Source organism: Melanotaenia boesemani, chromosome 21 (assembly GCF_017639745.1).
Source record: "Melanotaenia boesemani isolate fMelBoe1 chromosome 21, fMelBoe1.pri, whole genome shotgun sequence".
NCBI lineage: Eukaryota > Metazoa > Chordata > Actinopteri > Atheriniformes > Melanotaeniidae > Melanotaenia > Melanotaenia boesemani.
Window position 1 is genome coordinate 7,769,360 of NC_055702.1, and position 144,179 is coordinate 7,913,538.

The 144,179-nt window shown below is 38.6% G+C and overlaps 2 protein-coding genes and 1 long non-coding RNA gene across 3 annotated transcripts; all 3 read left to right on the forward strand.

Annotated features, from left to right (window-relative positions):
• Window positions 1–11,548: 11,548 nt before the first annotated feature.
• LOC121632789 (protoheme IX farnesyltransferase, mitochondrial) lies at window positions 11,549–41,312 on the forward strand. Its single transcript, XM_041974537.1, has 7 exons — window positions 11,549–11,648; window positions 12,461–12,603; window positions 12,738–13,134; window positions 14,019–14,143; window positions 35,561–35,631; window positions 39,731–39,963; window positions 40,341–41,312. Exons 1-7 carry the CDS (start codon window positions 11,618–11,620, stop codon window positions 40,760–40,762), a joined length of 1,422 nt encoding a protein of 473 aa, XP_041830471.1. The 5' UTR covers window positions 11,549–11,617; the 3' UTR covers window positions 40,763–41,312.
• A 2,984-nt stretch (window positions 41,313–44,296) lies between these two features.
• Window positions 44,297–63,067, forward strand: hs3st3b1b (heparan sulfate (glucosamine) 3-O-sulfotransferase 3B1b). Its single transcript, XM_041973985.1, has 2 exons — window positions 44,297–45,157; window positions 60,362–63,067. The coding sequence occupies exons 1-2, from the start codon at window positions 44,577–44,579 to the stop codon at window positions 60,978–60,980; spliced, it is 1,200 nt and encodes a 399-aa protein (XP_041829919.1). The 5' UTR covers window positions 44,297–44,576; the 3' UTR covers window positions 60,981–63,067.
• Window positions 63,068–71,387: 8,320 nt separating this feature from the next.
• Window positions 71,388–115,150, forward strand: LOC121632691. The gene is made up of 3 exons (XR_006008953.1): window positions 71,388–71,454; window positions 72,091–72,181; window positions 114,995–115,150. It is a non-coding gene; the product is annotated as an uncharacterized LOC121632691 (long non-coding RNA).
• Window positions 115,151–144,179: the final 29,029 nt, after the last annotated feature.

Consider the following 144,179-nt stretch of genomic DNA (forward strand, 5'->3'; position numbering starts at 1 on the left):
TCTTGACCTTTTCAAACACAGTTTTTATGTAATCATCTTGTTGGAAGGTTTTTGTTTTTTATTTTTGTATGTTTTTTTAATAATACAACATAACTTTCACTGATGCCATTTTACCTTCACGTGCAGTCGTTCCCAGGGCAACTAGAGGTTGTATAGTCATTTAATGCAATTATTTTTGACTACCATACTATCATTTTTGCCTACTTGCACAGTACCACATGATTCGTGATCTGGGATGAAGGACAGTTTGTTATTGATAGAAAATAAATTGTTATGAATAAAAAATCCAAATTCATTCGAATTGCACATGTGATGTTTTTCTTTAAATGCTGAATACTTTGCAATCTTCTTCCTCCCCTTCTCTCTTTCTCTTTCTTTTGTAACAAGAAAATTGAGGTTTTTCTGGTTGTTGGTAGCATTTTCTATATGATGAATTGACTATTAGAGATATCCAAAGTCCCTTCAGCGAAAAATTCTAAATTGTAAACAAAATGCATAAGAAACTTTGAACCTTGCTGAAGCCAACATTTAGATTGTTTTCCAAGAAATGTATGCAAATTAGCACATTGACTATATAAGAACTAATTTGCTTATTTTACCCTATTTTTAGCAGACTTTCAACACCAATAATAATAGTCCTAATGTGAGGAATAAACCAGGAAAGTTTCATGATGATAGCTGTTAGTTATACATTTTACCCTTTTCACCTTACTATGCTTTGAATTTTGCTGCATTCAAAAAACTCAGATGATGGATGGTCTAATAAATCCAATGTAAAAAAAAAAAAGGAACCTTTACCTTCAGAAAGTTCAATCCAGTTCCCACAGTCAAAAACCTTTGTAAACAAACAAATGAAATAGACCCAAGCTGTCCTACCAATAAGAATTTCCGATCATAAAATGTTCATTTGTGTTGTTTCAGAAGGCAAAGTCAGCATGTTTGACAGTCAGAAGCTTAGGTTGAGCTTAATGTAGCTACACTAATGTAAAAACAGCGATAAGTCATTTTTCTCTCACACACAGCTTTTTCCCTGAACCAGGTGTGTCAGTCTTGGAAAGCTGTTTGATGTCTGAGCTGAATTTTTCTCTGGCATTGCTCATCGTAGCTATCCAGGACAGATGCTTGGTAAATGCAATCACTGCTGCTAATATACTGGAAGAGAGACACACGTTTAAAACCCTGCGTATCCCCAGCTTATGAGAATTTGTTAAGTGGAATTTGCTTCACGTCAGTTTGGGGGCTATTGGGATTCAGAACACTGGGTTTAAAAGCCTCAGAGCTGGAGACTCAAAAACCCATCACTGGATTATAATGAGTATGGATTACAACAGAATTCTAGCGATAGTTGTTTCTAAATTTGACATCTGCTTCATCTTTTACATATTTTTGTCAGTTAGGTTTAATAAAATCTGGAGTCTGGTGAGAAGACTGTGATGCTGCTCTGTCATTTATTACAAAAGATAAAAATCAAGGGTTGAAGGAGAGGGAGGGAGAGCACAACATGAAAGCTGATTTCAAGCAACTGTTTTCCCACCTGCAATGAAACGCTCGCCCTTAGGGCCTGATAGTGAACAGATAATTCCCTCTATGCAAATGTTTTGGGTTGAAAAGAAATTATTGATCATAGATCAGAGAATTGTGTCACCATGTAGGAAATACAGAGCAGTGGCGAGGAGGCTGGGGCAGGTTTAAATGAGAAATGCAAAATGAATTATGCAAGTCTCTTGCACATGCACCTTTTCCTCATTATGTGGAGCCATCTGAGTGGTAATTAAATTCATGCACTGATAGGATTCCCTCGTTTTCTGCCACCATGCTTTTCTTATGCACTTTGTCATCGTGGCACACTGTAATAGGAGAAGGGGGAGTCATACTGGAGAGCTGAGCATCATATTTTACTTTCTTTACTCTTATTCGCTTTTGAAATTAAAATTTATTCAATTTTTTTTTTAGACTGCAGTCAGTGTTTAAATACTTTTGTTGCCGCACTGGAAGGTTACAGGAGAGGGAACTTGTCATGATTTGTCCCTGTCAGGGAGGTGACGAGAAGACCACCGTCACAGTAAAGGCAGCTGGGACTGTAACCATAATACGGAAAACAGCTTTAACCCCACAGATAAGACACACATCCAGGAATGTTCCATACTTTCCTTGCTTTACGAGACCACTTAGACCCAGTTGCCAAGACTCTGTCAGACGACCAGCCATGCACACTGACCAGCAGTCAGGAAGGTCCTCGACTGGCCCTGACACAATCACATGGTGTGTAAAAGTAGCTGGTTTCCACTGAGAAAAGTAATTTTTTTTCATAGAAAAAAGACTCGGGTCATGGTCATTATAGAAAATGTGTAATGCAGAGAAAAGAAAGGTTATACAAAATGAGGGTTCAAGCCAATTTATATGACAGAAGTGTTAGTGTCACTTTACATCATTTTGAGAAAGAAAAACTCAACTGTTCATGAATATGAGATTTAGTTTTACTTTCTACTTTCATAATATAAGGTGGAGTTATATTAAAGTGCATGTTTAGATTAATTCTACTAGCTTAAATATTTAGACACAAACACACTCTAGTCCTTTCCAAGTCTTAAAACAGGTAAATTTGATACAGATTTATAACAGCTTGAATATAATATTCAATGTTAATGATTTTTTTAAATAAAAAATAAGCCAAAATGCAGAAGAAATGTAGAAAATGATGAACATCCACATTGCTTCTACAGGAAATAAAAGGACAAAAACCAGTTAGGTCCTGCCAATCAAATGCTTTGATTATTTCATTATTAGCAAGTGTGAGCGCCTCTATGTAAGCAAAAGCTTGGATCACATAGTTCACTGGTCTGGAGCTTCAGGTGTGTGTTAACACAATGCCAAGAAAGAAAGAATTCTGTCCATCTTCTGCATCCTTAATGTGTGTAATTTGGTCTGTTTCCAGAGCTGGATCCATCCCCAAGGCAGCAAACAGAGCAGTAACACTGGAAATCACAGGGGCAGTGTTGAGCAGTAAAGCTGATGTGCAACCAGCATAAGAAACAAAGAAGAAGCTGTGACACATTGACATAAACCACCGCTGTCTACTACATTAACATGACCTCTGACACTGTCACCATGTTTGCTATTGCTTGAAACTTAATGTGGGGACTGGAGATGAACTCTGAACTGCCCTCTAGATGTACTGCCTAATAACCATTCTAACTTAAAAGGACACATGGAAGCTTGAGAGCAGTGGTGTTTGAAACGAACATACTTATTTATGTCTGTAAGGGAGCATAACTGAGCCTTCATAATAAATTAGTAATATCTTAAAATTTGTCATTTTGATGTCTATTAGAGGATATATTTACCTAATTTTTATTCCAGGTAATTACAAGATTTTTTTTCCTTTTATTACTACCCAATATGTAAAACCTAAGAATTGAAACAAGATAAACTTTTATTTTCCCATGAATTTATATTTTAGACAATATAATATTTCAGCATAAAACAGTTTAATTTGGAAATGTAAGCATTGTTGACCTTTCCATATTTCATGTTTTTCCCATTGATTCATAGACTCCCAGCTACAGGGACCACGCTGCAAATCTACATCTGATAGTAAAAAAATTGCCTTTAAAACCCAACATTATTTCAGCAGGGAGGATAAGGCGGTCCATTTTGCAAATTGACTCCGTTAGGAGCCTGCGGTCTAGCAATATCCTCGCCTCCCCCATGTATTTCTCTGTTGGGATATTTGCACAAAGCAGGAAACTGATCCTGTGAAGACGGGTGTGGATTTATGATGCAGAGGCAAGTGCGACTGAACAAGGCCTTTCCCCATCTGGGCTGGGAGTCGCTGCTGTGCTGAGATTTATGACCAGGATGACACAGCTGATTGCTAATGGTTACAGAGAAAAACTGGGCATGGACCAGCTTTGGGCATGCTCAGTGTTTATGAAAGGGCAAATGGAGCGACAGAAAGCCCGATCTGTTAGTGGTCTTGGTCTGATTTGATCTTCATCAGATGTTACATGACCTTCATCAGTTCTCACAGACAGACAAACATGAGGAAAGTTGTTGTGGTTAATGAATGAATGAATAGTATTTGGGGGAAAAAATGGGAGGAATTTGGTGAAGAAATAAATAGATAAATAACACACCCAGACTAATGGAGAAAACACATTGTTACTGTTTCTGGATGTGAAGAAATGTGGAGACTCTGCTGTGACCCCATAAACCACATACACTGTGGATTTCTCTTTATTCCTCTTGACAAATTTGTGGGCTCGGCGTTACATGTGGCCAAAATCCTGGACTGTGAGAGTTCAGCCAAACCAAGTAACTACTGCACAATGGCTGAGGAGTTGCTATGATCCCTCTGACCCAGTCTGGAGCAGGCTTCCGGACCATAGCGTCATCTACTCAGACATGAAGTGGCTCTTCATTTGTAAGGCTGCCATCACACCAAGATGTTCAAACTGAATGAAAGGAATACTTTTGTTCACACCCGCTCCATTAAACAACACAATGCAGAGAGATAACGGTCTATCAGACACAAAGTGAAGTCTATTTTTGTCTGATTTTCCTCAAGCTAAGACAAAGAACGTAATCAGTGAAAGTAGTCTATGCGAGTCGGTACTGACAAAGGAAGGGAACATACATGGCCAGACATCAGCTTGGAATGTGTGTGGTTTTCTCACAAACCGCTTGCCTCGCCCAAAGCCAACTTTAAGGCCTTTGGGAGGAATACTGTCCACACACTGTCATTCCTCTGAGCTGTTTGGATGGGATTTTTGGTGAAAGGGTTTGCTCTGTTTGATTGATGAGCCATAGCCAATTTGAAGCTTATCCATGGAGGCTCACAAAGACACCCATGATCTCAGACATAAACATTGGTGGCCATAAGGCTTGAGAGTACCTGTTGTCATTGGAAAGAGGGAAGGCATCCGGGGAGCAGCTGGGATGGACAGAAGTTCACCCTAGAGACTTTGGATGCTTCACTGACTCAAAATACCTTTAAAAACAAGTCGGCAAGGCGTTTAATGCACAAAAAGAGGCTGTCCCAGGAGGAAATTCCACGGGTGATGTCAGTATTAAAACATGGTGCCATCCCAGTGGGGGTAGGGCGGTGAGCGGCTGCTCCGTCTGACACACAGTGGTTGACAAGCAACAGGGCGCCAGCCAGGGGCTCGTTAGACAAACTATGACAACAAAAGGTTGCCCTTGAAAATCAATTATAAACAGAGGAGAGAGGCTCTGCATCTGTTTCTGCTTTGAGTTATGTGGCACTGTCTGCCTCTTTCTGTTTTTTTAGATGGTATGACTCCACTGCCATTCAGCTGGTTATCCCTGTGGGATTAGTGATGGCACAAAAACCTCTGGGACAGTGCTTGTAAATCAGAACAGATGAACCGAGGTGATGACAGGTCTAGGAGGCCTCTGTTATTTCACTAGGCCATTTACTGGAGCTTCCTTGGAGGAAAGTGTTTCATTAAAGGCTGTAACTGTGGTACCCTGTGTGAAACATTTAAAACTAGGTTAAAAAATTATTTGGTCATGCTGTGAAGCCCTTATGAGGGCAGCAGGCTATATGCAAGGAAGCTGCTCTTATTAATATCTATTAATGATCCTTCACTCCTTTGCTTACACAACCTGGGGCCCATGCTACTTTCCACTGATTCAACATGTCACTTTTTCATCACTAAGCACTATATCTGTGTGTTTTAGTAGAATGCTGGGTAAATTCCTTGGACTTTTAAGTGACAGAAGAACTCCCTTTTCTCCTCTTGCTACTCTAACTTTACAGTAAACCACATATCTAACACCGTCCAAGCCCATCAATCTTACTGACGTATCCTTTCCACTACTATCAGTTCCAAACTTAAAAAGTCAAATATGTCATTTTTAAGGCATTTGAAAGTAAAACATTAACAATATGAAGGGATCTCAAGCAATAAGTCCTTATTTAAAAGTAACGTTGCCAATCCCATGCTTTATTATTTCCCCCTTTTGTTTGTAAACCACCAGTTTAAACCCTTGATTTTAACATTTGACTCTTTGCATTGCCTTCTGGAACCAGCAAGGAGAATAAACTCCTACCATTCATTCATTTGCTATATCTGCTCATTCCAATTCAGGGTCTTGGGAAGGATAAAACCTATTCCAATGGCTACTAGGCAGGAGGCAGGGTACAACCTGGACAGGTCACCCGCCCATCGCAAAGGGCATAAACTCATGTCATTTTTTCCAATTTTAGCTTCCTCATTCCTTTGTCTTTCTGCTTTAAAGGGCGTCTCTATTTCTAAAATGCACCTGAGTCAGAGAGGATCAAAGTGAGAAGAGGAGCTGTAAGTGAGAATACATTAGTGTACCTTTGTGCTAAAGAAACCAGTCCTGTCTTTCAGGTTATTTTGAACACGTATTTGCAAACACAGCACATGCCCTTTTTTTGGAAAGATGCTGTCCGGGTCCCTGTCCTTAAATCCAGTCCTTCAAAAGCTCTAACTTCAGACCTGTTGCCTTCACTTCATTCATGATGAAAGTCTTTGAAAAACTTTGGGAATGTGATTCTGAAGTAAGCTGAATATGAGCTGGATCCAACGCAGTTAGCATACAGGTGCAACAGAGTAGTAGAGGACAGTACATTGACTCTATTAAACATGAATTTTAAAGATGAAGAAGATAAACTAATGGATAAATGGGGCTCTGTCTGACACAGTGCTCTGCTCCAAGAGTGTGTGCTGTTGCCTTTATTATTAATTTGCTATACAAGTGGTGCTCAAACTTTCTGAGCCACTTTGCCCATAACAAACATTTGTGTCCTCAACCCCCACCACCACGCAATGACTTAGTGATTAATTGTGTGATATATATCAAATAGGTCATCTTGCAGCATCCTCTAAATGCAAGTCTAGAAAATTGTCAGAATCTTTATAAATAAGGAGGATAAAGTAGTTTTTGGTGGTTCTTTTTCCTTGGTGGCATGGTACGGTCAGACCACTGTTACAGAGAAAAACTCATTAAATCAGATAGTGAGGTGGTCCAGTCTTGCACTAAACAGGTACAGAGGATGGTTTCACCAATGACTCCCATGCTCTGCGTCTACGGGGTGACGTTCAGCTTTGTTCCTGTTGCCAGTGCTGAGCTCAATATGAAATAGTGACATTTGCACTTTATTTTATTTAATTCTATTTATTTATTCTATTCTTTAACTCTGTTTATGGTTGTGATATGATATGACTTAAATTCTGTTCTTATCCTGGTTTTTATCCTAGAGATTGATTTTATTTCCCTAAGGTTTAATATATATATATCTTAATCTATCTTGATTTTACTTATTTTATTTTGCTGAAAATGACTGGTGAATGGCGGAACACTGAGTACTTTTTTATTTTGTTTTTGTTTAGTCTTGTCACTCGATCAAGTACTTGTCTGTCAGGTTTAATGTGTGTTTTGTTATTGAATGCCAAATACGATCATTGTTTCTGCTAAACAAATCAACCCACACGTTTTAATAAATTAACCTTGAAACTTGGTGCTTTGCAGAAGTGGCTGAAGAGGGCGTAGCATGTAGCATGTAGCATGTAACATGTAAATCCTACATTTTGAACTGAATTAAAGTAAGTTTATAATTTAGTAGTAGATTTAATGCTCATTTGATATAAATAATTAAAGTGTTAAACTTTAGCTAAATAATGGTTAGGTGATGTTGTGTCACACGTCATATTTAGTTGACTGGAATAAAATAGAAGTATAATTTTGTTAAATGTTTCTTACCTCTCCTCAACATCTCTGCTTGAATCTTTAGAGAAATCGAGTGTGTACGAATTGGGAAGCGAGATAAGGGGCAGGCTCGAACAAGGATTCCATGACAAATGCTCACAACACTAAAAGAAAAAGAAACAAATACTCACACTTTGTTTTATAATTTATATTCACAGTGAAAAAAAAAGACAGTATACAGATATACACATATGAAATATGTTCACATATAAATGTAATTATTAAAATATCTACAAATACTTTCAAAACCCAATGCACTTGTAAAATATGTATATGAAATTGGTTTCCCATGTATTTCCACCACATCTAAGGTCACAGTATTTCACACACTGATGAGACAAAGTTAAAAGGGCTTTGACCCCTTTATAGGTGCTGCTTGTATTCCTTCGGTTTGTCTTACTTATCACACCCCATTTCACACTTCATTCATTACATGTCACACCTATTATTTTTAATATTTCCATGACATCAACACAAAACTTTGGTACCTTTATAGACGAGTTGCTCAGAATAAAAACAACAACTGAGTTTTTGAAGCACTTTTAGATACTCAGTATGTTGAGTACTTTTGGTTTTGGTATATATGATGAGCTTGGACTTGTGTCCGTAGAGTGACAAGACTTACACACAGTCAGACACACACAAAGGTGGAGACAAGCTTAGGCTTCTGTCTTTTGCAACATGCAGCAGAATGTTCTCATTTTTTCTCTTTTTTTCTTTTTGAATAAAGATTGTAAAACAATTTATAAGCATTTGTCTCTTCTATTTGCGGTGTGAGCATTTGTCTTGTGAGCATTTGTCTGCACACCTCAAACAAGAGGTTGGGACTGAAGAGGCTAACTGGAAATTTGCTTGGATAATCCCTAGTGGTTGTTGGTGGTATTGCCATTTGAGACACCTTTGCATTTGGCATCATTTCCAATGTATTAATTTTTTATGACAATTCTACAAAATACAGACACCATGAGCGTATTGCTCAAGCAAGTACTGTTCATATTTATTTATTTAAAAATATGCAACCTCTAGCGCTCACAGCAACATCTGCAAAATCTCCTCTTGAGGTACCACTATGGGCTCATTTATGCTCACTTTATGTAAATAAATCTGTTTCAAATGTTGGCAAATCTCACTGCCCTCAAACTCCCAAGCATCCTTTCGATAGTTGTTACACAATAAATTCACTAGAGGGCAGAGCAAAGTTCACTTCTGACGTCTGAGGTCAGCCTCCGACAACTGTAAACATGGTGACAGTTCTCTGTCCATACGCCCAGGCGAGGTAACATCAAACATATGTTTATAGTTCCAGACATATTCGCCTAGCTTGTCTTCCGGAAATTTGGACCATTTCTTTTGTCTTGTCTTCTTTCTTCCTTTTGCTTGTAGCATGTTAGCTAGATTTTAGATTTGATTAACTGTATATCTCCATTCACCTGTAGGAGGACTAATTCAGAGTGTCGTGTATGACCATGGACATACAAAATACATGGGTTCCTGAACTTTATCTTTTATGTACAGTCTAAGGTTCTACATTATTTTCTTTCACTTTCACTTTCTACTGCGAATATACAAAATATCTTAGTCTTTCTGGAACTTGAATTGTCATTGTGCACACTGTTATTGCTGTGGGTGAAGCAGAGTTTAAATGCTTCCTTTAAAATGCTAACGTCCCCTCACTGACATCAGCCTGCTTTTACCCTTATAAACTATGTCATCACCCAGACAATACAAGCCTTCATTTCTTTTGTTTCCTTGTTTCTCTCTTGAGAGGTTGTTTACAGCCATTTAAATTTTTTTTTTCAAGCTGCATTGAAAGTAGTGTGATAAAAGGCCCTCATACTGAGACCACCATCAGAGGTAGAATAACCGTAAAGATCTTTTCAAAGACACAGATCCCACAAACTCCTCCTATTGCTCCCAAGCTCTTCCACTCTGTTTAGTCCATCTGTTCTCCAAGTCCTGTCCTCTGGTCTACCTTATGGTGAGAGGGCATTAAAGGCATGTTTGGGTTTGTCTTTACTCACTGAAGTGTGTTGTGCAATTATCTAAACAAGAGGAGCATCCTGACTTCAGGAGAAAACTCACCGAATTCCCTGAAAAGGTTCCAGCCAGTCTTTCACCAGAAACTCTCAATAACAAATTGTTGAATTGTAGAAACCACAATTACGTAGCCTGAGTGCATTAGCCCAAGAGGCTAAACTAACGGTCAGGCAGTCAGAGTAACAGGGATGCTTCCTTGGAATTCACTCCCAGAGCCAGTTCACACTCATTGGCAGGAGATAAACTATTCCCTCATGCAATAAACAAATATTATCCCACTCCACTCCAGAAGCAACAATGGCTGTCTACTCTTGAATGAGCATGTTTATTAATGTTATTCCAATATGCTGTGAAGGATGTCAGTCATCAGTTGCGGTATCCGACAGATTGCTACACAAAAGATTATGGTTTGACTCAGCGCCCGTCAAAGCCATTAACTTGGCAGCTTTGACCGCTCAGTTGCTGCATTCCCGCAGCCTCGGAGAAGCGAAATGAATCGAACATGGAAAACTTAAATAACGGTACCCAGAAATAAATGATATGGTGTAAAACCAAGCAATAAACCTCCCTTTCAACCCTTCATACAAAACCAAATATAAAGAGGTTGACCGGGTCAGTGTGGAATGAAATCTTGTAGAACAGAACATAATGGTTGTCTCCTGTAATAAAGGTGCTCTTATGCCAGATCTAGAATGGCCTTGTGTGTATTGTTGGCATGCATCAGCTCCTCCATCTTGATAGTGCATAAAGATGACACCATTTATTCTTAGCGGGGAAGGAGGTACTTGGAGTAGAGTGGACTGAATAAGCTTGTAGCATAGTGGATTAAAAGGCTTACACACTAAACGAAGGATTGTGTTTGGAGCAAGTACCCTTTTCATCACCCCAGCTCGAGACATCACCTTGGTGCAATTATGAAACTATGATTGCGACCTTGCAATTTGCTAATAATTTTTTTTTTTTTTCTTTTTTTTTCAGATGTGCGTTATTCACATTTTAGACCAGAACAATAACTTGTTTGATGGGGATGTGTTTTATATCAAGTTTGAATGTGCTGCTCAGTTCCTCCTGGAGTGAGATTTGAGGTAATGCATAAAAAGATCTGTAATTCCATTGAGGTCATTCACATAACAGTTCATACATCATCATCGTTGTCTAATTAATAATAACCTAGCCTTGTACACTACACCGACAAAAGATTACATTTTAATTATCAGCTAAATCACGAGAAATTATTTTTCTAATATGTGTAACAACAGCAAGCTAAACACTCCAGAAAATTGTGAAAAACATTTTCACATACTGCATGACACAGGCTTGTTTTGAGTTCATTTGATGTAGCATGAAAATATATGCATTAAGAATAGCTATATGTCTTTAAGTGATGACAGTTGGTGCGTGTGATGTTGATGTCTGTGTGTAAAAATGGGATTTTTTTTTAAATTTGAACATTTTTTATTCAAAATATACACAGCCAACTATAATGACAATAAACTGTATAAGTGTGTCTAATATTAATGTAATATCCTTAATAAATACACATAATACGATTCTGAATTCAGTTTTATATACTATATCATGAAAGAAGCCGCTGCATTATAAATAGTTTATATTAACGGAGCCTGCAAAATGTATGTAATTATTAGAAACATAAAATGTTGATGTCGATGATTCCTCTGCTTTACAGATACCTTTTTCCTGGTACAGTAGCCGGTACGTGACATGTACCCCGGAAGTATTTCTCTTTACTTAACGAGGTCAAAATGGCGGATTACTGCATGTGAAAGGGTCGTAACCGGAGCCGGCTTCATGACTCGAGAACATGTATAAAACTCCATGTAGCAGACTGTCAGGTAACACCATAGAAAAACGACGTTTCTTTAAAAAATGCCGCTGCATCTCAAAGTCTATTTTAATGTGCACATGCTAATTAGGAACCCTTGAAGCGAAGCTGGAAGCTAGCTTAGCATGTAGCATCAAGTAGTAACACAGCTTTGGTGTGAGGGAAACAGTGACCTCAGATACATGTCTGCCAGTTTTTAAGCAGAAAAGTGTGCTTTTATGTGGCTGCTGCTGTTAGGTTAGATGTAGTCATGTATTATATATATATATAAACGTTTAATATTGTCAATGTAGCATGTACAAGAGCTAGTTCCAAGGTTTGCTTTAGAGCAGATTGGTATAGGAAGGACACTGGTCGAAAAACGTTTATCTCTTTTGTGATGGAGGTATTTATAATACTTAAATTATGTGGTAAATTTTAGTAACCCCTTATGGTTATAGGTACAACGATAATGAGTCTGGTGGTTGATAAACACTGTTATGAAATGCTAGTATTAAAAGTCCCAGACAGAGTACTAATTGAGTGTAATGTGAAGTTGTAATGACACCTTAATTCATCTCCCGTATCACGTTTTATTATATTAATTTTGTTAATGTCAATAAGTGGAAAATAGTGCTATATGTCAACCTATGTGATGTCATCTGAACTTGAACATGTCTTTAAAAATCATTTGCAGCATGATGTCAGGTGTATGAAATATTATACCTACAAAAATTAAAATTTTTCTTGGTTTTTGGTGAATTGTGCTATGCAATGTGAAATAACCTTCATACCAGTAGCATTTAATAAGAGTGTTAAAACATTGTGTCATATTTCTTCCAGGTTTTGTCAGTGTATGTGTGAAACAGAAGTTGGCTCAAATTGCTCCTCGATGTAACCAGACTGCTAACTGCCTCATTCAGCTGCACAGAAGAGATCCCTCAAACTGGCTGACATATCAGCATGTCATCTTCCTTAAGCGACAGGTATCTTTCACTGGATATTGCCTTCCTTTTTTCTGTTTTTCCTTAAAAAAAAAACAATAAAATAAAATTCTTGTTTGTGCATATTGTCCAAAAAGTTAATCCATAAATCTCCTTGTTCTTTCTCTTCCTGTCAGTATATTGCCAAGAACAACAGTGAACTTCATCAGCGTGCCATCCCTAAACAGACACATGACGTGACCATTGTGGATGAGAGAGATGACAGCATTGAGAGGCCAGTGGAGAGAATACCAACAATAAATGATGTGGTCACGAGCACTGTTCCACGTCCAGAGGACATTGCTGATAAGGCACAGCCTGAAATCTCCAACTTGAAGCCTACAATGGAAGATGTAGCAGTGCAGAAAGGTTCTGCATCCCATATAGTCACAAGTCCACATGAAACTCCACATGTCCAAGTAGAAACGGAGGAAGCAAGGCAGGCCCGTCTGGACAGACAGTGGAAAGAGCTGAAAGTTAATGTGGCTGATTTACCGGATATCTATGCCAGACTTGCAAAGATCAAACTTACAGGTAGAATTCCTTGTACAGTATGGTGTGTGGGTGGTGTGATACACTAAATGTGCCCAATATTTTCATTACTTTCATACTACAGGCTGCAGCTCAAGGTGAAACATGGGCGTGTACTAAACCTGTGCAAACAACTTGTCAGACTGATGTGTGGAACTGGTGTGGCAGTTGAAATTCATTTGGTTCATTGAGATGTTTATGTAGTTTTCAATTTGAACTGCTGTGCTAACAAGAAACTGTTTCAAATAAGGAATATGTGTAGTGAAGGAACAGCAGCAGCTGTCAGTCCTTAACATTATTTAGATATTCAGAACTCCCCCGCAACTTGGGGCATACCTTTTAGTGTCTAATATAAGGACACAAGTCAAGAGCATTTGTAATTACAGTGAATTTCCTTCAATTGCACAAAGTGCATACAGGCTCAAAGGTTTGCTGTTGTTAGGAAAGATTTGGTTTGATGTCCTAGCAGGTTAGGGATTGGTCAGCCTGTGCAAACATTTCACCAGGAAAAAAATAAGGAAATGCAAAACAACTGATTTGTGCACAGCGTATTTTGTCTGAGAAAACTACTTTTTATGCCATAATTTGACTCTGCATCAAGTGTTTTAAGAACACTACTGAAAAATGTCTCTTTGTCATCAGAATGTTGCCCTTTGTTTATTCTTCAGGAAATCCTACTAGAGTAAGTGTGAATCAGGCTGTTACTGTGAGGAAATTTACTCTGCTGCTGTGATTTAACCTTTCCCTTGTGTTGGTCTATAAATGCGGCATTGTAAGAAATTTGTGGCTATTACAGCTCTTGGTGTAAATTTAGAGAAAATGCATAAAGGTGCATTTTAAAAAGAAATAATTTCAAAAGGTTTTATGTTATTTTTGTTTCATTGCAGCTCTGGTGGTTACAACAGCAGCAGCTGGCTTTGCAATGGCTCCGGTGCCGTTTGACCCCATCCTCTTTTTCGTTTCTTGTCTGGGAACAGGCCTCGCATCTTGTACTGCCAATTCCATCAACCAGGTTTGTCATCTTGTTATGTACAAATAAAGTTATGCTTGTATATTTTTAAATGAATGCGTGTTTACTACGTATGTGGCAGAGAGAGTTGTTTTAAAGCATTCAGTATTCAGTTTGACATCAAAGCTTTATTAGCACATTTTCAACTAATTTGAGCTTAAAGAAATTCACACATTTGTTACTTCACGTCTGGAATGTATTGGTAATTAAAAAAGAGCTAATAGGTGGAAATCAGAGAAGTCCCATAAAGCAAAGAAATATGTAACACACAGACTGTAACAGCTGAAATAAACACAGATGTTAATGGCTTTAAATATATTTATTTTTTTTAAGTACCAACTTCCTTTTGGGAAGAAAGTGACTTCACTCAGACATGGTTTTATATTCATTGGCTTTGGTCTTCATACTAAAACATTTTGTTGACAGTTACACAAACAGGAACACGCTGGTTGACAGGCTCCCACATCTGCAGCTTTGTTTTTCTAATAATGGCTTTATGTCTCAGAAACATCTGACAGAACTAGCAAATCCCCTGTTTTAACCCACTCTACATTCCTCTTTTCATATACATTTAAAAATGCATTGGGCTGACTGTAATGCTATCATTATTACCCTCTTGAAAGCTTTTTTTGGAGCTTTAAACAAAGGGGAGCTCTTGTACTTAGGCACTTAGAATGCCTAGAATAAGTAGAGCCTTCCTTTACCGCCTAGTGTTGACGTTGTACATAGGAATTTGCTCTGTGACTTAAGAATATTAGTATAATGGGTGACCTCTCCCTTAGCCCTGATTTGAACTGTGCTTAGTGATGTTTTAGGCCTGTAATTTGGGAAAGACCTTGATTACACTGCAGGTTCATGCCCTTGAGGCAGAGCCCCCCAAACACCTCCTCTTTGAGCTAACTATCAACAGCTACAGCTTTGTTTTAATATTTTGTAAATTGCTCCATAAACTCAAAGTTATGTGCAGATAGTTTTGTTTTTGTAGTCAGGCCTAAATGGTATCAGCCATACCATTTCCCAAGGTTAAAATTGCATTACCTCTGCAATGGCCAGAAACAGAGCTGACTCTTCTGTTCAGCTCTACCTCACACCGAGCAGGTGTGTAAATATCCTTCAGGTATTTGAAAAATGTTCCTCCCTTTCCATGTCAAATAGTTAAGCCCAGACTTGAGTTATAAGACATTCAGTGTTGAGTGACCTAAGAGACAGCAGACCTCTGTTCTTAGCATGGGTGTCTCATTATCACAGGGCCCACCCTCACATCAGCCGTGTCAGTCTTCATTTTGTCTAATATCTCCCAAAACCTGAGGTTTTATATGAGGTGGCTTAATATTTCTTGAAAGCATGTTGTTTAACTATCACCGGCTCTCTCTTCAGGTATATTTTCAAACCTAATCTGGCACTGGAAAAGTCTCAGAAATCAAAGCAGTGTCCAGTCTCTGCTAGCAGATTAGATGAACCTGAAGGAAAGTTGTGCTTGTATATAATGAAAATTCTCTGTATTTTCAAGGGTTTTAAAAAAAAAAAAAAACTAGGTTTTGAAGAAAATAGTCAGTTTTTTTTAAAGCTAAAAAAATAAAATGACAGTTTCTGAAAAAATTGGGTTGGCGAGCATGCTGCCTGCTACCTCGTAGAAGCAGCCTGTTGACGCATTACTGGCCATTCTCTCTACAGAGCTACTCACAGCTAGGCCACAAGAAAGAACAGCCGTTCAGCCTGTAGCAGAGGCAGCAGAGAGAGCGTCTAGGTGGCTGTGGATTAAAAGGGGTAACCTGTGGCTTAATGCTCCTGGGACGCAAGTCGGGGTTTAATCGACCCCGGCTGGGTCACCTGGGTGAGGGTGTATGGTGTTGTGAGACCCCGAAACACCCGATGAACCCACTGCATGGATGCTTCCCAGTGCACCCATAAGATGCATGTTTCATCTTCCACTTTCTAATTCCTTTCAAAGAATATTTTAAATATTTAACCTGAATTAATGACTTTAAATAATTTAGCATAAAGGCATAATGATATGATGGTGTAAACATACTATGGTGTTTTAAGATTTTTAGAGTTAATTTTGCCCTAAAGTTTCCCATGGCAGAATCTGTGGTAATTTGGAAAAGCTCCATGTTGATTCTTTAGATAAATATACAGTGAACTGCAAAGAGATCCTTGAGGAAGATTGCTTCAAAATGTCTGTTTTCACAAATGGCCTAGTGTATCTTAGCCTGAAATTCATCAGTGCTTATTGTTTTCAATGGCAAAAAATCGTTTTATGTGGCAAATTACTGGAATGTGAGCCTAATCCTTTACACAAGTCAAGATTAATTTAGCCCTTATTTCTTCTTCTTTGGAGGCATAATGTCGTGAGAGTGATATAGCTGGAGATGGGATAATTTTTTCAGACAAATTAGCCACCTGAAGCTGACTTTGAAGCTGTTTTTTTCAACAAAGTCAGGCAAGTTGGAACTTTAGAAGTGGATTCAAAGCATAAACTTGAATAGGAAAGTAAACATGTTTGGATTTTACTTGTCTCCCTTTGCCTAAATGAAACAATATGCAATGTTAGATGGTGCTTTTTCTTAGAGGAGTATGGCAGGGGCATCATGTGTGACACATATTGACCTTTTGCAACTGTTGCTGTTGTTGGATGTTTGGCTTTTTCTGTTGCACTGTGGTCATCCATTTGTTCATGATAATCCTTTAAAAAAAAAACCTGGAATCAAGAAGAAAAACATCCTTCTGATCAGCTGCCAGTGCTTTTTATTTACTTATTCTCCTTTTCATCCTTAAAATACAGGGGCTTCACTGTAAGTATGGTTAGGTGCGATCAAAGCTAGAGGTCCCTTTTTTTATGAAAGGATCAAACAAAAAAGCCTGACAAACAAATCAAAACAAAGACAGACACTAGTGGAAATCTCCTTGTATGGATTCTGGTTCTTTACCCTAATCCCTTAATGTTTGGTATCAAAAGAGGCAATGTCCAAGTATGTAGCCACACAACTGTCAAATTACCTCGAGGAAAGGAGGACGATGCCTTTAGGGAGATAAAAATGCTTTAGTTGTTGGAAATGGCTGTTAGACCTTCAGCGGAGCTGTCAAAAGCCAAGGCTGCTCTTTATACCCCTGTGGGAAGGGCCCATAAGGCAAAGAAATGTTGTTTTAAAATGTTACTCTATTTAGGAAACTGACAGAAGGAAAAGGGGATCACATAATGATGGCATGCCACCCTGTAGAGCGCTGTGCTTCAGTCAAAAGGCTTAAAAGTCAGAATGGACAGTTCATTTGGCTTCAGAAACAAAGGGATGTAATTATTTGAGCTTTTGTCTTGAGTAGTTTCATTTCTGATGTCAGTGGATAACTTTTTTGTGTTTGCTTTTAAACTTTAAAGTAGTTTTCTCTCTCTCTCTCTTTTTGAAAAAAAAATATTAAATTTTTTTAAATCAAAGCAACAGTGCCAGTTTGGACACACTTATCTATTAATTCTAAAGGCAAGTGTGTTCTGACATTGTTTCTGTATACCTCCAACGGGGTAGTGCTCTGCACAAAACCAGAGTTCCTGCAGAATTCAATGGTAACCAGTGATGTGCTGGTTTGTCCAGTCTTGGAGGCCCCCAGGCCCCAGACCAGCAAAGCCTTTGCAGGTGTTCCAGCCGTCATCACTTCCTAGTCTGGCCACTACAGCTAATTGGATAATTGGCTGGGATGAAAATTGAGGCTGGAGCCTGAAAGACCTCAGGGAGGTCTAAGGTTCCTTAGCTGTGTGAATGGGCCTGATAAGGTGTTTTCTGTCAAATAGGTTTTGCTCAACTGTTTTGACAGCACATGCAGTGCACGTCATATTATGTCCCTTTTTATGGGTTTGTTTTGATGAAACAAACACTGGCTCGCTCTGCGGCCGACTAATGCCATTCATGCTTTCGTGATGCAGGCGGCACTTTTGCTTTGTCTGTCTCTTCTGTGGTCGAGCTGTCTGAGGCTGGCACGCAAAAGCGAGCCCCCACCCCATCCACTCCTTAGCCCTTCAAGCTACGCCCTTCTGTCTTGTCCTGTGCAGGCATGCATTATTTACCCTCCTGCATGCTTTCTTGTCAGCGCATCTTGGTCAGCTCCTTGGAGTATATGGGTAAATTGCCCAACATTGGCACAGTTTATGCAGATAGTTGTGTCGTACCAGCACATATTGTTAATGTGTTGTCTGTTTGAACCCTTTTTAAAATATGTAATACGTGGCTAAAAAAAATTTTTTTTTGATGTCTACCTTTCCAATTGGTCAAGATCTAATTTAGCATGACTCCCAGTCCACATGTTTAGAAGTCACCAAACAGGTTATTTCTGTTAACAGATAATGTTATGACTTTACTAGCAGTGGAATAAACATCTTCTTTGATAAAACCTAAGCCAAGCAAAAGCATTTGCAATCTTCTTGAAATTTCCTTGTTTTTTTTTTTATCTGTTTTATGAGCAAAGTGATTGAAATTGATTCAAACTGACCTGCATACACAATGTTGTAAATGTGTTGATGCAAAAGTAAATTGTTAGTAGCATTAAGCTGTCAGTACAGGTTTTATGTAAACATTCTTGTAACTTATGGTCCAGTTTATTTTAAGAAATGCAATTTCCACTTAAAGAGTCCTCAAAGCCACCATTTTGTGAGCATGCCAAAGAGGTTTTCTGTTGTTTATGAGAATAAATTTGCATGATCAGTAAAATTACTACTAATAATCACAATGTTAATTGTGTATGAAGTTAATTGTTCACCCCAGTTTTAGACATACTGGGGCAATAACAGACAGTGGTGCCCATCGAGCAGCACATTATGTGGTTGCAGTAAAACTCAGCCAAAGCTGGTAGAACATTGCTGGGCCCCTGCAGTCAAGGTTACCACAGTAATTTGACAGTATAGGGTTCCTCTTTTTTATTTTTTTTATTTTGTTTCATAGTTTGGGGTAACTTGCAGAACATTGGATATTTTAAAATGATTGTTAGTTGTAACAAAACCTCTGTAACTCTAAAACCCCACCAACCATCGCACTCTTGAAAAACAAAATTAGACGGTGCCTCTTTATTCTCTCTGTTTTCGCCTGTATATTGCACATATTCGTAGAATTGTTTTGACATAGATGAAAGAAAAAAAATTATAAAATTATTTAACTGTATCATGAAATTATCTCCATTTTACTGCTGTGATCTTGCAGACAAAGCTGCACACATTGTCAATTTAGCTTTGCTCTTTTACATATTTCTTGTGGGGTTTTTTTTTTTTTGTTTTTTTTTTTTGTCTGTGAAATAAAATCCTTTTTTTTTTTTTTTTTTTTTTTTTTTTTGATAAATGAAAGGTCAGACACATCAGAGACTTCACCATATGGGTGATCTTTTACATGAAAGGAGAACCCTTCTTTAATGCAGAAGCTGTTTTTAAGATCTTGTTTTCCACCGGCTTAGTTAAAACAAAAGAGCAAGTTGATCTTTGACCTTAAGTCTTTTTAGCTTTTTGTCTCGATGTCCTCCACCAAGCTGTTAATTCAGCCTGGGAGAAGAGACAGATATTCCTTTTTAATTGTCTTGGAAAGATGACACAGAAAGGACTCGATGGGTATCTTTCTTTCAGTGCTGGATTAAAATGAATATTTAACTAGACAGCCCTGTTTAATAGTTAATTTTTTTAAAGCCTTTTGTCTTTGTCAGCTGTGGGGTGCCGGTCCATTTCAAATTGTACAAATGGATTTCTTGTAGCCTCAGATGGGAGACAGATGCTTTCCTCTGATAAAGTGATGAAAGGGAAAATCCACCTATTATATGCCCTCAAGGTAATGCCTGAGAGGAAGCAAATTCAACCACTGCCACAAGGCCAAGTTTTAGTTAGCTTTCAGTACAAGGCTATTGACAATATTCTGGTGTCCAGTTTAGCAATAGTCCATTTTTAATGCAAATTTGGCATTAAAACCTTGTATATTTTAATCAAAGAAGAGAATATAAAGCTTTAAAATGGCAGACTGAATTTTCTAAAGGAAATAGACATGGATGTAGAGATTTCTTGATGGATTCTTTATGAGATTTCAACGCCATCCTGTTTAATACATCTACTTAATGTTGTGTTTTAAATTTTAAACACTGAAGTTTTCTTGCTGATTTAATCCTTAACATGTCTGTTCACCTCTTGAAGTAACTGTAGCCTCCTATATAAATTTTAATTAAATCCAACCAAATGAGTTTTGAGAATAATTTAAAAACAGGGAAACATCTGAAAAGACCTCTTTTTGATTTATCATTCAAGGAAATGGTTTTTTACCAAGTTAAAATATATCCCGTCACCTTCTTAGATGTAAAACATTTAGCATTAAGGGTAAAAATAGACACATAATCTACACCAGTTTGTTCAATTTAAAGTTTTGGCTCTGTGGTTTGCAAAGCTCATTTTATGCACACAGTAGGCTGCATCAGTCTGCATCTAAATGTAAATATACCTGACTTGTATAGAGTCTTTTTAACCTTGTCCAGGTCTACAAAGTACTTTATGTGTGTTTCCTATTTACTCATTCACACAAATACAACACTTATGAACGCCATATACAATATTCAGCATTGTTTTTTTTTACATGTGTCCATGCATCTTCCTCTTTTCTGACTGTAGTCTTGATTCTCAACAAGTAAATGCAGGGTATCATTATATCATTAGAGGGGCAGGAACAAGTGGCATACAGGAATTCCTCTTGCAGTTGTCAACATGTTGTCATCTTTTGTGAAGATCACACTAAAGTGCAGCACTTAAACTCACATCCAAAGCATCTTTCTGAGTCGTCAGTACCACAGCGTGCTGATGCAAACACACCTCGCCACAAGAGAGGTGACATCATCCCAGAGTCATGAAGCTTCACTGACTGATGGGCAGGTGGAGTAGCTCCACTCCACCTCCCTGGTTCAACTTTAAATTTGGACAAAACATGGTGATTATGCTCTTCAGTGACCATAAAACCAGACACTACTTAAGCTTGAATCATAACGGGGAAACCACCCAGCTTAACACTGTCTGGCACCAGAAACATTTCTACTCTGCTTTCACAAACTCAACTTTAGTTGCTTTTTGCAATTCCTGGTCTCATTCAAACTAAGCAAATCCTAGGCCACTGCTGCTCATGATAGTTTGAGGACTGTATCATTATCAGATCTATTATCTGCAAGTTTACTACTTTCTGTATTAGTTCAGTTTATAGTTTTGTTGTTGTGAATGTTTCACTATAAGTGTTCCTTGTGCATTCAGGCCGTGCTGTCCCACTCTGTGGCATGTCAGCATCACCAACATGCAAAGAGGCAGTGTTGATGACCATTTACGTAGAGGAGAATGTTTTGTCTTTGTCAATCCAAAGCAGGTCATGGACTGTGATGAAGGGTTGAAAAAAATGTGCTTCTTGCAGTGGTGGTCCTCTTTTTGCATAGTTCAACACTTTGCAGAGGAGGAGCCAGAGGTTTCCATGCCTGTCTACTAGATGTATGTCATTCATTTGTTAAAAAAATCTCACTTCCAAATGTTTTTCGTTTTGCAAAGCTGTTTAAAATGGGCCATTATAGCATTAAGATAGTTAAAGCCTTCTGTCAGAGAAAGAACTAGCTTTGTGGTGATGATGAAGTTCTTTTATGATGGTAATGTTAGTCAGATGAGTACACACTGTGTTGAGATGTTTGGCTCTGTAATGTAGTAAAATCTGGAATAACCTGCTGTTTTCTGTTGATCTGAAACTTAATAGCTTTTCTACATGGGTACAAAAAGAAACAACTTCTAAATATATATAATTAAATGCTGCTTTACAAAACAACGTGATTCATATGTTGGAAGGTGTTTTTATATTTATAAAGGAAGGTAGTAATAAAATTTGAAATGTTTTATTTTTGTGCGGCTGATCAAAGTAAGGAAAAAACTTATTTAGAACAATTGCTAATTTGGGACAGTTAACCATTTGTTTACATGTAACTGTTTTTTTTTCCTATAAAACTCAAGTTTGCACACTCTATTCGAAGGTAACTTAGCCAGAAGCAAGCAGGAACAGTCTTTGTAATGCTGAGATCCATGGATAATTAACAAAAGCAGTCCCGTTTATGGCGTGCCCGTGAGCCAACACTGCATGCTAATTTGATTCTAACCAAGAAGCTTTTGGGGCAAGGCCATCATTGCTGGAAAACAAAATGGTTACCGACACATAGTCTTTTTACAATCTTTGGGTGTCTTCATATATTCTCTTATATATAATAGCTCTTTATTTGTTTTGCTCAAGACTCATAAAACTTTCTTATAGGGGCTTTACAATTATTTTATATTTAATTTTTTGTTACTGCTCACATTGTGTTGAATTCATTAAACTTTCCATTTTGCCATGTGGTTAAAATTGGATATATTTTCCTAAATTTTAAATACTTTTTAAAATCTAAAGCTAAAAGGAGATCATTCACATTGACACAGATAGAAAAGGCGCTCACTCAGTCAACGTTGCAACCAATCACATCCATCTGTTCCTTCAATCCGTCTTTCAGATAAGAATTAGTGTAATTTACAAAATCCAAAAATTACACTGAATTTGAATATTCTTCCAGATAAATGTAAACCTTTTGTTCTTGTGTCCATTTGCTTGTTCTTCTCAGTGTGTTGGAGTACCACCACTTTTTTTTTTTTTTTAAATATCTTTATTTCTTTGTTTGAACTTCAACTGGTCTGATTAGCTTCCTTCTCTCTGAGCTCTTTTTCTCTTCCAGGCTTTATGTTAAAGGGCTGTTCTTGATAAGTATGCATTAGTTGCATCTCGTCTTTTGAAGAAATGTCCTCAGAGATCAGCTGAGCATTGTGAAGACATCACATTATCGCCAGGCAACTCATATTTAGACTAGCTGTCACTTCTTGCTACTTTGTGGTTTGAGTAATTGTATCAGAGCTTTCAGCTCCTGCACAGATTTGAAATTTTAAAAGGTCTGGTCTCTAAAGACTATTATTCAGGCTATATTTTTGTGATTCTTAACTGACACCCAGATCCTCAATCCTTCATTATGTAATCACAAAGCCTGTCCTGAACAGCTGAAAAATGCCACAGCTGATATTTAGCATACGAAAAAAGGTTGGGTTTTGTATGACCATGGATGGCCTTTTAGTTGTGTTCATAATAGTCTAATCTAAAAGCAGAAATGGCCATTAGAGCTGTGTTTTCATAACAGTTGCTGCCATGCCAAACCTGTTCACTGTTAGGGACAAAAAAAATAGTCCCAAAATATAGTCCTGCTATGCATTTCTTTCAGAAACATGAATTTAAGCCATCTGGCAATGCAAGTTAAAGTATAATAGATTTATGGTCATTTCACATCTCTTTCTGTGTGTGCACAAATCTTCTCAACCTTTTTTTTTTTTTTTTTTAAACCCTGTGCTGTCCAGCATCCTATCATACAGAACGGTGGTCTGTGTGCCATATTTTGCTTGACAGATTTGCTCTACCAAGGGAGACATGTTATATACATGGCTGCCCTTGATATTTTTATTATTTTTATTGTAATCTTATTTTCTTTAGTCTTTATATGTCAGTGCCGAACCTGACAGGGATATAGACGAAGGGGGGAAAAAGGGAGAAAAGGACAGAATTAAAATGTGGAAATAACAATTGCCAAGGCTGCCTAAAACACATCTTAAAAAACAATATAAACTACAACAATACTACATGATACATAAAGAAAAATAGGATGATGATGATATGAAAAAGTACAAACGTACTAGCAGAGAAACGTACCAACACACAAACATCAGCAACATCTAGTCAGAAGCGGATGGAGAGATGAGCACATTTGTGAGCATGCACGTGTGAACGTGTGTGTGTGGCCATGCAACAAGGAAGAAATGTGTGCTTGCAAGGGGGCCGTGATCACGCTGCATCCCTAAGCATCAGTGGGGGATGGGGGGAGCCCGAGGCCCCAAAGGCCCAGCAGGTCCACAGAGCACCAAGCCCAGGACAGCCAAAGCAGACAGAGCAGTGGCCCACTCAGACCAGAGCAGAGGGGCCCCCAGACCGGAGCCCCCCGGTGCCACGGGGCAGGGTTGGCGGCCTCTCTGGGCTGGTGGGGCAGCCCAGAGATGCTAGGGGAAGGCGGGCCCCAGACCCGACCCACTCCACATACACACACCCACACAACCACATACATTCTCAATGAGGTCTTACCGGCCCCTCGATGCGGCAACGAGGGCGGCCCCCAGGGCAAACGGCACCAAGCAGCACCCCACAGAGGATGCTCAACATTTTAAAGGTTTTAGGACACAACGTGTTTTTGGTTTAGATTTTAACCATTTTACAATTATTAAGTACTGATATTGAAGTGTGTTTTATAAGCCCCTTTCACACATGAGATACAAAGCAATGACTTCGTCAAACTGTGTGTGTAATATTTGTCATTCATGCATGATTGGACTGTGCATGAAGTGTGGTTGGGTGTGATATAGCAGTCTTTTTAAAGTCACATTTTTCTGCCAGGTCGCGTCGACATAACTTATGTTAATGTGCCAGGAAGGCATTGGTTGTGTGGAGCAAAGCAGCAGTGGATGGAAGCTGTTGTCAGTATCCCCTTTTCAGTATTATACTCTATAGCAGATGCACTAATAACATAACTAGTGTTGTGTTAAACAAAATGGAAGGGCATGGCAACAGATGAACTATACATGTATACTCAGACAGTGGGCAGATGTTCACCTGCATTTATAGCACTCTTGTTCTAAGACACTAAGTTTGAAAAAAAAAAACAAGAACCAAACAAAACTGTGTTGCAGCTAATGAGTGTATTTAAATCCGTGACAGAGAAAAGTTTGAACAGTGTTATTTGCTTAATATCAAGATCTGTTGGATTCCTCTGAGCAGTTGATCACAAGTCAAATTAATCCACTGCTACTGTTTGTCACTATCTGCTAATGCGACTGTAGATGTTCACACTTGTTGTTCTTGTCAAAAATGTGACAGAAAGGCACCAGGAGGTATTTCATATACAATATAATGTTCAGTTGCCAACAGATAGAAATGCATGTACAACTCAGGAATCTCTAAACATGTGAGTCTTTAAGATTAACATCTATTCTTACTGAATTTACAAGTTTTTTTTTCTCTTTATTATAGTAAGGATGGATGGATGGATGGATGGATGGATGGATGGATGGATGGATAAAAGGCACTTGGCAGGTTTCCATTGTCATACGACATCTGCTACACTTCAGAGGAATAAAGGACTCAGGAAGTCTTCCCTTGTTCCTCCCCTTGAGTATCACCTTGCTCGCTGCCTGTCCATAAGTTGATTCATCCTCTTACCTGAGGAAGCCACTAGCCCGCGGGGCGTATACTCCTGTCTGACCCTGATTTGATGTTGACAGTGTTGGTAGTTAAAAGGATCTTCAGCTATATGATGACATAGGAGCCTGTCAGACTGATTACTGTTCACAAGGCAGTTCAAAGTGTGTGTTTCTGGGTGTGTGCAACACGTATGTGCATATTTGCTCAGGCTCTGATGCCTTTAGCTTACTTTCTGCTGCTTATGAGGCAGTGCCGTTGCTTTGTAGCTAAGTCTACCTGGGTATGAAAGAGGATTTGTTAAATTACAGTTGTTTTTGTTAGTTTTGTCTACAGCATATTATCTTACCCCTATTACTGTTGGGCTTAATGACTGTTTACTCTTTTTATAAAGGCTCACCTGCCATCTTACAAACACAACACATATACAGTATTTTTTTGTCATGGCAAAACACAAGGCTTTAAATATGATTCTGTTAAAGGTAGAAATGCTTTGTTTTCCAGGCTCATGGATCTTTCTGGCAGTGTCTTCAGGGATTGTGTCCAATCATTCAGATTTGATTCAGCAGAGACCCGTGCTACACTAACCCTCTGTGACGTTATATGCCTGTCTACATGTACCTCAAACCCAGCAGCTCTGAAGAAAATACTGTACTGTTTGGTACATCTTACTTTGTAATACCTAGATTAATTAATATTTGAGATTAACTGGATGGAGAGAGGACTCCTTCTCAAGCCTGCAGGCATTTTTTTCTATCTGCTTATCTTGAAATAACAGCAAGTCGAAGGAACAGGATGAATATCTGGGATGATATGCAAACTTTACCAACCCCAAAGTTTTTTGGTACTTTGGAAAATCTTTTTTTCTTTTTTTTTTTTAGTGATTTTTTTTTCAGTTTTTTTAAGTGATAGTGTCATTAGGATTTTACCATAACTGGTCTATATACAACACTGCAGATAAGTACTTAGACTAGAGTTGCTGTCACATGAGCACCAAGGATTTTGTGGCTAATTTTCTAGAGCACGGTCCAGCCTTTTTACTCCATTGCTGTTCACACTTGCATCTAGATGTGTGTCTTCACAGCTGGAAATGAGAGAGACTGGGTATGCCTGGCACTGTGGAGGCAACATGTTGCATAAAGTATCCTGTTTTGTTTACACCACATCAAAAATAGCTGTTCAGGCTCTTAATACTTGGTTCAATGAAAAAATGGGATAAAGAATGATGCAGCAATTCTAAGGAAGATAAACAGCTACATTCACACACCATCTCAGTGAGTGATCTTATGCAGACTTTGCGCCTTGAGCAAATTGTACACAGATATGTTCCCACAACAGCAACTAAAAATACTGCAATGCAGGTATAAAAATGCATTTATTCTATTATGAATAACCCTCTTAAATAGAGCTACATATATGCTTTATCTGTTATTTTAACCCTTTAAACCGCATACTATTTTTTTCTCTGTGGTCTGCCTTTGTTATGTAAAAATCTGTTTAGAACATCAGTCATTTTCAGCACAGTGAACATGCAGACATTATTTTTCAGGACAACCTAAGTTGGAAGATAATGAGGCTAAAATGGTGTAAACTTAATTTATCAATAGATATAAAACCATGAAGGGCCAACCAAAAACAATAATTTATTACAAACAGAACTTTATAGAAATAGCACAGAGATCAACAGTGACCAAGTCTTTTCTCATCTGCATATCATTCTCTCAATTCTTGGCTTTTAAAAAAAGAATACAAACACAAAACAGAACTATTTAAATATTTACGTATTTTCATCTCTGTGTTTTTTGCTATTTACAAAAACTGCCATGGTGGACCATTACTTTAGTTATTTTCAGACAGACAGAACTTTCAGGAAGTTGCTTCAGCATGATTTCTGGGTAAAACAGAGTATCTTAGCAGCACAATACTGAGAATGACCTTTTCTTTTTTTCCAAAAATGGATCAATAAGCATAATATCAGTTAGTACTCTGTGGATTTACCATATAGAGTCTTATAATAAACCAGCATTTGGCAGCTGGATTGTAAACCTCCTGAACAGGAATGCCTGGAAAGCTTCTGTAGATCACCTTTGTTTTGTATTTTAAAGATAGACTATGTAAATTGTCATTTGAATGTTTTAAATGGTGTTTGGTATAAATGTTTTTGCATATGCATCAATTTATCATTTATTTTCCACTAAAAAGACTCCAGATATGAACAGAAACACCAACATCAAGGTAAAAACCTACCATCCTCTTGTTTGAATCTTGGTCATATTCTGTAGGTCATCCAGTCTGGTTGTTTTGTTTTTTTTGAAAGGTAGTTGACCTTCATCCAGAGGTGAATTTTGATGTTAAGGGTGATTGGGGGCAAAGTACAGGCTGCACACAGAAACCCAGACCTCAGTAGGTGGTGTTGTTTTCATCTGAACTCATCATTTTTGTCGGCTTGTTGAATGAGCCTGTCTAGATGAAGGGATGAATTTTGCCATGGGTCACTGCTGCAAATACAAATCTAGCAGAGGTGCTGACAGTTGCTGTCATGTTTGGAAGAACGGGGGGGGGGGCAGCCGTTCCTTATCACGTAAAACTTCCAAAGTTGCATGTCTTCCAGGGCTTTGGGACTCACCATATCGGAGCAGTATTGAAACTGACTCACCAACACACACACACACACGCTCTCGTTCCAGCCTGCTTGCGGTCAGACACAGCTGTGAACAGAAAATCTAAACACTCGCATTCTCTCAAATGTACACATGGTCCCGCACATGTCTGCTTTTCAACTGCACCCAAACTGTTGAGCCTTTCAAACTTCATGTCATGTCAGTCACACCCTTGCAGATATTTGCAAATGCCCACTCATGGTGGAAAGGCTTATTTATTTCTTTTTAAACAAGTGACCACACACACACACATATGAGCCTAATTTTATGTATTCAGCTTTCACTGATCTTTTCCCACAGTGTGTGGAGCTGAATAAAAACAGTGTCTGCACAGTTAATGGCAGTTACAAACTTTTACGAAATGGCCTCATTATTGTGAGAGTTAACTTATCAGGCTGAGACTGGAGATATGGCCGACTGGCCAGTATTCCAGAGGAATTTGCATTGTTTGCACAGTTGATATATTTACAGTGGAGTGAAAATGAATATTTCTGCCACAAAGCTGTCTGCTTCTTTGGAAAATTATACTAAACTATGCTTTATAAACATTTAAATCTTAAATCTAATCCAGGTTTAAAGTGTGATATTTTGCGAGAATAAAACAAATATTGACATGAGGGGCAAATTTATCATTTGGGCTGTAGGTTTGTCCGCTCTAGGTGGCTTTTCTGCAACTTTAAATAAACTTAAAATGTAATAAAAATCTCTTAGAGCCTGAGAGCAACTTGTAATTTGAGTTATTATTTTTATAAGATGCTTCTTTTTTCTTTAATCCAAAGCCCCATCCCTCTTTGTGGCCCACGCAGCGACTCTAGCATACCTACATTCTTCCATAAGATTTCCCAGAGCACCTCTCCATATCTTCCCAAGCAAAGGGACTGATTATCGGCAGGGCAGAGGTAATGCGGCTCGGCTCAGCATTAATTGGCTGATTAACATGAGGACAGTTTAGCACTTCACTGTCCCACACTCAGCCCATTAATCAAGAGTGAGGCAGTGCCAGCTGATCGGCTGCCAACAGCACCGCACATAAAGAGAGCTGGAAGAGGTGTGGGTTCAGCACACAACTAAAAGGAAGACATGATCCACGCTTTGGCCAGACACTGTACTGCAGTTTGCAAAGCGGTGCCTGTGAGGAGTATGTGGTGTATGGTGGCAGGATAATACAGTTCTGGTGTTATAAATACCTTCCGCTGCTAGCTGTTTGTATGCAGCATTGCAGACACAGATGCAAGTTTTTGTTTTTCACCTCTGCCGCAGATCTAAATGGTACTTTCTCTGTGATGGAAATGCTTTGGAAAGGTTCTTGACACTTAGCTTCTGACAAAGATATGTCCAGAAGTTCATGCTAACAGTTTAATAAGTACTTTGAAGGTGTTTAACAGGTTCTTCGTGGAGGTGATGTATGATCACAGCATTGCTCACATAACTCCAAGATTATTCATTGGTACTCCAGAGGCATTAGTTACATTTCTGTGACAGCACAGTAGTCCTACTTGCACCACACAGAAACCTGAGATAGCATTAATCTGTCATGCATTTTTCTTGTGTGCATGAATGTGTGTTGTGACTTCTTTGTTTTGTCTCATATCTTGTCATTTTATTCAACTTCAAAGCATTCAATATCTGTTAGAATCATTGAGTTGACTTCTGAGGAGAGCTTAATCTGTGTTAATCTTTGCCTGCTTGTTTGTCAAGTGGCTGATCAGAGACAGTTCACAGTTGGTGTTGAGGAACGCTTTGTGCTGTGAGGGCTCTCGTGTTTGGGAGCTCTTATGTTTGAGGTACCCGCCCTTTTAAAGTAGACTTGGCTCGCATGCATTGGAGCACAACCCACCAATGCGGATGTTTGAGTCTGCCATTCAACTCCAGTGTGCAAACAGGCGACATTCTGACAAGCGATGACTTGTGATTGTTGGTTTTAGCGTGTGCACCTGGGTTTCCCTCAGCATAGCCAAAGAGACGCTGTCTAGGCCACTTGATGTTTCTGTGAGTCAAAGCCTTACAGCTGCTTAGCTGTGTCTGTTCCCTGTGTTTAGACACACTCTTGCCTCCTAAGTAAACACTGTAAATGCAGTTTGTCGTTACTCTGTTGCTGTTCTCTAACAATCACTCTGATTCTGTTATTTTTGCTTGTCGTGTCCTCATGGATCAATGTAGGTTTTGAGTATTTTTGCATCCTAATTAAGTGATTATTTAACCTTTTATTGAGTGAAAATAGCTTTTTTTTTTTTTTACACATTTTAACAAGATTTTGCCTTTAAATTTTTCTTAAAATACAGTCATTAAATGGGTCTGTGTAGCCATAAACAATCTTATACAAACCTTTTTTTTTTGTAAGCTTCTACATAACCAGCTCTCCAGGGTACTACAGTCTGATCCAAACATTGATCAAATGCATTGATCAAATTAAATTGGATGTGCCAGAACTTCCTTCAGTTAACTGAAATAATAGTTTGTGGAGCCAAGGAAGAAAGATTAAATGCCAGAACTCAGCTTCAAACAGCTAAGTTCAAAACTAACAACCAAGCCAGAAATCTGGGAGTAGTCATGGACTCAGACTTGAATTTTAGCAGTTCCATGAAGTCAGCCTTTTATCACTTAAAGAACATGTCAAGGATTAAAGCACTGGTGTCTCAGCAAGATTTAGAAAAACGTGTCCATGTATTTATCTTCAGTAGTCTAGATTACTGTAATGCTGTCCTCACTGGTCTTCCTAAAAAGTCCATCAGACAGCTGCAATTAGTTCAGAATGCTGTTGCCTGAGTCCTCACTAAGACCAAAAAAGTAGACCATATATACTATATTGCCAAAAGTATTGGCTCATCTGCTCATCCCATTCTTAATCAAATGAGTTCAATATGACATTGGCCCACTTTTTGCAGCTATAACAACTTCACCTCTTCTGCGAAGGCTTTCCACAAGGTTTAGGAGTGTGTTTATAGGAAATTTTTGAACATTCCTCCAGAAACGCATTTGTGACACTAATGTTGAACGAGAAGGCCTGGCTCTCAGCCCTCCGCTCTAATTCATCCCAAAGGTGTTTTGTCAGGCTGAAGTCAGGACTCTGTGCAGGCCAATCAAGTTCATCCACACCAAACCCGCTCATCCATGTCTTTATGGACTTTGCTTTGTGCACTGGTGCACAGTCATGTTGGAACAGGAAAGTTCCATTCCTAAACTTTTGGAAATAAGAAAGGGCCATTCCCAAACTGTTCCCACAAAGTTGGGATCATGGAATTGTCCAAAATCTCTGTGTATGCTGAAGCATTCAGAGTTCCTTTCACTGGAACTAAAGGGCCAAGTCCAGCTCCTGATAAACAACCCAAAACTATAACCCCGCTTCACCAAACTTTACATTTGGCACAATGCAGTCAGACAAGTACTGTTTTCCTGGCAGCTGCCATAGCCAGACTCTTCCATCAGATCGCCAAATGGTGAAGCTTGATTCTTCACTCCAGGGAACACATCTCCACTGATCTAGAGTCCAGTGGCTCTACACCACAGGTTCCCAAACTTTTCCATGCCAAGCCCCCCCAAACAGCATTAGCTTCTGGCCAGGAACCCATAAACCCAAAGACAATGCTACAAAATATGTAAAGAGACATAAATTTTTAGAATGTATTTTCTTATTTTTATTCACTATTCAATAATTATTACATTTGTTTAGCATAAGAACATCTTTTCCACTGAATAATAAACTTTTTAACAAACTGTTGACAGATAACAAAAAAAAAAATTTCATGTGCATGTGTGCAAGTGCTTGCTTATGTGTGTTTGTGTGTGACAGACAGAGATTACACTAGTGCAGGGCTACTCAATCCGGTCCTACGAAGGCCGCAATCCAGCAGGTTTTCCATGTATTCCTGTACCAACACACCTGAGTCAAATTAATGAGTTATTGTGTAGAACCTGATTGGCTGTTAGAGCCACCTAATGGCGGCCCTCGTAGGACCGAATTGAGTAGCCCTGCACTAGTGGGACACTAGAGTCTCCAGACAAAGGACGAATTTCAGGCAATCATGTCCATTTTTCTGTATGGCTGTAAAGCCATAGCTACTGTATGCTGCATGATATTTTAGGATTTTAGTCAGTCATGAGTTCTTAGGTTAATTTTGCATGAGAGTTCTCCACGGCAGGGCTGTTGCTCTGCTCCTTTGGTCTATTTGTTGTCAAAAATCTGTTCATTTTGCGCTAGCTAGCTACACATTAGCAGGTGGAGCAGAGCGGCCTGATAGCCGCCAGATCTACACAGATTATGATGTCATGCAAAACTTGCTGCTGAACTTCTTTTTCCCTTTTTCTTTCATTCTTCATTCTGCTGTTAGTTTACAAAGCACTATATGGTTTAGAAGCAAAATAAATTCAGGATCTCCTGGTTTGTTTTGAACCAACCAGATCCCTCAGGTCATCAGGGTCAAGTCTACTTTCTGTTCCCAGAGTCAGAACCAAACATGGAGGCAGCGTTCAGCTTTTATGCTCCTCACATGTGGAACAAACTCACAGAAAATTACAGATCTGCTAAAACTCTCAACAGTAAAAAAAAACTTTTCTTTTTCCTGCCTTTTGTCAAAACAACGGTTAATTCCTCACTTTAACTTTTATTTATTGAATTTTATTCATTTTAGTTTAACTGTTTATGTTTTAATTTAAATCCTTTTAATGCTTCCTGCACTCCACTTTAATGCTTTTGTTTTTTGTAAAGCACACTGAATTGTTTTGTACATGAAATGTGCTATACAAATAAACTTGTCTTGCATTAGATTAGGAAATAGCTCCCCACAGCCTGTTATCAATTGAGACCTGGTGGTTGGCAGTGGGTCACGTTCTGTCTTTGAGAGCACGGCGGATCTGAAAACACCCCCTCGGCTTTTCTTCACGCTGTGGTCTCATCTGGGAGATAATTGTCCCAACAATTACGGGTCTTGCATGTGCATTTGTGTTTATAATTGGAAACAGGAGCTGTCTCTTCATAACTTTTGCTTCAGTGCCCCTCTCATCTCTGTATGTATATAATCAGTTGATCCATAAGGACTGATTGGTATGGGTTTGTCCATTTTTAAGGGAAATGTGTCTCCATAGCTCATATTGGTATTGAACAAACAATGACTGAACTGCGAAGCTTGTAAAATGATTGTGATTGTTATGGTTTGACCTGAGTGATGCCACTAGTCACATCAGATTAGAACAAGCACTGTTTTGACTTCTAACTGCTTTGTTGATGGTGATCTTGCTGACAAAGAGAGGCCTAATTTTTACAGATACTTCATTTTTCTTTGCTATCACAGGCAAAGGAAACAATATCTTCAGCTATGCCATGTTCACTAAAGTAGTTAAATATACCAGTGTCATTGTAAATAAATGCTACTCCAGTCAGAAGTGGCTTGAGATTGTAGCTGAATGCCACAACCATTGACCTCCGCCAGTTAATTACGCAGTCGAATTCTGCAGACTCAAAGCAGCTAAAGACCTCTTGACTCCAAACCATTACAACCTCTAGACCTACCTGTAGCAGCACAGATGCGTGCATTTAAAAAAAGGCAAGTGGCCCAATTATTTTATTGCCTTCACTGTAACACATGGCTGTGTTCGGCGGAAATAATGACAAGGGCTGCGAGGGATGCTGATGTGAACCAGATGAGGAACTCATAACTATAAAGGCAGATAGGGAGGAATGAGAGCGAAGCCGGACAAACTGAAGTGACAGCATGACTGACATCCATATTATATCACCTACACACACACACACATGCGACAGATTCATCCACAGATAGATAGAGATAGATACCTACAGGTGTGTGTCTCTAAAAAGTTCATGTGTGACTTCTCATTTATTTGTGCTGTGTTAAAAACACACGAGTCCTGTATTGCACAGTAAATTGTCGTTTTTTTTTTCTTTATTTTTTTTACGTGTGGGATTATGTTATTGGAAACTAAGTGGATCCGTTTTATGTGCGCAGTGCTTCAGCAAGTTTGGCCCTGGGCCTGCTTGAGGCCTGGCTCAGCTCAGCAAAGCTTTGCTTTAGCCTGGCCACAAAGTGCATTTCTCTCTCATGCGGCCCCTGACCTCTTGACGCATTTCCTGACCCAGGAAATAGAATTAACACCTCTGTCTGGGCCTTGGGGTCCGAAAGCTACATACACAGCTGTGCATCAGCCCAGCCCAGTCCAGACCCAGCAGAGTAGTACTCCACTGCAGCTGAACCGAAGACAGAAAAGAGAAGTCTGAGGTTTTTGTTGGAGCTCAAGGAAGAGAGCTCCTTACAATGTTAATTTTAAAGTCACTGTGTGCTCCAAGTGTCTGACTGTAGTAACTTCAGCATAAAAAGTTATATTTACCCATTTTTCCTTGTTTTGCATGACCATAAATGGCTTGTTTCTTCAACTATTTAAACTAACATTATATTTAGAATTATCGACTGAATGATAATCGATTGATCATCCATTTCAAGCCTGAAAGTCCAAAGAAGTTCATGTGTTTTTCATCTAGACTACATTGTGAAGGAAAGGCTGATAACTCAGCTGTCCAGATGGACATTCAGCTTTTATTTTATAGCATTGATTTTCTTCCAAAACTATAAACCTGATGTAAACTGTTGCGAGGGTCTTGGTTGATAGACTGATTGGTTTCCTTTTAAAAAAAAATCTGAGAACTGATATGATTAGAGATTTTGTACATGAGCTATTAAAGATGTTGCCTTTTTTATGTTGTTCAAAAAAATAGTGTAAAATCTAGTGTATTAAATTAGGATTTTAATCTTTTAAGATAATATTCTGTGCCAGTGTCATGATGGCAGTAAATCTGGGAACTGTGGTTTCAGAAAAGTAGAGTAGATGATCTGTTTATTAGATATTTTATGTGAAGTATTTATCAAACAAGTTGCATCCCGATTTTTCCACAGCGTAAGTGCTTTATCTGTTTTCTTCATTAGGAGAAGGCTTTTATCAGGCAAGCATATACACACATTTAGGTGCATTTACACACACACACACACACACACACAGATTAGCCAGTTCCTGTGTTTAAGCACCCCATATGTTTGCGTTTTAGTCACACATTTCCAATCTCATGGGAGCACTTTGAAGCATACTGCTCCAGAGCAGATCATAAAACAGGAGTATAAGTAGTTTTTCACATAGTAATATCCCAGAACATCCCCCTACCCTACCCAACCCAACAGCTCCATGCCTCCACCTTTCACCTCCACTCCATTTACCCTTAAATATGTAGGATGAGCAGTCAGCCCAGAGATTTTTCTATGATCATGATTGATGCAGACAGTAGCAGAAATCTCATGTCCCTTGCTTTATGAGACAGACTCAGTACTGTTTTTGTGAATGTATGAAGCTGTCTTACACTTCTGTGTTAATTAATTGGATCATTTCCACCTTTTTTGGTCTGCTTGGATCTTTAATTTATAACGCAATTGTACTTGTGTGCATCCTGCAGTAACCTACTTGATTTTGTGTCTCTACAGTACTTTGAGGTGCCCTTCGACTCCAACATGAACCGTACGAAGAACCGTCCGCTCGTCAGAGGACAGATCAGGTACCGTTTTCCTCTTTCTTGCTTTTTCAACCGTTTGCTCTTGAGTGATTTGGCATGGCAGCACCATCTGCTCTTTGTTCTTTTTAAAAAATATGACTTGACTGTATTCAGGAGAAGCACTGCAGCAGCTGAGCAGTACTACTTGACATCTACTTGGCCACCCAAGTTAAGTTTCGTACTACTCACACTGGAGAAATGACAAAGTGTGCTGCTGCTCTCTTGCTCACTGACCTGATCTTTACCTTGTACTTCAGTGGGATATTTTCTTTTTCCTGAGGGTGAAACGTGATCCAAGAGCTTGTGATGTCGAAGTCTGTGTTTTTCCAGACAATAATGTTACAAAAACCTCACCTCAAATAAACCAGCAGCATATTAATTGGACCTAGCTTTAGTTATTGACTTACTATGGGGTTGAATAATAATAAAATATGTTCTGTCAGGTGTTATTTAAAGGTGTTAACAGGAATGAGATTGATGCTTGGTTGTGGTTTACCTGACTACCCTTCCTCTGATGGCTCTCCTGTTTAGATGACAGATAGCCTCTGTGCTGGTGCTCAGTGAACTCTTCATAGCCACGCTCCTACAAATCTCTCAGTGACTGGAAATGCTCGTCTCTACCTGCCTCTTAGTGAAACTGTCAATCTCAGGCAGAAGGCATGTGTAGAGACATTCACCGATGCATGAACCAAAGGAAATACAGACGTAAACCACGTCTTCACACCTTGTCAGTGACGGCAAAGTGCATCTGTTTTATTTAATTCATCGGAGAAGAACTGAAGCCAGTAATCTGTTGACCTTAGATGATAAATCCTTAGCTGCACGTGACAACGACAAAATGCAGCCAGCAAAAACAGCCTGCTTGTGCCATAACTGGACCCTGACTTTCAACTATCTTAATGATATTCAGTCTAAAAGTGGATATTGGTGCTGTTCAGATGGTCATTGAAAATATTTTCTGTCTAAACACTGAATTTTCTTCCTGGCTTTTAGCCTTTTCTCTGAAAAGATGAGGTGTCTGTATGTCTGTCTGTCAGCGATGTTCATAGACACACATGGTCTCTTTCTGTTTCCTCCTGTCTGCTTTCTTTTCCATCACATATACGATTTCGTGTAAAGCCGGAGAGCATTTGGGAAGCCGGACTGTCCTGTCAAACAAGCCATCAGAAAACCACATTTTATACATTCTCTATGTTTTCTCTTGGTTGCGGCCAAATTATGTTTCTCATCTTTCTTCGCTTGTGCTGCCACATAAATGTGATGCCAGTGTTTGAAATGGTTCATTGGGACAACAATACTTTCTTTCCCACATTTATGTTTTTTTTTGTTTTTTTTTTTATAAATTTGGATAATGGATATCCTTCCTTTTTGTGGTCCTTTTAAGTTCGAGGCACTGTCATGTGGTGATGGTAAAACAGAGTATATTATATTATGTTGCAGTTGTTTAGTCAAAGCTAATTACAAATTGGGAATCACAACTATTTATAACCATATTGATTATTCTTGATGCATTCTTTCCATTTACCACTTGATCAAGTTATTGCCTTTACTAAAACTTTAGTGCAGTGGTGTCCAGCTCCAGTCCTCAAGGGCCACAGTCTTGCAGGTTGTTGATGTGTTCCTTCTCCAAAACCACCTGAATCAAATTGATGAGTCATTGTGCAAAACTTGATAGGCTGTTGGATCTGTTTCATTTCAGTCAGGTGTGTTGAAGCAGGAAACATTGGAAAATCTGCAGGACAGTGGCCCTCGAGGACCGACTTTGGGCCCCTCTGCTTTAGTGTTTAATTCGACAATATGTCCTAGTTGAATTCCTGTGGATACTTTACAGAAGACCTGATGGGATTCATTGCAGACTTTAAAAGTGTTTGGCTGTTATGTTGATATAGATGCCAAAACCAGATGCAGTATATGAGTTTAGAAGGTAGTTCAGACAGAGGAACAACCTGATGTTTGAGGTTTTTTTTTTTTTTAAATAATTTCTTTTTTTAGAAACAGAATAGAAGTTGGTACATAACAAACTTGCATGTTAAACATTTATAAGCGCATAAGATCATGCTCCCACTTTCTATATCAGTGTCACACCAAGCGGATTTTTTTCACCTGCAACAAATTGGCTAAAAAATGCTACGATCTTTTTGCCTCAACAGGAAACAAAATGTGATCAAAGAATTGATAAGAATCCAACTGAAATCTGCTGTAGTCCAGGCTGAATTTAAAACTTCCTTCTAGTCTGCACAGACTTAAAGTGGGTGCTGACTTGTGCATAATCAGGCACATCAAGGGAGACTACTGCAGATGCGATTGTCATTAGGTTTTGCGTGTTTGCCTCTGGGAGACACATCTTAGCTGTTTTGATTTTACTCTGAAGGCTTAACCCACGTTCTGATGCTACGCCAGTGTGTTAAAGATTTCTCTTAGGGAAGTTATTAGGAGTCGACAGTACTCTGCAGGATTTACTGATTCTCCAAGCTCTCTCTTACCTAAAGGAAATCTCACAATACAACAGTCTCCTGATAGTGGGCCCCTTTTAGACTGTGGCCTACGTTATCTAGTTGTGTTATCAACAGTGTAGCTGTGAGTTGACCCAGTACAAAACATCAGTGTTAAAAAAGAAAATGTGGAAAACATTCAGTTTAAGCACCTTCTTCGTGCAAATCGTAAATGGTTTGTGAACCTAATCTGTATTAAGGCATTTCAGGAACATCTGTATATTCTAGCTGGGATTGTACTAGTTAAAATGATTTTATTTCTACAATTTTCCTTACCTTCGAACAACAATCACCTTCTTTGTCAACACAGCTTGATTCTAAACATTTTTGTCAAATTATTGCCTCTGAGGTTTGATTTTAACAGCTCTAGGTGGAGCTGCAGAGATCAGATCATGATGTGAAATCATTTTTATTTACACGTCTGTGTTTGATCTCATTTAAGTTTTCATGCAGAGCAGAAGTTATCCTCTGTTCTTTTTACATCTATAATAATGAATATTAAGGTATTTAGTGAAATGTGTACTGTGTGAAATGCAGTACGACTTTACAAAACAAAACTCCCCCTCACACACACCCCTGTGGATGGCTTTTGGATCTTGTTTTAGCTTGTAGTTTCAGTCCAGTCCCTGATGCTAAGATATTTTTTGCCACTTTATAATTGTTGTTTTCCAGTTTGACAGCATTGTTTTTGGTCACGTAAGTATTTCTTTTGAAGGTAACTGTGTTTTAAATGTGTGCGCCCTGTTTCTTCAGTCTACATTAGAACCTCTGGCTTTGATCATCCACTAACCAGATGGCCACATCTTAGCCTTCCTGCACTGACATCACCCACCTGACGCTATGACTGTGGCTTTGTCAGAATGTTATCTCAGTACAGTAAACCTACCTCAGGCCCTGTGGCGTACCCTCTTCCCTGACCCCCACTGAGCCAGCCCACAGCCTGTCAACAGCCCGGAGCCAGCCTGCATGGCCCCACCTCCGCCCACATAAAACAGACATAACACCACTAATCACATTAATGCACCAATCTCACTGCACGGCCACCACACCTAAATGAGTCCTGTTTGCTTTTTGAAGAAAAAGGCCTGCGTTTGGTCAAGATTTTAATCTGCTCACTCTTTAATTTGAGCAGCAGTTACTTCTGAATTTGAACCAGACCTCACCATCACTGCTTTCAGTTAAAGGAGAGGAGGAGGAGGAAGAGGAGGAAGTCTTCATCCGGCTGAAAGCCTCAGCATCGTGGTTTTCTTCAGCTAGTTTTGATCTCTGGTGTGCGCACATGCTCTTCATCTTATAGGGTTACTTTCATCCCCGACAAACTCTTATCAGATGAGTTTCCCCTGAGCCTCCCGTTCTGAGACACAGCCATGCGTGGCTGCTGACTGCAGGCCCCCGTGGGGGTGTCTGTGCTGAACATGCACAGCTATCATCGTCTTATCTGGTGTCTGCACAAGCCCACAATACTTTATCATCCTCAACTTCCCACAACAGTCATGAGATTTTCCTCCATCCCAAATCTGTGTAATGTAATTTTACCCTCTCAGTTTCTGTCTAGTGTCTTTATTGTTCAGGTTTATTTGACTTTTTTTCCTTTTCTTCTTTATTATCAGCCCCCTTCATGCAGTGTCATTTGCTCTGGCCTGTGGCATTCCTGGAGTCGCCCTCCTCACATTGGCAGTAAACCCTCTGACAGGCTTCTTGGGTTTCCTCAACATTTTCCTGTACACCTGCTGTTACACACCACTCAAGAGACTCAGCATCACCAACACCTGGGTGGGAGCAGTGGTGGGAGCAATACCTCCTGTGATGGGCTGGACCGCTGCCACAGGCTGTCTGGATCCAGGTACGACTCACAAGCAGAAATGTGTAGACATTTGATGCCTCACAACATATCACTAGTTATTCTAATTCATTAAATAATAAATTGAAAGTGTTAAAGTGGCATCATTTTGTTTTCAGTCTGTAAACATGGCATAGGGCCAAAAAATGTATGTCAAGTTCAATAAGTTGTTTAGCTTCTAAGGCAAAGAATATACTTGCTATTTAACCTAGCGTTTGTAAATTGTATATGCATAAACTTTTATCTAAATACTTGATGCATATATTTTGAAATAACAGCTGAGTTACACAAGCAGCACTAGGAGTCTACAGCCTCTACGGTCAGCATCATTAATCCCCTCCCTCTTTATTCTTTTATCCTTCCCTCCGTCTCGCCTGTAGGTGCTTTGTTGCTGGGCGGTTTCCTGTACAGCTGGCAGTTCCCCCACTTCAACGCTCTCAGCTGGAACTTAAGGGAGGACTACTCCCGCGGTGGCTATCGCATGATGTCTGTCACCCACCCTGCCATGTGCAAGCGGGTGGCGCTGCGCCACAGCTTGGGTCTGATCGGGCTCTCGACCTTAGCACCCGTTCTAGATGTCACCACATGGACCTTCCCCATCATCTCCTTACCCATTAACCTGTACATCAGCTACCTGGCCATCCGCTTCTATCGCAAGGGAGACCGCAACAACGCTCGGAAGCTCTTCTTCTGCAGCCTCTGGCACCTGCCCATGCTGCTGCTGCTGGCGCTCACCTGCAAGAAGTCCTACAGAAATCAGGAAGATTCAGCACCTTTACCCCTCACACTGCCAGCTAATTAGCATCATCACTGCCCCGACACCTTAAAAAACAAAACTGGGACCCTTATTTCAACCACAATACTCCTTCAGTGTCTTTGCGTGTCATTGACATGATGTTTGGCCCAATTTTAATTCCAGGAAATGAGCTGGAAAAGTTTCAGAAAACACACAGACTTCTTAAATCAGGTTGTAATCATTTAATTGTGTGTGTACTGTAAATATTCTGTATTTATTTATAAATGGTCTCACCAGTTCCTCTCCATGATGTACATGACTGATGTTAGATAACGTTGTACTGTGTAAATCGCTCTTACAGATCCACAGAGGCCTTGGTGTCTGTTTGCTTAACAAATGCAGATCGTTTAATCACTTTGTTTGATTTTAAATGAGTAGAAAATTGAGACAACTTTTACTTGATCCTCATTACTTGACGGTTTATAAGCCTCATTGCGTTTTGCTTCTTAGCAAAAGCACAGGACATGATGCTTTAATTCGGCATGCACCAAACAGTCTTCCCCTTGTGAGATACAAGGGCAAACATTCTCCATCAATAAACATTTCATGATTATAACGCTTGTATCTTGTCATCATTCACTTCCGCCAACATCAGACATCTCATCCTTATCAAACCAAAGCACAACAGCTCGTTAGGTCATGCTGACTCAACACGCAAATCATAAATGGATTTAAGTTTCAATTATAGCCTCAGTGGATATCCTCACTTTAAGCACATAACTTTAATTCTGTTTAGCAGGCCACCTCTGCACCTGTCAGTCAACATGTGCTCCACTTCCACCCTTTACCCCTAGTTTTGGTATTTGGTTACATTTCCATCACCGCACTCAGAGAAACAAGCACCCACTTTCCCCCTTGCGCTGCCATCCTCCCTCCATAAAAGGGGCGCTGCGGGATTTGGTCAAGGCTGAGAGACCTGAAACGGCTCTGCTTCCTCGTAAAGCGTCTGACCGGATACAGAGTTTCATATCAGAGGGTGAGAGCGGAGCGATCGAGCCAGCTGTTACAGTCGAGAGGAAAACGAAAAAACGACCTGTGTAGAGGGAGAATGTCGCTGCTGAGCTCAAGTGCTCAAAGTGATGGCCTGGTTTACAACATCCACTGTTGTAGAGCTACTCTGGTCACTCAGAGCTCTGCCCTCTTGTTTTTCCAAACCTTTTGTGTTTCTGCTTATTTCTGAAAAAAGATGTGCAGCTGAGCTGCTGCGACCCTCGTTCATCAGATTGTACAAGTGACAATATCCATCAGCTTCTGAGAAAAAGTAAATTCTACCTTTTAATTTATTCATAATTAACTAAAAGTCTTGGACAACTTGTCTAGCAAACACACAAGCACTGCACAAAGAGGTTTTGAAGATATTTTTTATTTGGCTTTTTCATCCATATAATTTTCTTTAAGGGATATTAGTTCAGATTAAAGAGTTTTTGGTTTGTATTTCTCTGATGAGATGCTGTATTTATCTCTTATAGTTGAACTAGTTCTTTTTCTGCAACAAACCTCATAAGCTGTCTGAATACAAATATATATATATATTTTTACATATATTTTAAAAGGTGTAAGTTGATCTTTTGTGAACCCATAAGATCCTAATAGTAACCACAAGTTGCATAAATAAGCAGCTGACTACTAAATAAGTTTTTTATATTCAATTCTTTGCAATGTATAGGATAAATAACATAAAAGTTGTAATATTAAGTATGTTTAATTAATTTTTATTTCATGTTGAGCTTTTTTTCTCTATTTTCCTCTGCGCATGTAACTAGGCTAAAAAAAGTTTCTCCTTTTACCACTCTAAATATCAAGTTATAAAATCATCACATTAGTTGCCCCTTTTAGTGCCTGACTGAATTTCCAGGCAAAATCAACAAACTCAGGAGCGGAATACGCATTTATAAACAGGTCGAGTCCCCAAGCAGCTTTCTGCTGCAAGCTTCAGTATCCACACCAAGTCAGACTCTCATCAGCGCGTGACAATAGTGCAACTACATTTTCCACGCAGGACTCTTCCCACTGCCAAAAAAAAGGAAATCTGAGGATGATGGATGACCTCTGGCCTCACTACAAAGGTTGGTTTCCGCAAACAGAATCCCAATAAATACAGTAATCCTAAAGCAATATTTGGAGTGAAAGTACACAACCTGCGCAGTAACTGCACGAGGAGGTGGATTATAAAGAAAAAAAGTAACTTTCACTTCGCCGTGGGACGTAAAGAAAAGCAAGTGGTCCACTTTGACTTCGTAGCCGTACACGATGAGAAACATGTTCTAAAAAGTATAAATTTATTGACCTGACACTTTGGCCACGGTTTGACCTCCTCTGTGTGATTAATTGAAACCATTTTTTAGGATTTTGCTTTAAAGGGTTTTAATTTTACAACAGTGAGAGTGGCTTTGTTTTAACAAGATCTGGTTTGAGTCATTGACATGACAAGTTGTTTGTTATTTTAAACAGCCTAGCCTAGAAGTTTCTGCCATGAAAAGTTAGAGATAGAAAAAAAATTAATTTTAAAAATTGGTTTGAAGAATACGTTTTTATGTGTAAAAAAAAAGAAAAAAGTAAGAACGAAGTAGCCAATATTACTATCATATTCTCTTTAAAAAAGGTTTTTCCGAGACATCCGGGACATTTTTGTGATCGCAAAACAAAAACAAGTATAATAATAAATATGTGCCTGTTAAATTAGTTGATTTAAAATATTTTTCTACTATGGAACCCCTTTTGGTCACTCATCTTTTTAAAAAATCGTTTCCCCCCGCTTTTGTAATTATTTTCCGTTATTATGATACGGAAAGACATATAGAAAATAGCCTAAAACTATTTTTTATAGAATAGACCTGACCTGCTGAATTTATTATTAATAATAATAATAATAATAATAGGAATTTAGGTGTTATTCTGTTAGTTTAACAGTCAGAAATAATTACTAGCCTAATAAATTAATGAATTAGCTAAAACAGTACACATTTATTAACTGTCTGCTTTTGAATAGGAGTGAACTGACCTCTCCATTTCTTTTCATGTTATAAAAGCACTCAGATTAAATCTCTAATTTCATAATCTTGTATTAACTTGCGAAATTAGGTATTTATTGGCCTGCTACGTACAGCTTCTTCTTCTTCTTTTGATAGCTACTTGGTGTTTATAAGAGTTTACTTTTTGTATAGCCTATTGTATTTATAAAAAAAAGATGTTGACACAAATTAAGTAACATCCACACTATAAACGTATAAAAATAATAATTTTCAGTTAATCCAAACTTCTTTGAACAATTAAGCCCGCGGGTGCACGCAGAAACCTCAGTTAATTGCCAAATAAGAAAGTTTTTCAAACTCAGCAGAGTCCGACTCACACTTCATTTCCATCCCGAGGATCACACGTCGGGGCCCGCCCATTCTTCGCCTTGATTGGTCCGTTTCTATCAACAAACTGCTGTGTATTTACATTCCGCACTACGATTGGCTGTCGCTGCCATCACTCAGCCGCGTACGTCTGTATAAGGTCTGTAGCTCAACCAGCTGCTGTAACAAACCTGAGATGAAGCTGGAGCGGCTCCGCAGAGCGTCTATCGCAGCTCAAGAGTTTGCCATTTTTCAGCCATAGTTATGATGAAAACCAAATTCCTCAATGCCTTATCATTCCTGGATTTATCCCTTTGTTCGACAATATTCAGATTAGTTTTTGTCGAATTTTATTCGTCAGTTTTTATTTATTTTTAGTTTAAGGTGAGCATGTGGTTAATTTTGCGCGAATTGCAGAGGTGCCACCCAGAGTGAGTTTGGCAGTATGCGCCGCTGGGATTTGATTTCCAACCGAAAGGCTTATGGAATATAGCCTGGTTTGCCACAGTCTGTATGCCTTCTGGTCCAGCCCCGTGAAGAAGAAACTTATCCTACTCAGCATCATGTTTGTAATCTGGGTATACATGCTGTACTCCTGCGTAGGCTACTGCTCCAACATGCCAAGTCTGGTGGTGGAGGGTAACCGGGGCAAGGAGACTAGTTCGGCTGTGGGCAAAAGGACAGAGAGCAGCAGGACGGACCTGGTGTCCAGACTGATGTCCAAACCGCAGCCTTGGGAGGATATAGAGAGCGACTACGAGGAGCCGTCCATCAGGACCGCAGCGTCTAGAGATCTGCTCAATAACGAGCTGGAGACGGACAGAGGCGACGACTGGGACGAGATGCGCGGCGAGCAGCAGAGAGCGCCGGATCCCAGCGCCATGTCCAGCTTCTCCAACGGCTCCGGGAGCAAGAAGCTGCCGCAGGCGATCATCATCGGGGTGAAGAAAGGAGGCACCCGGGCTCTGCTGGAGTTCCTGCGGGTGCACCCAGACATCAGAGCCGTGGGCGCGGAGCCGCACTTCTTCGATCGGAACTACGAGAACGGACTGGAGTGGTACAGGTAAAAATAAATAAATAATTGTTTTTATGCTTTAAATGCAAATATTTTGGGGTTATTTTAAATATTTCGTATTTCTCCACGGGATAATTTTAAAGAGAAAATGGCACTGGGGTGGAAAGGAGATGCTGCTGACACTCATCCGTGCGCCAACGACGGTGCCTAATTAATGGATTGTTCGTATTTTATCATCGCAAATCATTTTATCTGGTTATTTTTTTTTAACTTTCAGAAATATTCGATACAACCAGATAATCAAATTAACTCTAATTTGGTTTATTGGATGTGACCCAATAAAAGTTAACATTTTAACTATCAAATCTGAAGTTTAGAAAACGAAATAAACTCGCGCTGCTTGTGACTTTTGCTTTGTCGCGTCTGTTTGCTTGCACAGATTAGACAAAATTTTAATGAACTCTTTAATTGTGAGGCTTGATTGCACACTGGATCGATGGTGTATGTAATTATGTTTTGAGAAAATTGTCATTATAAGCAGGGGGGTAGATTAGCGCGGACGGGGTCCGGGTTGGATCTGCGATGTGCAGTGATCTCTGTTGGACGCAGCGCAACACTGCACGCGTCTCCGTCAAGTTTAGACTTTGAATTTCAGTTTTTCCTCTTTGTTATTTAGAGATAACAAATCACGTTTATACGGACCTGGAGTTTGAATATCAGTCAAACCTAAAGCTTTTGAGAGTCTGATTTTTTCCATCTGGGTAGCAAAAAGTTTCTGATCTCGGTTTGATTAGACACAAAACTAATTCATTTTGAATTATAAAGGATAACAACAGCGTTTAACCGAACTGTGTGTCCAGATCTGAAAGGCTTTATGTAGTTTGGACCGTTTTTGTGTCAACTGGCTCCACAGGCCTGAATACTAAAAGAGAGGGGGACTACAGGACTAAGTGAGGAGCCTTTGTGGAACAAAACGTCTTCTGAGGTTGATAAACTAACGTTATCCCGTCCATTTGCATCACAAAGTGTTAATATAATGAGCTGAGGGACTGTTGAGCTTAATTACTTCACTTGGCTGGTCACAAAACATTTAATTTATTAAATGAAAATAAAATCTCTGCTTGAGTTTGACTCATCTTCCCATTAGTTTTTGGTTGATTAAGGCTGGTAATTTTAAAACAGGCTGATAGAGGTTAAATTATAGCTAGTAAATACAACCTTATAGCCTGATCAATTTATTGATTGGCTGTTGAATTATCTTCATATTACAACTTTAAATGTTATATTTTCCCTCTACTTATAGTATGTCATTAAAACTCATTTCTATTTATTTATAATTTTTTTTCTAATATAAAAAGCATCAGCTCATCCATGAGCACAGATTTTCTTTCTGGCCAGATTAACAGCTTTATTCTACGTGTTAAACATGCTGGACATGAAACGTGGAAGTGGGCCCAGCTATGTTCCACCTAATCGAGGGGAAAAAGGGCTGAAGTGTTGGCAGCATTTAAAGTAAAGAACCATTCTTTAATTTGTGGGACATTCATGCGCCTGCTTTTGATGCAAACTTTGAGCAAACTTACTGGTTTAAGTTTGTTATTTAACTCAACTTTCCAACTTTTCTGGACTGCAGAAAAGCGTCTGCTTGCTTTTGAGGCAGTGAAATTGAATACTTAAGTTGTGATTTCAGCTTTTTTTAATAAATGAAGCTCAAACATACAGATATGATTTACTTTTTATTTCTTTATTTTTGCCTTCAAAAATAAACGATATAGGAAAACACTTGAGCTGATCATAATGTGAGGAATTGTGATGGATGTGCCAAACAGAAATCCATTTATTTGTTTTTCTCTGACTAAAGTTCAGTCAAGTTGCTGTTTTGGAGCAGAAAAAACTGTCATGACAAACTTTTATGGAGAAGCTAAAGTGAGAACTGTATGTTTGAATGAAACAGCTGGTGTTTCAAGTCCCTGTAGAGAAGGGAAAAGTTAGTTTTTTCTTTTCTTTTATTGCATAAGGATGGACAGAGAAAGGAAATACTTTATTTACAGATCCTTCTAACTGTCCCATTATTGGAGCAGATACTGGAGATGATGTGTGTGTGTAGAGAGGGTGGGGGGGGATTGCATGGCATTGAAATACATTCTGTGGGAACCCGATCTGATCACGGTCTTTTATGGAGTGTGTTTTGTGTCTGAGTTGTGCAACTCACCTCTCCTTGTTTGTCCATTTGCACAATCGCCCTGGCGTCCATCATTGTAGCCAGCTTTCACCATTTTCGCCCCCCCACCCCTCTCAATGGACACGCATTTAGGGCTGGAATGCCACCAAATAAATGCAGCCATAGAGAGCAAGAAAACAGCGAAGGAAAGAAAGTTGAAAATGAAAGGAGGTGGAGATAACAAGTCTTATTGTGGATCTCTGATGTTCCTTGACAGTTTTTATTTGCACCAAAGACAAACACATGATTCATGCGTTTGACCGAGGGGTCCTTGTATCAGGAGGTACACATTTTCACAGTGAGGTCATGCATGAACTGGCTCGTAAGAACACACACACATTCACACACACAGAAAAAGAGTCAAAGCTCAACAGGCCGCTGTGACTGAATGTGAACCGGACTGTTCATTATTTTCTGTTTGCACCTGTTTCGTGTGAAAAGTCTTAGAAAGTTAAACTAGAGTTATCTGATAACAAAGAAAAAACTCGTATCTTAAGTCCACAAATGAGGGTAAATACATAAAGATAATTCCTGAAAAGAGTTCTCTTAGTAGCAGCATCTTTAGCAATTTTCAGCCTGCTGGCTTTTTTTTTTTTATCCTAAGCAATGTAGTTGATTAACAGCAGAAAGAAAGAAAAAAGAAAGGGAGACAGTTATATGGTCACAAAGGCAAAGAAGAAAAAAACATTTTTTATTTGGTTTATTCCAACATTCTGAAGCTGAAATCGCTCAGTCCCCTCACTTTAATTTATCTTGTTCCAATTTAATTGCAGTTTATTAGAAAGTTTCACGCTGCAGCACACACAGATCAGCTGGAAGTTTCCCTTCTCCCACTGCTGCTGCTTTCCTGGTCAAAAGTTATTTTATTTACTTCTAGCTCTTGTTGACTGCAGTCCTCGTGTCGTCCTGTCAGTTTGCGGTGCGTGTTGCTCTCTTCATATTCCGTTTGGCTGTATTGGCTCTGAAGGGTCTTTGATACTTAATTGCCGCGCTGTGGTTTTGCTGTCGTGTCGCAGGCTCTGGTCTGAGCTCACTGTCAGTCCCGAGCGCCACCGACTCTGTTTGCTCCACCCTCAGAGCAGCTTGCAGCATGTTGGAAAGAGTGTATTTAGAGACTTTATAGCCTTGGGGTGGTGTGAAATTTATTGGATGACAGTGTTATGTTTGTAATCTTTTAAAGTTAAATTTAACTGGTTGTTGAGTTCTGCACTATAACATGTTTAATTTTTTAAAGAACTGGTGCTTCATAATGATGCAGCACATCTACTGGAGACCACACGGTTAACTAGACAAGCCTTAAGTGCTAGTGTGATGTGGTTTGTAATCAAAGGTTTGGCTCCAGTTACTGTCAAGAGACTGGTGGGGTTGAGTTGGCGCCACCCCTGAGCAGGATGTCTCTCTGGTCAACCTTTGTATCTAGACTGTGATAAAACTCTGTGGAGGTAAACAGACTTGCAATACAGCGTCTGTAGAAGCTACTTATAGAGCCACAAAACGGACAAGTGGAGCATTGTTGAAAAGGGGGTGCTCCCTCAAGGAAAACAGAAAAAAAACAAAACAAACTTGTTCCACTATCAGACTTGGCTTACTCACGGAAGTCTGCACTGTTTGAAAGCCGTTATCAATCTCCACCCCCACTCGTGGTTCTTGAGCTGGAGTCAGGCTGCAGCTCCTGGCCATGTCAGGGACAGTTCTGGATGGGCGCACTGCCTTTTATCTGCTCGCAGCAGGAGTGCTCTTATTTCGATGTAGGTGACCCGTACATTCTGTGTTGCCACTGACCTCGCCCTTCCTCCTTCCTCTCAATGGCCAAGCAGGGCCACCTGGTTCTATAGAGCACCAGTGAAAGGAATCAAACTGGCAAAACATCCACTGAGGATGTTTGCATACATTGTTAGAAGTCTGAGGTGTTTTTTTTCAATTTAAACAGGCTCAGCTGGGAAACCACAAATAATTTTCATCTGCTGTCACAAAAGCCTGAAACCCTCAGACATTGTACACAAATGTCACCGTGGACTGGCTCCTCTGGGATCGCCGGTATTGATTGGTCAGGCCTGATTGGAGGTAATGTGTAGAAATAGGTTAAGGGCTTTTGACTGGGGTCAGACTCACGTCTGCTTGCTGATAAAGTCAGTGTGATGAAAGCTTAAGAAAGCTGCAGGAAGCTACAAGTTTTTACAGTTTGGTGAAGATGACAACACTTTAAAAAATTAGTTCTGCAGTTATGCAAATGAGGAGGATTTTGAAACTGCTTGTGCAGCATTTTCAAGTGTTTTGTCCAGTTGTGCAGAAGACAAGTCTGAATTCAGATGATTAGATGCTTTGACTCTTTGATTGCTTCCTGATTCCTGGAACCCTGCAGCTCCTCGGAGACTGAACGGCCGGCCAGCCAACCGTACAGCTGACAGCAGGTTCACATCCTCTCCTCAAATCCTCAATCACAGTGGTCAACATAAAAAACAATCCCTGTGCCTCTCTGTCGGCTAAACTTCCACCTCCCAGTTCCTCCCTTAAACATCATCCCACCCCTTATGAGACGTTCCACATTCTCCAGCTGTGCACTTGTACCGCTGATGTGTAAGAATAGCGTCACATGTCATGCTCGGTTTGTCCGGTCCCTGGGCGGAGCTCGCTGGAGGCCGCACTGACCACTCTCCCTTTGGTCAGCATGGAAAGAAAGGAGGCCCGTTCTCCCTGCTGCCTAAGCTGGCATGGCCTGTTTGAGAACACACAGCGACCAGGAGGTGGAGAAAGGGAGAAAAGGCAGCTTTCATTCCCAAATTACAACCGGTTAATAGTGAAAGGAGAGACCTGTGGAGAGGGTCTCCTCCTCCTCCTGGTGTCCAGTGACACACCAGTGAAGACAATATGGCTGCCACAGACAAGAACCTCCTGCTGAAGCAGATGATAAAAGAGCAGCCTGACAGGAAGTTGCCGTCAAAGATTCACACACTTCTGAATTCACAAGGATGATTCAAGCAGGAAAACACAGACACACACACACCTATAAAAAGTGAACTATTGTTTGTGCTTGTTCACACTGGAAGCAGCCTCATGTGACGGCTGGTGTGTGTTGGCTTTGTCTTCTCCCTGCTTTACGGATGCAGTCAAGGTATTATAGGAACGCCAAGAATAGCATGCTGGCAGAACTTTAATGAAGTAGATTTAGACGGAGAAAGAAAGATGGAGAAAGCAGCGAACAAGTCCTCCCTCTGTGCCATGTGTGAATTACTCCATTCTTAACGAGGTAATAATTTGGATGTTTTTACACGTCAGAACAAAACCAGACATCCTCCCTCTGGTCATTCACTGCTGCTAAATAAACACTTAGAAAAAAAACACCTGGAGGCCGAAGAACACAAGCACTGATATTGTTACACTCATTAAAAATAGGTTAGTTAAATAAGTCCGCGCTGCTTTCTGAGGAAGGCAGAGAAATAGAAGTAGTCAGAGGAAGAGGACATTGTGATGACTCCAAACCTGTAAAGCTTCACTTGTCCCAGGTATAAAGTCCCAGAGGTAACCATTAGGGTGTTGGAGAGTGTATCTGCCTGTGGGAGAGAGGACACACACACAGACAGAGAGCGACCGAGGTCCCCCGAGGTTTCCATTAGCCTGGCAGTAAAAGAGCAGAGCTCATTAGAAGCCCTGAGTCGTCTCTCCACCCTGGCTGCTCGACACTAGTCGCTCTCTCCATTTAGATGTTCTCCCAGCGCAGTCGGTGCTCTCATAAGAGATATAAAAACACTTCAGCTTAACTGAAAGACAACCTGGCCCCATTTTACTCAGTGCCAATTATTTTGCACCATGCAAAGGTTTTTATTTTTATTTATCTATTTATTTATTTTTGCCACCTTAAACAGTTTGAATCAGCAGGAAGTTACAGGAACTGCAAAGACTGTTTACTAGAATAAAACCTTACTGATATTAGCTTTTTATCTTATACCAAAACATAGAAAAACAGGATATTTAAATCTTTGCAACATTTTTATGTGAAAATTTGTCAATTAAAAATAAAGAATATATAGGTTTGGTGTTACGTTGTCTTTAAAATGTCTTTGTTGCTCATTTTAATTGTTTAATTAAATATGTGTATTTGTTTTTTTTTAAATTTTATTTAACTTGGTTACTTACTTGTATTCTAACAAACTAAGGCATAAATAGATATTTATTATTTAGAATTTAATCTGGATGAAAAATATGGTCTTTAATAAAAGAATTTGAGCATTGTGCATTAGATGAGTCAGAAGTGTGTCAATCTGAACATGTTCAAACTATATCAAATGACATGGACCTTGTGTAATGACTTCCAGTTATAGGTACCACAGCCTTATTGCTGGGGAACTGCTAACAAAAACATGACAACAAAACTTCAAAGAAATCACAACAGCATTTTAAAAATTCTCATTTTCTGAAATTAATTTGTTTTTTATTTTGTTGTGTTTTCTTTTCCAGAATTAAATGTTTTTATTGTCTTTGCAGCAGTGCAGTGTTTTGTGCAAAACAAAGGACTAAAAGTACAAAGTGTAACAATATTAAAGAAAATAAATCCATCAAATAGAAAACATGTTTCAGAAAATAAGCAATCTAGTAGATAAAACAAAAAGAACATTAAAAAAGAAAAGACCCAAAACACTGCATTATCTAAAAAACAAAAACAACTATTTCTATTTGTTTTTTGAGTAGTTGCGTCCTTGTTTTTTTGTTGTGCTTTCTAAAGTATTGCTTTCTATTTATTTTTTTGTTGTTTTCTTAAATGTTTCTAATTTTCTGTCTTTTCCTAAATGCTATTTACTGTTTCGTCTTGCTTTCTACAATGCTGCTGTTTTAGTTTTATTGTTGTTTTCTAAAATGTTTTTTCCCTTTCTTATTATTGCGTTTAACACCTCAGTCCCTCTGTACACAACACCTCCTTTCATTTCGCCTGTGACACACAACCCCACCCCACGCCTTACACAAGCCGCAGGTGTCTGCAGTTAAAAAAAAAAAAAGACTCAACTTTTATATGTTTATTCGCTCACTTTGCATTTTCTGTACCGCTTAGTCCAATTTAGGGTAATGGGGGCTATCACAGCAGTTAGCAGTGGAGAGGCAGGGTACACTCTGGACAGGTCGCCGTTCATCACAGGCCAACACAGAGAGACAAACAACCTCTCACAATCACACACACTCCTAGGGAGAATTTAGAGTAACCAATTAACCTAACATGCATGTCTTTGAATGGTGGGAGGAAAGAGTACCCGGAGAGAACCCACGCATACACGGGGAGAACATACAAACTCCACACAGAAAGACCACTGTTCGAGTCTCCCCCCAGTAACCAGTGACCTTCTTGCTGTGAAGCAGCGGTGTTAACCACCACACCACCAAGCGGCCTGTTATAATAAAGAAGATAGCTAAAACTGGATGAGTTGAATGCTTGAATCCACCTCTTCTTAAAACAGTATATAAATGCTTCAGTCATTCATTTAAATAGAAAAATAAAAATGTAGCCAGTAATAACTACATTAATCTGTCCTTAAACAGGATTTCTAAATGGGTTGCTGTCTTCATGGTGCTCTAAATTAATACAGGACTCCAAATCCAAAGAAAAGTATAGGATTACCTGAGGAATTCTGATGCCACACTTTCCATCTCTGAAAGGAGCGGGTTAATTGTCACGACCGGTGCTGTCTTATTCATTATGGCTAATTATATGTTGGGTGTCAGCGTGTCTTTGGGAATTTGTAAAGCATTAACCTGCAATGACAGCTGCAGGATGAGCACCGGAGGCAAAATAATAACACAAACACACAGGAAGATGGTTTTTCTGCTGAGTGAATGACATACAGTAAAGGGGGGGAATCCCCACTCACACACACACACACTGTAGTTCACCTGTCTTCACAGAGGTGTGCAGCCAGTTACGGATGACAGCCAATTCAAACAGGATGCAAAGCAGCTCGCTCACTCTTTCAGCCTGTGTGTGTGCACGTCTAGGGAGTGGGGGGTGGTGGCATGTATGTTCTTCTCGAGTCTGTTTCATCTTTTATTCATCTTTGCTGTAGCTAGATCAAGGAGTCTGCCTCCTGGTGCATGTCAAGTGTCAGGAAATCAGTCAGAATGGCTGAGTCTGCCTTACACACCCACACAACAACACCCCGAAATGCTCACTCACACACACCCACACACACGTCTGCAAGTCTTCACCTGCATTTTCTTATTGTTGTTTGCCTTCATTGTTTCTATATTCCGTCACAGTTCATCGGTTTCCTTCGTCCCAGCTGTCAAGCAGTCGCACCCTGACACTGATGGAGTGGTGGAATGTGTGGCTAGCTTCGAGCTAACACCTTCAGCAAACACGCAGAGCAAACACACTGATTAGAGAGGATTACAAGTGCTAAACAAATTCTGGGGAATATCACCAAAGTGCTGGATTTCAAAGTGTGTGTGTGGGTGTGTGTCTGCTGGCCAAGGCACAAACAATAAGTAGTCCGATTGCCGTGGAGGCATTCAGTGACTCATCTTGTATCGCATGTCAAACAAAGTGGTGAGATGTTGTGTTAAGTGTCACCAAAACGATGGGATCTTTCATCTTTAATTCTTTTTAAAGAAAGCCAGATAAATGAAGCTTTCTGGGCAACATCATTGAATAGATAAGGAAAAAGAAAAAAAGAGACAACACTTGTGAAGGAATGCTGTTTCCCAATTCATGAAGGGACGGGGAGGAGAGGTATTGCTATTTTCTGCTCTCTGCCATCCCTTTCACCAGCTCTGCTGTTTTATTTATGCCACATGGTGGGCTCCCTCGCTTTGCTGCAGTGTTATTAACAAGTAATTCTAGGCAGCCATCTACGGCTGAGATCTGTTGTGGTTCCAGGCCTGAAAGATTGTTGTGGCGCCGTAAGTTCCCCCCATTTTTTTCCCAGAGGTGCAAAAAAAAAAAAAAAGAAGCACCAAATCTACTTGAAAACAGATTTTCCTTTTTTTGTGGGAAAAATGATAGTTTCTTATAAAACTGAATAATTTGTGCTTGTCACGCCTCTACGGTGCTGCCCATCATAAGGCAACCACGATAGTGTCAGTGAGGAATGTCTCAACCTCACACAGTATTTTCAGGTCGTACCGCTGAAGAGGGGCCGACATGTAGTCCAAGATATAATATGTGGTGGTTAGTTTCTGTTTATTTATTCTACTGTACTACTGTCTGATGTTGCCTCCAAAACCAGGCTGGGTTAGAGCCCAAAACCAGTCTGGACAATCTCTGACCACAAGGCCTGACTCTGCTTCTCCCACTTGTTGATTCATTGTTCCTGTCATTCACTTTGCATCTCCTACACGCTTGGGCAGCAGGAAGCTCCACGCGGACGGAGCGTACAGCTCCCCGATTCAGTTAAAAATGATGGATGGATGGGTTGCATCTGGTGTGTTAACTGTTTTGTTTACTTGGGAGGTCAGTAGATTCCCATGCTGCTCTGACATGGTGCAATGTCTCATGGAGTTCAGGGGTCTGGGAGCTGCATTCATCAACCAGATCAGGACTTCAAATCCAGACATAGTTGGGTGTCAGAATGTCAGTGAGCTGTTGCACCATATTCTTCAAACTTTACCCTAATGAAGACTTTGTTAGTAGAAATGTTCCATGTACTGTGAAACCAAAGCCTGTATGAGTGTTTTAATTTTTTCCAGTTGTAACCACGGTCTTCTGCTCACAAATCTGACTGTCTCATTCATCCATCTTTAAGGGAATTTGAAAAATTCAGCCTAATTTTGGGTTGGCCAGTGGCTAGCAACTGTTGGCGAGGCTATAAGCCTTTCTAAACAGATTCTGTTTCGTCAAGCAGCACAGATAGAGCAGAAAATAGTCCACAGTAGCGCCAGTCTTACTGACAGGCACTTTTGACAAAAACGTTCCCAGTAATCGGAGGAGGAATTTAGCTGTCAGGCAGCTTCCCTCCTTATAGCTGCATGATCTGCCCCATCCAATGCAGGGCTCTGCCATCCAGGCCTGAGTCTGTGATACTAGGCTAGCATGAATTATTAATCCTTTTAGCAGACAGATGATTTGGACAGGCTTCCACTCAACCACCTTCCTGAGTTTCCAGTGACACCATTATTCAGTGAAGCCTGTTAATTTGAAACCTCAGTATGATCAGGTTGATGAGGCAGTAACATTGCACACAGGTGCTAAATATACATGCACAAATAGAGACTTGTTAAATAGCATGTGCTGTGATGTGCATGTCTTTTTTCTTCTATCTCCTCCAAATTATCCAAACAAAAACCCAGACACATATAGACACACGCAGAGCCCTCTTTAGCATACACTCCTGCAAGATCTCAGCTTTAAAGAGGGAACTCTGGTTCTTCTCAGCCAGGAAATGAACTGTCAGGAAGCCCTAAGTGTCCACATACTAACAGCTGGACCCCACTTCTAGTGCTTGAAAGAGAACGCTCTTCTTCTTGTCTGCACCAGAGTGGCCCAGAGGACCATAAACCACCTTCTTTATTCTTTGAATTTACAACCAAAGTCATGCTATGTGGTTGGATGTAATGTCAGACTCCAGAAACTGTGGGGTGTATTTCAAAATGTCTAGCTTCTGTATGAGCTTAAATGTTACTTTGAAAATATTTAGTGTGCTGACAGAGGCGTGCATGCCTGCCTTCCTTAGTAGTGACCATAAAATATGTGTGTGTGTTTCATAAACCTGCATACTAATAATGAACACATTTTTATCTACCAGCAGCTCTTGCATGAATTCATGCATTAATCATCCATCATTCCCTCTTGTCTTCAAAAACATACTTGTAAAAGGGATTTGTGCATCAATATCAACTTAATATTCTTCATTTTTTTGCACATTTTGCCCAAACTCGTCATCTCCAGGGATTGAAAAGCTCAAATTCAGGACACATTTGACTTCAAACGAACATGGAACTCCAGATCCTTATCTGCCAATAAGGAATCAAACTGTTTCTTTGTGTTTCCTAAAAAATGCTTAAATATGCGCCACATCAGTTCATGAAAAGGGCTCGGTTAAGAGGCCCTTGTTAGAAGAAACAAAGCCTTTCAGTACTTCTCTCCTAATTTCCTCCCTCTCATGCTTCCCACTTGTGAAGTGTCACTTTGCTATCAGACCTCAGGCCCTGATTGCCAGGGGTCGAGTGAACCTTGTAGATCAGTGGAAAAGAAAGCAGTTTGAAGGGCAGAGTAGAGGCTGTGTGTCACTATAAAGCAATGTTGTGGTTGTCCCTGCTTGATTTCCCAGAAGGAGGAATTATTCTGCTTTCTTATCTCAGTTTATTGTTACAGGTTCATTAAACTTGAAGCTACTTTGTGGACTGTTCAGAGTACGCTGTTGTTTTGGGTGGTGTTACCTCCCAGGGGAAGACAACACGTACTCCAGGGTCTTCAAGCCATAGAAACTGCTCCAGCTTCAACCACTCCCTCCCCCCTTCTGGTAGATACAAAATGTCCTCTGATTTGTCTATATTCAAATCCACAAACCCTAATTTGGGATTCAAATGCTTTTCAACATCCAGACATGTGAGACAATTGAAAATCCTTTTGTATGAAATAGAAAAATCAACAGATGCACCACCAAAGAGCTTCTTCTGCTTTTGTCTGTGAGCAAACTAGTCATTTTGTCAAGGATGCTGCGACACAGGCGGCTAAGTGGCAGCCCGTTATCATCAAATCAAACGTGACAGGAGGGAGGCAAAGGCATCAGACAGAAATAACTCGCTTCCTGCCTCCCGTTTAGCTCCAGCAGGGACGAGGAGTCTAAAAACACAGGCCAAAGGGCCACTCTGCCGGCCCTCGTTTGATGCTGTCACTGACTAGGGCCTCTGCTTTCTGTCTTATCACTGCTTTTGGCATGTCTTTCAACTTGGAAATATTCTCAGAGGACGAAGGTGCAGAGGGGCAAAAAGGAAAAAAAAAGAAAAAAAAAACACAGATATGAGAAAGCATCAAGCAAACGGGTAGTTTTGTTTCATGATATCAGTTATTTACATTATCATTGTTCCTATAGTAGACAGTAGGACCCTGAGGAATCATTGCTATCTAAGTGGAACAGGGTGTTTGGAGGGCAATTTTGGCACACGCTTCACTTAAGAGCTCTCCAAAAGGCTTCTCTCACTCGAGGTTGAGGGATGGAGAAGTGCTCCACTCATCTCCCCCTCCTCCTTTACCTTCCTCCTCTATTTTCCTCCTCTCTACCCTGCCCCCATCCCCGCCCCTCTGCCCTGACCACTGCCCTGCTCACCCTTCCACTCAGGGACAATGGTGCACTTTGAAAGAAAAGCAGGAAAAAAGAGGAGCCCTGTGTCACAGAATTGCCTGATTGCTGACGAAATCTTTAAAAGAAGAACCTCATAAATCAAAAGGGAACATAATAGGCATTGTTCCTCCAAGAGCTGCTTGTCCCACTAAAATTCCCCTCCTCTTGGGTTCTTTGGCAGCAAGAGTGGGCAAAGTCAGAGGTGGAGGTTTTTTATTAGGGGTGTGCTTTTCTTGTAGAGTTGGTGCTTTTTTTTTTTTTTTTTTTTTTTTTAAGGAGTTTCCTCATCACTTTCTTTCTTGCTGTCTGACCATCCCCTTATTTTATGCTTCTGCAACCCCCAATACTAGATGTTAAAAAAAAAAAAGGATTCCCTGAGCTTGGATCAGCATAATCTATCACTATGCACATTGTAACTTAGGTCTCCTCCCTATCTCCGTGCTGCATTGTCATGTTGAAATCGGATTATGTGGGGAGCCATTTGATTCTTCTGTTTGGCCCCGGACTCTTTTTGTATGTTGGCACAAGGAATGACAAAAAGCATGCAGGCATTATCGCCATTGTGCAGTGAGAGAATGACGAATAGTCAAGTCAAGCATGTTCGGTTTATTCTCCTTGAAGTTATTAAAGAGGCATTGTATAAACAGTTTGAAATTGTGGCACATCTTTCTGAATTTACTCACTGTTTGTTTTCTTTTTTTTCTATCCCTAGACATGGTTTGTCTGTCATGCACACGCGCTATTTATCTATTTTGATTTCAACAGGGTAATAATGAACTTTTTGGGGGCAGCCTTGCATTCCCTCTATTTGCTGCATTGCCGTGTCTGCAATCAAAATGATGTTATCATAATTAGATCACTGGAGCTGCATTAAGATTACACAAATCTGCCAAAACCATGGTTACCTGGCACTACCCTGGGACTCCAGAGTCTCTCTTTTAAGGGGGAGAGTCTTGCTCACAAATATGTGCATCGACAGAGAGCTGATGTCACATGAATTAACCATGAGTGAGATGGACATGAACTAGATTCCAGGTTTTTTAGAGTAGGAGGAGTAGCAGTTGGAGCTTTGAGGAAGAATCACAGGTTCCTGAAAGCAAGGAAATTGTGCGGCATTGTAGCTTCAACATCTTTTACCTCTCAGCTTGCAAATGTATTGTGTAGGATTACAACAGATTCTGAATGGGATCCACTGCTACAGTATTGTCAACACAAAGGCATATCAGCGTTCAAGCCTAAACAACAAAAGGTGGCTTTAGGGTGCAACAGAAATCTTATCTGTGAGAGTGTGTTCACCCTGATAGATCAGTGCCTTCAGTTATCTCTCTCTTTCTTTGTCTTTTCCTTCAAGTGCAGTTGGATTTTGGTGCGTCATTTTGTTTTTTTCATGCCTTGAGGGTCAGTTATTACCTTTTTTGCTGTATGTTGAGCTGTCAGGGGTGGACATTGCTTAAATTTGCCTTTTTATACATCATGGCACACAACAGGTAAGATGTCAGAGCGTGCACGAGGCAGTAAACGATGCCAGCTCGCTTCCCTGTGAATTCTGCTGACAATATCTGCTCTTTTCTCACATTACGCTGACATTGTGTCAGCGAGCCAGAAGGGTAAAATCAGTTTGACGTCTGATCCGACTGTCGATGAGTAACGTCTAGAAAAGCTCGGGTTCGCAGTGGGGTGTACAAAAAAAAACAAAAAAAAAAAACAGCAGCAGTCCATAATTTGAACCTTTTCCATCTGTTGAGAAGCAGAAACACATTTGATCCCATGTAAATCACACAGGCTGGTTTTCTTCCAGGTCTGAAGGCCAGAAAGAGAAAGGCGATCCATCTCTCAATGTCAGTCAAACCGCTCTTATCGCCTCCACCATAATCTAGACTCTCACGGTTGGCCAACAATTCTGAAACCTAATGCAGAGAGATCAGAGGGCATTCACTTTTCTTCCAAAACCAGTTGCTCTCAAATACTGCTCAATTATATGTCTGCCTTTCTGTATAAGGCTCATCAACCAGCCCACCCCCTGAAAACCATTCTTGTAAAAAAAAAAATAGATTTCCTTTCTGTTACAGGCTGCATCATCTTTCAGTACTGTTACATTTTTTTTTCTTTTTTTATGCATTTATGGGTCCGATGTTGGGTGGGGCTCCATGGCACAGTATGCCTGAGTCAGCAAAGCAGATTGGGTGGTATAAAAAGGGAGGAGGGATTTTTAATTGAGCCTGACCACTTTGGAACATTACATCCAGCAATGAGGTTTGTGGAAAGCCAAACTCAGGGAAGACAAGTTAGCTATTGGAAGTCAAACATTCTGTGACATCCTTAAGGTTAAAAAAAAAAACTATATTACTCTAAATATCACTGAATATTTTTTAGCGTTTCTAGCATTAGTTATAATCATTGAGGAGGAGAAGGATTTATGAAAATGAGCTGATGTCAGAAAAATGCAGCTCTTAATCCCCTAATAGGGTTGAAAAAAGCTTGGCCATGTTTAGAAATTCCTTCAAAAGTACCCGTGTTTATGTTGTAAATAAGCATTTTCTGTTTTTTGTCAGGAGGGAGATATCTTGCAACCAACTCAGCTTGTTGATGTTGGAGAACCGCCTTCACTAATAGGTTTTCAAGCTCTTTAATAAGACTAAACAGGCTCAGTGAGTCATTGATTGCCGAACATAGTACACTCAATCAACTTGATTACATTATGCAAGACTTTTCTCCGCCTTACCCTTCTCTTAACCTTCTTTTTGCCTCCTCTTGTTTCTTTTTCTTCAGGGAGCTGATGCCGAAGACCCTGGAGGGCCAGATCACCATGGAGAAAACCCCCAGCTACTTTGTGACCAGAGAGGCTCCGGCGAGGATATCAGCCATGTCCAGGGACACTAAATTAATCGTCGTTGTGAGGGATCCCGTCACCAGAGCTATCTCAGACTACACGCAGACACTGTCAAAGAAGCCTGACATTCCCTCTTTTGAGAGTCTCACCTTCAAAAACAGGACTACGGGGCTCATAGACACCTCATGGAGCGCCATCCAGATCGGCATCTACGCCAAGCACCTGGACAACTGGCTGCAGTACTTCCCCATGGACCAGATCCTGTTTGTTAGCGGCGAACGTTTGATCAGCGACCCGGCCGGAGAGCTGGGTCGCGTGCAGGACTTTTTAGGCCTCAAGAGGATCATCACAGACAAACACTTTTACTTCAACCAGACCAAGGGATTCCCGTGCCTCAAGAAAGCGGAGGGCAGCAGCAAGCCGCACTGCCTGGGAAAAACCAAAGGCCGAACCCATCCGAACATTGATCCCGAGGTGGTGCAGAGGCTACGGGACTTCTACAGACCCTTCAACATGAAGTTTTATCAGATGACGGGACATAATTTTGGTTGGGATTGATATGGAAGCCACAAAAGACATTTTTTTAAAATCATTGAGGCAGTTTTTTTTCTGTAAATCAATCGCAAGATGTGGAGAAATTGCTATATATATGTAAATGTACAGAAATCTATTTTATAATAATTTATTTTTATTTCTAAGCAATTAATTCACTAAGCTGCCTAACCATATTTGTACATAACATCTGACCCACATGTTGTTTTAACATTCCTCATCTTAGGTCTGAATTCTCCTGCTCCGCTCTTGTGATCCTGTAAACTCAGTGGATTTATCGGTGCTTCATAATGCAGATAATCAGCAATGACTGTAATAGAAACTAAGATGGAAGATGTAAAAGCACCATATTACGGGTACAGAGTGCTCACAGAGAAGTGGAGAACACCCATCCATGCATATCCTCATTTATATGTGCATCATAACTTTACCTCCATCCTCTTCAAACTTTGAGTGTGATCTTTTATAAAGTGTTTCACATCCTTTTTAAAGCCCAGTTTTCATGCACTTGCATCAGCCTAAGCAACAGAGCTAATGTCCTATTCCACTCAATAACAGGTTGATCAATAGGCCTAATTGATACTCATTGTGTCACTCATGCTTAAAGTATACAGCTGCCCTTTCATTCTCAGCACTCCTGCTGCCTGCTCTAATGAATGACCCATCCATCAAACGTTAAATCCCATCTCGAACCACATAAGGGCCCATGTTAACATTATGGTAATCGGGTAAAGGTAGCTGGCAGATCGATCGAGCCGCCGCTCCCCAGCTCCCTATTAGAAGCAGTGTTGGCTCAGAGCCAGGCTCTTGCCCTATCTGCTCAGTTCAAAGGTCACACAAAGTCTCAATCAAATTTCCTTGAGAAGCATTTGATTTGTTGAGTGCAGAGTCGGATCTCTGCAGGTCAGGGGAAGTGTGTGCCTTCTTTTCACTGTCTTTGAGTGTGAACCTCAATCTTTGCGTGGAGCAGCCGGGGCATATCTGCCAGAAATCTAGCAGAAAGGTTGAAAAGATGACAAACAAACAGCAACTAGGTTTTGCCTCAGTGAAATGGCACTTCTTCAAACAGAAAGAGGTCCGCCAGGCCCTGTCTTAGATTGCAGACTGACGAGATAAAAGGAGCAGGAAAGGTTTTTGTGAAGCACTCACAGCACAGCATGACTAGCCTCAGGCAGGGTTTCCTTGTCTAACCTCCGGTATCATCAGAAAACCTCATGTGCCATCATGCATGGCCTATATACTTTATGCCTTATTCACCATCATCATCCTCACATTTCACCTCTGCACAATAGATCTTAAAACTCTACCTGTTGCCAAAAAAAAAAAAAAAAAAAAAAAAAACAACTGTAGGGTAATATCATATTTCACACAGCTTAGACTCTATGTGCTTTTCCCTGCATTGCCTCTTAGTTTTTCTCTTTCTACTTGAATTCTTGATATGCAAGAGGGAGAAGACGTGTGGTTGTTTTCAATGATGCCTCTCCAGCAAGTGGCACGCTATTATATGGGCACATGAGATTCTGTGCTGCACTATGCTATGCATGCTCTGCGTAGTGGTCATTATGTAAATGCAGCAGGCATAATAGGAAGTGGTTATCTGTGTCCAGAGAAGGGTTTCATGTGTTTAGGCAGAGCCCAGACTGAATGTACACAAGCTTTCCTCACATAATTCCCTCAAATAATTTTAAAGTTCAATTTGCTCATCCTTTTCTTTTAAAATTAAGAAAAAATTGTGCCTCTTTAACTGTCCAATTCACAATTATAAGCCTGCTCTTGTCATAAAAAAACATATATTGATCAATCCAGCTGTACTTTGCAGTTGAAACCAACCAACTGATTTACCTCCAAACCAGTGGTTGCAGGAGAGATGGAGGATGTTACACTGTACTTTTTTTTTCTTTTTCTGAAGCAGTATCTTTTACTTTCATTCTGCCTGAACGATGATACTTTAAGTGAGAATTTATGAGGAGAAAGGTTTCACGTCTCCCTCTCTCCTTAGTGCAATGTTCACTGATAAAAAAAAAACAAAAAAACAAGCATTTAATGAGTTCTTCTCTAAACAAGCAACATCAGACATTTTCCCTTAAACTTATGGAAATGCTACATTTGAATTCTGGTCACATTCATCTAATTAAGGGGATATTTTAAAACAAAAATAAAAACACAAAAAAGGAAATAAAAACATTTGCATTCATGGTTTTACTCCATGTTAGTGCATCGGTTATGGTTGAGTTTTATTCAGCCTGTTTTGAGATCTAAGAAATGTTGGAAATGTTTGTCTTATCCACATATATGTATTAGACTAGCAGATCTGTATGTACAAAAATGAAAAAAAGATGTGTAAATCAAGTATTTTGTGGTATGTAAATCAAAGGAGTTAATTTTACACAGTGCAAAATGGAACAGATGTTTCTAGACGATTAAATAATGAACATTGATAATATTTCTTTGTAAGAAGAAATAAATAAAAAGTATATATTTTACCTAAATTTCTTAACTCAGATCTTTATTTCCTTGGTTCTATTAAAAGGTTTCATTGTTTAAAAGCCACTCAGATGTAACCTTTTTAATGAATGAATGAAATATGTGTTTAAGGTGTGTTTATTTTGGATATAATGAAAGAAGAAAGTGTCAAGCAGTTCTAAAACCAATTGCAAAGTATTGTAATAAATGGTTAAATTTATTTTAGATCAAGTAAAGGACAAAAATATTGAATCAAACAGGCGAAAAAAAATCTGGAATTACAACTTGGAATTCTAAAACAAATGCTTTTAATATGCATTTGAAAGAGAGTGCTTTCATACTATGATATGCTCCACTTGTTTGGAACAAGTTACAGGAAATATGCAAGACAGAGGTCACTTGAAACATGAAGCTCCTTCAAGAAGATAATTCGATGTGGAGTATGGCAAAAAAGTTGGTTGTTCTCATTTAGCTGTGTCTAATATTTGTGGGACAGATATTAAATGGAAACATATAGGTAGACTAAAGCAGGTGGTAACACATGAAAACCTACAGCAATATACCTTGAAAATGCAAAATGCACTACAAAAGAAAAGAACAGAAAAAGGAAGTCCTCGTTTACGACCGAACTGTAAGAAATTAGTAGGATTTAGACATTTGGAGAAGCCAAAACATAACCCACTTAAACAGAAGAAGAAAAGTTAGAGTTATTTATAGAGAAACATAACATAACATCACGTAACATAACATAACATAACGTAATATAACATAACATAACGTAATATAACATAACATAACATAACGTAACGTAACATAAAATAACATAACGTAACATAACGTAACGTAACGTAACGTAACGTAACATAACATAACATAACATAACATAACATAACATAACATAACATAACATAACATAACATAACATAACATAACGTAATATAACATAACGTAATATAACATAACATAACGTAATATAACATAACATAACGTAATATAACATAACATAACATAACGTAACATAAAATAACATAACGTAACATAACATAACATAACATAACATAACATAACGTAATATAACATAACATAACGTAATATAACATAACATAACATAACATAACATAACATAACATAACGTAATATAACATAACATAACGTAATATAACATAACATAACATAACATAACATAACATAACATAACATAACGTAATATAACATAACGTAATATAACATAACATAACGTAATATAACATAACATAACGTAATATAACATAACATAACATAACATAACATAACATAACATAACATAACGTAATATAACATAACATAACGTAATATAACATAACATAACATAACATAACATAACATAACATAACATAACATAACATAACGTAACATAACATAACATAACGTAATATAACATAACATAACATAACATAACATAACATAACGTAATATAACATAACATAACGTAATATAACATAACATAACATAACATAACATAACATAACATAACATAACGTAACATAACATAACATAACGTAATATAACATAACATAACATAACATAACATAACATAACATAACATAACATAACATAACGTAATATAACATAACATAACATAACATAACATAACATAACATAACATAACATAACAACATAACATGAAGAAGACTGCCAGAAGCAGAAAGTACTTTTTAATGTACTCTATCTTGCGCTGGTAAAGCGTCATCCATCTTGGTGGTGGTTTTAATGCTGCTATATGGTTCTGGTTCTAATTCAGTTTGTAATTGTGCTTAACTCTCATCCTCATTTTCTGCTGTGATAAGCTTGGTGTGACCTTGCTGAGGGGATGATTGTTTCAGCTCCGTACTGTACATTCTTTGTGTTTATCCACTAAGTCAGTTACATAAGAGGTGACTCCATTCTACTGGTAGCAGATATCAGTTTAATACTTTTTAATACTGGACTGTGTCTCAGTTGCTTATTTAGCGTTTTTGTTAGGTTGCACTAGCTTTGGATTAATGGTTGCTTTTTATTCAGTTAGGTTGTCATCGTTTTCAGTTAATAATTCTTCACCAAATGGCCCATGGCATGGTCTTCCAAATTTATTATCATCTTAAACATTACCCAAAGATAAAGATGTACACACATTTGATGCAAGGAACTCCATTCATTCAGTAGTCTTGAACTTTTGATCTATTAGCTTATCTATAGTTCTCCTAGGCATTGCATGTTATCCACCACTACTTCTTTGAGTATATTACTTAGTATTTGTTTCAGAAATGCCACCCAAAAAAATCACTCTTATTGTGGGGGCACAGTGACCAGTTACAGCTTCCTTTAAGACCCAGAAATCTTGGATCAGTGGATGCCCTTTTTTTTCTGGCCAGAAACAGTCATGGAAATGTTTATTTGCAACAGTTCACAGACAAAGGTTTTATAAAACATTTCATATCCAACACTGAAAAGGAACAAGTTGGAAACCTGAACAGTAAATGAAGCTTTTTGAGATATTTTATTGCATTTTTAAATATGGGTACACTGAGTAAGGGCTATAACATTACTTTGTGTTAATACACTTTTCCTGGGCAATGGAAAGTATCCATTTGTACACCTGCTCAGGGACACAGTTACTCACACAAGCAACCATAGTTTGGATTTAACCCGCCCCCACACACACTGCACAGATTGTGTACAAAGAAAAACCATTAGCACCTAAGCCAAGGGTCACAGCTGGGGAGTGTGTAGGCAAAATTACATTTCACAGTATATATGGTGAGGAACTCTCAGGTAACATAATCCAAAATGTTGCATGACTGCAGGTAGTGAACAAATGTACCAAACGGAAACATCCTGCTTTAATCTTTAATCTCGTGCTGCTCTTCTTTATTTGTATTGTTCATTGTATGTTACATTGAACAGTTTTGTTTGAGAAAGACTTTTTAAGTCAAACGTTATGTCTCCTTATATATGAAGGAATGATTATGTCTCATCCTTACTGTGAAAACACAAGTAAGTATTTTGAGACTAAAACGCTTCCTAGCCAGTGGTGGCTTGTTAATATGGGGCACTTTCCTCAGCAGCTCCTTCCCTTCTTAAACATAAAATGACATAATGCAAAGTCATTAATATCCTGAAATAGGTTACTTTTACAGTGTGCCTCCATGTGTCTGGTAGGTCATCATTGATCGACAGCTGGTTTTATTTGGTTAATTACTTCTTGTATAAATGTAAGACCTCCAACCTTTTGCTAACAGGTGACCTTAGGCTGCTCTCGCATTGGCTCTGTCCAGACTCTCGTAGCTCTCTGCATTCCTAGCCAATCAGCAATGTTTCAGCTTCTTTTCTCCATCAAGAGGGATTGATTCTACACCTGTCAATCAAAATCACACCTCTGGTATTCAAATGTAAAGCAGTTCAAATTTCACAGCGTTAAACACTGATGGTGACTAACAAACTGAAAGCAGATGAACCTGAGGTAGAAATGGCAGTTTTGTGGGAAATTAAAGAAAATTTGGTAATTTCTTTACAAATAATCCTCATAGCATTCACTTAAAAAAAGAGAGAAAGAAAGAAAAGAGGAGCCACAGTCCGGCAAGTTTTAGATGTTTTATCACCTAATTCACTTGAACGAGTCACTGAGCAGGACTTGATAAACTTCCATTCAATTTGACATCTAAAACCTGCAGGACTGTGGCTCTCTAGGACCAAACTCCTCCTGGTCCAGACCAACCTAGTTAAAAATGCAGCAACAGGCAAGGGACTGAGGATGGAGTTAATCAGAGTCAGAAAACATATGCTCAAGTAGTGACGTTTTTTTTTTTTTTTTCTTTTAAAATCTTTTATCACCAGCAAACTCTAATTTGCTGGACATTTTGTGTAACTGTGCCAGTAATTTGCATCTAGTTATTTTTCTATTTGAAACTACAAAGTCTAAAGTGCTTATTATAGGATTAACAGTTAACAGACCCCATTTTAAAGTCTTTGAATATCTCAGGTAATTACCAATGTCTATTGTGTGGTGTCAGACTGTATTTCTTTCTGTCTTTTGGTTCACAAGTTTGTTTGTGTGGCATTTTACACTGGAATATTTACACTTATAAAGCATGGAAAAGCAAACCTACAACTCACTAAACTTGGTGTGATTGAGTGGTGTGGACAGGCTCTCTATGGAGCAGTTTAAAAGAATGTCCCAGCAAATTTTTTGTTTTTCTCTTTTCTGCTCAGTGGTCATGGAAGTGGGGGGTCTCTGTGGTTTCATGTGACCCTCGGCTGTGTGGGAGGTTTGGCTGCTGGAAGTTTTGAGTCTGCCTGGTTATCGGAAATGCCCCTGTCTTGTTGCCCACATCCTCACTCCCTGTAAAAGCAGCCAGTGTTTCCTTTTGGCTCATAATGAGATACACCTCCAGGGCTGTTTGTTTACAAGGCTCTGAAACACCTCAGTGTATTAACAGGGCGTTCGTTCACAGTATCAGAGGTGATGTGTTCATAAACCTGTCCATGAGCAGGAATGTTGACATTAGGTTGTGATTTTTATTTATTTTATTTTATTTTATTTTATTTTTTTGTGCTTCAAAGTGTAGCCAGCTATTCCAACAGGTAAACATCACCCTGAATTATAGATGAGAAAAAGATGGAGTGCAGCTTGTGTTTTGTTGTCAGTTCTGCTGGAGTTTTACACTTGATCACTGAGTATCAGGTTTCAGCTTGTTGCTCCATCTTACTTAAACAAGTCCACTTATTCATCTTTGTCCTATTTGCTGCAGTTTGGATATGAAATTAGAATTTTCTTGGCACACAGATTTAGTAAATTTAGTGTCCTAATTGTAAAGTATAATAAATATATTTGGGAGTTAATTATATATATAAAAAAATCAGATTAGCTTTTCTTTTTTTTTTATTGCAGTTTCAGCTGCATGGCCAGTTAAAGTGTATTTTTGGGGGACTGATCTAGATTTTTAAAGGTAAACTGAGCTCAGAATCATTGTTTTCATTTTGATCTGAAGGGTGTAGATACTGTGGTTGTTTGTGTGTTCCTGCGTAGTTGCCTTAACAAAGACAATAAAGGACCCTCTACCGCAATACATTACTCACATTACTCAAAATATTTAAATAAAGAAGAGTTAAAAAGATTAAATACTTGTGGAGTAATTGAAATTAAACTTTATATGTCTTACTTTATTGCAGCAGGCTCAGATGTAATATAACATTTTTGAATGGAAGTAAACTTCCTGTCCCGATTTGCATTTGCTGAACACACAAAATAGGCATGTTTGCTTTCCAAGCCCTAAGGAAAGATATGGGCTATAATGAGTGGAACATAGCAGAAATCCCCACAGTATGCATGCTGTGAGTGGTAAATAAGAAGGTTGGTAAATTATGTCTTTCCTGTCAGTCATAGACTTCATACCAAGGGAATAAAAACATTGAAATAAAGCAGAGTGTACCAGGGGTATTTCCATATTATTTTATCATATTTGCATAAAAACTGGGCGTCCTCCAAGCTAAAATTAGTTTTGTAAAGTTTACTGTTATGCATCTAAATCTGAAAACGTGTTGTGGGTGAGCTGACTTTATTGCTGAATGGATACCAAAATGCCAGCTGCATGTTTATAACTGGGTAAAAAAAAATAAAAGTGAGCTAAAGCACACAATCCAAAGATGATAGATATGGCTCAGAGACCACCAGTCAGAAAAATTGCTATGAGGATGGTCTATACTAGTGGCACTGCTTCTAAGAAAGAAAAAATAAAAAAATAAAAAAAAATAAAAAAACATATTGTTGAAGGTAAACATGAGTGTCTATCTAATGTGACTGTTTAAACACAGTTATCAGAAACCACTGACAAAAAGGAACATGTGTTTTTTTAAAACCCGCCTGTTTTCCTGTCCAGAAGCAGGTACTGGCTGGCTTCTCATCAGAGATCATTGTTTGATATTTACAAGTCTGGAGGAGGATAATTGCTCAGCTGGAGCACTGATAGACACACAGGAGGGGAAGACAAACAGGATGTGGTGGAAGCGATGAAAAAATAGTTAAAGTCCCAGGCTGTCAGGTTGGAGTGGAGCATGTTTTCTTGGCATACATCCAGCTTGTTCCCTGAATCTAAACCACCTGTATTAACTTGTGTCTAACCTGATTAACCTGTTCATGGATCCGACAGCTGCAGATTTCTAGGCTGGCAGCCAAGTGAGCCATCTTGAATGAAATGGTTTGTGTAATTAACAGAGAAGCTGAGCAGAAGGACAGGGGGTAATTGTGGTGTTTGTAGATGATGTCTTGTTGTCATCGAGGGTGCCTCCTGGGTTGTTTTGGGTGCTGCTTTGGGGTTTGGGATGGGAACAGACACCTGGCAGTACTAGACACGCAAAACCCCTATTGACTCTCTCATTCACCGCCCCCTCCCTGATTCAAACCCCCACTCCTCCAATCCCTTGGCACTATACCTCCAGAGCAGGTTGCTGTGTGGTGTGTTTGATCATATTAGCTTCAAGCTGCTGCAAAGCAATCGCACAATATCCAAACAACCTTGTCGCAATGGCTGAAAACATGGCAGCGGGGCTGCAGGGCATTAAAAATTTAGTCTGGTCTTATCCTCATCGGAGAAGCCCTTTAAAAAGGAAACAACAACTTGGTGAAAGCCTCACACGCAATATTGCACCTTATTCTGTGCTGTAACTCTTGATTGGATTACAGCCCATACATCTTCAACTGACTTGATTCAAACTACAAAATAGAATTAATCCCTCATGATGATTTTATTTTTAATAAATTATACTTTGCAGCCACAATAATCTTGTTAAAGGTGTCATTTGTTTCCTTTTATTCACAAATCAATATGGAACCTGAGTTTTAACTGTTATTTGAAGGTTTGTCATGTGTTTGACAACATGTTTAACACCTTTGTGGATCTCAGTGTAGCTCTGATAATAAGCTGCCTCATAGGTGTCAAGATAAATTCCTATTTTGTTTTTGCAAACCATGAGGAGCAGGTAAAAATAACCAGTATTTCAGCTGCTTGCTTGCTATATTTTTATTGGTTTATTTTGACTCATCACTGCAAGTTTTATACATAGTCATTTTTTCACAGTAATTTTTTTAAAATCTTTTCTAAAAACACAAAAAAACTGAACCAAATATCTAAAATGGTAAATGGACTGTGGCGGAGAGAAATGTTTTAGAAGCAGGAAACCCTGAGTTTAGCCCACAGCAGCCCTCAGTTTAGTCTCCATTTTTCTGGAACAATGTCACGTGACAGTGATAAAATAATTCAGACAACATGTGACCATTATACTCAGCTGTGCACTCGTATCACATTTTTAAACTTTATTGCAAATAAATTTTTCATAAATGACTGAAATGCCATGTGAAAAGACAGAGGACAGAAAAAGTTAAACTTTTGAAATGTCCTGGTGAAGCATTTAAAGACTCAGAGGAGTCTCTTTTTTCTTAAAGATCTCAGATAATTTGTTGAAATTGATCTTGTTTTTTTTTTTTTTAGGTTTCTAAAGCCGTAATACGCCTCAGAAATTACTTCAAGGAAGGGTAGATTCCATTTAGCTGTGTACGTTCCCATGATGGGCATGTAGTTCTCAAGTGTTTCCATCTTCACCACCCTGAGAGAATTTAAAAAACACAGATATTTGTCTGGTTTTTAGGTCACTGATGTGACATATTTTATGACACATGCTTTTTTTATTTGTTGGCAGGAGTGTTGGGGGCAGCACTCTTAATACAATAGTGGGAAAACACTGGACATTGTGAAAAAAAGCATACCCCTCTTCAATAGTGTTTAAAGCAGGGCTACTTAAACCGGTCCTATGTTTTCCATATATCCCTGCTCCATCACACCTGACTCAAATTAAGGAGTAATTGCAGAACTTGAAAGGCTGGTAGATCCGTTTAATTTGACTCAGGTGTGTTGAAGCAGGAATACATTGAAAACCTGCTGGATTTCGTCCCCTGTACGAGCAAATTGAGTAACCCTGGTTTAAAGCTACTTCTCTTTTGAAATTTGTGAGTAACAGCAGCCATTCTGTTGTGTTTTGGAAGAAGAAATCTCAGTGATATTAAGTCTCAGAAAAGTTAAATTAGTTCCCGCATTGATATATTTAGGTTAAACTACTTTTAAAACAAAGTTAGGATTCCTAGTCTGTGGCATACTCTTCTTTCAATACATTTTAAATTGGTAATTCCTTTTTTTATCATTCATTGTGTGTACTGGTTCTGGTCAGACACAAAAATGACACAGAGAGAAAAATAGAAATGGCTTGCAGTAAATTTAGAGGTGTCAGTGGAATTAAGAAGAACTGAAAATAAAGGAGGAAACTGTGCTTCTGAAAAGGCTGTGCGTCTCAGTGGAATTCCCCACAGTAAACAGAACCACAGAAGATATCCAAAAGTGACCTACTCTTTCCCTGCAAATATATTTACCTCAGTTTTTACAAGAATTTCTCTGCTGTGTCTAAATCCAGATATCAATTTAGACTTTATGCTCTATTATGCCTTTAACACTCACAACATAGTTTTATTTTTCATAGAATAATAACTCTTGCCACATGCCAAACATAGCCCTGTGGGATCTGTGGATTAATTGGATCCCCTCCCCTCACCCAGTCCTCCCCATCCACTGTTTTCACCTTTATCTTACAGATATCAGACATGCTGCGACAGGCTGAGCCCCAGAGATGTTTCAGTGAGAGGAAACGTGGGGATCAAGAGGGAATCTATCTTCTCACCGCAGGTATAAAAGGACATCAGCCACTTCACCTCAGAAGAGGCACAGGCTGGTTTACATGGGAGTAATGGGCAGCTAAACAAAGGTGGCTGCTTTGAAGCCCATGATTGGATTTCTTACATCAGTCAGTTAAACTTCACCTCTGTTACCTTAATCCAGTTTAGTCTTGTCCTCTTTTTGAGCTTCTTGTTTATGCCCTTTCATATATGATTTATTGGAATTGGGCAGTCTGCATAAAGCAAACTATGATCATATTTAATACTCAGTTTGTTTTATTAGCTATAACCCCTCTGATTGAAGATTGTAGATTTGAAATCAAAGAAAAACAGACTGACAAGCTGTTATACATGTTATATGATCATTTTCTCTCCTTCCTACAAATGTCTCATCTTTGGTTGATGATCTTTGCTTGTTCCATCATTGCATGACTTATGACAGGAATATGGTGAGATTTACATGTGTAAAGGTTCCCTTCTGCTCACCTTCTGTTCATGTTAAGTAATTTTAGGTTCATAATGTCTTTATGCCGGAAGCTGCAAGCTGCTTAATGCAATTGGTATTGCTTGGTTCATGACTTTTCTGTTTGTTTTGGGTTTTTTAAAGTCCTTTTATTTTTTTCCCCACCTCCTTTGCATCAAGAAAGCCTTTATTTTCTTACAGTTTATTTGTTTTTAAAACATTTTTATGGCTGCTACCCCATTTGTGTCTGCTACACAAGTCCATAAGTTGCGAGTAAATACATAATACATGCACACTGCCTGTGCTGCATCTCTACAATGTGGTTATAAAACACCCATGCAAATGATTGTACATGCCCCCCCCTCCTTTGTAGCACAGTGTTATATTGTACCACTGACTGGCTTAGCTTGAATTTTTGTTAACCGCTAAACATAAAGAACTGGCCATGTGAATACTAAAATGGTTACCCAGGTAACTCTGTCAGGAAAAATGGTGACTTAGCCACTCTGGAGGTAGACAGTGACTGGATTTTGAAAGCCATTAGTGGCTGTAGCTTGAACAGGTAAATTAATATCTGATAAGACATTGTTATTCATTGCACATGCATTATTGTCTGAGGGGCAAGTTTGAGGAAGCCATTGCCCAAAGAGATACTAGTGATATAAGCTGCTATCTAGTAGAGTGTAGATTTAGAAAGAAATATACATAGTTATTAGCCCTACAATGGGAAGCCTCTAGTTACATTTCATGTGTTTTCTTGCTAATTACAGCTGAGAACATAAACCAGTACAGTCACAAGTATCATTTCTTTGGTGTTTTAGTGAAAAAGAGCTAGTTTCTGTTCAGTGTTGTAGTTAAGTTAGTGCTTTTGGCTCTTTGGACTGTTAATTGGTCACATTGGGCTTAAGGAAATTGAGATTTAACAATTGAGAAATATCTCTCAGGCGTAATTCATGATGTAACTGTAGGGCAATTGGAGCCCACAAACACACTGAAAACACTTGTCTCCATCTTCTTATTTTCAAGACATTGTGCCAGAAATGTGATGTTAACAGCTTTTAATTATAGAGAAGAAGCTGTCACTTAAAAAAACAAAAAAAAAAAAACAAAAACAAAACCATGTGAGCACTAATTACTGAATTCCAATAATTCCAATTTCACATTTTTTCTGACATTCTGCTCTTCAGTATGAAATACATAGTGTGCCAGAGGTTCACGCATGCCCTGGTACACACAGATTTGCAGACTGCATGTCACTTTATTTTGTATGATTATAGCTACTGTTTGAAAATGCAACAGGGAGCCTGTGGATTAGACAAGACAAATTATTTCATTAGGAAAAACAAAAATGTAAGGTTAGGATTAGCTGAGAAGTAGAAATGAAACATATTAATTATGCAGTCTCGTCATATTCACTTGCATATATTTGCATGAAGGGATAAGATGGAGATATGTGTTGATTAATAATTGCCAAAATATAAGGAATTTGCTTAAATCACATGCAGAACATGTCAGAAAACTAGTCAATGTGTACATCACCTCTCTTGTGCTTGTTTGTTTTCATAAACACACCACTTGTGAGTGCCAGTTGCAATGTGCTGATGCACACTTCATGATGCACTGCATGGGAGGGTGTGATCAAGGTGTAGGCAGTGCTGTGTGTGTGTATTTTGATTGCTGCATAACCCCCCTGTGGAGACACTGAAATGTGGTCAGACACATGCCGACTGATGGTCATCAATAATGCACATGGATGAGGAGCCAGGGACAAGTGGTCTGTCCCTGCTGGAAGCTTCCGTCTCCACAGATGGATGGCTTCAATTTTCTGTCTGATCGAAAATAAGGAAACAATTCTGACTAGCTTGCAAGTCTAAGTGAGCATCATTATTCTATCTAACGTGTGATTATTAAGACTGGGTGGAAATTGGGCTTTTTAATGGCTAAAACATTCAATGATAGATGAAGCAATACCTCACAGTCTATCAGCAGAGGCCTTTGCCCAGCTGTTAACATCTTGATGTTTTGGAGAGGAAGATTCTGAAGCAGACTGAATGAATAAGGTGTTAATTTGTTGGTCTTTAATGCAAAGCAAATTTCAAGGTATTCTGTATTTCAGTATATGTGCAGCATGCAAGTGTGTACGTTTGTATATTTTTATGGGCCAGCAATGCAGTGTCACTGCAACTACATCAGGGAGAACAGCACTACATTTAATTTTTTTTTAATGTTCTATCTCATTCAAAATGCTTTCACACTCCGTGGCTACCACATTAGTCTGGAAACTATTACCCTGCCACTTCCTTCTGCTGGTCCATGATCATCAGCCCACTCAAAACCCCAATCAAGCCCTGATGACAGGGGCCCAGCCCAGAATTCTTAGGTGGTGGAGTTGTTTGACGTGGTTTACTGATGAAGGTTGTGGAAAATCCATAGCTGCCATGCACTCTCAGTCCTGGCATGAAAATGGGCCCCATTTGGGGTTTTCCTCAGATGTATGGGCAAAGCAGACGTGGTAGCAGTGTTGCTGTGTGTGTGTGATGGTCAGTGAGAGAAAAATGAAGATGTCACAGGCTGCTGCAATTTTTCCTGTATGTTTTCCCCTTTCTTTTTTGAGTATTGCATCAATTGCCTGCATCACCGCAGCGGTTCAACATCACTTACATTTTTAGGGTCGGTACATTCATGTATTAAAAATTATTCATAGCCGTCTCCCAGCCTCGGGGGCTAGTGGACATCCTCTTTAATAAGGGGCTGACATCTATCTGCTGAGATTACCCACTGAGCACAATTTTCCACAAACGGAGGCCCTGAGACCCTTATATGTGTGTGTACGTTTTTTGTCCCCATCGAGTAGGAATAACAAGTACAAATGTGCGTACACACACACAATCAGGGTGTAACTTTTGGCAACATGAACACTGGAATAAATGAACCCATTATAGCTCAAGTTATTGAACAGCCTCTCAACCATTCTGAGTCCTGGCTTTTTTATTCACCATGTGACTGCTGATTAAAGCTGCTGAATACTAAAATGTCTTTTTTTGGCTCCATCAATCATATGCACAACTTACCATCATCAAGTAATTTGAAACAAGCTTACACTTCATTATGGGATCCATTTTATTTCCCCCAATCTTCCATCCATTTCCATCCGCTCAGAAACACTGAAGGCATGAATTTCAGGCTATACAGCGTACACAGAAAAAGGCCATCCCTCCTTCCACTGTATCATTAGTTACCACTCTGATCAAACGAAGAGAGTCATGTATAGTTCATTAGACCAAAGTTACCCACTCCAGTTTTGAAGCATAGTTCAAACGTTCATTTTTTTTAAATCTTCAGGGCAATGGCTTCCTCACACTTTTTCAAGCACAAAAGAAAATCAGTTGGGGTTTGTGCATTTGATGGTTACTGCATCATAGAGCATAGAATCATGTGCTTGTGACAGCTTCAACATAGAAGGAACCGGCAGGGAAATTATTTAGTTTCTTTGGTTAAAAAAAAAAAAATAATAAAAACTTAATTCAGAAATGTCCTGAGAAGCAACTGACAGCTGATTTTGAAAAGTTTGTAGAAGTTTGAAGGTCAGCAAACCTTTACCTAAAGTAAAGGATACTACTTGCAACATTCTTTGTTTTTCTTGTGCTTTTGACAAGTTTCACAAGGAGATCATAGTACCAACTATAAAATGAAGGGTTCTGACATTCTTCACAAATCTACAAACAAGCCACAGAAGTAATTTTAACTTTGCTTTTACTGCTGCAATTAAATTTTCAAGTAGGCAGTCAAATATGTGCTAATCCACTGGAAAAAAGTCTAAAAAATACAAAACCCTATTATAAAGCGCAGTATGCAACTCATTTAGGTAATAACCAACTTATTTTCATCTTTAAAGCATTAAATGCAGCAGCATTGTCACAGCTGGTGGTGTTTGACATATCTGCATATATTTTACATGAATTTCCCTGCAAGGGATTAATAAAGTATTTCTGATCTGACCTGCTCATTGCTTTGTGCTATAATTCACTGACTGCTGGAATATTAAACTCAGATAGCAAAAACTCCCATTTTATTCCTTTTTTTTAATGTTTGACCAATCAGCAATGTCTGCATAGGCAGGTTTGAGGGATGGCAGGAAATCCTGCTGCATGATGATTTGAGATTGAAACCATATTTGGGAATTGATTTTTTTTTTTTTTTTTTTTTTTTACTCATTTTCAATTTCCACTAATAGTATTTTCAGGTTTAGGTGCTAACTTTGTTTTGCTTGAAGTACACTGCCTCATCATGTCGTCCCTGTGTGTAATGATGTAGAAATATCCATCCATCCATTATCTATACCACTTCGTCCATTAAGGGTCATGGAGAAGCTGGAGCCTAACCCAGCGTTTAGCAGGTGAGAGGCAGGGTACACCCTGGACAGGCCACCAGTGATGTAGAAATATTCCTTTTTAATTTAACCTGGCAGATAAAACATTGGGAGTAAAAGCTTCATCGATTTGCGACTCCAAGGAGCCCTGACGTCTTTCATTTGAAACAGAGACTGGATTGGAAAACTCCTACCCTAGAATTTTCACACCTAATCTGTTTGGAAAAGCTTTACTCATAATTTGTTTTCATTTGGGATCATTTAGTGGTAATAATGCATGAAAACTCCCCATAAATCAGTTCTCACACTAACTTAAGTGCAAGTCTCATTCTTTGGCATAATTCGTAGTGTTTGATGTTTGTAGAATTTGGTTTGTTTGTGGAAAACTGGTGAACATGAACTAGACCAGAGCTAACAAGGTAACAGTGCATCTATGGTTTGGAACAATTTAAGCTACAGCTTTGAAAGCACCCTCAAAGTGAAGCAATTTTTTTATTTTTAAAGATTTACCCTATTTACTGTGTGTGAATAGTTTCCAGTCACACAGGATGGAAAGATAGAATTTGTCTAGTGTGACTACAGTTTATTTCCTGCTTTCTTTCTCTGTAATTTGTTAAAGAAGTTAACAAGTAAACGATCCATCTATCCGTTTTCTATGCTGCTTAGTTCATTTCATGGTCTCAGAGAAGCTGAAGCCTATCTTAGCAATTAGCAGGCGAGAGGTTAAGTAGACCTTTATCTGGAAAAATGGTGATCACATTATTACCCAAGATTTTTGTGCAAATCACAAGTGTACTTGACAACACACGTACCAAGATAACAATAACTTAACTTTGTAAGTAAGTCACATCTTTTTTTTTTTTTTAATAAAAATGATACAGAAGAATAAATGTTGTTTTTCTGCAATAAAAATCAAGAACATCTCTTGTTACTGACACAAAGCAGCCTTTTTCCAACTTGTATGGATCATGCAAACTGAGCAGACTAACCTGTGGATTTTAAATCTGTAATAATAATGTGGATGTCCACATCCAACATGTTGATCAGGACATACAAAAAGGAATTAAACATCAGCATCGGTTCAGTCTTGCAAAATGTGTTTACATTGTCTTTTAAAGGTGTAAATCTGCCAGTTATTGTGACTTATGAATATGTGGCATCTGGCATGTTAAAGCCACCGTGGCATCTGCTTCTTAGCTTTTTCGAGAGGCCCAGTACATTTTGGCAATTACAAAAGAAGTCATTGAATTATAGCAATACTTTGTCCATTTAAAAAAAAAAAAAAGAAAAAGATTTTGGAAGGTTTTTCACTTCCAGTGCCTTCAGCAATGCATTTCTGAGTTTTGATACTCAACCACCAGAGTCATGCACTTTTCCCAACAGAAAGCAGGTCATGTGTTGTAAATGTGGTGCTAGTCGCATTTTTAGCAGCTGTATAAAATTTTAATGTGCTGTTTTTAAGATCTCTGAAAAATGATCAAATTTATACTAGATGGAATCGTGTAAATAAAGAAGTGAGAGCTGGAACTGAAGAGAGTAAGCATGCGTGCCATAAAAATGAAATTTATAATTGATAGTCCAGGGGCAAATTTGCAAAGGACACAGAGGAGAGCATGCTAACCAAAAAGCATGTCCTTTTTTAATAAGAGCAAATAAAAACAAACAGCCAGACTGATGATATAACAACTTTTATTCAGTTGTCCTCCAGCAGCACTACAAAGGTGAAGGGTGTTATATACAGAAAAAGGGTGGGTCAAGTTTTTATTCATGTTTTAAGATGTCCTTAAGCTCAGACTATAAATTGAATCTTTTTTTTTTTAATATTAAAAAAGGCTGTGAGGGAGATTACCAATCAGCAGAGCTGTTGACATGCATATTTTACATCAGCCAGAGTGCATCGAGTTTACAAGGGTGTTGAGATGGCATGTAGAGGTGCTTTTTGATTTTTTTTTTCCCCTTTTTTCCTTCTAGAGAGAAGCACAGTTTCAGAAGTGCAAAAAAATGGAAAACGATGGCATTAAAAGTGCAAAAAAGAAGAATTGGAAATGGGGTTGAGAGTCAAGAGGACTCTCTACAAACTCTCTTCACTTACTATCATATTCTATCCATTAGTGTGAGTGGTGCTTTTCCACTCTGTGGTCACTGCTCTCTTCAAGTTGACTTATCCCTCTTGAAACATGCAAAAGTGGGGTGAAAGACAGCAGGTGGAGAGGAAGATGGAAGTAGGGCTTGTAGAGGTGGACGGTAATTAGAAAGAATTATTGCCATCGCAGGGCAATCATTTTTATCTCATCTATTTTCTTCGGCTGGTCCAATTTTGATACAGGTGGGTATTGAAAAGTAAAATTACTCGAGCAGCCAATTAAAGGGCATTTCACTCTGTCTGATAAGACAACTTTTAATATAGAAGCACTTACCGGCGGTGAATGGCTGTCAGTCAGTGCTGAAAGTTTATCAAGCCATTCCCCAACTCGGGTTCATTCTAACTGGAAAGAAAGGATAAGGTGAGGAGCTAAAGACCAAGCATCTTATCAAGTTAATACTTATTAAAACCACCAAGTACATGATGTTTAATGGAATGATGTGAAGTATTTTTTCCCTGTGAGGGGGAAAAAAAAACAAAACAAAACAAAAAAAAAAAAAAAACAGTCTGGGTGAATAATGTACAAACTCCATAAGCAACACTTCTTTTTTTTTTTTTTTTTTTTTTTTTTTACACCTCCTTTCTTGTTTAAATGGCTGGTTTGAGGCTGTGTGTGTGTGTGAAAGACTAGCTTTGTGAGGGATTTTCCCTCCCTCCAGCAATAGACAAGATTGTTCAACAAGCATTCCTTTAGAGGACTTTGAAAAAGAGTTGCTCTGTTTTGGTGTAACCCTGGTGTAGGAGTGTGAGTAGCTCTACGAGAACAGATCAGTCTCTTAAACCACAATTAATTATTGTAAAAGCTCATTGCTCATGTCCTGTAATGCCCCAAAGTGTTGTGCAATTTCCTTGCATGAATTCTGCTTTCTGTTAGTTCTTGCTATTTGTTCTACCTGTGTTTGCTTGCAGTGTTTACAGTTGCTTGTCTGTAGAGAAGGTACCTTCAAAAACATCCAGTTTAATGGTTTTATTGTGAGGCGAAAGCAGATTATTTTTGTTATCTTAATTTAACCAGGGAAAGTCAAGGATCACATTTATGGATGTTTCAGCCAAGACAGCAGCAACAGCACGGTTACATTAGAAGTTAAGGGTAAAATACTGCAACCATGGAAACAGTCAGTTGTATTTCAGCAGTGGTGCTTTTACTCTATTATTAAGTACTGTCAAGTAGCCCTTTTTGTTTTTCTCAGGTCAGTGAAGAAAACCCTGGAAAAAATAGCTGATTACTGTTGGTTTTGATTTGATAAAGTAGCTTTGGTAAGTCATATTTTCCTTTCCAGAACTACTTTTAAATGACTTCTAATCTGTACGTGAAAGTCACTTGACAGGAAAGGGGTCAAAGAGAGAGAGAGAGAGGGGGCAAAGAGCCACAGGTCAGGGCAAGAACCTGGACTGGCTGGATCATAAAGTTACTGTCTCTGTACACGGGGTCTAAAACGTGAACTGTACATTAAGTCATTGCTTTAAACATAATATAAAGTGAATGTTTTAGTAACATTTTCAAGATGCCAGAGCAGTTATTTTAAGAGAGGCTCTTTATAAATGCAGCTGCAAAGTTAATAGTCCAGAATAAAATCTGAAGGACTAACTTATAAAATTGTTTTAATTTCTTCCTTTCAGTGGTCAGTTTTATTTTTCTCAGAAACAAACATATTATCTTGTAAAGGAATAAAGTATCACTTGTCTGAAGATTTTAAGATATATTTATAATGTATTATTATTATTATTATGACCAGTGGCTCCATCACAGGTTTCACTTTGTCTATGAGACCATCCTAGGCACGACACCACCCTTTCTGTCGTGTCTTTTTTTTTTTTTTTTTTTTAATCTTTTATCTTTTATCTTTCCCACAATACATTCTGCACTAGGTTACATGAATACATCAAGTTCATTGTTCCCACACAACCTTCAGTTTTGCAGCAGTAAAAGACTGGAACAATTTCCAAAATGTCCTCAAACTCACAACCTTGATATAACTGAACAGGACGTCAACCACTTGATGTCACCATAGTAACATGTTACTATGGTGACAGCTTGAATTTTCTTGATTTACTTCAACAAACTTCAAGAGATTTTCTTGCATATGGAAAATTATGCCAGTTGAATCTTTTGTGAATCAAGAGGTTTTAGAGTTTTGTTGACGCTTGTGGAGTCATGAGTGATTTTCAGTTTCACTGTAAATATGGAGGGATGTAGCCAGCTATTAAATTCTGTTTCCATCAGTATATAGAAATCCTTGTCAGCAATACAAACGAGGTCAGAGAGCTTTAGCAACAGCGTCTCTAAACACCATCAATACTGAGACATCCGTTTGCTGGGAAAGTGAGACACTCTCTGTAGAGTGGTCAAACTATCACTCTACACTCTTGTCCTCTACAGATGTTTGGCGTACACTAGGGGGAAGTTCAAATGACATGCTCTGTTCTGAACCAGATGTTTCCAGTGACGTGTTTACATGGCTCCATGGTGGCTCTTTGGCCTGTGAAAATTGACTCAAAGTTTGAAAGCTGAACCAGCTCTGAACTGACATTAGCACAAGTGCCTGTTTTCAAGTTGGGCAAAACTTGTTATTTGAGACCTTGATGATGCTTCACCATAAAAATTGTGTTTTCAGCAAAAGAAAGTTGTCTCGGCGACGTGGCAGATCTCACAAGTTCAACATGAAACTCAAAGTTAATGTAACTTGATTACATACAGTCCACACTGCCCAGAATGTTCCAGTCTGCACACATCTGAATGTTATGTGTTTATAGTTGTTTCACCACCTACACACCAGCAGTGAGAGGTCACACTATGGCAAACATGATCTGTTGTTCTAAAAATGTACATTGTGTGCTTAAGAACATGTGATTTAAGTTTGTTCTCTAACCCAACATGTTGGACACAAGAGACGAGATGAAAAGATAAGGGTCAAGGTCTGAAGACATACATAATAATAATAATAATAAATCTTTATCTTTATATTTACATGAGCCTCCTGGTAGCATAGTCCCAGTAAGCATGTAGTCTGCATGTACAATATATAATTTTAAGATGTTCTTTTATGTCCAACATTAAATTCAAGTAATATGGATTTTAAAAACCAAATCACTCTAAATCTTTCCAGTACAAGTCAGTATGCTCTCTGAGAAACCAAAACGTATATAAAAACTCCCAATATAATCAGCTATTTTGGATACAAATTCAGATAAAAAAAATCTGCCTAGCAATAGAGGTAGAATAAAAATAAATGTGAATAATTTTGTCAGGCAATGCAACCTTCAGGTTTTAAGTCACTTTGTACTCATGGGGTCTCGACTTCTCCTTAGCTGCTGCTGGGATGAACAAATGAGTTCAGATGTAACACAGTAAATAGCCCCATCAAGACAGAGCAGCATGCCAGTAAATGCTTTCTCTCTCCCTCTGTCTGACTCTATTTATGCACTTGGTCTGCAAACATGCATGGAAGTGTGTTACCTTTGTCCATGCCTGTATATGTTTAGATTCATACTAGTGAGCATGTGTGTAAGAGGAGGGTAACCCTGCAAGCCTGCCAGGAAAAAGACTCAGTAAAAGCAAAAGTACCCCTTCAGAGAGAGGAGAGGAAGGCGAAAGACAGAGCTCAACTGTACATTTACGGATGAAAATTTTATGACACTAAATCTAGACAGACTTTTAGTGTCAGTCAGGATTACAGCAGTAGCCCGAACACTCATGAATTTTTAAAGTGGGCGAGAGATCCCTGCATGCTTGTTCCAGGAGCAGATGAGAGAAAGAAAAGAGAAGTGAGAGGAGGAATCGACTTAGAGTAAATAAATAAATGGATCAATACATGCAAAAGCAAATATTCTGTAGTCAGTCAGCTTTTAAGCTGAATTCTACGTTTGTTAGTCGAAACTAAGGAGCAGGGTTTGGTCTGTACTCTGAAAGCTGAGTAGATACTCGGGCACTAGCATCACCAAGCCACTGTAAAAGCTCAGTTTGACAAGATGAGGAACTTGGGAGTGCTTGTGCTTGTAAATTGGGGGTTGGGAACTGGATGAGAGGTGTGTGTGTGTCTAATACAGAAACCTGTGCTATAGAGAAGATCCCAGTGCAGTGCCATGACAACCATCCAGTCATTTCAGCACTAGCTTCATAGTGTCTTTGAAACTAGAATGTGAGGATGAATGGGTTAAATGTCTGACTGCCATAGATCTTATCAGGTAGTAAACTGTGTATGATGTAAGAAAAATGCACATATGTTTTCTTCACCTTAACAGCAGCAGCTACCATCAAATGGAAACTAAATGGCAAAAACCTTATGCTGACATGTACCTGGAGGAAAAAGTGTGCATAAAGCAGTTGGGAGGGTCTTCTGACAGACATCAATGTTTTTTTTTTTTTATGTTAAAAATGTATGGTAACTAATGAAGAGGTTGAAAACATGTTGATGTTTAGATTACTACAGAAATACTGTCACACTTACATGCATCTGTTAATATGCTTTCTAAATGCATCCTGAGCAGGAACCTACAACCTCTTGTGTCAGCAATACAAAGGAGGTCAGAGAGCTTTAGCAACAGCGTCTCTAAACACCGTTGTGTGTATTGAAGACTCCTATTCATCATAAAAGTGAAGTAAATGGGGGTACTGGCCCTCCTGTAGTGACAACACTACACTTGCCCACTTTGTCTTGAGTAGTCATAACCTGCATCAAGGTTTTCAGCAATGTATGGTAAGGCAGCTCTGTTGTGGGATGTAACAATCTGAAAGGACTTTGCTTCCCATTGCACATCAGCAACACCTGCACAGCTATTGTCTAAATACTGGTTACCAAACACTGCATACTTGGAACATCAGTCCTCTTGCCTTTTGGGTCTTATTAGTCTTTTTGCTTCCTCTATCCTACTTCTGACACTTTAGAATAGCACCATGTAACTTTCTTATCTATTCTACCTTTCTTACCTAGCAACTGGATAGCAACATGCTGGTTTTGGCACCGTGGCTGATTCAGCAAAGAAACGCAAGAGGACATTATGAAGGAAGCAAGGAAAAAAAGGGAGAATAGGAAAGAGCAAGAGTCAACATCAGATTGACTTTTAATGGCTACAGAGAGCTCAGAGTAGAGGTAGGAAGCTGAATTACTGTTGTCAGGGGGCCTGTCACTGAGAAAATCTGCCAAATTTCTGTAGTGTATTTTAAGTTAAACTGTTGCTGCTTAATTTGTTCTGACCAAAGGTTTTCTACAAAAAATGATTATTATTCATTATTTGGAAATGCCTTTTGAGGGATTAAATGGACACCCAGGCTCAGGAATCCTTCTGAAAACCATTAACAGTAAATTTACTTTGCTCTTGGTCAGGAGAACACGGCCAAACATGATTGAATTGTCGCTACCTAGACAAAGAAAACCATAGTTACTTTTTTATACGCAATCTGATATTTATGAATGTATTGAAAATGGGGAAAAAATCAAAAGAATTTAATATAGATAAATATATAGATAAATTAATTTTACCAGAACAATGAGTTTCAGGTTTAGTTGATTAGTTTTTTAAAATATAATAAATTTTGGATTAATGCAAGATGATGTGCTTCATCTTTCCATCTTGATTCTCTGCTTCTGCTGATGGCTATGTTAGTGCAACATTTCGTAGAATTAGTGTTTCAGTTTTTGTCCATGACCATATTTCTTTTTTTTTTTTTATGTTAATGACTAATTAGAGGAAATCCCACATCCATTAATAGCGAGAATGGAAATGAGAAGCGTACAGTCTCAGAATGATTATGAAAGAGAGGCACATGTATGTGTGGCTGTATAAATCTGGCAAAACAAATATATATATGTACATATTTCTGCCTTTTATGTTTAACAACAAGTTTAGTCATGAAACCACACATGGCTGTATGTAACTGGCCTCGGGTCTAATGGGGAGATTACATGCATATGTTGCACCCAGGCTTAATGGGTTAATAAATCCCACTCCCTGATGGGTAGCATTGTAATGAGATAATCAATATCACTAATTTCCCCCATTAGTTCTTTTAATGATGTGACTAATTAATGCAGCTAATTCTTTTGTCAGCTATCTTAATATATTCTTTAAATACAGTTAAACCAATATTTTCTTAAAGTAACAGGGTTAGTTATAATCATTGTTTATCATTATTCAAGACTTTTTTTTTTGGTAGTTTAATTTGAGAACCGCTTTGAGGGGCTCAGTTTGAACCTTGACTTGATTTCAAGGCTCTGCAAACACTGGGGTAAATTAAGACATTGATGATACCACAAACAGCTTAACAAATATTGTGGACAGCCGCTCTGCTCCCCTGCTGTCCTTAGCTGTGGAACACATCCAAAACCAGGTGAGATGACACCCCCATATCTGTCTCACTGTTGGAATGTGGGGGAGTGGACTGTTGACCCAGACGGAGCTGCCACTCAGTGTGTGTGTGTGTGTGTGTGTGTGTGTGTGTGTGTGTGTAGTGTAATGGAGGTGGGATTTTGTGGGAGTTTGGCAGGCTTTACCCCCCATGCTTCCCAGGAACCGTCTGCTGTTTTCTTGGTGGCAGAAGGACACCAGCAGAGAAGGGACAGGTGCAGGGTCTGGCTTCTGGTTTGGTGTATCCACTGTCCACAGAATCTTCTTCTTTCTCACACTTCCCTCCATTTAAAGACATTCCTCCTACTCTTTTCACATTTACTCCAACTTTTTACAGCAGGGGTTTTATCCTTTTTTATGCATTTTTTCTCACATATAGACAGCAGGATTTAACCTTGAAAAAGACAAACAAGTACACTTTTAAACATACAATTGTTTCGGGATCCAAACAAACATGTTTAATTAGATCATTTTAAGGTTTCAGGACTTTTATTAGTAATAGCGATAGCTATACAGCCATCAGTAAGAAGTAATCCTATTTTTTTGTATTTATAGGCTACTATAATCTATAAAATGCAGGCAAAAAAATCTGTTAGTGAATTAGTCAACTAAAAGTTCAAACTGGTACCTCAACTTACAGAACATCTCAGGCAGGATTTTCAAAAGAAATAGAATAAAACCTGAGTTTTATTTAGGTTCAATCCCACTGTAGAAAAACACTCAGAGGATTATGAATACAGAAATCTTTTAGAACAGTAAAGTGTGTGTGTGTGTATATGTATATGTGTATATATATATATATATGTGCATATATATATATATATGTGCATATATATATGTGTGTATATATATATATATAATCTTGATTAAAAGTTTCTACATAGTAAAGATCAGTGGTATTTCTATATCTAGCTTTAAACCCCAACAAATCCTTTTTTAACACATACAATGTGTGTCCCCTCACCTAATATCCTGGAGGAAGAGGATGTTGAGGAGATAGCGTCTGCTGGGATCCAGTGTAACTAATAGTAGTTATTTACTCATACACACTAAGTTATTTTATAGAATAATTAGTTCAGTTATGTATAAGTACTTTTCTCATACTCACAATACAATTTTCTTTCCAGAATGTTGTGTTACCACTGTTATAAAGAAAGGGCCCATTTACATACACACACACACACACACACACAAAAAGTATAAGAGCAAACTTGCCACCTTTGATAACTAGTTTAGCAACCTCTGAAGTTTTTTGGGAATACTCTTTTCTTTACTAGCTGTTTTGTTTTATTTTGTGTGTGTGTCTGTGGGATAAGGACAGGGAAAAGGCTGAGCCTGTGGAGCTTACTTGGAAGACCAAAGACAGAGTTAAGGGGAGGATCCAGATTTTCACAAAAATGTCATAAACGGCAAATTCAAATTAATGGGTAAAATCGATTTATGGCCCAGTATGTGCATCTACTCTACTGCATTTTGACATGTCAAGGCATATCATCAGTGGGAAAAACATTTTAAAAGCCTATCATAGTCATATGCTTCTTCTTTCATTTGCAATGTAATTTTCATCATGACATTAGGACAGGAGCACTGCTGCTGAAACATACCAGTGTACTAACCTCTCACTGTGCTTCAGTAGATCATTTCAGTCATTTAATTGTTTAGCTCAGTGTTCTTCCTCTGCTCAACTGATATAACATTTTTTTTTAGCTGCTACCACTTTTGCTGCCAATCCAACCCTGTCCACATCTGAGTCGGCCATATTGTTAAGAAGGCGCTCCTCATGCCAAGTACTCAGGAAAGTTAACCCAAAAAGAGGAGAAGCTAAAACATCTTGTCCTGTTCAGTCTTTGCCATGTAAGCCAGTTTTAGTTCTGAAAGGTCTGAAGGCCTTTGGTAAATAGGAGTATTTACTGGTATATTAAGTGGATGATTTGCTGTTTCCAAAATTGTTTGGTGTTGTAATTTTCTTTTGTTATGTTGGATGTGAGGTGGTTTACACATATAAAGGGAGTCATTTTAAGTTCCCAGTAAGCAAGAGTATAGCATTAATAATCTAGTTTTGAAAATCTAGTTATAGCAAGCTGAAACGGTATGAAGCAACAGTGTTTCTGTAATTAAAATTCTATAATTAACCACCTCCCCCATGCCCCAGCTTCCATTAACCTGCACCCCACCGGTGTAGTGTTATCGTCACCTGTACCCACCTCGCACCACCCTGCCTCCCCACATCCTCAGCATCCACAACAATGCCAGCCCCATTCTCCATCCCAGCCCAGCATAAAGTCTGCCTCACAGCCAATCAGGTGAGGGGATGAAGAGGATGAAGGCCAGAAAGGCAGCAGGTCTGTTCGGAACCTGCTCCAGGACCACGGAGAGGCCCATCCTGCACCACCTTCGCTCACTGGTGAGCCCAGGGCTGGACCTACTGCAGTTCACCAACCAGCCTGGTATCTGAGTGGACAACACTGTTGTCTGCAGGACTCTGTTAAAGACATTTTATAATTCCATCGTAGCATCTGCCCTCTTCTATGCAGTGGTCTGCTGGGGGAGCGGTTACACCCACGGGGACTGGAGCAGGATTAACAAACTGGTACAGAGGTCAAGCTCTGTGCTGGGATGTCACCTCTAGCCTGTGGTGGTGGGTGAGAGGAGGATGTTAGCAAAGCTAGCATCCATCATGGACAACCCCCATCACCCTCTGCATGAGACCGTGGGTACTCTGAGCAGCTCCATCAGTCAGAGACTAACTTTTTGTAGATCTTTCATCCCGACAACTGTTAGAATCTATTTACTTTTATTGTATTTGTATTTAATAATTGTATTTAATATTTTGTCCATCTGCTTTTTTAATTTGTTTCTCTGTAGTTGAGCTGTCGTAACACCCACATTTCCCCGTTGTGGGATTAATAAAGTTTTATTATATCTTAACATTCTGTTTGTACTCTCATTATGAGGTGCTGGGTGTAGAATAATGAGAAAACAAATGATTTTAGAATAAAGCTGCATCAAAACAAATAGTGAAAAAAAAAAGTATGGCATATGAATACTTTCTGAATGCAGTGTAAGGAAGGATTGGGACTTCTAACTTTTTTAATCTCCGCTTGTGCAGCTGTGATTGCTAAATGACTGATGTTTTGTGGGACCATATTTAAAGTTGTTTATTGTTTCAATATCAAAATGCAATGCCAGTGGACAGAGAAAGGGGTTATTAAGAATGATGCTGTGATTAAATTCAGAAGCCAAGCTACAACCCTGAGAGACACAGGGCACATGTGTGTCTATCTCATGCCATCTGCCATGCTGATCATTAGAAAGGGTGTCACACTGAGTTGAGACTTTCAAAGATGCACGCTCCTCTCTTTGTTCGCCTCTTTATTTCTGTTATCCTATTGTTGTCTTCCTAACCTAATTTTTGGGCCAGTGTTGGATTGGATTTGAAGGCCTGTTGATTATTTTTGCTCAGCAAAGGAATCCCCAAATGATGCTGAGGTCGTGTCAAAAGACCAAAGGCCCTACTCCCCTGTGGCTTGGCATTAAAGGTCGGATGATGCCCGTTGTTCTGTGTGGTTAGATGTAAGAGACTTGCAAATTTATGTAGATTCCACTTTATTTTTCAAGGATTCTTTAGTCTTTTGAGCCCTTTGCATTTACATAAAACAGTCAGGACCCCCTGGATGTCTTATGTTCAAGCATTTTCCCTTCCTTCCTGCATGTTTTCACTAATCTCTCCACCTTCTCACAGAGCTGTAACCCATGACTCACATGTACATCTCATATCTCTAGCACCCATGAGCATCAGGTACTCAAAGAATGTGCTGATGAGACTGCGTAAAATATCACACATATTTTATAACTGACATAATGTAAATGAGACACAAGACTTGGAGCATGTGGCTGTTATATATTTGGAGACAAGTGTTAACACGTACTATAGTGATTACAGGTTTGCAGGCTTCAATGTGTTTATATATGTGTGTGTGTGTCTGGTTGCATCTTAAGATAAAAGATTCAATCTATAACCTGTGAGATGGGGCCCTCTGTTCTCCCTCATGGGGCCACGATCCCTCCTGCCCCTGCAGACCCCAGCTAGGACCCTCAACAGCTTGCAAGATAAGTATCTCATCAATATACAGCTGCATTTGCATGGAAACCATGACCTATGGAACAGAGTCAGAGATGCACAGAGAGCCAATGGCATGATGTTGGAGCAATTTGAGTCAAAATCCCATTGGAATGACCCTTCATGGTAAAAGCAACTTCCACAAATTTTGGATAAGATAGAGTGTAGTGAGTTGAAAATGTGCTCTTCCAAACAGGAAAGCAAAATATTAAAGGGTTAATGCAGCACAATCATTCAATAATTCATAGGCAAAAGGTAAATTTAACCACATAGTAACACAAGGTTTGGCTTTAGGGCACCAGGGATGTTTAGGTTTATAAATGTGTAGATTTAGCTGAAGCAGAAATTAGGGAAAAGAAACTCAAGATTAAAATGTTGTTTACAGAGAGTCTTGAATAAACAAGCCAGCTGTTTATGTAAGGAAGGAGTTGACCAAGCCATAGGGTTCTTCAATAAATCCCTATCTTTCACCCCTGAGGAAACTTGGCTTTTGACCCCCGTGATCACAGAGCTCTGATAAGAGATAAATAATGGATTCTAAATTAAGTCCACTTTTAAATCTGAGGCATAGCTAAAGTTGTTCAGTCATTTATAAACACTCATAAAACACCAACATGCATCAACATGCTAGTCTTTGTTGTCTGATGCCAAATTTGGACAGAACATCAAATGTCCAAAAATGCCTCTGAAAATGATGGATTTATTTTAAAATCCTGTAAGACTAAATATTAAATGTTTTATTATATAATTATTAATTTGACCATACTTTTGGTGTGCTTAGTTATTTAGTCCCAGCTTGTTGTGCCATGTGTGATCTGTGATGTCAGTGGATGTGTCAGACCCTCAGAGACCTGCCTGAGTGGCGTTGGTGAGACCTTTTAGCCAATAGAAGGTCAAGTGAGAGCACATAGTCCACGCTCCACGTGTCAGCAGACCCATCTGTCACGTCAAATCTGAGGTCCATCACGAGCTTTGATGGAGATGGATGTATTACAGGCGATCACAGTGTGAAGGCGAACCCTGCCTTCTGGAGAACAACAGCGTACAACAACAGATCAAAATTAAATATCAATCAACTATTTGATCTAGACACTATAAAACAAAACAAAAGAAAAGAAAAACAACCAAATCTGGGTTCAGCACCTGTCAGCTGCACTTCTGATTTTTTATATATTTTTTATTATTTCTTTTTGCAACCTTTTATGGCATATTGCTGTAGTGGACCAAAGGTTTATCCTCTCATGCATCACATCAGACCAGTGATATTTACACAGAACTCCTCCCTGGATGCACATGCATCTTCTTGTTCAATGAGAGACAGGTTCGGTCTCAGAGCAGGTCTCAGATGTTTCTCTGCTCTAACACAAACGAATCAAAATATATGGATCCAACAGCTTATCAGCTGTGCTGAAACCAGGAAATGTCTGAAACCGGCAGAAGTGCGGCTCTTGAGGACCGGGCCCCTACTCCTCCTCTTGTTGGTGGGATGTGATATAAAAAGGAGGATCAGTAAATTCCAAAATCCCAACAGAGCCCCCACTGGCTTCAGAAAACAGTGTTGCTGTCATGAGCAATCAAAATTTGTAAGTTTATATTATCTCATCAGCTAATAAAAAACCTACACGGTACACTTTAATATGTGGATTAATCCATTTTCTTTTCCTGTCTATTATTTATTTAAACCAGTAACAGACTATGTATTTTCCCTCTGGTACTCCATATATCCTCACACCAATCCAGAATTAATAATGAAATCAGCTTTAGGGTTTATTTATGCTTCAGTTGTTGTTTATGATGACACTTATTCTTTTTTAAAGGTAAAAAGTTAACTCATTTTAAAAAAAATCAAATTACGCAAAGTATAGTTGTGTTTCTGTGAAGTATTATTCTCACTTAAACCCTTACATAACTTATCCAGTATATCCTCTGTGCATGAAGTAAGATGCTCTCTGGTTTTGCCAAGAAACAGATTGAGAGAGAGGGAAAGAGCCAGTGTTTATTTTTTGAAGTGCTCTGTGATGATGGTGCCAGAATGTATGACAGGGTGCTTGAAAGCACCACAGGGAGAGAATCAAGATGACTGGAGTAGTGGGGGAGAGTTAAACTACAAGCTGGTTGACAGTTCTCGGGCTTATTCCATCACTTTACAGCCGTGTATGGGGTTAGCTCAGCTGTGCAGCACCCTGTGGAGCTACTCCGCCGACAGGACCTGAGAGAGGTGTTGTCACCCTTTTAAACAGTGAGAGAAAAGGCATCAGTGGCTGGGGAGAGGGGTGGTGACAGTTCTCTCCAGGACAGGAGACAGAACAGATAGGTGATAGAGGAGCTTCCTTCAGGACTTTCTCAGGTGGGAGGTGAAGGGGATAAGAGCTTTGGGAAATTACAAGGAAATTACATATCGCCCAAAAAAGCCCTTGGGGAGGTTCTCCTGGGTAAAAGCATGCGACACATCACTCAATGTGATGGGACAATGTGAATAAAGTATATTCACAAGGAATTGTGGAGGGTTGGTGTGTGAATACTCTGTGATTCTGAAGAGGATGAAAAAAAAACACATGAAGATTCAGGAAATGTCAGGAGGAAAAGACTGCAAGCTGATTAAGAAGAGGAAGTTGAAGATAAGTAGACGGCAAGACAGGAAGACGGTGAACAAAATATTAAAATGTGAGGATGGAAAATGATAAAAGAAGGAAGTGGAAGGATTAACGGGATACTGAAAATAAGGACAAAACAGAGAAAAAAAACGGGAATATTAAGATGTAGTTGAAGCTTGAAGGACAGAAGGAGGAGAGGGAAGGAAGGAACATGAATAAGAAGAAAAATGATGAGTCTGACTGATGAGAGGAAGAAGAAAGAAAGAAAAGATGACAAAATAGAAGGAAACAGTTTGAAAGCAGGACAAGAGATGGGAAGAACACAGAAGAAATGGTGAATGAATGAAAATGCTGATGACTTAGAACCGTGCGCTGAATCCATTGTCAGTGATGCATTCATGTTTTGTGGGAGATGAGGACATTTAAAGGGACAAATTCAGGCTAATTGTAGCTGCATGTCCACCAGGATCTTTGGGATTGGTCACCGCTGGGGTCAGACCAGCATCAATCATTGAAAGATGGCCACACAGATCTGGTCCCACTCTGAAGACCATTACAATGGGCCCACAATAGGCGATGGTCAGCGACTTCTGTCCCACAGGAGGGAGGGGTTAGGGTCAGAGAGTTCTGAATGATCACTGGCCAGAAGTGACCCACTCTTTATTGGTATGCAGGATAATGGACACTGGTCGTGATGTGGGGGGTCGTGGAGATGGATGTGGTTGCAGAGGTAAACATTTCCATCACATCTTCTGCTAATATTCACTTTCTAATCTCACACACACAACAAAAAAAACGAATCAAAGATGCAAAACACAAAATGTGCATCGTGTTTAGTCTATTTCCTGTAAAGACACACTAAAAGAAAACAAATCTAAGTAATATTAAATTCAAATCAAAGTATTGCTATTTTTCTTTTTTTGTCTGACAAGATAATTATTGGTTCTTCTAATGATACGCTTACACTACACAAAGTGTTTTAAAAATCTGTGTAAAAGAGCAGATAAATTCATTTCTGTGTTGGGGGATGGGAGTGGATACAACTATGTGTCTGTGCAATTTAATCTTAACCAGAGCAAATAATTCGTTACAACAGCCAATCAGCAATGAGATTCTTCCAACATCAGCAGTGAGACTCAACAATGGAACCGACGGATCTATTGGACTATAAGTTATTAAGTTCTGTGTTTCTGCCTTTGTTTCAGCTGTAGGTTGCACGTTACCACAAAAACCAACTCATGACTTAATTAAACTTAATGCAAAAACAGCAGTCTGCCAAACTCTGCGAATAATTTGAGGTCATCGTTTGTTTTTTATTACTTGTATTAAGTAAAAAAAATACTTGAAACTATGATTTCTTTAGTTTTATTATTATTTTAGGTAATTAACATTTATGATTATTTTAGGCAACATATACCCCATTTTACAATATATATATATATATATATATATATATATGTGTGTGTGTGTGTGTGTTTGCTTCTGCAAACTGAGTTTTATCAGTGCAGATTCATTCATTACCAGGAATTCTAAGAACTCACAATTGCATGCTGCATGATAACAGAGTGGATGTTAGAGACCTGAAACTGTAAACATCCAGTAAGAAATCCAGTTCCTATGAATTCTCTGCTCTGTGACTTTGTACAGTTGCTCAAATATGGAATTCAAAATACATTCAGCTGCACTGGACTTTGTCCCACACTCTGTTTGCCATTCCTGATGGGAATACCAACTGATTTGCAAGTCATGCTTTAATTCCTGCCGTTTCACCTCTCCAGTGTTCCAATTTTTTAAATGGATAAAACACCTGATGACCCCCCCGTCTTTGGTCTCTGGGGCCCAGACATTTTGGTCACAGTCCAATCTTTCTCTGTACCCTCTTTGTTCCATCTGAATTCTTTAAGTTTTTTCTTTTTAAGTGTTTCCTGTTTTGTCAGACTTAACTACCTATATATCATGTTGACACTTTACATTCGTACATGATAACATACTTTTCAGTATGTCCATATGCACTAGTCTTGTTCTGTTGCTAGTATTTAAACACCTTAACAGCACAAGCTCTTTAATTCTTTTATTCTAGTATTTGGCACATAAAGTTTATAATTCACAGAGAGAGAAATTATGTCATTGCAGTCAGAAAAATCTACTAAAGCAACAAAAAACAAAGCTCTTGCTTTATGCTGCAGCCCTTTTCATTTCACACAGTCAGTGTATGAGACTATAACAGTGGTTAGAAATGATCTTTTCTAATGTGTTTTTATTGCAATGTGTCTTATTAACTTTGTATTACACATGTATGAGAGTGCTAAAACTAGGTAAGAAGGTAAAAGATAAAAGATAAAAGCAAAAACAGTCAGCTTTGTATTACAACTCTGAGCCAGTAAGTTATGGCAGTGTTTGAGCTTTGCAATATATTTCATAAACATCTCTGAAATGACTCTTTACTCAACATTCAGTCTCTTTTTGAGGGATGTTGCATCAACTGCAGAGCCAATGAGCTGAGCAGAGAGCAAAATGTGAAAAGGTGTTGAGAATCTGCTCAAAGTAAAGCAGCCTTTGCAGATTCCCAGTCGTATATCAGATCACTTGATCAACATGTAAGCAGTGGCACCCTGCCAGACGTCAGTCAGGCATGGATTCTATAACAAATATTTGATGTTGGCTGAGATGTATTTTCTTAAACAATATCAAATATATAGAAATTCAGTGCAGACGTTTTTGGAATAGAAGCAGAGTGACAGTATCTATATAAGATAAATATACTTTAATTTGAATTGCATAATCAAGCATTAAAAACACCCCTCGTGCCCCTTGGAACAACCGAGGTTATGTGAACAAGATTTTTACTCATAAGGACAAATCTTGGAATTTCTATAGTTTAAAGCAGTTGTGCTCTTAACTGGACTGTAATCTCTTTTCTTCATTGTTCTTTTGTTCTAGTTATTTGTTACATCTTCTATAGATGTACAATATGTGTTCTATTTTTATCTCTACTCTATTCTTTTCTGCTGTCAAATTCCCCCACGGGCATCGTTCCACTTGGATGTGATCTCCTGAAATCTAATCTTATCTAAGATGAAGGTAGAAACGGGAGACCTTTGCAAAATGTGGGCTTTCTTCAAACAGTTTCACTTCACAGTATTTTTTTAGCTGCTACAATCAGTTTTCACATCTTTCATGTGGCACATTAACATTTTATGGCAGTCTGAATTAGCTGCAGTAGGCTGTGACCACTTTCCATAGCCCACTACAACAAACCTTTATTATTTGGACATCTGTGACTCTCAGTGAATTATTCTGGAAAAAAGAGAAGCACTCATATATGACATAAACCCACAATGTATAATGTTTGCATCTTCTGTATGCTTCTGATTTTCCAGATCATTTGACAACTTGGAGCTTGTCCCTCTTCAGAATGAATAGATTTTTAGATTTATTAGTTTGTTGATAGACAGACCTCAATGTTAATCTGTCCCTTACTGGTGATCTCAGTCCGTTGTGGCTTTCAATTTGGCTTCAGATACATTTACCGTGCTACAAATGTTTGTAAGTTTTTTTGTTTGAAGAGGAAGTGGAAAAAGTGCTTATTTATATGATCAAAACTCTGACCTTTCACGTTCAAGCAAACTGCAATGAAGGTGCCACAGTTTAATCCTACACGTTCACAATTGCTTTTCCATCAGTAGAAATAGTTGCTGCAAAGTTCCCATAACCAGTCAGTCCACTGACGGCTGCAAAATGCATCTGGATGAGGGAGCCACATGTACTCTCTGAGCTAAATTGAGGATTAAAAGAATGTTTTATTTGGGCAGAAAATTAGCTCAAGTTCAACAGAGGTTTAGTTGAAGAGTTCATCTCAAGTACCACCTTCAAGTATCAAAACATTCATGTAGTATTTACTTTGTGTCTGAGTTATCTGCATCCAGACCTGTCAGTGCAAATTGTTTGCTTCTCAGTAAATCTTTGTGCAAACTTCCGAACTCAGAGAAAGTGAGTCTCACTTAAATATTTATATAGAGCACGCTGTTTCTTCTGCATGAGCGGACCCTTCAAGATGAGATACTGTTAATTTGAGCAGAAAAACATTGTCTATTAATATGTGTATAAAATGTATATTTAAATTCTCCTCTCAGTTGCGTCTTACACAGGGGACAGGTGATGTAAGCCTAACAGAATGAAGGAATATAAGTCAGTAAAGGAAGCTTGATTCTGTGTCACCATTTTCTAATCTGAAGTGCTTTGACATTTAGACAGACACTATGTGCTTTGTATAGCTTAAGCCCAAATCTGTAGGGCATCTTGTTGGCAGAAGGCATTTGATTTGGCTAATGTAAAACACACTTGGGGAGCCAAGGGTCCTCCCTGGTGCGACTTAGAAAACCTCACATATGGCTCCTAATCCTCTTGATTTAACGTTAAAGCATTTGCCATTAACATGCTTCCAACTGCTGTCAGATAAAACCTTCTATACTTAACTAGAAACAAGGCTGTTTTTCATTAATGAGTGTAATGATGGGCCTTAAGTTCTCTGGGTTCTCTGGCTGTCTTGTTTTATTTGCTGAAGACATTTTCATTGAATCATAACAAAATTTTCTGGTGACAGCTGCCAAATGAATGCTGTCGCAAATGACAATAAAGGTCCAAGTAATTCATAAATGCTGAGAAAGTGTTGTTGTGTTCATACTGAACATTCTAATATGTGAATATAGATGTGTAAATCATGTAATTATATTTTCACTTTTTAATGCACCAAATGTTTGCAGAGGCTGACACAGACCAGTTTAAACCTGGACAGAGCCATGCTTGTCATACAGTACATGATTGTTTTCCTCCAAAAGATTTAAAACGCTTGGATTTGGAAATAAAGTGGGTCTTGGTAGATTTAATAAGCCCAGCACACAATCATGTCATGTGCAGTATCAGTATTACAAGAAAACTGCTTAAAATGCAGTTAATGGTGGGATATTCATCTTTTTAATGGCAAACATTTGGACTTAAAAATCGCAGGACAAGTATTCATATTAATGAAGGCTGCAGTTCATTTACAAGTTTTGCTTTTGGACATGTTTCTGAAAAACCAGCATGCTCGAGGTTTGTGGCTGTTTTATGTTTAGTATTGCCTGAGATCATAGCATTAAATACTGGTGATCGATCTCCTGAGTCCAGCTATTTTTCTGGCCTTTCCTTTAATGACACCATGTACTGCTTTTGAAGAAATCTCTTTAGCCTCTCTTGAATGCTTATTTGCAAAACAGATTCAGCTTACTCCCTGTACTGGTGACAGGAAAGAAAAGGGGGAATCTATTACTAAGCTCGATTTGATTGAATCCATCTTTCAAACAACTGCAACATTAAACTCTTCCAATCTATCCAATCTTTTATGTAGTCCTGCACATTGTGTAATATGAGAGACAAGATAGATTTTATTGAGTCCACATTGAGGAAATTAACATCAGCATACAGTCAACGGTAAGTTTCAATAGCATATGAGACCAGAATGCGCTATGTATGTTAAATAGTTATATACATTAGACCTCAGAGGTCTGGTTACATGTAACATCACGGTTTATGGTGTGATGAAAGTTTAAAAGGAAAAAAAAAATATTTTCAAATGGTACAGATACTTGTTACTAGCAGTGGTAAATGGAGCACATGCTGGCTGAAGGTCAGGTGTTTCCATGTAGCTGGCCTGATGAGTGGCAGGTGAGCTGACACTGATCACAATATGGCCAAAGGCAAGTACTTCCTGTCACTATCTGACCTGCTGAAAGGTGGGCAGCCATCTGACCAGACCAGCAGGCTTCCACGGGTTTGCCAGAAGAAATTTATTTGCTTGATCCTGCCCATCCCAAGAAAAGAAGACGGCGTCTTCACATAACTCGACTTGTCTCTTAGTTGCATTTTTACAAATAAACATAACTCATTACAACTTTAGATCATTTTTTTTCCGTGAGGTTAGGGTTGTAAAAAAATAATTGAAATTCAAAATTTAATCTGAAGAGTATTTTATCCCATGAAAACTTGTGTTGTTTATATGTTTTTATATAAAGTGAAAAGTTAATACAATGCCATTTGGTCATTTGGCCAGTAAGCGGCATCACTTTTATATTTAAGAAATAAACAGCTGGATGATAACATTTTGCTGAAAGAATAACCACAATTATTAGATTTTTTATTGACTGATTATTTAGCCAATCATCTAATGAAAGACTCTAAAATATTTTATGGAAAATGAAAAAGATAAAAACCCTGACATGTAAAATACCAGAGGGGACTTTAGATGGACAAAGAGGGATGAAAGCTACATTTTATGGTGCATTTCAATGTCTGAACCAGCAGTTAAAGAATTAAGAAAAAAAACTGGAAGCTCTATTTCTATGCATCTATACATAGAAATCTGTATTCCTCTCACATTCCTGCAGTTTGATCTGTGGTAATGAGGTTACTTAGTTAAAAGTTTTACAGAAGACTGAAGACTGATTTGAGAAAATAAGCAGAAATTCTGTATAATCTGAATTTTGTTTCCTTTTGTGTCTTATGTAAGGTAGCAGCAAAGGCTTTTTTTTTTTTATAATTTCTCTAATCCTTCCAAACTGTCCTTCAATAAACTTCTAAAATCTTTACTCTCAGCTGCTTGAACTTTAAATCCAGGCATTAAGATAAACACAGAAGGAAACTTCTTCATTGCATGGTGCTTTTGACCGCTGATTGACGTAAGTATTCCCTTTTCTACATTTTCTGTCACCAATCCTCTTTCCTATAAATTAAAGCCTGCAGTAAACTTTCTCACATTTCCATCTTATTTCTCCTTCCACCTTGCCGTTTCCCCTTTTGTGTCATTTAAAACTTAATCAGGGCACATCCGTCATCTCCTTCTCTTGGTAATTACAGCAAGTCTTTGTCTCCTGTCTGGCTGGCTCCCCCTGTCCAGTAGACCTACGTCTCTGTACCCCTCCATCCCTAGACACTTACCTCAGCTCCCCTGGCTGAGCTGATTAGCCCCCTGCTGAAGGGAGCAGGGGTGTGGTTTTACAGGGGAAGTTTATGGTGGGCTATCCAGCTTTATCATAGCAGAGCTGTGGAAAGCTGAAGGTCTCTCAGCCACTAGATTCATGGAGATTAGTGACCAGTCCTCTGACAGGCAGAGAACAGATTACATAGACCTTAGTGAGTCTTGGTTGATGTGGACAGATGGCTTTTAAATTTAAATTTTCTTGAAGAATACAGTCTGTGTGTAGACAGCATGGTTCTATTCTTAAGTTGTACTTTTCTTTAAAATACTGTAACTGGATGAAATAAGCTAGTTGTCTGTGATCCATCACCACCACAAGTCATTCAAATGTTACTGGAATGGTTGGTAGAGATGACCACACAGATTATTTAATGGTTTTATTGAAAATTAACAAAGTGAAAATGCTTGTTTGCAGAAGGGGACTGGCCATCATGCCTGTGTAAAAGGAAACTTAAATTAGTATTTTAACATGTAACGACATTTTGATCAAGCTCAAGAAGTTAATGGCAATACCCATCTCTTGTCTTCTTGGCAGGGCAGGAGAGGATAAAAGATGGAGGTAGGCCCAATTTCCTGCTTAAGAGCTTTTGGAATGAACCATGTTAACGAGGAGGGGTGGGAAGTAGTTTATATAAATTAAATGTGTATTTTAATTATGTTGCAAAATCAGTAATTGATTATGTCTAAGTATGTATATATGTAAATATTAATTCATGATGTTTGCCTCCGGGGAGGTTCAAACTTTGAGGGCGGTGGCCTTTCTGTGTGGAGTTTGCATGTTCTCCCCGTGTATGCGTGGGTTCTCTCCAGGTACTCCGACTTCCTCCCACCGTCCAAAGACATGCATATTAGGTTAATTAATGACTCTAAATTCTCCCTAGGAGTGAGTGTGTGTGTGAATGGTTGTTTGTCCCCTATGTGTTGACCCTGCGATGGACTGGTGACCTGTCCAGGGTGTACCCTGCCTCTTAATGCTGGGATAGGCTCCAGCTTACCTGCGACCCTTAATGGACTAAGCGGTTCAGAAAATGAATGAATGAATGAATGATGTTTGCTTTACAGCTTGTTATTTTAAATAAGACATTTTTGTGGATACTTTTGAGCTTGTATAGTCTAATCCCTACTACTAGGTTGTTCAAGCTAATTGCCTGCCACAGGAGGGTATAAAAGCCCTTAGTTGCTCTTTGGAAAGGGATGGTGATTGTGGTGAAGATATTTAATAAACTCTGCCAATCATGGCTTAAATGGACACAAGTCTCATGCCTCTTCTTAAAAGTTGTTGGGATCGTCAGCCAAATTGACATTGTCTGACATTCATGTTGGTGACTCAGTTCTCAAAAACAATTTAGCCTATGTCACCAGAAAATGTAGTTATAGGAAAGGGATTAATCTGCATAATCTATCTGATATATACCACATGTCAGCTCTGATGTCATAATATATTCGTTCAGGAATGAATCAGGATACATCTGATTTAAATTTCCATCAGATTTCATGTTGAACTGATTCTTTTGACGAGACAGTCAGTCAGTTGAAGATGAGCAACAGGACTTAAACATTCAAAATAGATCAGAGATCTATAAAATGTGACTATATTGATCTCTACCAAAATAAAATGGTAAATGGTCTGTACTTATATAGCGCTTTAATCCAAAGAGCTTTACATACACGTCACATTCACCCATTCACACACACATTCACACACTGATGGCGAAAGCTGCCATGCAAGGCGCTCAACCACGACCCATCAGGAGCAATTAGGGGTTCAGTGTCTTGCTCAGGGGCACCTTGACATGAGTTGTCCGGGCCGGGATCGAGCCGGCAATCCTTGGGCTACAGGACGACCACTCTACCCACTGAGCCATGCCGGCCCCCTAAAACGAAGGCTGGTATTCCAAAAGAATGTGGGTAGACCTACTAAATTAAATCTGTGGGTTAAAAATTTACAGGATCTTCCTGTAGTTTTAATTGACAACTAGTAATCACTGCAAATAAACTTGGGATAGGGTAATTTAAAAAATTTCATAAAACTGCTATCTGTGAACGTCTATCTGTCTTGTATTTTTTTCGTGTTTGTGCTTCAGACACTGAAGATGTAAAGAAACCCAGCAGGGGGTCTCTTATCTGAGCTTGTGCTTGAAAATGAGGTCCAGTGTAAACTCTGCCAGGTTAAGCTAGCATACAAGAACTATAAATTATTTATTTATTTTTTACTTTAAAAAGACATCTCTAAAATAAATGATTATTTATCATCTTCTAACAATCCAGTTGCAATGCTGTGTGACGTTGCAGCTGAGTTTTGCTTTATGCCACAGGCTAGCAAATGGATATCAACACAAAGGCCATTTTCAGTGTGTACAGTTACTGATTTAGCAAATAAAATTAAGAGGACATTATCAAAGAAAGAGAGGGAAAGGGAGCAATAAATAAGAAGCATTAACATAGGGTTTACTTTTACTTGCTGGAAAAAGCTCAGAGTACATGTAGGATGCAAGATGAATGCTGAATTAGCTGAATTTGGGGGCAAGTCACAGACAAAATATGTCAAAGTGCTATAGTGCTTCTTTAAAATGCCATTAAATAGCTAAAATATCAAACACTAAATGTAGCATCGCTATAAAGTGTTTTTCAACCGCCCAACACACCCTCTTCAAAAGCTCACGCAGTTTCTACAGTTGTAATCATATTCATTCTTCTACTTTTTTGTTCCCTTTCTGATCCTCTTCTTCTTCTCTGGTTTATTTCTTTCGCTGCTTGCATTTGTTTAGCACTGCCCCGAGATGGACGAAATGGTCCGTCCATCTATGTATCCATTCTGGGAGTCAAGCTTAAATGAACCTTAAAGATTAAGAGAGGTTTTATTGTGCTCTTTATGTTGGACCACCATCTATTGTCTTACTCACAATAAGGCCTTACTGCACTCTGTCTTGACCTCCTGCTCGCTGGCTCTGCCATTCTGTCTCATTAGCTTAACCATTTCCAACCGCTGGCACCACTTGCTAATTACCTCATCAGTGCCCCTATGTAATCTATCCTGTCACTCACTTTTTGCCAGATTGTCTTTGCTTCCATGCCTGACTCTCTCAGACTGAATCCCTGTTGACGACCCTGCCTGTTCCTGACCTTGCCTTTTGTCTCAGCCCTGTTCAGCATCTGGATTGACCTGACCCACGTTCTGGAAGGACAAGCAATCACAGTGAGTCTCACTTGGTTAAAACAACATTTCATCATCTTGTTCTTATTTCCTGGACTTCTGCTCACTCACCAGTTCTGTCTCTTCGCAGTCATTCCCATTGGTACAGAGGAAAAAAGATTACCAGAGAGTATCTATCCGATCGTGCTTTGTGTCCTACCTCACAGGAAGATCCTTTAGAGTATTTTGGCATGGAGGAGTGTCCAGATAACACAGGCTGACAACAGGGGTGCCTCAGGGCTCAGTGCTTGGCCCTCTCTTCTTTTCAATATGACACCTCCTCACTCAGTGCAGTAATTAGCTATCATGGCTCTCCTACCACTTCTATGCAGATGACAGCTTTTCCTTTCCTTCCCACCTGACGACATAACTATTTCAATGCGAATATCAGCATGCCTTATTGATATCTCTTCATGGCTGAAGGATTGCCACCTTCATCTGTCCAAGACCAAGCTTATTGTCTGTCCAGCCAATCCTTCCTTACCACCACAGATAAGCGTGCAGCTTGACTCTATCACACTTGTGCCTATGTCGTCTACCAGGAATCTTGGTGTCATGGTAGACAACCAACTGACCTTTAAGGACTATGTTGCCTCGATTGCTTGGTCTTGCCGATTTGCTCTCTACAACATCAGGAGGATCAAACCCTACCTTACTGAACACACGGCACTGATCTTGGTCCAGGCTGTCAGTGCCACAAATGATATATTGTGTGATGAAATCATGATCTTGTAATTAAACACAGAACTATCATATTATAGAGAGGAGAAAAAAGCAGTACCTCTAGCACTACATGACAGCACTTGGGTTCAACTGGACTCATGGCAGTCTAACTACCACTTAATTATGATGTCCCATCTTGTTTGAATTCGTGGTTGTGTTGTTCAGAATAGAATACCAGGCAAGGTTCAATTCCACCTATGTCTCAGCAGCAGTTATAGACCAACCCACCTGACTCTTCCTGGAAATTTAATAAAGCTTGTTCTTTCTTTTTCACCAGCCTATTTGTGTTGCATTTGGGTTCTCATCCTCCCTCTTCATTTACAGTGAAAACCTCTAGGCTGAGGATGAAAAACTGTCATGGTTAAAGAAATCTAGAAAAGTCTTTCATGTTTGCAACATTGTTGTCTCTACCTCAAGGTTAGAGAAATTATAAAATGGTCCTGAAGTAGTTTCTCTGCACATGTGGATCTGTAGATCTCTGAGCTCATTGAAAAAAGGTAGTCATGATTTATGTTAGAGATTATCCCACTTTTGCTTTAGGGAATCATAATCGGCTGTAAAGGGGCGGTTATGGGAATGCGGGGAATTCCAAACTATGTTCAGCAGCTGGGGATGCAGAGTATTACCTCAGGTGATGCTTTCAACCACTTTGTCTGGCTAGGTTGGTATTATATCTATGTGGAACTGGTGTATATAGCACAACTTTAGTTTGAAAATTAAGCTGTGAGGAACTTTACAGGCTCTAAATGTTGCATGATTGCATACAATCTGACGTTAATGTTAGCCAGGTTGTACTGCATATAGATTTCCACTAGTTAATCAAGAAATGCACTGCATGAATGACTCCCTGCAGACATGTTAAAAGCCTCCCTGAGATCATTAATCAAATTAGCAGGGTTAGGGTCTGATATTATAAAATGAATTCATCCCATTCTAGCAAGCAATTACCTTCACACGTTACATGATGTAATTTCATCAGCCTTTCATGGCAGTTCTTTTTTAATCTATCTGAGCCAGCAGGATAGAAGTTGGCATATACTGAAGTCTCAACGCAAGATGAATGTTTTAGTTTCAAAACATCTGCTTCATTTTCATCAGCCAATGCATCTCATTAGTCATGAATCTCAAGCATGTTATTGGCTCATCCTGAGGGAAATTCTCACCTTTCAAATGAAACAGTACAGTACTTTCAGGTGAATGAGGAAATCATTCATGTGTGCCTGTGTTACATGCCAACACCCGATTGCCTATTTAGTTTTTTCAAAACTGTAAAACAAACTTTGTCTCCTTTTGTTTTGATAACACCCCCTTGATTATTTTATGGATCGGTTCAAAGGAACAACAATCGTCCATGTTGGAAAGTGTCCAGTCTAGACCCATTAAATTTCTAAGTTACATTCTTGTAATTTATTCAGTAAGTTCCCTGCATCTTATTTAGATCTACTTTAAAAAGTAATCAGTGCACTTATAAAGCAATTCAAAGTGTCCCTAAAGCTCCCAGCTGAGGGGAAACTTCTTTACTTGGCAGATGTGACTGCATCATTATGGGGCTCATTCTTAACAGTTTGATCTTTTTAATGCTTACAGCCTCTAGCTTGTTCTCCAAAAAAGCCTCTTGTCTGCCACATCCTGATGACAGAACATTAAAGGACTGGCTTATAGTTTTCTGTTTTGTTTTTCTGAAAAGTATCACTCTTACACTGTCTGGAAGTGAGCATGATGAGCACACAAAGTATTTTTTGTCACAGTGAGACTCTGGGCCTATCCATCATCTCTGTCAGTGACCAAACTGAACCCTCGCATGAGTTACCGCAGACACATCTGCAGAAAATATGCCATGAAATTGTGTGGCTCCTTTACCAGCGGGACCATCTGCCCCCCTCCAACCTTCAAAACCTTCTCTCCTGCCATCCTCTGGGGCTCCATGTCAGTATTGCCCTATTGACCAGTTGGCAGTTGTGTCTCACTTCCATTAGCTAGATTTTCATGCCTTTGCCAGCTAGTGTAGACATGGCCACAGAAGCTCATGGGATTTTATCTCTAAAAAGCTGGCAGGACTGATGGTAAAGTTATTCCAGAGTTTGTCCTGTATTGTTTACATCCATATCAACTTAGATCTCAGTCAGAGGGAGTTTTTCCTTTCTGTGTGTGTCTGAGTGTATGTGTGGGTGTGCATATGTGTGAAGGAGATTAATATGAGGTGTGTGTTTTTAAATTGCTCTTATATACTTTGGTGTTATTATGTAAAGCACTTTGTGCTGCTGGTTGCATGAAAAGCACTTTATATATAAAGTTTGGTTTGATTTGATATAAGATAACATAAGTATTGTGTTTGTATTCAGTGCATTCTTTCACACACATACACACCCACACACAGGCAGAATGTGAAAGCATCCCATATCCACAAAAGTAAACAAAGTGAACAGGAAACTGTTTATTAACTGAATTGGATTATAATTGTATTGTTTTGTATCTTCATAAAAACCTGAAATGATTTTGTTATTGATCAGGGATATATGAATAAATGAAATAGAATGGAATTATTTTCCCACAACTGTAGAAAACAAATCAATAATCTTTCAAGATTTCACAAGATTGCTAAATCAGACTAAAGATTTGTTTTTTTTAATAAATCGAGCATTATTATAAGAAATTTATAAAATAATGATTTACTATGGAGCAAAGCTAAGAATATAAAGAGATGTTCAAGCAGAGATATTTTACTGTTTCATTCAACTCTTTGCTCGTTTTGAATTGAATTCAGTGGAGTTGAATATTGGTGGCAACACATGGTCCTGTCCCAACTTCTTTTGACATGCTGACCACTGTGTCCCATCCCCTCTTTTAACACCAGTGTGTAAATGACCTGGGGAGCTTAGTTGCTGGACCTATAGGAGAGGAATGTACTCCCACTTTTATCTGATTCTTCTTTATCATACTTTGCATTTTATACATTTTATATTTTGCATGTCATGATGTGCCAAATGTTTTCAATTTATGAAAGGTGTGGACTACAGGCAGGCAAGTCCAGTACCCAGATTTTCCTACAATCGGAAGTCATAGTAGCAATAGTTACAATATGCAGTTTAGTGTTGTATGGATGAATTATGCAACGACTTTGCCTGAAAAATGGCTTTGTTGATGAAAGCATATGTTGCTCAAATACATTCATATATTTTTCAGCAATGGCGCTTTTCCACATGTGCAGGTTGGCAGTTCCTTAGGCACTAATGCACTCCCATACCATCAGAGATGGAGGCTTTTGAATTGAGTGCTGCTAACAAACATGATAGTCCAGATCCTCTTCAGTTAATATTCAACCATGACTTTTAAAACGATGTTATATATTTGGAATTTTTCCTCTTTTTCTTTCCATGATTGAGCTTGCACCCGCACTGACTGAAACACAAACTGTGTTCACTGACAGGGATTTCTGGAAGAGTTCCTGAGCCAACGCAGAATCAGTCTGTGTGAGATGCAGTGCTGCCTGAGAGCCTGGAAATCATAGCCATTCAATACCGAATTTTTTTTACCAGTGTCCGATTGTTCACGGAGACGTGTCCAGATTCTCAGAATCATTTGATATTATATTCCAAAAATGAAAAATTTAAAGTTTATTCCTCTTTTTATACCCAGTCATATTACTGGCCTACTACTACTGAGTTTCCTGATTAGATGCAATATGTTCTTGTTCGTCCAGCTGTTTTTTTGATGATCAGTCACGTTTTTTGGATGTGTTGTGTTGAATTACATTCCTATGGTATGAATGCAAGTCTTTTGATTGTCGTTCTCCATAGCACAGACAACATTTGGATTTTACTTTTTGTAACATAAGTGCCTTTGTGTTGGTTTTTGCATTTTCTTGTCTTTTTCCAACTCATTCAGCTTCATGTGTTGGCTTTATTTGATTCTTATAGTGTGACAATTTGTGGTTTAGTGTCACTTCTAATTTCCTCAAACAAAATTATGTGTTGCTTCTATACACAGCTCAACAGTGGTTAAGGAAATTACTTTAACTTGGAAAATGCAGTTTTTAACCGTTTTTCTTTGTGTCGAACCTCATTATTTCTTCACGTGTCCTATTTTGTTTTTAGTTCTTATGGACAGCTCATCTTTACTTTGGCTTGAGTGCAGGGCTGCTGAAAATGATTAATATCCTAATGGAGTGGAGTAATTGAATAATGGTCCCAGGTAATGAATTTAGCACTATTAGCCCGAGACGTTTGTCTCATACAGACAGTTACTATCTGGTCAAAGATCCTCAGGCTAGGGCTGCCAATTACACGCTACACAAGTCTCCTAACCAATGGGGACAATGGGGGGAAAAAAGAGGGAAAGAAGTGACAGGGAGAAATAAACAACCACTAGTCATTTTTACTGCTAGCAACCGAAAGATGGAGAGCAAGAAAGAGATTGAAATGAAACAATCCTCCTTTTATGTCAAATCAGATTGGAACATTCTTGCCATTTCACATCACGCAGCCTATATTATTTGAGAGGCTTAGGAAAGGCAATCTAGTCTTGCTGCAGGCACTATGGAGGGTATGATGTGAGCTCAGGCCTGACCAATTCAATGACTGAATTCCCCCATCAGTATGCGAATGCTATCAGAATATTTGCCCTAATACTTAGCAAGGTTAGGCATTTGTATTATTTCTTCCTAAATAGTCTGTGTTTTAGCTGGAACCCGAGAGATCTCCAGGGTACATGCCTCACTGCTCAGGTGTCTCACCTCGTGGGGCTTTGGCTTCCCCCACTGATGGTTTTCTCTGCCCTGGAGCAGAGAGGTATGTGCGGTTTTGTAACAGAATCAAGACACTCTGGCCAACCTAAGCAATAGGGAAAACCCAAATCCAAATTCACTGTCTGAACAGATAATTCTAATCCTTATTTCTCTCAAGCATTATTTGGTATTTTTTCCAATCAGTGTGCACTACTGTTACAGAGCTTTGTGGAGTGATTTCCACCTCATCATTTGAACTATGAAGTAGTTTATTTTCTCAAATCATATCTGAGTGTGTCTGCTGACTAATGAGATTTTAGTAATTTAATTAAATCAGGAAGTGGGAAAATTACACTCTGCCATAAAAAAAGCAAAAGTAAAGCAAACAGGGTCTTACAAATTTTGTATGACCACACTGGACTTTACATGGAGCTCAGTAAGATGGCTTGATTTCCAGAATGAAGACTTGGAGTTATTGTTTTTTTAATTTTTTTATTCTTAATTTCTTCACTAGTCTTTTTTCAACACAAGCCATTAAATGTATTTATAGTCTGATCATAAACTTTAAAAGCCTAAATGTATGCAAACATTTTCCATGTCTGCATGAACAAATTCTCTACAAAAAGCTCAGACTTGCCTTATAGATCACTATCAGCATGACACCCACACTTTGGTTTTTAGAAACAACTACCACTCAAACAACCTCCTCCCTCCATCTTCAGCAGTCAATGGTTTTGAACTCGTAAAGCCCAGTTTTGTCACAGCTGAGGTTGCCCCCCCTCCACGCCCCACCACCACCACCATGCCCTGCCTTCCATGCTGCAGCTGAAGTAACTGCAGTCCTCTTGTTGCAACAATTCCCGTCTACACCTGTCAGTCGAATTCTCAGAGGTGTGAAAGTGTGCTCAGTCCTTCTCTCCTCAAAGCACTGCCCACTTCCACCACCCTTTATATCATTCTTATGCCCTTTTCTCCACCCCCACCATGGGTCCCAACACCTCCTCAGTGACTGATTTCAGGAATGCTCAGACAGGTGAAAGGGCAGCTATCGGAACAATCCACCATGGACCAACAAAGTTTCCTGAGCTTTCATATGTGTGGTTTGTCTGTGCTCTATTCTTATTTTTGTCTCTTTGTCGCTGCCTTGATGTTGTAATCCTGTTGTTTTTCTTTTCTTCTTTTTTGTGGGCTTATAAAATTTCCATTGAATGATTTGTTTAATTTTTTTCTTCTTTAAATCATGGCACAACAATGCAAACTGTAAAAAATGTCCTTTGATCAATTGTAAGTAAATCCTGGTCATTCGTCAGACCTGACAGTAGATATAAAAAGATAAACACAAATATACAAAAAAAAAAAAAAACAAAACAAACAAATAAGAAACATAACATTGAATCTCATATAAGTGAACCACAATGCTGTTAGTAGCTCACATAAACTTGGCAGCCACTTTAATACATTCAAGGTTTATAGTTGAAATACTGAAAATAAACTTTTTCCCCCAGCTTAGAAATGCGTACTGTTAAACATGCATGTTTGTTTAATTTGAAATAAATCAAAGTAAATCGACTTAGCATGCATTTCTAGCTCTATGTAAGTAAAGATGGTGGGCTTCAAGCACATTTCCAGCCTTAAAACCAGCAGACCACCTCATTATGATCTGTTATGTCTCCTGTGCTTTTTCTCAGGTTTATGTGGTTTATTTTCAACCACAGAGTGGAAATGTGATCGGCAGCAAACTAAACACAGGTTCCAACAGCAGTGGACCACTTTTTGCTTGTCTTCATTTTATGTTTGATGCCACACTGAAACTATTCAGCTACAAAGGCAAAGGTAATTATGTAACGGTAACTGTACATACTCACGTGTAATTTCATGTGTTTGGCATGTTTTCTGTGTAGGATCATGGGGTAGAGGGATGGACCATGTGAGGGAGTATTCATTTCAAGTATGTGGAAGAACTAGAGGACTATAGTATCTTTGTGGTAACAAACTGTATACAAGTACATCTTTCCATGATGCACCAGATCAGCACCTTGTCCCAAACTCATACTTTATTCCCAATATTGGATAGCTGCAAAGAAAATTATGGAAGTAACAATGAGCATGTTGCATGAAAGCAAACAAACCAGATATCAGAGAAATAATATTCTGTTTTAGACCAGACAAAGGTGAGTTAAAAAGATCCACTGTTTATTATGACAGAAAACAAGACAAATTTAATTTTTTTTTTATCATTGTTAATCTCTCAAAACAACTTGCGTGAGTAGCTTTACTTTTTTAATGTTGTAATCAATGAAATCCATGGATCAAGACGTATTTATTGCTGCGTTGTTTATAAGTCAGAAAAATCATCTTTCCGTAACACACGAACAGATATTATTTGTTTGACAGGAAAGTGGGCAGACTAGGAGGGGCCCACAAAGACACACAGGGCAGCACTCGAACCTGGGCCAGCTACAATGAGAAATTGTCATCTGTCGCAGGGCACCTGCTCAACCAGCTGAGTTTCTTGGCACATCACTGGCCTTTGTTACCAGTGTGATCATTTCCACTCCAAACAGTGGTGTCTCCATTACCAGCTTTTTAGGACAAGGTTTGAAGTTTAATGTTGACATCATTCATACATTATCATAAAAAAATGACATAATAATGTGTCATGTGCTGAACTTCAACCCCAAACTGGAAAAGGCTGGGACAGTAAAGGGAATTTGACTTTTATTTATATGAATAAATTGGTTTTTGTAGCAGGAATTATTTTCTATGAATTATTATCCTATTAGGTATCTTGTTTTATGCAGTTTCATATACAGATGATATGAAAATGTCTTTGTGAGATCATCTCCTTGTATTATGTCATATGTTTTTCATCATGTGATATATCACAAGGTTTTAGCTTGTTTAACAAGTGCATTTGGTTTAGTTATTGAATACAAATTAAACCAAGAGTGAGAGCAATTAAACCGAAACAGTGTTAACATCTGAATGGGCCTCAGAGCATTTTGTACTGGAAAAGTTGGCCCCCAGAGTAAAAAAGATTAAGAACCCCTGCTCTAGACAAGGTGATTAGTCCTATAGAGGAACTGAATGTGGGCCATATTAAAGAAATGATAATGCAATATTTTTCACTGTGATGGGCTCTGCAATCATGGGGAATGCGAAACCATTCAAACTTTTCAAGGGAGAGGTTTAAACTCCCTCACTTTCTCCACAGTTTTGTACAAAAACCTTAATAGGATGAAATGAAGACAAGGTTCATGTTTTGGACTAATGCCTTTAAAGACTTAGGGAGGAAGCTGTTCAGGAGTTTTGATTATAAGTGTCGAGTATATAGTAAAGCTAGAAAATGCAGAAACGTAAATGTAAAATTACTGACAAACTACAGAAAAAATTCTCATTTTCATCTTAGCGATGAATCATGAGAAGCTCACATGCAAAGCAGGATGCTGGAAAATCACATCAGTTCAGCATAAAGACAGGAATCTTTTTGTGTGTGTCTGTGTGTTTATATTTATTATGTTATTGCTTAACAAACACTGAACAGAAAGAAACTTGGTCAAAATTCAAAATTGATCTTCCGCAATGGTAAAAGTGGGCTGATTTTATTTTTCCACACATTTAGGCCAACCCTTCATTTTAATATTTTTAAAATCTCAGAATTAACCTTTTTTATTTAATGGTTACTGCAGTAGCCTTGAATGTTGAATGTGGACACACTTGTATGGATCCACTGGAATCAACCTTTTCCTGTACAACCGTGTTTAAGTTTAGGAACGTCTAGTTTTAGCATTAGTACAAGTTTGATGGTTTAGTTATATTAAACTTTTTAATTCAACTTTTAATGCTTGCTTTCAATGTTTATATTGGTAGTGGAGACCTTGATTTGGTTTTAGTACAGTTTATTTCTTCTGTTAACATGGAGTGGTGCAGTGAGCCACAAATGGACATTTTAGTTCTTGATAACCTGATGTTTGCCTCACTTGTAACCAAGGTATTTGTATGATCATATTGCACTATATGCAGTATTTCTGTGTTACTTCCTCCTTGAGATTGTTTTTCAAACCCAGTATTACACACCCACACCCTCTTTGAAGTTTACTAAAGTTTTGAATAAAAATGTTGGTGTTTTTACAGTCAGATTTGGGAAAATATATTTCCCTGATGTACACAGAGCTGTTTTATATTCAGGTTTTCTTTGATACCAAAGCTCCGAGTCTCTTTCTGTAAAACCAAAAACACACATTTCATATTTTATGAATCTGCTCCCCATGGTTACCTTTGGTGATTTGCTGAGTCGACACCAGTGCAAAAACATCTTTTGCCCTTAAGACTAACAATTGGTCATAATCACTAATGAACCTCTTCCATATTTAATTACAAATAGTAACTTGAGGGGGGCCAGTCAGTGTTAACTCTCTGTAACCATTCACTATACTGTAGCATCCAGTATTCAGCATATCTGAATATGGATTTGTTTTCAGGGAAATTTCCACAGAATTAAAGATAGAGCAGAAGCCCAGAAGCAAAAACTAACAGTTTCATCCAAGTTTGCTGATCGTGCAGTGACGCTCAAAAGGCTGCATCTTCCCCAACTTCTGTGGATCAAGGCACCCCTGCAACTGTTATGGCTTGGTTGCACAGTGTTGTGATATTCACGTTTCAAGCACATTAATTTATTGCATTTAATAGGAAGGAATTATACTAGAGTCACTGTAAAGACAGAGGTAAATAGAGATGCAGGCAAATAGATTATTTGTAGTTCCTATATTAAATGTGATGAAGATGTTTATATTCAGTTCACACCCATAATGTTGAGTTAACAGTAAAAAAACAGAAAAATCTGCTGTATTTATATAACAAAAAAGAATATTTGCGTAAAATGAGTTTCTAAGAAGCGTTTCGGAACTTGTAGTAAAATGGAGAGATTTAAATTGTGAGGAAGAAACTGGCCTTCCAGTAGCTTCCAATATATCACTTATAATTGTGTCATATTGTGCCTGGACATTGGCTGCCAAGTGTAGATAGTTGGAGGAGAAGGAGACAGGGCCCAGGGCTACAGAGGGAGGGCTGTGTTGGGGTTGGCATGCTCCTGCCCCACAGAGATGCCCACCTGGCTGGCCTTGGCTCGTGCTCAGGTTGAAGGGAAGATAAGCCCTGAGAGGCGGCCTTTATCCTCTCCATGGCCCTCGGGGCCTGAGAGCCTCTGGAAAGGAGGTAGAGAGTTTTATCAGCTTGATAAGCCCACACAGGAAATGGTGGCTCCAGGACCCAGTGGAACAGGGAGTGACAAGGTCAACTTGAGTAAGGCGTCTGGGTCGGGTCTGGTTTGTCAAAGACCGAGTGTATATTTAAAAAGAAAAAAAAAAGAGAAAAATCCCAGCTGGTAAAATATGAGGGAGCTATCACTTTATGTAAAAATGTCTATAAACTTGGAACAATAAGATTTGCAGATTAATTATTTTTTAGACTCTTAATTAGATGACCACATAAATGCTTAGTTTATACTACATGTCTAACCATTAAAAATGTCTTAACACAACATATTATTTTAACTAATATGAGTTACGTCCACAGAAAAATAAAAGAACGCAACACCTTTGCTTCAGCTGGTGAAGACATAGTAGGATTTTAGCAAGAACACAAAGTCAGTAATCAAAAGATAAATACACCTGCATAGTTGCCATGCTTTGTTATTTAACTTTTCTGTAAAATATAAAATCTCATCTTTAAACACTGTTAAAAATTCTTATTTTCTGGTTTGTGAAATGTTGAGTAAGTTACTATCTAGTGTTGTCATTTCTACCAGGGAGAGGATCCAATTTCAGCCCATGTGTTCATATCTGCTCTAAGTCTGACTTGACCTAGAAACAAAGTAAAAAAAAAAACTGTGAGTAGCTAATTGATCTACAGTAGCTAAATTCCAGATTCCCCTCGGGAGTTTCTTCCCATAAACTGCCAAAGAATAGTGAGCATTCTTAGAGAGAATGAATGAAGATCTAAAGATTTGCTGGAGCTGCTGCCAAAGCATTTATAAATGTGTATTTTATCATTTGGGGGTTTCTGTCGCTGGAAAAAGCCAAACCCACACATATTTGAGGATTTTCTTCATGTGATTGATGGTGATTTTGTCTACAGTTGTTGTGGATACATTCAGACTAGGTATTTCCTCTGGACATGTGTGCGCCACCAAAAGCAGTGCAGTTGATAAGGTATGAGATCTTTTTTTCATCATAAGAAGGATATAGTAACAAGAACTGACATAGAATCCAAGCCAGGCCACTAGCACATGCCTGTGTGCTCATACACATATGTTTGACTGTGATAAATGATCGTATTAAAAGTTGTCATAGGGTTACCATCACGTTCACAAGCATTTATCCCCCCTTTTTTTTTTTTTTTGACAGTTGGAATTAGAGCCAGGCACGTCTGTCCTTGAGCCAGACAACCAGAAGCAAAGAGAAAGATGATAATGGTGATGAGACCGAAGGGGGGATTGGCTGACGGGCATTCTGTGATCATTGCATCAGAGATGACGGCTCAGGAAATGAGCTAAAACAGTCTCTATTTGATCCTTGAGGTATAGTACCTCCAAAACAGGATAAAGTTGTATCTGGTGTCTGTTCTATTACTGCCATTGTGTCTGGGCCAGGCTGTCTGCAGCTATAACACTGGCACTTCGTTGTGAAAGAGGGTAAGTGCTTTCCTCTGTTTCCACCTCTTAGCTGAACAGGCTTGTATTGTGAACCTTTCTTCATGTTGTGTAAGGTCATGTGAATAGCCCATGTTTTGACTGTGTGGTCCAGTTTCCCTCTTTTTGCTGCAAAGATGTTTTGATTGAGGCTCAATCCATCGACATGAATGATGGTTTGAAAAGTGACTGATCAATAAAATAATACATAAAGATGAATGAGTTAAAATTCTAAATTAAGTTGTGTTATATTGTGGCTGGGCTTGGAGTAATGATAGCACTGACACCTGCTGTCAATTTAAAAGCACAACTTTACATCACATGCATGTCTTTGCACAGAAAGTTCACTTAATTCCCAATAAACTTGTTTAAAAAGGGGACAAAAAAAGAAATTTTCTCTTGTAAACACTTTTCAGAAACATTTACCCATTTTATTATGCTTGTTCACAGCTAGATTGCATCAACAGGAGGAGGAAAAGCCCGGACATCCCTCTCCCTAGCAACATATTCCAACTATTCCTGGAGGATTCTGAGCTCAGAAGGGATATATAATCTCTCCAGCGTGTTTGGATCTTCCCAGGGATCTTCTTCCACAAGGATATGCCTGAAAAACCTATGGTGCCAGCCAGGAGGCATCTTAATGCGGTGCCTAAACCATTTCAGCTGACTTCTTTCAGTGTGGAACAGGCAGCTACCCCTAAAAGGACAAACTTCTCACCCCATCTCTAAGGCTGAGCCTAGCCACCCCCTAGAAAATATTTTGTATGGTAAATATCCATCTATTATGGCACAAGGAGATGAGCTGAAATGCAATGTTTTCATCGATACTGACAAAGCCCCAGGAAGCTCCACTGAAGCACTGATGGATGACTAAAAGTTTATCAGTGTGTAAGATAGCAGCAAATGTGTTTTAAAATTGTCCCATTTCTGTTCTTTTTCATTATGATTGTATGACAAGTTGCTCCAATTAGCTGCTTCTATCATAATTACATTTCAGAATGACACAAGGCAAATTGCATGGATCTGACTGCTGCTGATGGAGAATGGACCGAACTAAATGTAAAACTTCCAACATGACACATTTTACTGAATATCCTACCTTATGTTGTCTTTCTATTCTTGTTGTTTTCTTAAATATGTCAGAGCACGACAAGATTGATACTGTAATAGTGTTTGTAATCTCACAAGTAACCAGCTCCCTCAAATAGTAAATATCTTGATTTATGAAAAATAGCATTGGGCTTCAACACAAGAGTGTTAACATGACTAGTCTTTTAAACCAAAAATCTTGGTAACGAATATCCAAATTCTTAGGGATTCCTGATTAAAAATAAATAAATAAATAAAAAGCTAGCCATTGTTATGCATTTATGACAAGATAAGAATAAAAGTAAAGATTGTTTTCAGATTTTAATTCTTCAATATATTTCCACCAATAATCCATCATTTCCTGGGTAACTGTTTTAAAGAACCATGGTTGGAAAGAAAAGAAGTGGAAGTAGGTATAAAAGGTGCACCTTCAAGTTGAATTTCACATTTTATGTTCTTGGAAACACATTTTTTCATTCATTAATTACAGAATAGCCCCTTTAGCAAAGTTTCCAGTCTTGGAATTCTACAGTGGATTTCCCTTCATCCTTTAAAGGCAGAGGTGGTAATGATTTCCGTCTGGCGTTCCCCTATACACACCTCCAACTATCGAGTTACTGTACACACTGCATAAATAGTTAAATAAAGCTCAAAGGAAAATCTGGCCTCGTAACATTTATTCCGTGGGTGACGGTGTGGAGCTGTTGACCCACTCAGGACTCCTGTGACTGTCTACGACTGGACTGCTGCTATGCAAAGACCTGAAATGAAGAATCAGGCAATAAAACCTGTATGAATTAGAGATGACATCTCTCCTTAGGGTTAGCTGGTGAAGAAAACTGCTTAAACATTTATTAATTAAAGATCAGACCAATATGGGTCTTCTTTTGAATATTGTCAGGAGAAATAATCTTCTCTTCAGGCTCCTTATTCTTTCCCTCGGGAAAATTCTCCCAGGCAACTGTATGGGGTGTATCTATAAATCTTTCTTGTTTTGGTTTGTCTTCAGGAGTCTCGCTGGCTCTGTGACTTTAAATCACTTTCTGAGAAACACACTGAGAACGTTGAGGACTCTGAATATGACAGGTAAGGGATTCATGTACCTTCTCCTTTTACTTTGTGAAGCAGAAAGAACCGCAGACAGTATTTCATTAAAGGGTTTTCTTTCATAAGCTATCATTAAAATGCTTTTATAATCATTTCAGATGGCATATTTTGAAAATGATTTATCCCAAGGAGGGCTCAGGTTTTCTATTTTATAGCTAGTTGTGTGTTTCAGATCAGCAGTAGTTCCTTAAAGTACACTGCTTATTTTCATGTATAAAATGAATATTAATCACAGTGTACCCATGTCTAATTTAATAGTTTTTTTTCTTTGTCCTCCACCCATACTGTGTTCATGGCAATTCTACCATTAAATGACATCATTCCTGTCAAAAGATGGTTAAAGGACTATGAGGTAAATTTATTAGTTTTCCCTCCTCTCTCTTTCTTCAGGGAGTTCTCGTTAGATGAGTCAGATATTGAATTTAAAACAGTTTTTTAACCTTTAAGTACAACCATAAATAACGTAATGAATTACTGAAAACTACATTGTATGTCAGGGTGTTTGGAAGTTTGGAATATCTTCAGAAATGAACCCACCTAAACCATTTTTTTTATATATTTTTTAAATTGCCAACATTTTTAAATCTCAATGGGAAAGAAGCAAATGCAGAACACAAAAGAAAACAATAACAATAAATAAAAATATTTAATATAAAAAGGGTGTGTTGAACATAATTATCAGATTTGAATAATCTAAATGAATTAATCTCCAAAAACAGGCAGGAAATATTATTTTTATTAGTGTGACAATGTTAAAGATGACAGAGCATCAGTTATGAAAAGTAAACTACAAAACAATAAATAAAAAAAAAGAAAAAAAAAAAAAAACAGCCAGAAGGGATTAGCCAAATATTTTAAAACCATTTTTTTCAACAGTTAATAAAGACAGTTATGTATTTATAAAACTACTAAAATAAAGAGAAAATAAGAAGAAATCATTAAAGGCTGGTGAGGGATCTGGAAGAAAAAAATCCAAATAACTTAAAGAACCTCTGGCTGAGTTGGGGGGGTTCAATCGGCACTACGAGCTGCTGGGTGGACTAAAAACTTCACTGATGAAGAGTCACTGAAAGACACACAAAAAGAAAACAATTTTCATCGATAAAACACACACATCTGAAATAATTTTCTATGAAAAGACTAAAAGTAAATTTCTCTTAAAAAGCAATCTTCCATGTAAACTGATGTAATTTCACACATGCACTAAAAATTACCAAAAAGGGTGTTATGTTATTTTGTAATCTCTCATGTTGAATGCTTTTCATATAGGGTGGCAGCCACAAATGACAACATGATGCTTTTCTGTTTGATTCTTACACTGCAAGAGCTGCCTCACCGAGTCGCATCGTTACTGGTGCCTCACCGAGTCGCATCATTACTGGGGTGACACCTTTTCAGGTGAAGAAACAAATTACACATGCTTCCTGTTTTAGTCTTCACTAACACTCAGTGAAGTTTGCATGTTGTATTAATCTGCTCTTCATCTTTTTTATTTACTGAATCCATTGTGGAGCATTTTTTGTTAACTATTTAGACAGTGTGGGACAATATTGTGGGTTCAGTTCTAGTCTCGCTCCTACTTTTGTTGCTCTCTTTGGCTACACTCCTCCTTAGCTGAGAGGTGCATTACTGCCAACTAGAGGACTGCAAATTTAATCTCATACTAATTTTGTGATTGATTTATCACCCAAAAGAATGAGTGGAAACAAAGAGGTGGAGTCTTTGGGCTCTAAACTGGTCATATTATGGGTGGCAACCTAAATCCCATAAACTCAAAGGTGTTTGGCTCTGAAGCCGTTAGGGTTGCTATAGCAGCAGGCAGATGTAAGAAGCTCTTGGATGGCTAGCATTCACAGGTTGTGAAATGGCATCTGTCTTTAAATGTGACTCGTTTGATTATATACCAGGAGCCGTGTATTGCAACAGCACTGTACATTGTGTATTGGTCCAAAAAAGTCACTTTTGAGCAGAGGATAAGATGAAGAGTTTCATCTTTCATCATTCAGGACTTGTGAGTTTACCTTTTAAGAGTTGTAGAATTAAATGAAGTCAGAGCTGAATCGATTCCATGTGCTGTTTTCCTTGATATTTTCTCAGCTGGATGTTAAATTGTAAATCATTTTTTTTAATCTCTTCCTTTTTTCCTTGCTTCTGTCATTCTTTGCCAAAAACTTTATCAAAGTACGTTCCCTATCTGGCCCTGCCTTACAATAAACTTTGTACTCTGCAGTTTTTATTAATAGATAACACAAGATGTTAAATTAAATATAATAAGATTTTTATGTGATAAATTCACATGAGCCCTTTTTGTATTATTTTAGCTTTCCATGGAATATCAGGTGCTCACAGGATGGGATATCACTCTCTTTAAATCTCCTGCCATTGACAGCCATCTGAGGATCTACCGTCTGTTCTGGTGTCTGGCTTCGCCATCAGAGGATACGTATGAAAGCCTGATTGTAACTGAGGAATGCAGCAAAGCGGAGCTGTGTGATGCACTCCAGGATGATGAATAGAGTGATATCCTGGGGAGCGCTGATCAGTCTGACAGTACATGTCTGGAATTGGGGCACTTGTCTTCCCACTGAACCCTAAAAATTTATCCTCTTTCTAACTTGCACCACAGACCACTGCTCACCTCTGAGGCTGATCATTTCAGCTTTTAGTTCAGGAAAGTGTTTGGCAGTGGTTGCTGAGTTAAATAATCCAAACTCAGGTGCAAAATATCACAGTCCAAGTACTCATTACTCTTCAGAAAGGAGTTATTTTGTTATGTTCAAGCTGTTGATGGGGTGTTTTTCATCAGGCCTGCTGATGTGTGCTTGTGTGATCCAACACAGAAGGCCAGAGAACGATGTGTCTCATCTGGTTTCAAAGATCATTAGGCTCCTGTTCAGTGAATCCAGGCGGAAAAAGAAGTCATTATAGTTCACAAGGACCATCACTCGCCCTTTCTTTAGATCCAACTAACACATCATCATCTTCTTTCTGGATGCAGACTCCATTCAACCGCATTAAAGAGCCTTTAAGATGTTTCATGTTCTGTTCCAGGGGATTTAATTTAACCCAAATTCTACTGATAAAGGCTGAAAATGATTTTTTGATGGCATAATTGGCTAAAGTATTTACATTATCAGTTAGTTGGTTAGTGGTTTCCCTTGAAAACAATTAAATATTTATTCTATAAGCTAAAAAAAGGCAAGTAAAAGCTGAAGAAATTCTTTCACAGCCCTAAGCTGCTGCTAGAAGGAAACAAATAGTAACTTTCTCAGTTACCATTTGTATATTTACTGCGGATTAGAATTCCAGTGCAAATAAATTCATTGTATGATTTTTGTTACAGAACATAGAAAAGAACACACATCTGCATGCGGTTTATTTTGAGCCTTTTTAGTGTTTTATTTCTTTATATTTTGTCATTTAACTGGCTGACTCCCAGATCACATGCAAGTAAATGTATCCCTTTTTCTTTAACTCTTAAAAATGTTTAATCTTAACTCTTTTTTTTTTTTTTTTTTTTTTCGCAATTAAAAGTAGATGTCTGGCATTAGTCACAGGGCATGCACACATACAGTAGATACTGTATACACAGACACATGATGACAGTTCAAAGGAGAGGTGAGCAGGAGTTAATGGAGATAAATTGCATGGTATTCCCTCCCGTGGCTGCTCGTCGTCATTGACGCTTCCCAGATTCCGTTCCACATCTCCATGTCTTCATCACACTGAAGCATGGACAGCTCTTGCCACTGTGGCAGATCCACTTATGCTCATATGAACTCCCATCCCTCCCTCCCTCCCTCCCTCTCTTCTGTGGCTGGTTTGCATTATTTTCTCCTCAGAACAAAATGGGATCTCTTGGTCTGTGCCACAGTCGGCTGGGCCGTATCAAAGGCGCTGCATGTTCTAAAACCCGTAGGCAGTTAGATCATTCTTTTCCTTTCTTCCATTTCCATCGTTAAAGGGGGTATTTCTGCTGGGTGGCCTGGATGTAATGCTGTTGGATCATCTCTTGAGTTACAGTGCAGATTTTAGTGCCAGTAATATATGGTCTGCAGTTTAAGAGGGAGAAATGTCACGACCATGAAAAGCGTCCAAGGAATTATTTCTCCTCCTGACATCCACACTCTCTCCTATGAAAATACACAAATACACACTACACCATGTAATACAAAAGGCAAGTAACACTGACCATGGATGGACAAATGGGGGGAAAAGAGAATTTAATGCACCTTACACTTAACATGAGCCATTATGTTTAAGTGTCTTTTTTGATCTGTCCCATTGGAGATTTTTCACTAATGTGCTACATAGCCATGGGTTTGAGCTGATGCAAATGATATTTGCAGACAGTTTATGGGTTTAGGTTGAACCTGTTTGGAGGAAGAGGTTTACCACAAATGTCAGTGCCAGAAAGTCGTACTTGTTCTTAACTCTTGTCCTGGGAAACACATTTATTTTACAGTTTTCTCATTGAAAACTTAATCCAGTGTCCAAAATATACTAAGTCTCTGAAATATCCTTTATTTATTTGTTTTCCATCAGTCTATACAGTTTGTAATGTGACAGCAGCTCCTTGTCATCGTATTCACCTTCATATATTGTTGACATGTATGTTTTTTTCTGTCTAAAGTGTGATACAGGTTTTACTTTCTGTTTCAGTAGGGTACAAAAAACACTACAATGGAACTTTTTTCCTCAGCTCTGCGCTCACATTCCTCCCAAAATGCCTCTGGATTTTATTTCGCCATCTGATTTTAATGGCTGGTGAATATAAAGGATGGATTTGAGCTTTCTGGCGGGTTCCAAATGAGAATGTGAACTTCTCTGTTTCTGTTTCCCGTGGCCCTCGGTGCCAATAAGAATGAACACACTTCTTTCTCTTTCTCTTTTTTTTTCCCTTTTCTTTGCCTTATTTTTTTTCTTTTTTTTTTAGAAAATATACATCCACAGTTGTGAATATGGTTTCATTTTCAAAAGATTTAACAGACTGAAAGTATTTAAATGCTCAAAGAAGTACTCCTTGCTGACTTTAAACACATTTTTTACTTTCAGTTTTAGGGTCTGCTGAACCTGAGTAGAATAATTTCCAGTTCTGAGGGTTTACTTGACAGTTGGAATGCCATTAAATGTTTAGAAAAGGTTAAATTAATACTGAAAGAATACATTTAGATGCCTTCACTGCCAAAGGGTGTCCATCTGTGGGTGGGTATTGTGCTTTTGCCTCACTGACTGTCATGGATTCCTTGCATGAAAAATGAGTGTGGAGGTAAATGAGCTGTGAGGTATCAGCTTTGAAGCAGATTCTGCTCTAAATTGATGTGGTGTGACTCTGAAACCCAGCGTGGGATTTTTTGGATTCTTTCCCACCTTTTGTCTCTGGAGTCTTTAACTGGCTCTGATCATTTCACAGGAACACTTCATTCATATGCATCCAAACACCCACATGCTAAAAAGGTGACCTCAAGTCTGCACTGCGTGTCAGATGAAGCCATCCAATCAGTGAATATTAAGACATTACTGCAGAGTGGTAAATACTGCTGCAGTAATAAATGGGTAAAAGAACTACTGTATTGAGTCTTTATGCATCTGAGATGATTAAAACATGGAGCTCAAGATTAGTGAATTTCTCTGCCGGCAGAAACTAAAAGTTTACTCAACAATGTAATGTAATATTTTAATAATAATGTAATAATTTTTTAGCTTCCAGAACAGTCTCATCAGGCTCTGTATGTCTCCAGCTGGACAGGGAAACTACATTTAACTTATGCCATGTCTGATAATATCACTGAATGCTAGAATTTCAGTTTCCCTAAGAAGAATCAGATCTGAACCATTTCACTTTTTCTGTTTAAATCTCAGATAATATCTTTTCATTTACTTACATTTTACCATTTCGTCATTGCATTTGCAGTCATTTCACTTCTCTGCCAGGGTGAGAGCCTGTTTGTTTGTTTATCTGGCAGCAAGATTAAATAAATACTTATTAAATTTTGTGAAACTACTTTGCCTGTAAGAGCACAGGAAAAGGAAGACCTTGGTCATTTCCATTAAAATTACAAGCCTTAGCTGAAGATGGTGCACTTCCCTTTTAGTAAATAAAGGAAAATAAGTTGATACATTTTACGAAGCAGTGTTTCTCTTAGATTTACAGCTTTGGCCTAACCATTCACAGCCTATGGAGTACTAACTGTAACAACATTGTTGTCAGCTATTTTCTTCATATCATGTCTGTTTCCGCTCTTTTCTCTGTCACTAATAGACACAGCGGAACATGCTTTTAAATGATGGCAAAAGCCATAAAGTCTCTCACACATGGCTGAAATGAAAAGAGTGCTCATAAACTTAACTCTTGAGCTTCCTGAATCAATACTAAGTTACCCAGGCCACTTTCTATTTTCCATTTAGTTTGTGTTAGTATTTTAAAACATGGGCAAATGATCCAACAGTGTTACAAACCCAAAGCAGACCTTCTATTTCCTTGGACTTTTGTGTTTATTGCTGTGTGTGCATCTCCTTCTGCTTGTCTCTGTGTGATTGTATGTGAGCCCCCATTTTTGTAATGTTTATGTTCATGAAATATTTCTTACTACAAAATGTTAGGCTTATCCAACAGGGGTAGTCTAATAACCATGCAGTACTCAAATAAAGCGTGTAAAAGCAAAGAAGGGATTTCAACATAAAAAGCTAGCCGCCCTGTCAGGACCCATATTTCACCAGTGTTTGACCTGCAGTTACTCATTACCCCCTTTGAACTTGCTTTCTGTTGTCCTTGGAGTTTGTTTACTACCGTCATCATCTCCTGAGCAAGACAAACACTTCTTGTGTTGCTATTCTAAGGAGAGTTAACTATTCTCTGGACAAGAACAAAGAACTGATATTAGGGTTTTTTTTTGTTTTTTTTTTTGTTTTTCTTTTTGTACAAAAGGTTTATTTATCATACTTTAGTTATTTGCACTGTAATAAAGATTTAGTGGACTTTGCAAAATGGTGAATTTTCTTTATTTATTTAATATGTTTGACCATGTTTGACCATGTTATCAGTTTGCACTGTATCAAGTTGTGATGACTTTGTTGGCTTTATCGCTGTTAAAAGTCTCGTCCACTCCAAGTTCAGTTATTCTTTGGGACATTATACATGCCATTAGTAGGCCTCTCCAAATGTATAAACAGCCATGAAAAGCATGCTGTGGACTAGGTAATCTGCAGCTGCATGAATGGCCACACCAAGCCAAGAAAGTCCAGTAAAGCTTGGAGACAGCAGGAAACACTGCAGCTAATTTCTGCCTGGTCCTGGCTTTGGCCTGAAATGGAACAGGATGGTCGAGTGTGGTGAAGGGCCCTGAAGTCAAACCCCTGCTGAATGATGGATGGAAAGCTAGCCAACATGAAAATCTTATTTAAAAGCAAGGACATGGAAGGGAGGTTAGGAGTGTGTCCTATGACTGCATGACGAAATTTTCCACTCTTGTACATCAGATCTTCATTATGCAAAATGATTTTGTCGATGAGCATTGGAACGCCAGGTTTGTCTGAAACCAGCCACAGATGTTGGAGGTAAAATACAAATACCTCATTACTGTGTTTACTGCCAATTTAATTTTCAGGTTTTTTTTTTTACAATATTTTATGTGTACTTCATTACAGGTTCAGATTCAGATCAGCAGATTATTTCTCATCCTCATATTTAATTCAACTGTTTGTCAGCTAATAGTACTGCTCTTGATTCATGCGTGCTGTCGATGACTTTTTGTTTTCTTTTTCCAATATATTGCTCTCAATTATAGTATATTTATATTCAGGCTTAATTATTTGTGGATCAGCTGGATTTCTATTAAAATGGTTAAAATAGTCCATTTTACCTTTATGCTAGCACCACACTTAACTTTTACTTAAAAAGTGTAATCCGTACGTCTACTTTTACCAGTGTGTTGGTGTATTTTTAATTCACTTGTTCTTCTTCAGCAAAGACTGTCTATATTTTAGCTGCCTGTGATTAACTAAGTGATTTTGCTCTAATTTGTCAAGGATCAAGGACGACGGATGACAAGATAGGTGGAGCCTGTTCTGTTTGTGGTGCAGCTGAGTTATGATACCCTGAGACGACCAAACACACACATTTCATATGAGCGCAGTATCAAAGATGAGGAGGAAGGTCGGTAATCGGAACAGATTGTATGCTTTGGCTGAGGCACAGGGTTCTGTTGAGTAGGAAGAGGGGAGCATATGGACTGAATTCTGAGGGGTCTTGGCCCACCTTAATATGGTGGGCTTGCAAATACGCCCCCCCTGGAGACATCCAGGCAGTGCCAGAATCCTAAGCCACGTAGTTGTGCCAACAGCTCACTATTGAAATCCTCCCCTCTGCCTTGGCTACAACATAGCATCTTAAACCTTTCTCCACTTTCCTCCAATCGTTTTTCTACCCCTTCATTTCATCTCTGTGCACTTCTTCAAAGTGGACCCCTCTGGTGATTAATCCATTTGAATAAGTATCTTCTTCCAGTGGACAAGATGAGTTAAGTGGCCACAGGGGCACAAGATGTGAGAAGAGAATTTAACCAAGTTGCTGTCATCTGTTAGAATCACATGGCACAAACTACTCCCTGTATTTTATTACCACATGCAAAAACAGAAAAATGAGGGGGGAATGACCCACACAACTGTTAGAAAAGACTTTAAAGAACCATTTTAATATCTTAGATTAAATTGTGTGGTTTATGCTTGTTGACATCTGTGAACAAAAACTACACAGTTTCTTTTTTCCCCTCAGAGGACATGCTGTTTCTGTCATTATGGGGCAGACAGCAACACCCATCATGAGCGGGTGTGCACTTGATCAAACATGGCTTTCTTTCAAAATGTGTTCAAAATGATAGAAAACAGTATGTAACATGTAATGAACCCACAGGGCACAACATCACAGGCGTGTGCTTATATGCAGCGACAATTTATTTATTTATTTTTTTTACATTAAGGATGAGATGCAGACCTGCAAATTTACTACTCCTTAATTAGAATTTAATTGAAATGACTTTGAGACAGTCCTGTCCATAGAGTGAGGAGTTTTAAAAAATTTGACCTGACTGTGCATGACTAAACAAAGACTAAGAAGATTTTTAGCTCTATGGTCAAGATATATATTGTCTTTCTATTTTAATCCAACCTTTTTCATTCAGCTGTATATTTAAATCATCTGCCTGAATGTGATACAGACTCTACGTCATGCCAGTATACCCTCATTATAGCCTGCAATGCACCTCTGCAGAAATCTGTCTTTACATCACAACAACTTGACTGTATTTGGTTCTTGAAGCATATTTGCCTGTTTTGCTCCTGTGAAACAAACCTGTAAAATATAACGGGTTAAACTTGCATTAGGCTTGATTGTATTGCTAACTCAGCAATGGTACTCTTCCCATCTTCTTTCAAAGCTCTTCCAAATGCTCCCAACAATTACAGTAAAAGCTACTAAAATGTTCAGCATATATTTGCTTCTTACATTAAACCAGATATAAATAAATTTGACACATAAAAAAATCTACATTGCTTCACAAGGAAAAGCACATCAACGGCATATAAAATATGGATGTTACCTCGAGCTCTGGAAGTGTGGAAAGTGCTTTGAAACTTCTTTTTGTAAAGGTGAGCAAGATGTAACTTCTGTATTTGCTGTAGAAGAGCTTCAGTGCCAACAAGATAACCTACTTTTTAATTTGTTACCCAAGAATGAATCAGTCATGTCTGGCTCTTCTTCAATACAGAATGATAACTGTGTCACTATGTTTTGGTACCATTTTAAGTATAATTGACAAAATAAGGTATCTAGGGAAGCACTAGAAGCCGATATTGTGTCTGTGTTCAAACACCAAGATGGAAGCAGATAAAACTGAGGTTAAAAAATAAATCAAACGTCACGTTTATGTTTTATGTATGGTCTAAAACCTCTTTTCCCCCCCTAATGTTTGCCTGACAAGTTAATGAGAAAACTGGAACTTACTGTATTTTTTTTTATTTATTTATACATTTTTGTATTGTAAGTTACACTTTTGCAGTCAGAAACCTTATTTTTAAAAACTTTACAGAAGCCGAAAGATAGGGGAGGATTACACCTGCGTAACTTTCAACATTACTTCCTAGCTAATAGATTGCAATATGTCCTAAAATGGCTCAAACCTAGTCCACTAGATGACCTGTGGATAGATACAGAACAAACATTTTGTGACAATTTGGAAATTTCTGATCTTCCTTTTTTCAGCTTAAGTATAAAACAGCAAAAGTGCTTCAAAAGTGTCAACATCAGCACTTCTCTGACAGCCTGGTGGGAATTTCTCAAAAAAACCAACTCCTCAGTAATACCATGTAAACTCACACCCATCTGGAACAATCCTGATATTCTACTAAACAAAAATATGCTAAACTTTAACCAATGGATTAACCAAGGAATTAAATACTTTGAATATATTATCCATAACAGAAACATTTTATCTTTTAATACACTCTCATCACAATATGGGATTAACAGCAACAGATTCTTAGAATATCAACAACTCAAAACCATAATACACACAAAATTCCCCCTTCACCGAACAGACCTGGAACTTCCTCCAGTAGTAGCAGATTTTATGGAACTCTGTACCCCCAAATTACTTTCAAAAATATACAGATTAATGTTAAAAATAGATGACTCAAATTCCCTACCTACTTCAAAATGGGAGATAGATTTATCCATCAATCCTAGTCAACCATTTTGGTTACAAATATGTCTTAATGCCCTTAATATGACAGACAGCCCAAATTTACAACTCATACAATACAAAGTCCTCCATAGAACGCATTATACAGGACAAAGGATGTTCAAGATGGGTCTTAATCACTCCGATATCTGCACACAGTGCACAGGTAACACAGCAGATGATTACTTACACGCTTTATGGCTTTGTGCACCTGTCCAGAAGTTCTGGAATAAGGTTTGTGAGGATTTATCAACATGGGTTAGATGTAACATTCCTGCATGTCCAAAACTTTGTTTACTGGGTGACCTAAGTGACATTAATATCTCACTAGATGTAGCTGATGTTTGTGTGTTGGTACGTTTATCTGCAGGTACGTTTGATGACTATTGTAATTTTTCATATCATCATCATCCTATTTTTCTTTTGGTATCATGTAGAACTGTGGTAGTTTATATTGTTTTTTTTTGTGTGATATGTTCTGGGCAGCATAGACAACTGTTATTTCCACATTTTAATCCTGTCCTTTTCTCCCTTTTTTTTTTTTTCTCTCTTCCTCTATCTCCATGTCAGGTTCGGCACTGACATATAAAGACTAAAGAAAATAAGATTACAATAAAAATAATAAAAATATCAAGGGCAGCCATGTATATAACATGTCTCCCTTGGTAGAGCAAATCTGTCAAGCAAAATATGGCACACAGACCACCGTTCTGTATGTTAGGATGCTGGACAGGACAGGGTAAAAAAAAAAAAAAAGAAACCTTATTTACTTCAGCTGCTGCTTCAGCAACTTTCTGCAAGCTCCTGTCGATGTCAACATCCTCAACTACTATGATGAACTGACAATAAGAGCCTTTCAGCTTTTACCTTTTTTTACTGTAGGAATACATTTTTCATTAGATTATGTCAAATTGCCTTTTTTTTATCTCAGCAGTCAGTGATGCAGATATATTATCATTGTTTGGCTCCCCTCTAATGAGACAGAGATTTTGTGTGTTGAATTTAAAGACCACAAAAAACTTTTTTCCTCTCTCTTTTAGAGAGTTCTTGTTCTTGTCTAAGTTCTTATTAATGAAAGTCAAGTGGAACTTTAGCAGCAGTGATTCTGCTCATTAACAAATCTCCACATACTCAGATGACTTTCATAAAGGCAACACTGAGGTTAGATTTATGGAGGTGTGAGTTTGACATATCTGACATAAACATTTGAAGGTAAAAACAAAAAAATATATTTTTTGGATTTATTAGTGCCCCTTAACCCGGGGTGAGATTTCCCATTTTTGAATCTGCATAAAGTCCATGACTGTATTGGCTACAATGGAATGTAGCTCTTCAGCTGGGGAGCTGTTACTGAAATTCTTGTGGATGATCCATTGACATGGATAATTTATCTTCACAATTTCATACAAAACAGAGAGGGCCAAGGAAAGCATATGTGTATGTTTGTGTAGCTGCCTCTTTTAGTCTGTCAGAGCAGACATACCAGGGGATGACACGTGGCCGGTTATACAAATATAATACTGATAAAACAAAGCAGACGTCTGAGAGGTCTGACACCTTATTAGATATTTCCACTGTACGCTTATATAAGCCCTTAAAAACAAAAAATAAGAAAAAGTAAAAAGGAACACCCAAGAATTTTCAGTCATGCTTCACTGCCCAAAGAGTCTTGGGGTTTTGGAGGGAGTTTTTCTCTGCTCAAAACACAAACTGTGCCCAAATAGTGGTATCTGGGCAGAAATGAGCTGGTTCCCATTTAGAGACAGTGGCTGGCTCCAGCCTGTAATTCACAAAGGAGGAAACAAATTGCTCTCTAGTCTCTGTCTCTCCTCGAGGCCAGAATATTTCATGCTACTTCAGCTCTGCCATTCTTTTCCTTGCGTGTGTCGTCCTTCCAACTATTTCAAACACTTTTAAGGGCAATTACCATGGGCCTCTCAGGAGTGGTGAAGGGTGGAGTTGGCTGGTTTCTTGCTGGTTGGTAGAAAACATGTGCCCCAAAACATATAGACCACACCCTCTGCTCAAAGGACTGCAAGGATTTCTGTAATAGCAGCTCAGTTGTCCCAGCACTCATCAGGAGATTTGTCTTCAACTGCTTGGCCATTACTTTTCAAGCAGCGTCATTAATCCTTCTGTTGCTACATGTAACAAAAAAGCAAGAGAAAAAGAGAAATAAGAGACATTAGTGACAGCATCTGTCTGTCTCTTTTGCTCTTTTGCTCTGTCAGACGGACTCAGAGGTTTTCAAGTTGTGTCTCAGGAACCACAACTACAAGTAGAGCAGCAAACACTCGCAAATGAAACGTTAAAAAAAGGCTTAAGCCTTCAGTTTGAAGCTAAAATCAGTGGAGTCCTCTTTCAAGAGTAACAGACAAAAATATTCTCTTCTAAATGTGCTTTTGCATTATTGCTGATTTCATAGTGCATTCTGTTATTTTGTTCATTTTTATTTTTTTGTGCCATTTAAAAAACGTGTAGCTTCCCAATCATTCAAAAACATCATGAAAATCAGATGATTTCCATTTTTTATTGCATAACTGAGACAGCATGTACAGCAACATCTACTTTCCACCCTTAGAGATGCAGTTTAACCAGTGACAGAGCCTAGCAAATATAGCTCTTCTAAGGAACCAAATAAATAGCACAAAAGCTGTTAGCATGTAAGTTACTTGTGTTCAGTGAACTAAGCTGAAACAATAAATTGTACCAAGGTGTGTACTTTTTTTTTGTTGTAGTTTTGTACAGGTGAAGTTTTATTTTACTTTTACTTAGAGAAGTAGATGTGGATAAGGTTAATTTGTTTAGTTACATTTAAACTCTTTTAAGACATAAAGAAAATGTTTTTTAAAGAAAACAAGTGTAAATATATAACATTATTGATCATAGATGTAAGGGATTTAATCAATGTCTGGAGAAAGACACTAATTGGTTTATTTGTTAATTTAAAAGGATCCCCATTAGCTGACGCCAAGATGTTAGCTAGTCTTCCTGGGGTCCAGATCAAAAACAAGCATCATAGTTTCAAGTAAAAAAATTAGAACAAAAACAACAAGAATAATTAAAAAAAAAAAAACTAATAGAAATACATTAGAAAAATAGCATAAAATACTACATAGGTGATAATACATAGAAATATATATACAATATCTAGACATTTATCTCTCTCTCTCTCTCTCTCTCTCTCTCTCTCTCTCTCTCTCTCTCTCTATATATATATATATATATATATATATATATATATATATATATATATATATATATATACATAAAACTACATAGAAAACACAAATTTTCTTAAAAATAAAGAAAAAAAAAATAGTTCAAGTCATGTATGACATAACCCAACCTCCCAGAATTAGGATGAGAAAAAAATGTTGAGATTAAAAAAGTAATAATAATAATAATAATAAAAAAAAAATAGTCTTTTAAAATTAATAATTTATTAATAATTATTCTTCCTCTGTTGTTGACATGAAACTTGAGCATACCGCCACTTGGGCTTCTAGCAGGATTGTGAGTGTCCACATTTAGGTTGGGTGTATCTCTAAAGATGTTCATATTTTGGGTTTAATGTCAGATTTTAAGGTTGACATCTTCCTAGATTTTACTTTGAAGTGGCAGTACTGAACTTTGGCTAATTTTTCCACCTTGGCTCCTATATCGAAGACTGCCTTTCACTCTTTCTTTTGTCTTGCTTCCTCTGATAATGTTCACTTGTGTTTCTTCCTCCACTCCACACACACACACACATCGGACACAGGAATGTTGTGTCCTTAGCTAATGATAATCTTGATCGTTTGATTCAGGATTAAAATCTCTGGGTGTGTGTTTACATAAGTGATGTGCTGTCATTGTCCGGTAACAGCTAAACTTCACTCACACATGAATTTATTAACTTGGATATAAAGAAACCATTGTAAAATGTAATATCCAGTAAAGTACTTTATTATAAGAGACAATATGTGGCCAAACATTTTCTAGTTTGTGTTTTAAGCACAAAATATGTAAGTCTGCATTTGTTGAGGCCTTTCTGTGACATCATCCTCCAACCATAACTAGAAATCTGAAGTTCACCTGACACTAATTTGACCCAAACTTCAAACTTAAATAACAACCCTTAAAAACACACTTTAAAGCAAATCAGTTCTTAAGAAACAAACACAGATGTGTCACCCCTGTTTGTAGTATCAGTAACAGCACTTATCCACACACTCCTGTGCTTTGTTCATACACTCCTTCAACATGTTCTGCATCTGGTTTGTGTTTATTTAGATGCCCCTGGCTGCCTAAGCCCACACACCCTTTTTCTGTGTGTGTGTTTTCACTTTTCTTCTTCTTCAGAGTGTGTATAGACTGATATCTTTGGACTTCCTGCATCCTGTTTGCCTGAGGGAGTGTGGAGCCTCTGGCTGATTAGAGGAAACCCCATATCAGATTCTACCCAAGTCCCCCCTTCGGTGCTGATTCCCAGGTTTGCTATCTGTGTACTTCAGCCTCCTCATCATGGACCTGCGCGGTAAATCTGCCCTCTGTCCAACAAGACTTCCCTCAGTAATCACACAGTGCTAGAGGTCAAACTAAAAACTCTTGAGACTAATAGATGGAAAATATGAAGGTACCTTTCAAATATTTGGGGGGATTTAACATTTAAATAAGGTTTTTAAGCTTTTTATGCAGTCAGTGAGTGAAAATGTGGTACCTCTTACATCCCACATACATGTAAACATACAATTATACACATGGATGCAACCAAACATGTATGCACATGAATTCTCCAGCCCAAGTACACTTATCTTATTTCTTCTGGTACACACATCTGCAGGTGAAATATCACATGGCTATTATAACACTTCAGTAATCAGTTTCTCATAAGCTGTAGCTCAGTGTTAGACCAGCTGCTCCATATAACCTTTTTCACTCTGCTTTCCAGTGGTATTCACTGATTTTGATGAGACTGAATTGTATATAGTTTTTTTTGTAAACCCTGATCACATGTTTAGCAGTCCTACTTCATGGAGGAAAGATGTTAAGTGGTTGTCCAATTTTTCTGTGTCCCTTATTAAATCCTCTGATGTGGTTTTGTCTCTCTATTTAAGACTTTTGAACATGAAGTTGTGAATCCACATGAAGGACAGAGCCCACACAGCATGGTGAAAAATATCAAATAAGACTCAGGCCTTGCATGAAGCAGCTTCCTTTAATTGTCAAACCATAGCTGGATGGTAAATCTTTGTAATTTGCTTGTCATGTTCCTTCAGCAATAAAATGGAAGCACAATTTTTGCATAAGTCTCATTATGTGTCACCTATGATACAGTATGACGGCTATTTTCTGTAAAAAAAAAGAGCAGATTTCTGCCTACAAAAGTTATGAAAATTTTGTAAAATAATCAAAAGCTTAAAGCAAAAAAAGGGTCATTTGTTTGACCTTTTTATTACTAGACAAAAATGCAAAGAAAACATTAACAAATGTGGCACTTGATGCAATAATACCCTAAAAGCAGAAGGGGAAAAAAATATTTTTACCATTCTGTTACATTCCTCCTCTATATAATTTTACTATTTTAATTGTTTGGGGACAAAGAATACTAACTCAAGCTTTAGCTTATGGAGCTACAGTAGGGACATTAAGTATTAAACAAACATTATGACCCTGATTTAGCTCCGTACTAGCTGCTTATTGTTGATGTCCAGTTAAACAGACACAGTGAAGCTTGCTGTTGTGTCAAGCTGAATGAGTTGTGCCACTGTCCTGCTAATGACCATGGCTATGCAGGGAAAAAGTCTTGCCATGAGGGTAATATATTTAGTATGTCTCAAAAATACTTATATATCTGCATCAATAGTACTATCATACACATGCAAGTCATCCATGCCATGTACTTTGATGGACCATCACAAACACTGTCCTTTACACCTTTTGCTGATAACTTGGATGGATTTTCTCACTTTTGGCACATAAAAACCAGACATCAGTTTTTCCTAAAAGCAGCTAAAATGTGGACACAGCTGACCACAGGACATGTGTCCACTGTCTTTCCGTTCATCTAAGATGAGCCTTTGCCCAGACTGCTTGGTAACAGAGTTTCAAGTTCCATTTTCTGGATGCAGCCGCTAACTATTTTGAGTGACAATGGTTTTCCAAGGTACTCCCAAGCCAATGTGGCTATATTGATCTCTGTGAAATGATAGTTTCTCATTCCTGCCTGAAGGCTTGAAGGTCACAGGCATCTAACAGTGGTTTCCATCCTTGGACGTAACACACTGAGATTTTCCCAGACTTCTGCAACATTTTTCCAGTGATTTAAACTTTAGATGTTAAAAGACCAAAGTCCTTTGCAAATATATGACATCTGTCAGTAGGTGTTAGATAGCTGTCACCTTCAGTCTTTCATTCAGTTAAACAATTATAACAATTAAACCTTCTCCATGCGGTATATTCCTTCAACTTGGCCTGTGCCCCCGTCCAACAGGTAATTAGCAGTCAAAATTTTCTTATACTGTGACCACAGCTACAACTAAGCAGTTTTGCTCCATTTGCTGACAAATAAATGGGGGTATGCTGAGCTGAAGTGAGGGTCAGTCTACAGCATGGGGGACTGTGCAGGCGTGGAGCATGTGATTGAATATATGGCCCAGGCTGTGTGCTGGATGTTAGAGGTTTCATCAAGCTTGTGTAAATGTTTACCCAACCCACTGTTTCCATTTCAGCTTGCAGCCCAGCGTCACCTTACCACTTAGTGGTTCGTACGTTTCAGTTCTGTCAACTCTGCCATCTCGTAGCTGGTGCAGACTGGAGATACGGTAGCGAAGGCCCCTTTGCTGCTTAAACTTTTTTCAAAACACTAGTTTTACGTAAGCATGCCTTGAATAGATATTTACCTTTTTGTGCTACATTACCTCATTTGCGAACTAACGGTTGAGTTTACAATCTATCATAATGTACCTTAATCATTAACAGGGAAAAGTAAATTGCACATTATGCAGACTTTTTATGGTAGAGCTTGCATCCCATGAGAGAAATTATTTTTGACAGCATTTTTGGAAATATGATTTGTAGAACACAAAATCTCATTTATTAATAGGTAACTAGTGATAATAACTACGCTTACAGAGAAACTTTGGGAGAAAAAAAACATTATATCCAATAAATCTGTTGGGAAAATGTTTTAAGTTAGTACAGAAGACTGTTTAAAGTCAACTGAAGATGGTATGAAAAAAACTAAAAAAAAAAAAAAAATTGCATACTGATATCTGCTTCCTGTTTAATTCCAAAACGGTGAATCTCTTTCAAAGCCCTGCACAAGACAGAATTGGGCTGATGATGTTTCAACCACCTAAAAGCACAAAGTCACATTTTCTTTTTCTGTTTCATTGGAGAAGTTGCATTTTTTATCTACTTCTGTCTGTCTTTAGTTCATCCTCAGCTCAACATATGGATTTTAAAAGATAGCTCAGTATATCAGACAGCCAAGCCTGTACTCACAGCACATGTAAATCAAGATTATTCTGGAGCCGTAAGAGACAAGAGCTGCAATCTGTGATCCTTCAACCACAGCTAAGGGCTTTACTTCAAATGATTCATCACATAATGATTAGTTGTGGCCAGGCTGGTATCTTTTCTCTGCTAACTCTGGCCCTGTTGGGAGCTATTTTGGACATGCGCAAGCACTTGCTGCTACCCGAATCTTCAGATGTGGAGAAGGGATGAGTGCGGTGTCTCTGAACAATCTGAGAAAACCTGCAAGCCAGATGAGCTGCAATGCAGGCTTAGTGTGTGTATGTGAGAAGAAGCGGTTGGTGGATGCTACATGTAAGTGATTGTAATCCCGTTACAGTTACTATGCTCAGTCAATCTGTCACCAAGGTTGTGCATGTTCACACAACAGGAGGCTCAAAGTTAAGTTCACACAGATTAAAATGAAGTATTTCACTTTCATTCAGGATCATTTATGCAATACTCAGTTACACCCCTTCCCAAAACTAATACTGTTTGCCAACAGCATTGTCCAAGTTTAGCTTAACACATATTTGCTTATTTCCTTTCACTCCATCACAACAGTTTCACACATTGTTTCTGATGTAAAAGTAACTGATACTGTCAGTAAACTTGAGTTGAGTTGCACCAAGCAATGGGAAATTATGCAGATCTATAGATGTATTGCTGCTGTAAAGCAAGGAACAGAAACACATTTTAAAAGCTGAGCCAAACAATCTTCATTACATATATTCTACCTCCTAAACACAGTGTTATGATGCAAACTAAAATAAATCTGTTTACAAGAGTGATTCAGCTCTGTGGGAACTTTGCAGCTTTATTCTGATGGTCTTAACCTGGTTCTGATTTGTTGTTAAAATAAGGCTGCATTCTTTAACTCAATGTGTCACTTGAAATTCTTGACAGAAGTTTAATCTTATTTTAGACTTAGAGGATAGTTTGCATAAGTAATTTTTTTATTTTCCCTACCAAACAGAACACAAAAACAAAAACACATGCAGAAAAAGACGAAAAAAAAAAAAAAAGAATAATTGTTTGTCGTGCTTAACATGCACAGCAAGTGCAAAACAACCTCAACCCAAAGAGCATATTTAGTGGAAATGCTGGTACATAGTTGGACTGTGTGCTTTTACAAAGAAATTGATGGGTGTGTGAGTGATTTTTTTTCTTCAGGTGTTCTAGAGTAGTGGTTCCCAACCTGGGTCCCTGGAGCCTCAAGGACCCCCAAAGGTGTCCATCAATAAGCACAGGGGGTCCTTGAGGCTTTGATTGTTCAGAGCCAGTGTGATTTAAATCAAGGCCATGTCCACACAGATTAGAGTTGAGGTGTTTGCTTATTTTATTTTATTTTATTTTACATTTACATGAAACCAGCGTTTTAAGCCTAAAAACAGCAACTTTGCACCATTTCAATGCCACAGTAAAGATGATTTTTTCCTCATTCAAAAAAAAAAAAAAGAAAAAAAGAAATATGTTGATAATTACCATAATTTTTTTTTTTTTATTTTTTTTTTTTTTGATGAAAGAATAAAACCAAACATGGTTTCAACACGGGTAGGGGGTCCACAGCTTTTTGGTAGTTGAATGAAGGGGGTCCTCAGGGAAAATGGTTTCACTGTAGAATGAAGTGTATCTACATCAAAAGTTGAGTGCATTCAGTTTAAGGTGCATGTTATATATTGTGTAAAGGGAACTTAATGATGCAACACATGTTAAAATAAAAAAGAAAAATGTCTGCTCTTGCTGCATGACATATTGAGATGATCCATTATTCCATCCTAGACTCAACTGAAAACTTCCTTTCTTTACTCTTGTTTTTTTATGTAATTATGCCAGCAGTAAAAATGAATACATTACTGTCTGGAATACATGTAAATACTCTTCCTTAGCAACGGGAGTCACTGTCTTTGGGGCAGACAGAGAGAACTGCAGCTTGTGTGGCCCCACTTTGTTTTCTTGGGTCCTCTCTTGGTGGCTCACTTTGAAAAGCCTCCTTTCTCTTAAACTACCCTGCAGCAAAGACAGGCTGCCGCCATAAACCCCCATGTTTAATTAATGATGTTTTGCAACTTATTTCTACATCATAAATAGTTCGGGGGTAGCGCCCTAAAAGAAGCATGCTTTTTATCAAATGTCTGGATTTTTTGCAGCATGCTGTTTTACACCACACATGGGAGGTGAAAAATTGTAATGCTTAGAGGGGTTAGGAGTGCAGAGCGTGGTATGGATCTGTGTTAAAAAAAAAAAGAGAAATAAGAAACAAGTTCTTATTAGGACTGCTCTTGGCTGTGCAGAGACCACCACAGATTTAAGGTTTAAGAGAGCAGTAGGTATGAAAATGTGTGTTAAGTTAGATCTCCTGGATTCTGTCCTGCTAAAACAGAATAGAAATTAATGAAAGACAAAGGCAGCAGGGAAACAAGTGAAGTGGAAGATGGGTAAAAAGCACAGGGAGATGGGTAAAGCAGGGTCCATGGTGGGCAAAGTAGGGAAGCAAGAAGGTAAATAGATCTGATTAAAGGCTCTTGTATACCACGTTGACATCAAGAAACCAGTGATGTTGGCAGGCCTCCCTGTTGTGTTTCTTCATGTGTCTGGGAAAGAAAACTGCACTGGAACACACCTGACTGTCATGTAAAATCTACACCTGCAGCAGGAGTCTATAAATGATTAAACAGGGTATTTAAAACAAATGAAAAATACATACACAACCCACAATTTTGGATTCTGATCCATTTATAATACCTAAACAAAAATAACTAATAAAATAATAGTCTTAAATTAGTAACATGGTACCAACATAAGTCACACATTAATAGAAAACAAAAAGAATTAAACAATAAAAATGTAAAAAAAAGAAAGCTATAATAAAAGCATCAAACGTAAACATTATAATTTGCTTTATTAAAGTCTGTATTTTCCTTTGTTATCGCACAATTTTGTTGGCGGTACCATTGCATACAACTGTAGTATGCTGTACAAAACCTTTGGCTATACCATTGCAGTTTTTGCCTGTATTTCCGTCAATAAAGCCATAGAGTTATTATGCTTCATTCACAACTCTAAACAACCAATCAGTGATCTCCCTGACAGATGCTGACACAGATTCCACATGATGAATCTGCAAACTTTGTCTTTCAAACCAAAAAAAAAAAAAAAAAAAGAAGAGAGACAGACATTCCTCAAGGCTGATTGTTGTTGTTGTGTAAGACCCCTAAGAAGTGAGTAATTAACTGCATTCAAACGCTTGTCACAGAACTAACAGGAGCTGCAGGGGTTCTACTTTCTAAAGGCTCCCCTCCACTTCCACCTGCCTCATGCTTCACTTTTCCCAGTCTTTCACCCTTTCCTCATTCACACTTTGTCTTTTATTGTTTTTGAATCAGATCATCCTTTACAGGTAAAACTTAGTTCTCTTTGTCATTCACATCAAAGGGTTTATGTTGTATGTTTTATTTTTGAAGACATTGATTCCTGTTCCTTCATCTGCACTGCCCACTCCCTCCATCCCATCACCCCCTCACTCCTTCCCACATCCTCCTCATGTATGAAGCCAACAGATCAAACAGAATCCTCTCATAAATACCAGCTTAGTTCATTTAATCAGCCAAATTGCAGCAGAATGCTGTGCCTGAGGGGTTTTTCTTTGCTGGAAAACATTACTTAATGGCAACAAATCAGCCACAGAGAGCATGCTGCTGTCTCATTGCCCCTGGCTTAACAACACCTGAGCTCACGTCTGCATTTGTAAGGGTACTAGTTAAATTCACTCTGCCATTACCTGCTGTAATCAAGCTGTGAATTTTTGACCTATACTCTTGCTAATTAGCTTTATCTTCTACAAGCCTAACATGGCAATCCGTCTACATTAAAGTGAGCACGGGAGCAGTGAGTCTGAGACTTAAATCACCTGCTGGTCAATCTCCTTCCAGTCCCTCTCCAATTTCAGCTTTTGCACTCTTTTCATTATTTTTGAGCCAAAATGAAATTTCAGTTCACCATTCTGTATAAAAAGGAGGAAATAAAATCTATTCCAAGAAGCAGTAGCGGTATCTTTCTGCTTAATGACTCTGCCAAAAAGGACAGTCTTTCTCTAGGGAATAAATAAATAAATAAGTAAAAAGCTTCTGAGCTTTTTCTCTGATTGCCTTTCTTGTTCCCTCTTTTCTCTGGACAGTTTAAACCACGACAACGTTAGCATAGGTCATTGTGCTGTAGCTCAGCCTTTGTGATGAAGCGGGACTTGGCCAAGGACACACAGCAGTGGTTTATCAGAGAGGCTGATGTCCTCCGGTTCATAACCTTGGCTCATATCCGCTGCTGCTTCCCACTAACTGAATTGGCAGAGCTGCAGGACTCCTCCATGATATGATCTATGTGCAGGAGAAAAAACAACACTAAAACCTTAAATCAGCAAACAGTGAAATTACTCTGATACATTTAGAGTATCTAATTTTCAAACATGGACCTTTTGTTTGGCTAAAGAGTTCAGTGTGTGAAGCTTTTTAGTATTTCACTTCTGTTGTCTGAGTTTTCAAGTTTATCACTGTGTGTAGAATCCTTGAAAGTTTTTTTTTTTTTTTTTTTGTGCAACTTTGGCAGCCGTGTGGAAATAGATTCTATCTTCCTCTCAAGTGTTTTACATCCAGTTTGAAGTTTTGTCAGACAAAGATCTTAATTCACTGGACAATCTGCCATCAGAAGTGCAGTCTCGTCTGTCCTTAAACCAAGAGTGTAGAGTTTTTGTTGTCATTAGCCAGTGTTGGCAATCAATCTGAGGATCTCAGGTTCTTCAAATGAGAAAATCGCTGGTCAAGGTCTTGGCCAGACATACAATTAGGACAGAAGGCCATGGGAGACGGAGCACAAGGCAGCTGTAAATCTTGGCCACAGCCAAGTTTATGACAGTGCAGGATAATGCATGTCTAGAATGAGGGTGAGGGGATTAATATGGCGGTTTCTCGTAACTCTGGTGCCTTAGATGAGGCAGCCATTCCTCACCCTGGCTCCCACTGTATGGCCTTGAGATTCTCTGGTCCTGAGAGTATCTGGAGTGGAAGCTCCATTAATGGGTGACTCATTGTTTGTAGTTTGGCCCCACATGAAGTTTTAATGAAGACTGGATGATTATCAACATTGAGTGTGTTTATTCATTCTCCATGTCCTTCAACCTTAACCTAGGTGGCCCCACTGTTTGTGACAACCTATATAAGCATTTCCACCCCAGGGCTGCAAAGTCTATATCTGAAAAGTTGGATTGGAAGAAGTATGAGAATTAGAAGCTGTTTTTTAACATAACTTAACTATGAAGTGATTCTTAAAACTGCATGGGTTGGTTGAACTAAGCGTGGTTTGGACTAAGGCTATGTCCACATGGCACCGAAGCCAGTTCAGGTGTGAAAACGGTGGCGAAAACTAGGAGCAAGGCTTCAACATCCCCACAACACTGCTGTAGTACATACTACAGGCTGTGGGGGGCGCTAAAGAGTATCACTCCAAAGCTAGAGCAAAACAACGCATGCACAGATAAAGGCTCACTGTGTGTTGCAGGAATTATCAGTGGAAGCGGGGAAGAGAAGATAACTGAGGATTCACTGCAAGGCAAAAAGAAACATTTCTTTGGACTAATGAAGAAGTTGAGCTTCTTCTTCAAAAAATGCTTGACTACAAACTTAAAAAACTTGAGGAAGGGTGGATTGGGAATCGGCGCGTGTTCGTCACATTGACGTCATATCCTCGAGTTGTGCGGCTTCACTCTCCGCACAGTACGGCAGACGCCAGAGGACTCAAACCTGTCCACTTGGGTACACGGCTTCAGACATGGTCGGTTTCATGGAGGCTAATCCCTGGCTTCATGGGGTCATGGGGATGAAAGGGTGGTTTGCTAAAATACTTTTGCAGTTTTGCTGCAATCCAGCGTTGTGGGTACGGCCCCTAAAAATAATTTTTCAAAATTGGGTGAAATTCTTCATATTCCTGATTGACATATGAGGAAGACACTACTTGTGATCTCAAGATTGTATGCTCTTCTTTATTTTAGATTGCATTTTGACACTTTTGTCCAGTTTTTCTGAACTGCATACTTTGATATAATTTGTTGTCACTCTCCCTCTCTTTCAGTGGTTTTCTCTTTTAGTTGCATCCCTGTTAGTTTCACTTTTAGTGGCTTCCTTTACTCACTTTATCTCCATTTATTTGAACCACTGTACGTGTTGAAATAACTCTTTTTTCACTGTTCATATCTCAGCTTCTGTTGTTGAACTTTGCATGCTAAATTTTACAATTTTCTAGAACTGTTATGTCGTTTGTTGTGAGCTAATGTATTCACTTTAACCTTTTTGATTATTGTTCATGTTTGTTTATTTTGCTGTAATGTGAATTTCCTAAATTAACCCTCTGGTGCATGAATGTATGAAAAGTCTGATTTGTTCTTTTCCTCCTTGACTGCTTCCATTCACATTGAGGCACACACCATGCTGCACTTAATTGCATTTTACTACTGGTCAAAATGCAAGTGATTGACTCCTTTGATTAACTCACCCTAGTCTATAAGTGGATTGCTTTAATTGTTTTGCTCTGCACCTCTGTTGCCCCAAGGGTTAGTGACCTCTCAGATGCCCTCTCTGGATCCCAGTCCGTAGTCGTCCTCCCCGAGTTCTGCTGTAGATTTACAAGTTTCCCCAACTCTATTGCAACAGGCATGTCATGGACACAAGTTAGACTGACAGTAATCGATTTTTGGGAGAATGAGGAAATGAATCACCATGGGGGAAAATAATTCAACATCTCTTCAGGTCAAAGGTGAACATGGAGCAGGAAACCCACGAATTCCCTGTAAAACAGCCCCCATTCTCCATTCACGCTCAGCCATTCAGTCTGTGTCTGTCACCTTCCTCCAGAGCTATGATTAGAAACCATAACCTCATGCTTCACTGTCACAATTCGTCTACACCCATTTAGCAAAGAGAGTTAAATGACCTGTTTGCTGAACTGAGACTTCAGCTAGCCCTCGTACCTTTCAGCTGAACAAAAGTGGGCACTTTGGTGGTCTAATCATCTCTGCCGACTGATTGTAGAGGCCCCCATCTTCCTGTGACATGTTAATCAGGCTGGTGTGGTGGACTTATTTTAAACACGCAGCAGTTCTGCAGCTTTGATGCTGCCTCCACTCCAGGCCTGGCCAAGGTCACTGCTGATGGAGTCTTTGATGTTACCTCACAGGTTACTCCACATGGTGAAAATGTCAGTGTCAGTAATTGAATAATGTGACAGTAATTGCTGAGTAAAGAGTCCTGATGGTATGATTTGTGTAACTTTTTAGTGTTCTGTTTTTATTTTTTATTTTCTTGCCTTGGGATCTGTTGCTTCAGCTATTCTATGATGTTCTATCGGGGGTTTACTGAGACTTTCTGGACAAATTGTTCTTTTCTAGCAGTCTCTTTAAGTCCATCATTGATTTTGTGGGCACCGCAGCATTTTGTGAAAAATGAGGGTCTGATCTAGAGATTTTAGATTAATTATCTCCCCATCCTGTGGCTAAAGAACTACCAAAATGAGATACATGTTTCTCTAGTGACCTCATAAATAAGGCCATTACAGCAATCAAAGTAAAGTATGAAATAGGTGGATTTTGCCTTAGAGAAACATTGGGGCAGGAAGTCTTTCATTAAGGACACAAATGAATCTTTGAAATGGGAGAATTTTATGCTGGCCAAGTGATCCTCACTGGATGGCAAATCGATCTGAATATCCGCTGGTGTCATCACACAGTTAATGGTTATGAAAGAGCATGGTGAAAGAAAGAGTTGAACTTTTCCCTCCCTTTCCCTCTTTTAGTGAGTTAAAGCACTTTCTACACTACTTGCCCTTTTAGGAAGTGGAAGTTTTTTTTAGAAGGGAAAAAACTTCTACCATCCTTGACTCCTACTCTCATCTTGTCGTGAGAATATTTATTATCTTCAGGCATAAACATCTTTGCTTTAAACTCTTTGCCTGCAGTGACCTCATCAACCACAAGCCCATCCTGCAAATCACTGTAAAATACTCAGAAGTGGTTGGAATAATTTCTTCTATGAACAGTAGTCTTTTGTCTTCCCTATACGCACCTGAGATTTGTGGGATCACAGCTGGTGGAGAACAGCGTTATAATGCCTTTAGGGAAAAATTAATTAAAAGTCAGTTATTTTTTCTGAGAAGTATGACTTTTAATCAGCTTTGCTTTACATTGTATTGGTTCATTTTATTGGTTCAAATTCCCAACAAAGCTGCTTTTATTCACATATGTTTAAGTTTATTTTGTTAGACAGCAAAAGGAATCTGAAATTGTGTCTGAATAGAAGGCAACGCCTCAACCTCTCAGTGCTGTAGACTTAAGATTATTGACGGCAGCATTTAATTGATCATTTACCAAAGATTAAACAATAATTAGTTTTATTTTTAGATATCAGTGTCCAGGTTTTGGCAGTTGCATTGTTTCTATATGATGATAAAATGTTATGAGGTTGTTTGTGTCCACTGTTTGGTCAGTCATCATGTTACGCTCGGCACTGCAGAGCACTAAAATGCAACCAAATAACATGCAGGGAATAGTTATCCTGTTTTGAATCGATTTATCTCTTATCTTCACCTGTATTCTCTCAACCCGCTCCTTTCATCCTCTTCCTCTTCTTACACATCTTCAGTCCTCCTTTTCTGTTGTACCTGTCTTGCATGTCAGAGCCCTCGAAGGGGATGAGAGGAGAAGAAGAAAGGGTTTGTAGGCCTGGAGCTTGAAAAGACTCAGGGAACCAGAGAAGAGGAGGGGAGAGGAAGAACAGACGACCAGTAACTCCCTCTGAACATCTTGAACTCATGGCTGGGCTTTTAAGTGCTGCTCTGTTCGCATCCCTCCCAATCTCTGCTAGTAACCTCTGTGACTGGTGAAAACATACAACAACCCCCACCCCATCTTACTTTAAACTTCCTGTACTCTTTGTGCCTGACTCTTCTTCTTTTATACAAGCCAGCTATTAAACCAACAGTGTGTTTACACATCCTTCATTTACGCGTTACAACTTATTGTATGGTTTTGCATGAATATGTGCTTTCTTGTACTATTACGAGTCGGAGTGTGCTCTCATTTTCCATTATTTCTGTCCTGAACTTTTTAGGGTTACATCTGTTGGCCAGATATATAAAGATATTCATCCCACCACCACTTCAGG

Coding starts and splice junctions, on each gene's coding strand:
- LOC121632789 (XM_041974537.1), top strand. CDS start 11,618: ATGTATAAAACTCCATGTAGCAGACTGTCAG. Junction 14,144..35,560: donor CTGCCAATTCCATCAACCAG/GTTTGTCATCTT, acceptor GTGTCTCTACAG/TACTTTGAGGTGCCCTTCGA. Junction 35,632..39,730: donor CTCGTCAGAGGACAGATCAG/GTACCGTTTTCC, acceptor CTTTATTATCAG/CCCCCTTCATGCAGTGTCAT.
- hs3st3b1b (XM_041973985.1), top strand. CDS start 44,577: ATGGAATATAGCCTGGTTTGCCACAGTCTGTATGCCTTCTGGTCCAGC. Junction 45,158..60,361: donor AACGGACTGGAGTGGTACAG/GTAAAAATAAAT, acceptor CTTTTTCTTCAG/GGAGCTGATGCCGAAGACCC.